General features: G+C 33.5%; 13 protein-coding genes, 1 non-coding gene and 3 pseudogenes across 19 annotated transcripts; 6 read left to right on the top strand and 11 right to left on the bottom strand.

The window, feature by feature from the left end:
* Window positions 1–6627: 6627 nt before the first annotated feature.
* Window positions 6628–6700, bottom strand: TRNAA-AGC. Its single transcript has one exon. It is a non-coding gene; the product is annotated as a tRNA-Ala (tRNA).
* Window positions 6701–7526: 826 nt separating this feature from the next.
* Window positions 7527–16413, bottom strand: LOC120210313 (probable LRR receptor-like serine/threonine-protein kinase At1g56130). 2 transcript variants are annotated; one of them, XM_039209074.1, is made up of 24 exons: window positions 15991–16413; window positions 15719–15908; window positions 12497–12568; window positions 12310–12381; window positions 12154–12225; window positions 11979–12050; window positions 11801–11872; window positions 11636–11710; window positions 11457–11528; window positions 11267–11338; window positions 11095–11166; window positions 10942–11013; window positions 10761–10826; window positions 10612–10674; window positions 10490–10534; window positions 10326–10387; window positions 9834–10213; window positions 9480–9675; window positions 9231–9383; window positions 9031–9149; window positions 8724–8946; window positions 8402–8633; window positions 8156–8306; window positions 7527–8070 (listed from the first exon to the last, which is right to left on the bottom strand). In XM_039209074.1, the coding sequence occupies exons 1-24, from the start codon at window positions 16085–16087 to the stop codon at window positions 7762–7764; spliced, it is 3009 nt and encodes a 1002-aa protein (XP_039065005.1). In that variant the 5' UTR covers window positions 16088–16413; the 3' UTR covers window positions 7527–7761. The 2 variants fall into 2 exon arrangements, with proteins under 2 accessions (XP_039065005.1, XP_039065006.1); XM_039209075.1 differs by having other exon boundaries at window positions 8724–8934; window positions 15991–16411.
* A 1645-nt stretch (window positions 16414–18058) lies between these two features.
* Window positions 18059–25566, top strand: LOC120210312 (probable LRR receptor-like serine/threonine-protein kinase At1g56130). 2 transcript variants are annotated; one of them, XM_039209073.1, is made up of 24 exons: window positions 18059–18308; window positions 19693–19882; window positions 20019–20090; window positions 20628–20699; window positions 20778–20849; window positions 20931–21002; window positions 21109–21180; window positions 21269–21340; window positions 21463–21534; window positions 21619–21690; window positions 21820–21891; window positions 21973–22044; window positions 22144–22209; window positions 22337–22399; window positions 22491–22535; window positions 22694–22755; window positions 22838–23217; window positions 23354–23549; window positions 23646–23803; window positions 23900–24019; window positions 24132–24342; window positions 24428–24659; window positions 24749–24899; window positions 24988–25566. In XM_039209073.1, exons 1-24 carry the CDS (start codon window positions 18182–18184, stop codon window positions 25372–25374), a joined length of 3108 nt encoding a protein of 1035 aa, XP_039065004.1. In that variant the 5' UTR covers window positions 18059–18181; the 3' UTR covers window positions 25375–25566. The 2 variants fall into 2 exon arrangements, with proteins under 2 accessions (XP_039065004.1, XP_039065003.1); XM_039209072.1 differs by having other exon boundaries at window positions 23646–23807; window positions 23901–24019.
* Window positions 25567–31967: 6401 nt separating this feature from the next.
* LOC120210311 lies at window positions 31968–34456 on the bottom strand (annotated as a pseudogene).
* Window positions 34457–34813: 357 nt separating this feature from the next.
* Window positions 34814–37241, bottom strand: LOC120210383 (G-type lectin S-receptor-like serine/threonine-protein kinase LECRK3). Its single transcript, XM_039209133.1, has 2 exons — window positions 35123–37241; window positions 34814–35016 (listed from the first exon to the last, which is right to left on the bottom strand). The coding sequence occupies exons 1-2, from the start codon at window positions 37239–37241 to the stop codon at window positions 34814–34816; spliced, it is 2322 nt and encodes a 773-aa protein (XP_039065064.1).
* A 4597-nt stretch (window positions 37242–41838) lies between these two features.
* On the top strand, window positions 41839–42277 carry LOC120210291 (auxin-responsive protein SAUR72-like). Its single transcript, XM_039209054.1, has one exon. It carries the CDS (start codon window positions 41891–41893, stop codon window positions 42236–42238), a length of 348 nt encoding a protein of 115 aa, XP_039064985.1. The 5' UTR covers window positions 41839–41890; the 3' UTR covers window positions 42239–42277.
* An 8274-nt stretch (window positions 42278–50551) lies between these two features.
* On the top strand, window positions 50552–51681 carry LOC120210310. The gene is made up of 2 exons (XM_039209070.1): window positions 50552–50798; window positions 51051–51681. The coding sequence occupies exons 1-2, from the start codon at window positions 50643–50645 to the stop codon at window positions 51531–51533; spliced, it is 639 nt and encodes a 212-aa protein (XP_039065001.1). The 5' UTR covers window positions 50552–50642; the 3' UTR covers window positions 51534–51681.
* A 7494-nt stretch (window positions 51682–59175) lies between these two features.
* Window positions 59176–61011, bottom strand: LOC120210309. The gene is made up of 2 exons (XM_039209069.1): window positions 60907–61011; window positions 59176–59560 (listed from the first exon to the last, which is right to left on the bottom strand). Exon 2 carries the CDS (start codon window positions 59523–59525, stop codon window positions 59241–59243), a length of 285 nt encoding a protein of 94 aa, XP_039065000.1. The 5' UTR covers window positions 59526–59560; window positions 60907–61011; the 3' UTR covers window positions 59176–59240.
* A 989-nt stretch (window positions 61012–62000) lies between these two features.
* On the bottom strand, window positions 62001–66380 carry LOC120210307 (ubiquitin receptor RAD23b-like). Of its 2 annotated transcripts, XM_039209067.1 has the most exons (12): window positions 66212–66380; window positions 65945–66106; window positions 65454–65492; window positions 65275–65357; window positions 64937–64984; window positions 63416–63593; window positions 63214–63318; window positions 63045–63110; window positions 62911–62958; window positions 62534–62643; window positions 62373–62451; window positions 62001–62285 (listed from the first exon to the last, which is right to left on the bottom strand). In XM_039209067.1, exons 1-12 carry the CDS (start codon window positions 66275–66277, stop codon window positions 62169–62171), a joined length of 1101 nt encoding a protein of 366 aa, XP_039064998.1. In that variant the 5' UTR covers window positions 66278–66380; the 3' UTR covers window positions 62001–62168. The 2 variants fall into 2 exon arrangements, with proteins under 2 accessions (XP_039064998.1, XP_039064999.1); XM_039209068.1 differs by lacking the exon at window positions 64937–64984.
* A 4728-nt stretch (window positions 66381–71108) lies between these two features.
* Window positions 71109–73103, top strand: LOC120210381 (annotated as a pseudogene).
* Window positions 73104–89743: 16640 nt separating this feature from the next.
* On the top strand, window positions 89744–95110 carry LOC120210302 (protein STRUBBELIG-RECEPTOR FAMILY 6-like). The gene is made up of 16 exons (XM_039209061.1): window positions 89744–90079; window positions 90921–91053; window positions 91149–91220; window positions 91304–91369; window positions 91454–91525; window positions 91619–91690; window positions 91802–91873; window positions 91962–92027; window positions 92140–92202; window positions 92296–92597; window positions 92714–92997; window positions 93221–93492; window positions 93857–93989; window positions 94215–94354; window positions 94448–94604; window positions 94696–95110. Exons 1-16 carry the CDS (start codon window positions 89977–89979, stop codon window positions 94846–94848), a joined length of 2160 nt encoding a protein of 719 aa, XP_039064992.1. The 5' UTR covers window positions 89744–89976; the 3' UTR covers window positions 94849–95110.
* Window positions 95111–95314: 204 nt separating this feature from the next.
* LOC120210303 lies at window positions 95315–98355 on the bottom strand. Its single transcript, XM_039209062.1, has 7 exons — window positions 98195–98355; window positions 97653–98030; window positions 97506–97558; window positions 97053–97090; window positions 96529–96847; window positions 96079–96392; window positions 95315–95927 (listed from the first exon to the last, which is right to left on the bottom strand). The coding sequence occupies exons 1-7, from the start codon at window positions 98205–98207 to the stop codon at window positions 95321–95323; spliced, it is 1722 nt and encodes a 573-aa protein (XP_039064993.1). The 5' UTR covers window positions 98208–98355; the 3' UTR covers window positions 95315–95320.
* Window positions 98356–102165: 3810 nt separating this feature from the next.
* LOC120210304 (RING-H2 finger protein ATL3-like) lies at window positions 102166–105639 on the top strand. The gene is made up of 2 exons (XM_039209064.1): window positions 102166–102170; window positions 104648–105639. Exon 2 carries the CDS (start codon window positions 104671–104673, stop codon window positions 105520–105522), a length of 852 nt encoding a protein of 283 aa, XP_039064995.1. The 5' UTR covers window positions 102166–102170; window positions 104648–104670; the 3' UTR covers window positions 105523–105639.
* A 2780-nt stretch (window positions 105640–108419) lies between these two features.
* Window positions 108420–111961, bottom strand: LOC120210305 (ubiquitin-conjugating enzyme E2 34-like). 2 transcript variants are annotated; one of them, XM_039209066.1, is made up of 10 exons: window positions 111859–111961; window positions 111205–111351; window positions 110656–110710; window positions 110015–110053; window positions 109843–109906; window positions 109686–109747; window positions 109555–109594; window positions 109390–109417; window positions 109177–109268; window positions 108420–108893 (listed from the first exon to the last, which is right to left on the bottom strand). In XM_039209066.1, exons 2-10 carry the CDS (start codon window positions 111259–111261, stop codon window positions 108623–108625), a joined length of 708 nt encoding a protein of 235 aa, XP_039064997.1. In that variant the 5' UTR covers window positions 111262–111351; window positions 111859–111961; the 3' UTR covers window positions 108420–108622. The 2 variants fall into 2 exon arrangements, with proteins under 2 accessions (XP_039064997.1, XP_039064996.1); XM_039209065.1 differs by having other exon boundaries at window positions 108623–108893; window positions 111205–111344.
* Window positions 111962–115295: 3334 nt separating this feature from the next.
* Window positions 115296–118523, bottom strand: LOC120210301 (proteasome subunit alpha type-5-like). Of its 2 annotated transcripts, none has more exons than XM_039209060.1 (10): window positions 118435–118523; window positions 118296–118342; window positions 118129–118210; window positions 117891–117971; window positions 117244–117357; window positions 117062–117163; window positions 116785–116843; window positions 115966–116068; window positions 115694–115759; window positions 115296–115590 (listed from the first exon to the last, which is right to left on the bottom strand). In XM_039209060.1, exons 2-10 carry the CDS (start codon window positions 118307–118309, stop codon window positions 115498–115500), a joined length of 714 nt encoding a protein of 237 aa, XP_039064991.1. In that variant the 5' UTR covers window positions 118310–118342; window positions 118435–118523; the 3' UTR covers window positions 115296–115497. The 2 variants fall into 2 exon arrangements, with proteins under 2 accessions (XP_039064991.1, XP_039064990.1); XM_039209059.1 differs by having other exon boundaries at window positions 118431–118510.
* A 2650-nt stretch (window positions 118524–121173) lies between these two features.
* Window positions 121174–123376, bottom strand: LOC120210299. Its single transcript, XM_039209058.1, has 4 exons — window positions 122735–123376; window positions 122150–122651; window positions 122001–122082; window positions 121174–121477 (listed from the first exon to the last, which is right to left on the bottom strand). The coding sequence occupies exons 1-4, from the start codon at window positions 123222–123224 to the stop codon at window positions 121259–121261; spliced, it is 1293 nt and encodes a 430-aa protein (XP_039064989.1). The 5' UTR covers window positions 123225–123376; the 3' UTR covers window positions 121174–121258.
* A 1446-nt stretch (window positions 123377–124822) lies between these two features.
* LOC120210298 lies at window positions 124823–132208 on the bottom strand (annotated as a pseudogene).
* Window positions 132209–138003: the final 5795 nt, after the last annotated feature.

Here is a 138003-nt window from a genome sequence, read left to right as displayed (position 1 = left end):
CCATTTATTCACCCAATTCCTTTTGAATTTACTGAAGTACCAGACGAGTTAAAATGGTTATTATGGTATTTTACACATATACACCATGTAGCCATCCAGTTCCACTTAGAAGACCTTCAGTATTTTCTTGACAAAGCCATTAGAGGAAAAACTCAACCAGAGTTATGTATGATCCATCCTGAATTAAAAAATCTTTTTGTCATTTTGGAATGGTTCTATCCTCTACCTCAATGGCTTGAAATGGTGAACACAGAAGCACAGAAAATTCTAGGACAGTATATCCTGATCGTCTTCTACAAACCACATTATTTCCTGCAACATGGAGCTGCAAAGCAACTTGGCACATTACCGACAGCTTGGATACATCGAATCTACCCTGATGATGTCAGAAAGCTCAATCAACAATACAGAGATCTTCAAAGATACTTGTGCCAGATAAACAGACAAATTCCAATTGAAGTCTGGCCCCCTCCTGATGTTGATGCACCATGGGACACTTGGCCTAGTGACCCTTCACTTCTGACTCCCTATTACAAATCAATAATGGAGGCCCTTAAAGCATTCAAAGAGATGGTCCTAGATCCATCAGAATGGTCTCAAGAATATCCGTGGATCAATAGTGTTGCCAGTAAAAGAGGTGAGTCATCACAACCACCAGAACATCCATTATCACAGCAGACAGATCCTGTCCCAGCACCAGAAAATGATAAGATGGAAATGGACCCATAAGCATGGCATGAAGCGTATCAGTTGGAATGCTACAGAAGAAAGCAGGAAAAAGAAGACATAATCATTGAGCTAAATATCACTTCAGATGAATCGACTGACTACAGTATCATATCGTGTAGTACTTTAATAATATAATGAGTGTTTTAATTATTATTGTACTGGAGTGCTTTAATTACTTTAGTGAGCACCAGACTTTGTCTGGAATCCAATGTAATTTCTGTGTAAGATATTTTTAGGTGGTAATAGTCTCCTTGTGTGGATAAAAGGAGATAGTGTGGATTGTAAATGGCATAACTTAGCCTTAAATAAAAATCATGTTTTTAAATATTGAGTTTCTAAACAATTCTCTTCTTTCTGAAGTCTTAAAGGTATGTAAATAGATTCCCGTGAGTTCTTTGGAAATGGGATCCTGGTAGAAGAATGTATATTAGTAAAATCTATGGAGAAATGCTGTAACTAACAGGCAGTGCCCTCTATGGCTATGGAGGCCTTTGTTTTGGCATAACATACCTGTTACAGTATTATCTGTAGATTCTCCTGGTATTCATCCCCTCTATTAGTGGGAAATTTTTTTGGGTACATTATACAACTAGTCCTTAAACTTTTTAAATTATTATAAAATAATAATTTCATTTTATTAAATTACTATAAAATAATTATCAAAATGTATTATTATTCAGTGATTATTTTATGTTTTCATATTTTTCTAGCCCAAAGTCGGAAGGGTGGAATTGATTAATTAAACCTTTGAACAATTTGAACCTGCACCTACGACTATGTCTCGTTGAGCTAAACTTTTGACACATTTCCTGCACGTGGCACAAATTCGTTTCTTCCGGGGGTTGATTGTTGATTTTTTCCTTCTCTTATGGTGCGTTTGGTTCATGGAATGTAAGATTACCAGTGAGAATAAAAGATTATAAGGAAATATGATTACTGGGAATGTTGTATTGTGTGTTTGGTTGGTTTAGCAGAAATGTAAGATTATCGTGTTTGGTTAAAAGAATAAAAGATTATTGGAATGTATATTTGACCAAATTGTCTTTATTATATATTTGTATAATATTACAAATTGTAAAATATTTATATATTTTTTTAAAAAATTAAATTCATAATATTTATATTTTTTTTACAAAATTAAAAATATAAAAAGGTTTAATGAAAGGGTAAAAAAAAATTAATCCCTGAACTTCATATAAAATTTTAATTATAGATTTTTTTTGTAAATCTAAAATAATTTAAGGATAAATTTATAATTTAACATTCATATAATTTTTATTATTCAATGATAGAAGAATGATGTTTTTGAAAAAAATAAAAAAATTTAGTCCAAAATACCGGTAATGTTACAATACCTAAGGGAAGAGAGGTAATGACATTCGCGGTAATATACCCCATAAAATCTATTATTGGTAATAAAATTACCGGGAATGAGATTCCCGACCAACCAAACATGAGAATGTGAGATTCTCATCCTAAATCCCACAATCCTTGAACCAGACACCCGCTTAATTACTCTTTGACCCGACTGCATGCAGTCCTTTTCAATGTCACAATTTGTTTAATTTATATTCTTTTACGTAATTTGATAGTTTATTCATGGATTAAAGAAATAAAAATAAATAAATTAAAATGGTGCAAGAAGTAGTTGATTTTTTTTTCAGTTCCAGCTCCTTACGCCAAAAAAACCCTCGAAAAAGATAAATAACATGAAAATTCAAAAAATAAAAAATATCATACTTACGTCAACATTAAATTTTTAATATCGATGACAAAAATAAAAAATAATATTAATGATATTATAATTTTTAGGAATAAATTATAATTTTACTAATATATTATTTTATAATTGTACAGTATTTTAAAGAAATTAATTATAATTTTATAAATTTTAAAGAGATTAAATCAAACTTTTTAAAATATATAACATTATCGTTAATAAATTTCAAACTTTTTCTTTTTCTAATACGGGATTAACATTTCTCATCGATGTAATATTTTAAAATTAATCTGCCAAAGGATTATTGTAAAATAATTTATTACAAGGTCATTACATTCTTTTAAAAAAATATAGGTATAATATAAAAATAATTTTTAACGTTTGACTATGTTCTTTTTTTTAGAGTATTTGTCCCTCAACATTTTATTTTAGAGTAAAAATATTATATGTGGATGAAAATCGTTGGCTAACAAACTGTTAACATTAAAACATTGAATGTTGGTGATTAATTTTAATATTTTATTAAAAATATATTTGATAAGATGTTGAAACCCACTAATCTAGAAAGTCTATGATCTCGCTTTTATTTGTTGATGTAAACTTCATACCTACTACCTCTTTAAATGATGACAACTTGTAATGATTATTTCAATAAAATTATTATTGGGCAATTAATCGGAATGCTTCATTGAGTTTATCTACATAAATGGATGTCCCTTGTTCCATATGTAATGGGGTAAGGGGAGGTAAGATAGTAGATTGTCCAATATCAGATTGAGGCAACTTCCGTAGAAGACCTCCGAATTATGAAATGACCTCCGTGGACTCGATCCACGACTCAAGATTCAGAACCTTGTACTCTACCAACTGAGCAGATAAATAACCTAAAATGACTTGTGTTCATAACTTTAATTTATCCTTATTTTTTAATGCTAGGTCAAGTCATAAACATAATTAATTAATTTTGATGGATACAAGTGAATTTAAAGTTTATGCAATTTGCACCGTAAATTATACCAAAGTCCACTTGAACCTGCCCTTTAATAACAACATTGGAAGTTTATTTAAGGGCGGGTAAACCGTAAACTGTTAACGAGTAAATATAGAAATAAAAATTATAATTTATTTTTATTATATATTATAATATAAAATAAAATTTTTTTTTTATAAAAAAAATAATATTACATTTTTTCCAATTTTATGTCCTTGAAATTATAGTTAATATGATTAACGACAATTAAAATTTTAGAAATTAAAAATCATACCTTGTTAAAGTTACTTTGCACACATTATTCTTACGTCTCACGACTATTAGAGAACACCTTCGAAAGAAAATATTGATTCAGTATCATAAAATTAAAATAAATTTTAATATAATACTTTATACGTTATTTTTCCGCATATACTTATTATATAAATCAGGACGGATTCTTCACAAATCTAAACTCAATCAGTCTTAAAGAAAAATCCAACCTAACTTGAAATATAAATTTTACAAAAAGATTAATACAATCGAGTTTAATTAATTAATTATATTTTTTATATAAAATCTAAAAGAAAAATCCTCCCCGACTAAAAGGATTTAATTGATTATGATTTTTTAAAATAAAATCTTAATTAATTCATAATTAAAAACGATAACTTAATTTTTAATACGATATTAATTAAAAAGACATTTAAAGATCGTGTATATTAAAAAAATGAGTTTGTATCTTATCGATCCATTTGTTTACTGGCTTTTGGCACCGATTGCGTCCCTACTTCCTAGGTAGTAGGTTCCTCCCATTAAATAGGACAATGTGTCCTAATTTTTGGTACCACCCATTTGATCCATCAGCAAGTTGGCAGTATCCAATGTCTCTTTGGATGGGAATTAATTTTATTGGGCAGCACTGATTCCGATGCCTCTCGTCTCCGTCATGGTAAAAGTATTAAGTATCCCAAATAACATATATATTAAGGGTAAGCCACACTAATGATAACTAAAGTTTTAGGAAGTTTGCACTTTGGTCATTAGCATATATAAACTTTTATTTTAATCCATCATTAAATAATTAACACTATTCGAGTGAGCATATTCACGAGTCCTTTTTCTGAGATCACGTAAATCAATTAGGTCCTCGAAATAAGATATTAAATCAATGAAGGCATTCAATGAGGGTGAATATAAAGTAGTATATGTTTAAAGATCCTCAATTCTTTGACGATGAAGGTTCATATCATTGCATACGTGATGCTCGAACACAAATCTTCAAGGGATAATAACAAATCTCTTAACTACAGAGATTTCTTGATTTGTGCTATATTAAATCAATGAAGTCATTTAATTAATTTTTTTTATTAATCTAGGGTGATTACCAATGACAGTGTCAATTCTAAAGACTCTTAACCATTTAATCAATTTTTATTGTTGAGTTCTAACTTTTTCCAGAGATTATTATCATGCGAAAATACGATAACGTGATATGTGACGTTAATTGATCTAAAAGAATAGTTAAATTTAACGGTGAACGTTGATCAAATGAATAAATTGATAAAATTTTAAAATAAAAAATAATTGAATGTAAAAAGTCAGAGATTTAATTAATTTATTTAAAAAAAGTCTGAGGGTATGTGCAATTTGGTTGATGGAATTATACCAAGTCCACTTGGAAGCCTTGTCTCGTTTCCCTTTCCAAATTTAAAGAAAAACTCCAATTTTCTATAAACTTAAAAGCTCTGGGGTCCAGGAATAAGTGTAGCTCCCTATACAGATAGTGACCACCTTGCATGAGTACGTTTTTCGAATTTCATTAGAGATGATTATGAGATTGGTAGAATTTTTGAAATGTTTTAAATTTAATTCGATTGAATTTAGGTTAGAGATATTTTATTTAATTCAATTTTTTAAGTAAAAATTTGTGTTCGATTCGACCTAAAGTTTACAGTAAAAAATACAAAAGAGAAGTATTATTGTAATTATCTTGAAATATATAATAGATGAAATAAACTAATTGAATTGAATTGATGAAATTCATTGAATTCAGATCAAATATCCATCCCACCGTCCCTACTCCCTATTCCCGGTACACTCGTAGTACTAATAAATCACTGTGCTACATTCATATATCATAAACAACAAATAAATCTTTAAGATTTAAACTCACAAATCACAATACAAGTTAAAAGGTAAACGCTTTAACCAATAGATCAAAAGCAGAGGTTGGAACTTGGAATATGTTTCAAACCTTTTAAAGGGTGGAATAAATCGGACAATTAAAGCTTTGAACAGTAGACTTGTCACCTACGACATTGTAAACACTTGACAAACTTCCTCCACGTGCCACGAATTTGGCTGCCTCTCTATTCTTTAGGTCGAGGTGTGCATTTCTTTTTCCACATTTTCTATCACAACCAATTCAAAACTGTTCTTAAAAGGAACCATCTCCTGAATATATGTGGATGCAGGCTTTGGTCAAATATATGCACATAGATGATATGAATGCTTGCAAAAGCTAAATGCATTATCTTCAAATATATACACTGTATATTCTCTTCAACTCCTTATATACTGTCTGAATATTACAAATATGAACAATGAATATTACAAATGAATTGATCAACAAATGGATTCAAGTTCATCTCCTTTACTATACTTCTAGCTTTGTCTCTTGTTAAATGGACAAAGAATATTACACCATTCTCAACTGTCTCCTTCCCAAAGAAATGCACAAGCAGTGAGGACTCCCACGATTCCAGCATGATTTGGACGAAAACCGCAAAACCGCATATCATTAGAGAGTTCCAAAAAACCTCTTTAAACATCCCCAAACGCACATACCCAGTAATCATTGCACTCCATGAAACTGCATTTCTTTCAGACATTTGATCAAACAGTTCACTTGCAAACCCAACGGATTCTACTTGCATGCATCGAAGCGGTCCACGAAATGACATCTCCGTCGGCACTTAAATCAAATGGTTTACGAACTGCTTGATTTAAGACACTGCTCCAGCAAAGAAAGACACCTTTGGCTAAGCGCCTAAGCCTTCATTTATTTGGAGAATGGGCAAATGATGAAAATAATTTTGAACAAAAATAAATTGCAAAGGATGAATGAACTTGCACCAACTTGTTTTAAAAACGACCGCCATATTCTTCTTTATAGCAAAAAAAACACACATAGTTAAAGAGAAAATGGAGATGCGGGGTATCGATCCCCGTACCTCTCGCATGCTAAGCGAGCGCTCTACCATCTGAGCTACATCCCCACGTTGTCTCGCACTCATCTAATATTTAATATTTTCTTTTAAATAATCTTTTATATTGGCTTTTGAACATTAGATGAAGGCTTATCTTTAAAGTAAAACCAGTTTTTTACACTATTTTTTTTTAGTTACTACTTTTCTCATATTATGCCTTACCATTATCAGTTAAAAAGTGAACATATGATCTATTAGAACGCATAACATGACGTCTTTAATTAAAAGAAAATGAGTTAAAGTAACAAAAAAAATACATTTTAATGATAAAATTATCCAATTTTACACCGCCTAACCTCCTCCCACATACGCAAACTATCATCGGCAATGCTGCTTCTTTCCACATAATTGGTTATCAAACAAAATATCATTTCTTCTCCTCCACAGAGTATTCCAACCCTGATTTAACGTTGAGAAATCACCAGTATCATCCATGTTTACTTACAACCATTGTTTGAAAGGAAGGCTATTGAATTGTGAAACAGTGAAAGCTTTGTTTGCCTTATTATCTGCATCCAAGTTCTTCTAGCAGCTACGTAAAAAATGCTCTATATCCAGGTTTACTTTCAACCATTTTTTTGTGCTTCCCTTGTTTACCAATCAGTTTCTGCTTATTATTTTATTTAGTTACTTCATTATTATTATTGCTGTTGTTGTTAGATGTTGTTCTTATGATATGATCTTTACACAAATCTTAAACAATGCACATTTTTACAAATATCAATATACATTGTCCTCGCCGATTAATTGGCTAGTTACATAGCATATATCAGATTAACAAACTGAACAACATTAATTAGTTCCAAGAAGCTTTCCAATCGACCACAGGTTTTTGTTTGTCTGAATTTCATAATTATGTCATACGTATATTACAAGACAACTCGATCTATATCACAACGTACGCAGAGTTGGAAGAAACATCATAAATTCTATGTTTCTCTAAAGACAATCTGGTATGGTACTATTGCAGGAATGGAACAAACAATTGTCACCTTCCTTCCCCTTTGAATTCAGCAATATAAAACTTTCGAGCGTTTGTTGGTCAATTTTCCGGCCCTTAAATAGTGTTCTTACTCCTTTCCACATCTGCCGGAATCGGATACAATGGATGTCTGAGATTCTTCATTCGTGAAGGTGCTGCCTGTTATATCATCATAATCACCGTAAGTTAAATAACTTGGTTTTGTTTTAACAGTGCTCACTTCAATATCTCCAACGAGCATAGCAACGACACGAGACATGGACGGCCTCATAGACGGTGATGTCTGAGTGCATAAAAGTGCAACCCCTATCACTCGGAGAGCTTGGTATTCGTCGAACTTCGATAATGTTGGATCAAGCAGGCTCAAGAGTTGGTTTTTTTCATACAGGGTCCACACCTAGAGATATTGTAGAAACAAATTAATGATCAAGGTACTTGGAACAAATAGTACTGCAAATGGGAGATGTATCCTTTGGGATTACCCATTCAAGAAGATAGATTCTGTCTTCTTTTAATCTATTGTCAGAGTTCGGTCGACTGCTTAATATCTCCAAAGCAACAACACCAAAGCCGAAAACATCTACTTTCTCTGAAAGGTGTCCGCGCATTGCATACTCCGGTGCCAGATAGCCACTTGAAGATAATTACATTGCATTGGTGAATAATGGTTACTGATATCGTATGTTATTAAGGTAGTACCGGTGAACAAAAGCGTCGAGAGAACTTACATCGTTCCAGCAGCGCAACTGGTGATGTGCGTTTTCTTGTCATCGTAAAGCTTTGCCAATCCGAAATCAGATATCTTTGGGATGAGCTCTCCATCAAGCAATATATTACTTGCCTTGACATCCCTATGAACAATCCTTGGACTAGATTCCTCATGAAGATAAGCTAATCCTCTTGCAGTTGATAAGCAGATATTGAATCGAGTCGTCCAATCAAGATGCAGTTTATTTTTTCCTGCATTTGTAGTGTAATAAATCTCAAACAGTTGTTCATCAATCAGCAAATAATGGAAAGCATGAATTTTTAATTAGATTGTTCATATACCCCAGAGTGCCTGATCAAGGCTTTTGTTCACAAGATACTCGTAAACAAGAAGGCGCCGATTCCCTCCGATGCAGCACCCATGTAATTTGACAAGATTACGATGTTGCACGCCTGATATGGTAGCGATCTCGGTAACAAATTGTTCTTTCCCCTGGTTTGATGCTACTGAAAGTTGTTTCACAGCTATGATTCTCCCATCCGAAAGTATACCCTGAAGCATATACTATGATTTAGTAACATTCTGAGTAATTTCATCATTGTATAACAAGCATGTTAGCATGCTGAAAATGTTAACGACATCGTTTACCTTGTACACAGGTCCGAACCCTCCTTCTCCTAACTTGTTCGAAGGGCTGAAGTCTTTGGTGGCGGCTTTTAACTCGGAATAATTAAATGTGTTTGGCCTAGGACTGATGCCAAGAAGCACTGCAGAGTCAAGTAAGGAAATTAGTAACCTGGGAGTTGGAGCACAAAAATAAGAAAAAGAGACTTCTCTGATGTTCTTACATTCCTCCTCCTCATCTTCTCTTTTTCTCTTCACATAAATAATTGCAACTATAAGTATCAAAGCCAAAGCCGCAACAGAAACCGTAACACCAGCAATCAATTCCGTGTGGTTCGTACTAGGATCGCCTGACGGTGTCCCATTGACTCTGAAATCTGAAAACAAGATCAATGTATTAGAAACAAAGAACCGGAGAGAAGCATATGGAGCATATATAACACGAGGATTCATAAGTGTTTAAGGTGTCTTACTTGGAACAACACTAATAGCTGAAATGGACGAACCATAATAACCCTCTTCCGGTGTGTCGGAAGTCCCCTTACCGGCCCAAAACAAGTGAATTTCAAGATGGTTATCTGTTACATTAATAGTGAAATTCCTAGTTATTGCTCTCAAAACACCACCTGCCTCCTTTGATATATCAAAATCCCTTAATCGCCGAGTTCCCTGATCAAGCATCGATGATATATTATAGCAACAGCTATTTCTAAGAGTAAAATTATGTGAACAGAATTGTGATAATTGAAAACACTGCAAATAGGGACAATGGAAAGAACTATTTGGACATAGAATGATATGAATTTCTACTATAAATATAATATTACCTGAATATAAACATCAAAAACACGCCTTCCTAGACTATCCCAGGACTGTGAGTTTCGGTCGTGGAAACCCGTTTCTGCAAAGAACAACCTTATGGTATAGAGTCCAGTCTCAAGGCCAAGGCCATAGTATCTGAGTGATCCAGGGGACAGCCTTGAAGTCTGATACAGCGCCGGAGTGTTGGTACCTCTCACTTGTCCTCTGGTGTTCTCGACATATTGTTGATTCTTTCTATCTGCAAACAAGCCTACATTGCTAACTGCCCATTTCCGTGTACTGGTCATGTTAAATGCTGCTGCGCCTAGTCTGCTATCATCAGCCTCAAATAATATCCCATCAGATATCATCGCTGCTCCACCGCACTTAATCGAGAAGTTTGTATCTGCCAATGCCGACATTGAAAAATTTTAGCAAAGCATTAAGCATTGGTCAAGATTAAATCTTATAATTAAGAATTCAAAACCAGATACTGATTCAAAAGTTTTAGCTAGTACATTGTAGAGCATTTCTGGAGCATGGAAAGCTTCTTTGAAGGCATTCTAATCCTGGAAAAAGCCTGAGGAATTTCGAAACGATTTCTTGGTTAGGAAGTTCAAAAGAATTCTTTCAACAAAGTTTAGGAGATCAGAAAATTCGGTGGTGCAGGGCGATAACTCACCCTATGTTTGAGTTGTTAAGTGTGAAATTGTTGGCCACAAGGTTCCTACATAAAATTCCATGAAACAATTACTTCCATTTGAGCTGGTAAGTGAAGGAAGTATCCTGGTTTTAGATACATACAGTTGTAAGCTTGGATTTACCCAAGAAGGCAAGTTTCCTGACAGTAAATTGTATGATAAATCTCTGCATAGAGAAGTACATTAGTAGAAAATACGTATAGAGTAAAAATCTACTGCAAGAAGTATATCAAATGAAAGATGTTAATTTACATAGTCTGAAGAGCTTCACTCTTTTGGCTTGGAATGGAACCTGATAGGCTGTTATTTCCAAGAAACCTGACCATTTCAACTTGCATGAATGGGGGGAATTATATCAAATGAAAACCACAAGTCTTAAGCTGAGATTCTTCAAGTATTGAAGGGGATGGTTTTCATCTTTTTTGTTGCTTACAGGTATTCGAGAGAATTCATAGTGAATAAACCGCTTGGAATTTGGCCTGTTAAGTTGTTGAAGCTCAAATCTCTGGAACAAAAAGAAATTAGAAACATGAAACAAGCGAATATCATGAATTACTGAAGCAGTTAACTTTTGGATAAAACTTACAGCTTTTCTAAAGACTGTAATTCCGTGATGTAAGATGGAAAAATACCATTGAGCATGACATTTCTTAGAACCCTATAGGAAATCAAAAGAAAGGATAGATAAATTATATAAAAACATTTCATCTTTCTTCCCCTGAAAGCAGATGAATATAAGAAGAGTGTGGTTAACTCACAATTCAGTCAAGTTCTTCAGGTTTCTTATGAAATCAAGAGAAGAACTCCTGTTGTATATATCGCCGATTCGCCTACATGATAAACAAGCATTAAAAACAAGTATGTGTATACATATAGACATATGCATGCATGCATGTATCGTGCATGAAAATGTGAACAGAGGAAAATAAGCAAGATATCTCTACTTACAAAGAAGACAATGAGGTTAGATTTGCAAGGCTGGATGGTATTGGACCATCAAAAGAATTCCCTTCAAATCTCCTGTATAAATATTTGGCAGACTGGTCAATCTGATGAAAAATCTAAACAAAGCTAATTAAGAAGAGAACTTATATGAAGATTATAAACCAAGATGTTTGATGAGTTACAATGAACTAAGCCTTGTCCAGTTATTGCCAACAAAATCTGGTATTGTGCCTGTGAATGCATTGTCCGATGCCCACCTGAAATTCGATCGAGCTTACTGTTAATAAGGTGATTTTCCGGACCAAGAGGGAGAAAAGGCAATAAGCATAAAGAAGGGTCTTTCTTACACAAGTTGCAGTCGTTCAATGTTAGCAAATGTTGAGGGAATCTCACCACTGAATCCACAACTGTTAATGTATCTGCCAAATTTTCATAAACCAATGGATGTCATAATTTCATAGGGTAATCTTGTAAAGACAATCATGTACATCCCCCTACAGAGAACTAAAGAAAGTTGAAACTTACAGTTTTTCAAGGTTAGCTAAATTACCAAGCTCAGGAGGCAGTGTTCCAGAGAAATTATTATTACTCATAGACCTGCATCATATTGATCCACATATAATTTGCTTAAAAAACAGAACTAGTTTATCCTTTATAATGGTGACAAAAAGAGTTAGTTCAGAGTTCCTCAAATTCTTACAGCAGAGATAAATTCTTGAGATTTCCAAGCTCCTTGGGAATGGGTCCAGATAGAACATTTTGGGCAATTGACCTATACAAAGTAAAATAATTAAACAAAAAATTATTCTATGAATGTTGTTTCAAATCTGGTTATCTGATTATCTGTGGTACTCACAGTGTCTCTAATCTGGACATATTTCCAATGAATGCTGGCAAAGGACCAGAGAAGAAGTTCTTATCAATCGTCCTGCATCACCATACAATATGAATTATTACAGACAATCAGACATTATAAAACCTGTAATCATTTGGAAAACATGTCTAGAAAATAGAGAGGGAAAAGAATGAAAGAACATTCTTACAATTCTGTCAGAAAAGGCAAACCTAAGATCTCCTCTAGTATCACCCCCTGTATATTTAGAGCAAATACCCTCCTGATGAAAGTGTTTAAAACGTGTAAAATATTAATACAAATGATATATTAGACATCCCCAAAAGGCCATTGATGCTGTCTATCGATACAAATTGCTTCCAAGGTTCTTGTTTACAGGTTGAAAGGCCGAATAGTCACAAACAATGTTATTGTTGCACATGAACTAGTTTTTTTATAGGAATTGAAGGCCTCACTAAAAACCCCCTTCATGATTGAGGAACTCAAATGAGTTCTTTTACCAGAGGAAGGAGGTAAAGAGTGCCTTATACTTCATTAATAAGAACATAAGATTACAACATCAATAAAAGACCTTTGCAAATAAACGTAAAAACCCAAAATAAGATACCCCTAAACACACTGTAATTAACCAATAGCAGACTTAGCCAACCCATCAGCCTCAATATTGACTATCCTTACAACCCATCTAATAATATCCTCCATTTCTTTAAGCTTAACTACTATATCCCTGACAATACAGACAAAAAGATGGGGACACAAAGTTCCATTCTTAACCCACTCCACTACCAATTTACAGTCTATTTCTATAATCAACCGACCTTTAATTCCTTGTCTCACTGCATCAAAGAAATGTAATCCCTTCTAAACAGCCTTTAACTCCATCAAAATAGGCGGACCCGGACCAGTAGCTTCTATAAAAGAGCCTAAAAAAAGACCTTCCTCATCTCTTAGAATGCCCGCAACTCCACTGCTCTTCCAATCAGAACTTGTAGCTGCATCCACATTCAATTTAACCCAGCCCTTAGGAGGGGGGAACCAAGGGATGGAAGTGACAATCGATTTGTTAAATGGGAAACAAGAATCCCCAAGGGAAGGGTCACTGATAAGAGAATTCAAAGAAACAACCGAGTCAACAAACTTAACTAAGAACCAAGATGCAAGCCTTACTCTTGCTAGAAAAAATAGGTTTGTTTGGTCAAAAGTCCCTCTTTCAAAGACAATATCATTTATAGCTTTCCAAACAGTCCAGTTAACAACAACAAGAATTAACTTCCAAATAGAAGAGTTAGGATTAAGTTCTTCCCGAGCTTGGAGGAACTTCTGCGCATTTTCATGAAGAACCAAACTAAGACTCCAATACTGCACAAATTTATTCCAAAGTGACCAAACGACAGCACAAGAGAAAAATAAGTGTGAAGAAGAATCATCAACCAAATTACAAAGAGGACAAGACAAACCTGCAATACCCGTAACCCCTCTTTTAACCAGTTCAGTCCTCACTGGCAGCTTTTGAATAACAACCTGCCACAAAAAAAATTCAACTCTTGGTGACACCAATCCTTTCCATATGATTTTCTTCCAAAAAGAGCTCTCTTGGGAAGAAGAGCTACATAATTTCACACAAGAATTAACAGTATAAACACCAGCCTCGTCTCCTTTCCAAATCATACCATCGATAGATTCTCTCGACAGACAGAAATTAGAAATGATAGTCATCATATTAGCCCACTGTTCAAATTCCCAATCTGCCAAACTACTTCTCAACTGGATATTCCAAATCCATCCCAAAGAACTAAACTCGCCAAATTCAATTAGTTTACCACACTGATTTGAAGAAATAACAAACAACCTCGGAAAGGAGACCTTAAGCGGGCAGTCCATTGCCCATTTGTCCTGCCAAAACCGAATAAACTGGCCACTACCAACTTGAATTTTGCACATGCTACGAAACTTAGAGCCAAATGAATTTTCTTTAAAATGAGAATTCACCACAGACCTCCAAATCCAAGAAGCTTGAGCTAGAATTTTGTTGTTAAACAATAATGAAAAAGGATCTAGATTGTATTTAGAGCATACCAACCTCCTCTAAACAACATTCTTATCATTTGGAAACCTCCAAGACCACTTTCCCAAAAGGGCTATGTTCATAATACTAACGTCGATCACTCCCAAACCCCCCTCATCCTTAGATTTGCACACATTGGGCCAACTAACCCAATGGATCTTATTTTTCTCCGTCCCACCTCCTCATAAGAAGTTAGACATAATTGAGTTGAGTTTAGAATTAACCGAAGAGGGAATTTTGAAAAGAGACAAGAAGTAAGTTGGGAGTGAACAAAGAACCGATTTAATCAAAACTAACCTCCCTGCCAATGAAAGAGTGGTAGCTGTCCAACCTGCCAGTTTCTTGCTAAAATTTAAGACAACAGGATCCCAAAGAGAGGCAGAATTCCGAGTTGCACCAAGCGGCAAGCCTAAATAGTCAGAAGGAAAATTCCCCACTGCACACCCAATTGACGACGCCCACTCCTCAACCTCCTCTAAAGCCGTATTAACACCAAATAACTTGCTTTTCTTAAGATTCAATTGCAGCCCAGACATGACATCAAACACCCTTAAGACCCTCTTAACATTAGAAATCTGAGTTTTGGAAGCCCTAAGAAAATAATAAGATCATATGCAAATTGCAGATGAGATAAATTAAAAGCATTTTCCTTCCTCCCAATCTGCAGTCCACAAAACAGACCCTCAGAGACTGCTTTAAGAAGCAGTAAATTTAGGAGTTCCCCAACTAAGTTGAATAGGAGAGGAGACAGAGAACAACCTTGTCGGAGACTTCTTTTCTTGTGGTCCTAATAAGGGATTTACACTTAAAACTTGATATGAATAAAACTTGTGACAGAGTGAGATGAGATTATGTACATGCTTAATAAGTAGTATTGATATATATTTTGATATAATCACCTATTATTCGATTAATTCAGATTCAGTACTATTGAAAGCTCGTTATGGAATGATTCTCTAGACCTAACTTGTTCTATTCAAAATATCATAATTTGAACTCTCGATATTATTTAAGAGACTTGATGTCTCGTTTTGTCAGACCAACCGATGGTAAGTAAAGTTTTAATATTGGTAGTTTGCATAAGTTGCAAATTCAGTTCATGCTGAAAAGTAAATGTAAAATTGATAAAATTAGAGTATGAAGACTTAATTCATAATCCATATATGTTAGAAGGACTAACAGAAAAATTTAACAATTGTAACCTTTCAACTTAATACTAGTTATGAGTATGAAACAGGCTTGCTCTCGGATCAAATTAGCCTTATTTTAAATGTTACATAGTATAACAATTGTAAACGCTAAACAGGTAGAGTACTGCAGAAGAGAGAAAAAGAGTAGAGTGCATACATTCGAGTAATGTGGCAAACAGTGCCACCGTTGAAAGAACAATCACATCTGATAGTAGGGTTATTGGCAGGATCCTGAAACACAGCATCACTATGGTTGCGAGCAGACCCACTGCATGGCTCTCCACTGATGTTCCATGAATTCACTGCTTGTGTATTCCATTGTTGGAAGATCGAGTTCAACGCCCTCACTGTTTCCCCATCGGTTAAACAATCGGCAAAACCAGAAATTCATGTTAAAAGAACATCAAAATTTAATTCAGAAGAGAGTACCTTCAGAAGGATCGGTGGTGGCGTTCTGGGCTTCAATGAATTTGGTGAACCAAAACAAAACAACCCAGAAGAATAACAAGTATGAAAACGCCTTCATCTTCAACCTTAAAATCCACTGTTTTTTGTTCTTCAGTGAAAGGATTTCTGCAAGCAAATTGCCACCGTGTTTAAGTGGTCAACTCGACCATCATTGTACCCAAAATTTCTGCAACTTTGATTAATCAAAAGTCCACTTGAAGATTAAATTAAAGACGCCGAAAGAATAAACAATCAAACACTCGTCCTCAACAACTACCGCCTTGTCTACTGTTCAACGATGTCTTCATCATATTCCGAGTTATATAAATTCATGATGACTCGGTTGCCTTTGTCGTCGTCTTCATTTATGAATTTATTTTTTTGCTTACCAACTGCTTAACCTTGATGGTGCCATGTGAATAGTGTGAACGGCACTGCCCCCAAGTTTTTCTTGGTATAACAACCTTTTAGTTTTAAGTAATTTGAAAAGTAGAGAATTGATCATACATATGTATTTTGTTTACTATAGATTTTCTTTTTCTTAAATTCATAGGGCTTTATCTATCGATAATTTATTTAATGACATTTCCCTCCATGTGGGTCCCTATAAGATTTCTACATTAATAATTCCTGTGTATGCATGCATGCACGCGGGCTTTAAAAAAAGTCTAAACTGAGAAAAAAACAAATCAGCTTTCTCAGGAAACTTCCTTAGAAAGTGACAGAGCACCGAACCATTAGAACACAAGAGAAGACCCGGTAAATAACGGGTATATTTTAGCGGTAAAATGATTTTTTATGAGTTAATTATATTACATATTTTTAAAAAATATGATTATAATTTTAAATTAACTCTTATTCTTAAATTTTTAAATATTTTAATTTTATTTTTAGATTATGATTTTATTATAAATTAATTCTCATATTTTTTAATATTTTAATTTCATCTTTAAATTAGGACTTTCATTCTAAATTAATTTTTAAATTTTTTAACGTTTCGATCTCATTTCAAGTTATCAGATAAAACTATTAAACCAAGCTCTATTATTACATTTTTTTTAAAAATAGGTTGAACTATGGTTAAAATTAATTATATATTTAGATGGATTTGGAAATAAAATTAAAATATTTAAAACTTTATTGACCAATTTAGAATGAGAGTCTTAATTTGAGCATGAAATTAGAATGTTTAAAAATTTAAAGACTAATTTAAATGAGAGACATCATTTGATGATGTATTAAAATATTTAAAAGTATAAGGATCCATTTAAAATGAGAATCATAATTTAAAAATATTTAATTATCTCTAATTTATCGATTTAATTTTTTATCATATTTATTATTTTTAAACTTTAGTTTTATTAATTTAATTCAAATATAATAAAATAATAACAAACGAAAGAGGCTCAAAGACAAACTAAGATTCTTACAACAAAATCCATAGATAAAATATACATTACCCCTTAATCAAAAATGATAAATTTGTATATTAACCCTTGATTTATTTAGTAACCTTGCGCTCCGTGTGCGTCCCTATAAAATTATAACACGTATACATTGATTTTCTAAAGTTAACATTTATTTACTGAACTCTGGTCAAGCTTAAATGTGAAAGCCATGAAATCATTTTAAATATTTTTATATTTTATTATTAAAAATTTACAGTTTTATAAAATATCATCCTTAACATAAAATTTCACATCCTTCGGCACGGAACCATGCACGAAAGTTGGTCGACTCACAATATATTAATCTTTTCTTCATCATTTTCTTTTGTTTATATTGATCATGGTGCACTGGCAATTCTCTTGTCCTCATTAGTTAGTTGCTATATAAAATACATATATATAAATATATGTTGATAAGAAGAGGACGTAAGAATCTATATAGACGAAAGGACGAAGACAAAGGCATCCGAATCATCTTGATTTCCATAAGTCAAAGTACGATTTCAGCAGCAGTAGTTGTTGACGATAACGGTTTAATTATTTATTTTGTTTCGGCATATTTTGTGGTGTTGACTTGAGCTGTGCATTTCTACAAAATTGAAGGTTAGGTAAAAGCTGGGGTTATATATTGTGGTCCTGTTACTAATTCCCATCGGAGAATACGGTGGAGATTTGATCTCGAGCTTAGAAGTAAGTGAAAAACGAACACGATTCCCAGGTTGAAGATGAAGCCACGACGACTGTGTTCTTGGGAAGGCTGGCTCTACTTCTTGTTGCTGGTTGTTTTGTTTTCATGCAACCAATCCATTAATGCCCAGACTAGTGCCACTGCCGCCACCGATCCCTCCGAAGGTACTTTTTCCTCTCCGTCTCGTTTCAGTGACAGGACTGTTGTTTTTCGGCTTTCGTGGTTTAATTCTTTTTCAAGCCCCTATAAGTTTAGAAATCTTTTAAATTAAGCTTTGGCTCCCCATCTTTTTATTTAATTATATTTTAACTCTTTATCAGTTTTGAAATTAGATGAATTAAGTCATAACCACATTTTTTTTGGTTTAAATATTTTTTAGTCCTGCTAATTTCGATCCTAAACAATATGATTGTCAAAGAATCATCCTAATTTTGTCACTGTAGCCATTTGTGTATGATTTTGTCAAATATCCAAAACCATATACTATGTAGCTAAATTCTAGTATATCATTTAATCAAGAAATTATAACCTAAATATGAAATTTTCATAGTATTTAAATAAAATAAAAAAGGTCAACAACCGTTATGAGTAATTACTCTTACTTGACACCTCCTGTGGGTTCAATACTCATTGGGAGTAAAATTATCCTTCCATATAAAATGTTCAAGAAAAGAATAAATTGCACTCATAGTCATTAAATTTTTAAAACATTTTCATTTTGGTCATTGACCCGTCACACTTAGAACTCCTTATAAAGAGATTCAAGGTTTAATCACCGAACCAAGTTCTTAACATATTCTTCACAAAATAATATTTGAAGAATGGTCTTATACCACTGAACCCTAGCTCTAGCATCTGGTTCATCCTCTTTGCTATGTCTATTGCTTCAACGTCACCCGCGTCTCCTTTAACTGCTTCTTCCTTTCAAAATATTGGGAGCTTGTGGCACAGCAAACTTAATCTCATCCCATCTGCCTTGCAGCAGCTACTAGGTAGCTGATAAATCCCACCCCAACCTAAGCCTAAACTTCATATTTTTATTATTTAATAATCAATAAGATGGTGACAAATAACATTAATATATTAAAAAATGACATATATACATACTAATTCAGTTGTCCTTGACATTTGGACGTACCATATCAGCTTTCGTTAATGGTATCGGCGACTAAAATGAATGTTTTTCTTAATATCAGTAACTCTAATGAAAGTTTTTCGATTCCAGTGACCAAAGTGAAAGCATCCTAAAAGTTCAGTGATCATCAATCTAGTTTAGCCTAAAACCCCACTCCTTCTTATTTAATTACCCTCATTTTTAACAGGTGAAAGATGTATACATTTCTTTTATACACATTGGTAGGTGCAACAAATTCTAATTATATTAAAAAAACTATTATTTTTCACTCACATGCGATTCACACAAATTCTAGGTAATTTTAAACTCTTTTCTGGTCATCAATGTCAATAGTAATCACAAATTTCGATAAACTTTAATCACCTAACCTGATTGTTTTTTCCCCACCAATTGTTTAATGAATGGTGGAACAGTGAGAGCACTAAATTCAATCTTCCAACAATGGGGTCTACAAGCTCTGGATACATGGAACATCAGTGGAGAGCCATGCAGTGGAACTGCTCTCACCGCAAGCGATTCCGAGTTCGAGGATCCTTCTAATAACCCTGCTATCCAATGTGATTGTTCTTTCCAAGGTGGCACCGTTTGCCACATCACTAGCCTGTATGCTTTTTGCTCTCTCTTACGCTTAAAGTTAAGGCCAATCCATGCATGTTAATGGCCTTTGGGGAAGTCTAATCACAATTAATATCTTATTTTTAGTACTAATATCTTGCATGTTTTGAATTGTTTTTATCAGGAGGGCGTTTGATCTAGATAGACGAGGAGTGATACCAGAGGAGCTCTTGCAGTTGCCCTTTCTGTATTACTTGTAAGAATGTTATTACTTTGAATATACATAAATATTAAATTTAGTCTCAAACGTTTACTCAAATAAATACTCTCAATGTTTTAATTTTTAGTCAAAATAGCATTGTTGGATGGAAATCATTAGTTGACTAACGGTCAACGTATGTTACGAACATGACATTTCTACATGTGTTTAATTGTTGACATGAGATATGGTATGTCATCACTTTAGATATATAGTATATGTCACCTCATCATTTTAGATGACGTGACACATATCATATCATTATTTTAGTGATGTTGCACGTGACATATCAGTAATTAAGCACATGTGGAAATGTAACATCAATAACGTACTTGGACTGTTAGCCAGTTAATGATTTTCATCCAATTGAGACTATTTGATTAAAAATTGAAACATTAGGTATTAAAATGTTAAAGAGAGAATAGAAACCAAAATGACTATTTGAATAAACATCGAGCTAATTTTCTTATAATGTTTTTGAATATTTAGTTTTAGGGTATTGAATATAATGATTTATATTGTATGGTGATGCAGGAAGATTGATAGGAACTTCTTCACTGGTCCTTTGCCAGCATTCATTGGAAACATGTCTAGATTAGGGTTACTGTGAGTAGTCAACAGATATAATCTAATAAAAGCATTTCATTTTTGGGTTATTTATTTGATTATTTTTACTTTGAATAGGTCACTTGCACAAAATGATTTCTCTGGACCTATTCCAAAGGAGCTTGGAAATCTCAAGGAGTTATTTATGCTGTAAGAGTTGAAGGAACTCTGAACTAATTCTGCTTTTAAGAAAATTTCACTAGTAAAATCATGTGGATCAATATCATGCAGGTCTTTGGGAAATAATAATTTCTCTGGAATAGTGCCTCCAGAACTTGGTAATTTAGTCAAGCTTGAAGAACTGTAAGTTCTTTCTTTAGTTCTCTGTAGGGGGGTGTACAGTCATGATTGTCTTTACAATGTTACCCTATGAAATTGTAACAACAATTGGTTTATCGAAATTTTGCAGATACATTAACAGTTGTGGATTCAGTGGTGAGATTCCCTCAACTTTTGCTAACTTAGAACGACTGCGAATCGTGTACGAAAGACCCTTCTTTGTGCTTATTGCTTTCTCTGTCTCGGTCCTGCAATTCGCCTTAGTAACAGTAAGCTCTGTTGACTTTCAGGTGGGTATCGGACAACGCATTCACAAGCAAAATACCAGACTTTGTTGGTAACTGGACAAGGCTAACATCATTGTAATACATCGAAACATCTTCGTTGTAATCTTCATATAAGTTGTATCTGAATCAGACATCAAGAAGGATAGCTTTGCCTCGATTTTTCATCAGATTGACTAGTCTGTCAAATGTTTATACAGGAGAATGGAAGGAAACTCTTTTGATGGTCCAATTCCATCCAGTTTTGCAAATTTAACCTCATTGACTTCTTTGTAAGTGGAGACATCTTTGTCTGCATATTCATGTACGTATGTACGCATACATATAATCTGTTTTTCTATTCATATATCATGTAGGCGAATCGGCGATATATACAATGGGAGTTCTTCTCTTGATTTCGTAAGAAATCTGGTGAACTTGAATGATTTGTGAGTTAACCATACACTTTACATTCTCTATTCATATGTTTTCTTGTTTCTGGGGAAAAAAGATGATATGTTGTTATCTAAATTTATGTAATTAACATATTTATTTTTCTATGTTGTCTCGACCTGTAGAGTTATAAGAAATGCCATGCTCACTGGTATTTTTCCATCTTATATCACGGAATTACAATCTTTACAAAAGCTGTAAGTTTTATCTAAAAGTTAACTGCTTAAGTAGTTTATGATATTCACTTGTTTCATGCTTCTAATTCCATTTTGTCCTAGGGATTTGAGTTTCAACAACTTAACAGGCCAAATTCCAAGCACTTTGTTCACTATGAATTCTCTCAGATACTTGTAAGCAACAACAACAACAACAAAAACCAAAATCTCAGCTTAAGATTCATGGTTTTCACTTGACATGATTCATCTCTTTCATGCAATTGAAATGGTCAGGTTTCTTGGAAACAACAGTCTATCAGGTTCCATTCCAAGCCAAAAGAGTGGTACACTTCAGACCATGTACGTCATTCTATCTCACCAACTTATTTAGAGAACCATCCGATAGAAAAAGCAGTTAAAATTTCCAGATTCTGGCAATCTATTCATACTCCATACTCACTTTGTGCTAATATACTTGTAAATGCAGAGACTTATCGTACAACTTTCTATCAGGAAACTTGCCTTCTTGGGTGAACTCAGGCTTACAACTGTATGTATCTTCAACCAGGATACTTCCTTTACTTACGTTTGCTTCCTAATTTTAACACCAATAAGAGCTTGTTTCATGGAATTTTATGTAGGAACCTTGTGGCCAACGACTTAAGACTAAGCAGATCAAACACAAGGTGGGTTATCATCCTGCAGCTTACCTGATTTTCCTGTCTCCTGTAAATTTCTTGAAAGAATTCTGTTACTTCTATGAAAAGAAATGTTTGCTATTATTTCTGCTATGCAATGCTTTCTCTTAATTTCCTAATCAAGAAATCATTTCGAATTTCCTCAGGCATTTTCCAGGATTAGATTGCCTTCAAAGAAGCTTCCCATGCTTTAGAAATGCTCCAAGATGTACTCTCTAAAACTTTGGAACCAAAACCTGTCGACTAGGTCTTAATGCTTTACTAAAATATTTCAATGTCGGCATTGGCAGATGCAAACTTCTCGATCAAGTGTGGTGGACCGGCGATGATATCTGATAGGATATTATTTGAGGCAGATAATAATCCCCTTGGTGCTGCAACGTTTAACGTAATCGGTACACGGAAATGGGCAGTTAGCAATGGAGGCTTGTTTGCAGATAGTTCGAATCCACAGTATGCAAGAAACACCATAGTACAAGTGAGAGGTACCAACACTCCGGGGCTGTATCAGACTTCAAGGCTATCCCCTGAATCACTCAGATACTATGGCCTAGGCCTTGAGAATGGACTCTATACCATAAGGTTGTTCTTTGCAGAAACGGGTTTCCCAGCCCCAAGCTCACAGTCCTGGAAGAGTGTAGCAAGGCGTGTTTTCGATGTTTATATTCAGGTCTCAAACCATTCTAAGCTGTATTAATTCATTCCATCCCCTCTATTTGCAGTGTTTTTATGATCATAACTTTATTCGCATAATTTTACACTTGGAACTACTTAACTCCTACAATATCTTAAATACGCATTGTCAGGGAACCCGGAGATTAAGGGATTTCGATATATCAAAGGAGGCTGGTGGTGTTAATACAGCAATAAATAGGAATTTCACCGCCAGTGTAACTGAGAACCACCTTGAAATTCACCTGTTTTGGGCTGGTAAGGGGACTACTGGCACACCAGAAGAGGGTACTTACGGTCCATCCATTTCGGCTATTAGTGTCGTTCCAAGTAAGACACCATAACACTAATGAATCCTCATGTAATGTGTGCTTCGTGTACTTATCTTTGATTCTATGTGTCTAATACACCTATTTTGTTCCTCAGATTTCAAACCAACCGTCAGTGGATTACCACCAGGAAATCCTAAAGGGAAGAACCGCACAGCATTGATCGCTGGAGTTACGGTTCCTGTTGTGGTATTGGCTTCGATACTTATGCTCACAATTATTTATGTGAAGAGAAAGAAAGAAGATGAGGAGGAGGAGGGTAAGAGCATTAGTTTATAATATAACATATATTATTTGGTTATTCATTGTATATCAGAAAACAGGTAACATCTAATCATACTTGACTGTGCAGTGCTTATTGGCATCAGCCCTAGACCGAATACATTTAGTTATTCCGAGCTAAAAGATGCGACTCAAGACTTTAGTCCTTCGAAGAAGTTAGGAGAAGGGGGATTTGGACCTGTGTACAAGGTGAACAATGTCTAATATTTTTAGCAATGCTAACTTGCTTGTCATATAACAACGAAACGACCGGAAGAGGATGATTTATTACACTGTGTTACTAAATCTTAGTATGCTTTAGGGTACACTGCCTGATGGGAGAGTTGTTGCTGTGAAACAACTTTCATTATCATCAAACCAGGGGAAAGAACAATTTGTTACTGAGATAGCTACCATATCAGCGGTGCACCATCGCAATCTCGTCAAACTATACGGGTGCTGCATCGGAGGAAATAGTCGACTCCTCGTTTACGAGTATCATGTGAACAAAAGCCTTGATCAGGCACTCTGGGGTATGAGAACCTTCTAATATAATATGCTTTCCATTCTTTGTTGATTGTTGAACAATTGTATCAGATTCATTGCACTAAAATGCAGGAAAAAATGGCCTGCATCTCGATTGGCCAACCCGCTTCAATATCATCTTATCGACTGCAAAAGGGCTAGCTTATCTTCATGAGGAGTCTAAGCCAAAGATTGTGCATAGGGATGTCAAGGCAAGCAATATTTTGCTTAACGAAGAACTCTGCCCAAAAATATCTGATTTCGGGTTGGCAAAGCTTTATGATGACAAGAATACACACGTCACGACTCGCGCCGCTGGAACCATGTAAGACCTTTCGACCTGTTTTTCATTGGTCCTGCCTTGGTAGCATGTCCATAAACATCAATCACCAATGAAATGTAATTATCTTGAAGTGGCTACCTGGCACCGGAATACGCAATGCGTGGGCATCTTACAGAGAAAGTAGATGTTTTTAGCTATGGTGTTCTTGCTTTGGAGATTATAAGTGGTAGACCAAACTCCGACAATACATTAGAAGACGAAGAAGTTTATCTTCTTGAATGGGTAAATCCAGAAGCATAATTTACCTTTTGCATCAGTCTGTTCAAGAATATTGTTAAATATGAATAATTTGTTCTTACAATGCTTCTAGGCATGGACCCTGCATGAAAATAACCAACTATTGAGCCTGCCCGATCCAAGATTAGCGGAGTTCGACAAAGACGAAGCTCTGCGAGTGATGAAGGTGGCACTTTTATGCACTCAAGCATCTCCGTCGATCCGACCGCCCATGTCTCGTGTCGTTGCTATGCTTTCAGGAGATACTGAGGTGAACAATGTTACAACAAAACCAAGTTATATAACTGACTGGGATTTCAAGGACATAACAGAAGCCTTCGTGAATGGAGAAACACAAACATCCATTGGAACCGATAACAGCAGAAGCGAAATCAAGAGTAGGAGCAAGACTATTTCAAGTCTGGATGATCAATCAACGCTTACTACTGAATTCAGGGAGACTATTGCAGAAGGAAGGTGAGAGTTGTTTGTTCCATGTCTTGAAAAATACATACAACTTTGGTACATTTCATTTGTTGTTTCTTCAACTCTGCCTACTGAATTTGTAGTTCTAGAAACTATAATTTCTATATAGAGTGACGTGTTGTAATAAACGTGTAACATATTATAACATTCATAATAAAATACATAAATTAACAAAGAAGTTTTTACTTTTTTTTTCTTATTTATTAGTTCGATGTGATTGATAGGTAGTATTTAATTTGGGGTAAATATAAAATAAGTATATATTCAAATATAATTTTTATTTATCTTAAATTTATAATTATTTAAAAATAAATTGTGAAAAAAATTAATTTAATTTAAAAATATAAATTCTTAAACTTGTTTTTATTTTTAAACATTTCACTTACTACAATTTAATATATATATATTTATATATAATTTAGTTATTATATTTTTTATTTCCTATAATTTAAAACAAGATATATAAAAGATTTTACAATCTAATAATAAATGTTGGATTTACCCTAGTTGTTGAGGTGTACCTACTCTCATTGGAGAGTTAATTTTTTGAATTAAATTAAATTTTAGATTAAATTGATAGAATATGTAAGTATTAAGGATGATATATATATATTTATATCAATTTTATTAATTATTAAGTCAATACTTTATTAAATATTAATGGTAAAATCACTTAAATAGTTGTGATATTATATTATCAAAACTAAAAGTACGATGATCATCAATCGTATAATTTAGTGGTCATTTGATAGTTTACTTATTTATTTATTGACATTTCCTCTCATGTGCGTCCCTATGAGATTTCTAAATTAATAACTCATATGCATGCATGCATAGATTAAGAGGTTTTAATCTTTAGTTAAAATAACTTTTGTTGGATGTAAATCGTTTAGTTGACTAACAATTAACAAATATGTGACTTTTTTGATATGTATTTTGTTGATTACATATATGTGTCAGGTCACTTAAAGTGATAACGTGACATATTCTATGTCATCTAAAGTTTTTGAATTTATGTGACTTTTTGACGCATAGTTTTGAATTTTTTTGATTTCTCGATGATGAAACGTATTCTTCCATATTTTAACAGTGGAGAAGTTGTGGACGAATCAAGTTGTATATCTTAATTCTACGTTGGTCGCATGATAAATAGTATAAGATCATTGTGGTTTGTGATTTCACGAGTTTTGGATTTAAGGTTTATCGATACCTTAAGTGATCAAATAATACGTCAAATAATAGTAATTGCAGCGTTGACATGACACAAAGATGTTGTCAAATAATAGTAATTGACTAGGGTAATTACAAGTGGTAGTATATGCTCTAGAAACTCTCAATTATTTGACATTGAATACTCAAATACCCTATAGTTTATGGTGCTCGAACTCGGAATCTCTAGAAATAACAACCACCCATTTAATCATTGAGATAACTTGATTTTTAATTTTAACCTATTTAGAATATACTATAATTAAAATATTATTTGGGATTAATTAAAATATGAGTATCTAACGTATGTCTCCCATTAATTTTATGTATCTATTTCCTTTGTTAATGTAGGTTTTTAACGTTCTAAAGTTATAACAATCGTTAAATAAATAGGTTATCCAATCATTGTTTAACACGTAAAGTATTTTTAAATTTCTTTTATTTTTTAAAAATATCCTCTGTAAAATTCCTAAATAACCTAAAATCCTTAAACCTTCTAAATCTCTAAATCTAAATCTTAAAGTCACATGTCACCATCGAATCAGCCACCACTGGTCACCCCTTCTATCAATAAACTCTTACGGGTTGGTCACCTCCTTGTTGTTGTACGACGTCCCTAAATCCTATCATATAAATTATTTTTTTCACCTAGTCATCACTTGTTCATTATCGTCGATGAGGTTACATTGCCACCCTAACCAAAAACAAGCCGTCCAAACCTCTAACTATCACTCATCCGTCGCTCCTATGTTCGGTGTAGTCATACCAATACCAGTGGCAGGAGGCAGATCCGTTGGGGTCGTAGGAGCATGATCACCTATCGTAGGTAGGGGATCTACCCTTATCTCATCGATCGGATCTGCGAATCTAGCCACTCGACCTCGTCCACGGCTAGTTCAACGACCACGTCTAGCACTCATTTTGGTAGATCTCGAGATTACTACAGAAGATAAACTTAAGGTTAGATAAGCACTTGGAGTCTCGAACATAGTTAAAATCTTAATAACTTTGTGACATGGCCTTAGTAACTCGTTTTGTAAAATATCTCAAAACCGTATTTTCAATGTGGACTCATACACAGTCCGAGGGTTAAAAACCACAAGCTCTGATACCAATAAATGTAACCCCCTAGACCCGGCCTATGCGTTTCGACCAAGTCTAGTGGATCACATTATGATTATTAAAGACATTTTCCGAAACCGTTATTCCATCAATATAAAATCACATTTTAAATAACATGAAATTATAAACAAATTATACTATCAAAATCCAACTCGTAAATATAGTACCAATAAATAATAATTTAATTTAAAACATGTCTTCAAATTCAAAATCACAATAAACCGAGCAGTAATAGCAAAAGAGTCATCATTATAAAATCCGATATTTTAAAATAAGGTCCATGTCACCAAAATAAAGTCAACTTGAAAGATAAAAACATTACAATCTGATTTACTTCAAGAGATATGTTGATCCTCCAAGTGCTCGAACCGAGGTATCTAACCAACAGTATCTGAAAGGGGGAAAACATTTTCAAAAGGTGAGCTAAGCTCAGTGTGTCCCAACATTTCCATAAAATCACAATAGGTACAAATCATAGTCCAGAAATCTCACAAATTCGTAAAAGAGTTTAACTTTTGAAAATCATAGTTTAAACCCTTTTCCGGTACACCATCAGTAGTTCTCAAAATTATTTTCCATATAGCTTACTTTATGCACATAGCAAAAAGAAAGACGATTTAAGGATAGGCTCTGAAGCTTGTATCCTTAAGCCCAAGTCAATAAGTCCATATAGCTTACCCTAAGCACACAGCAAAGGAAAGCCGACCTAATGAAACATCTTGGGGCCCTCAAGAGTCACATTAGGCCCATTTAGCTTGATCAGAGCTATTCCATCGTAATACAATTCCAAAATTCAATTGCACCGTGACATAAATTCCATAAATCCAAAAACATGGTAATCATATACCATTTCAAAACAAAAATTAGATAGCAGCCATATTCTATAAATTGTCACATAAAATTGGTGCATCCATAAAATAATAACCAATGAATTCGGTGTACCACATATTAAAACCAATAAAACAATTCAGTAATAAGTAGGGAACACACTTCGACAATAGGTTCAAATAGCAAATCTACTGATTGTTGGTTTCACCATGCTCTGCTACAGTTTTCGAACGCGTGAATAATGGCACACGTGGTTTAACTGATCTAGAAAAGCTGGGTCGAGCTGTCGAACGATCCGGAGAGTCTCTTGTACCTTCAAACAATAATAATCTATCGGTCCCAAATTCTATTTAATTGTTCAAAACTAGACTTCTTAAGTATATAAGCATTTTTCAGGTTTGACTATCAATTTGGGATATTTCGAGTCTGAATTTGGCCAAACGAATTGCGGAATCGGAATCATGACGTCGAAAAACATAAAGTATGACTTTTCGAAAATTCAGATTCTTGGTCAAAGTCAAAGTCAACCACTTTGACCGTCGATTTGGAAGCCTTCGGGTTCGAATTTGACGAAACGGACAGCGGAAACGGATTCGGCAAGTCGAAAACTATCAGGATAGGTATATTCGGAAAAGATTAACGGTCGTTTAATGCTCGGTCAAATCCATTTTAAGTTTTGGTCAAAGAAAGTCAACGGTCAATGGTCAACAGTCGGGTCGGGTCGGGTCGGTCGGTCGGGTCGGGTCGTTCGGTCGGGTTAGACCGGTCAAACCGGTTAAACCGGTTTCCAGCAGCCACTCTCCCTGCGGCGGCGCGTGTGGCGCGTGAGGCGTCCTCCAGGGCTCTAAAAATCCCGGAAAAATTTCTAAAAATTATTTTGAGCGATTTCGAGATACTTACAACGATCGGTTCAAATTTTTGAACGGCGGAGAGCTCGATTTCAAATCGGCCGAATCTTTGACTGCACCACCTCCTCACGCGCCGCCGTCGACGGCGGACAAGGTTGAATTTGAGATTTTCCCGGCGATAGAGCTAAAAAAAAGTCGATGCTTTGACTTGAAATTCCCGACGTTTAGCAACGTTTCGCTTCAATTAATTTAAGGGGATTGTTCCTGACTCGATAACGAACACGATGGTGGTTTCAATTTGACGATCGAATGTCGAACGGCGTCGAAATCGGACTTGAAAGTCGAGGTGCGGGAGGAGTGAAAGTTTAAGAAAAACTTTTGTGTTTTCTGATTGAAATCAGAAAACACTTTAAGTTATAACCAAACCTGCCGACACTTTTAGGGGAAATTCAGGGCTTGGTCCCTGAATTTCCTTTACTTCGAAAATGGCATAAAAGTTTTCATAAATTATACTTTAGTCACTTAATTTCACTCATTTTCACAATTTACCTCTAATTTCAATTAATATTATTTTGTAAAAAGTCGGGTTGTTACACTTACGGGTTGGTCACCTCCTTGTTGTTATACGACGTCCCTAAATCCTATCATATAAATTATTTTTTTCACCTAGTCATCACTTGTTCATTATCGTCGATGAGGCTACATTGCCACCCTAACCAAAAACGAGCCGTCCAAACCTCTAACTATCACTCATCCTTTGATCTTCGATCTTTAAGGAAATTTGGGAGTTAGGGATTTGGAAGGAGTTTAAGAAAAATATAAAATTTAAGATTTTTTTAATTTAAAATTTTAGTATTTTTTACTTTTAGAAAATTAAATCCATATGTCAAGTAAATATTTATTAACAGATTTTTTTAACGGTTGTTCACTGAGTGACCTTAAAATGATAATATAATTAAATTTTAGAGTCTTAAATGGTAACGAAGAAACGTTAAACATCTACTTTAATTAAAAACTTTAAACATCTAAAATAAAAAAGTATATAAGTTAAATAGTTATTTTTTAATTAAACCCCTTATTTGATAATTAACGGTCTCCTCCAAAAATTCAACCCCGAATCGGTAATTCCGACTAAACCTAGACTACCTGTTTTGAACTAGTCAGCTTTATATTTATAGAATATGTAAACTTCTAAGATCCCAAGTGAAACACTTTTTCAGAAACTATTCGTCCATCAATAAATGTAAAGTTATATACGTTACAATGCTTCAAAATTTAAAGGTATTACATTTTAAAATATATCTTGATTTTGCTTCTAAAGGCATTCAAATAATGACATTTTTAAAAAAAATATCACGATTATAGAGTTATTTTATGATTTTTTTTTTAATTTTATATGTTTGAATTTATATTTTATTTTATAAAAAACAATCGTAATATGGTAAAAAACACTATGTCATAATTAAAAATCAATCGCATTAGTATTATACGATTAAATATGTCATAATTAAAAGTCAATCTACAATCAATCGCGATTATTGCAATTTTAAGCAAAACATTCAAAAAAAATTGCATCACTCGCGAGAATAAAAAAATTGTTATCGTGCAATTACAATTAATTGAAAATAAATTAGAATTGCATGAAAACTAAACGAACCACAAATACTTTTCATACAAATACTAAAGTCATTAACTATAATTCACAAATAATATCACTATTTAAGGCTCAATCCCACATAGTATTAGGAACAAGTGTTGGTAATGCTCAATCCCACATAGTATTGGAAACACTATTGGGAATGGTATTTAAGGCTTGGCTTTCCCACTTCCTTGTTGAGTGATAGAGAACAAGGGGGACTCTCGTGCGCCGCTGCCGTCCGTCTCGTCTCGGGTCGTGGTCGTACGTGTTTTTCGACACGTCCGTGCGAATACTATCTTTTAGAGAAAATTCTTAAGAAACAAATGGAATAAATCGCAACGCGAATTTGGAATAAATCGCAACGAATTTGGAAAATTCGTGTTGCGAATTATCGATCGCATTGCGATTTAGTTGGTCATTTTGGCAAAAAAATTTGGTTAAAATCGTATATTATAATACATTTTTTATCACTGAAATTATTTTCTCTTTAAAATATAGTATAAGGCCTCCAAATCTATTGGACGGGCTGTAAACAAATACTTGTGGGATTGATAGATACTTAAATATTTACCTTAATTGATTTGTCTTCGTTAAGATAACTATCCAGCTCAGTTGGTAGAATACAAGGTTTTTAACCTTGAGGTCGTGAGATCGAGTCTCACGGAGGGCATTTCATAATTTGGAGGTCTTCTAAGGAAACTACTCTCAACCTGGTGTTGGGGGCAGCTTACTATCTTACCTCCCCTTACCCCATTACATATGGGAACAAGGGACATCTAATTGATTTGTCTTCGTTCCTTTGCATGTATCTAACAACTACATGAACCAAAGACTAGCTTTGCAATCATTTGTAAGAAAATTTTATTTATTAGATCCATAGGAAATATAATACTTTAGTCAAGCAAGATACGTTTATGCATGTGCATGCGTATATGTATATGTACTTATTATACTACACTACCAAGTACTAAGCAATTAATTATACCGGAGGAGCAGGAACCAGAATTATCCCCTCAAGCATCAGCAAAACTTTCTTCATTGTGGGTCTCAGAGAGATGTCTTCTTGAATGCACCACAGAGCAACCATTACAAACCTCTCCAACTTCACCTTGTCACTTAAGGCTTCCGCATCGTTCTCGACGAGAGCGTCAATGGCGTCTTCCGAAAAGCAATCACAAGCCCAGTCTGTCAAGATTGCTTTCTCTTCTTCACCAACATCCATAGCTACATTTCTTCTACAACAAATGATTTCCAGCAGCAACACGCCGAAGCTATACACGTCGACCTTGACGGTTACGGGCACGGTCTTGAACCATTCGGGTGCTACATACCCTTTTGTGCCCCTAATGGCAGTATTAGTAAACGATTGATTGGTGCCTAAAAGCTTCGAAAGCCCGAAGTCGGAGATCCGAGCCTCGTAGTAATCATCGAGAAGTATGTTTTGAGGCTTTATATCACAATGGATTATTTGGGGGCTGCATTCCTCATGCAGGTAACACAGTCCTCTGGCAATTCCCATTGCAATTTGGGTCCTTTGGCTCCAGCTTAGTTTTAGATCACCAAATAGAAAGCTTGCTAATGTCCCATTGCTTAAGTACTCGTATACCAGCATTCGATATTCGCCCTCATCGCAATATCCGAGCAACTTCACTAGATTCCTATGATGTGTCTGAGCAATCACATTCACTTCAGTTCTGAATTCCCTGTCTATGTCTTGAACCACCCTGTCTAACTTCTTAACCGCAACACCGGTCGGACCCTCGAGAATCTGTATGTATTACCCCTTTATAAACGATGCCGAATGATCCCCTTCCGAGCTCCTCCTTGAAACCATTTGTAGCTTCTTCGAGTTCCGAGTATTTAAAGTACCTTAAGCTACTTTGTATGACATTTTTGTTGCTCTGATCACTTTCAACCTTTTTGTGATGCAAGACAGATGATCCCATGCATAACACCCCAGCAAATACAAAGTTAACCAACACAGAGCTCCCCAAAAGCACTGAAAACAGAATTGTCAATGAAGTTTGGTAGCTTTTCTTGTATGAGGGTGGTATAATTGGAGTATTTTTCTGGGAAAATTCAGCTTTTCGTACTTTAAGAAACGAAACCGAAGTCACTTGCGTATCACGTCTCCCATATGGAAGTGGCAGTGCCTTCTTCCAACAGCCCCTTTCATTGTACACTGCCACTATACAAAGACAATCCTGCAGACAGTAAGCTTTGCAATCATTCACGTTGCATGGACTAATCAACTCGTAGTCGGCAGTCGGCCAATCGGTATTTTGCAGTTCAACCAAATCGTATAGATCTCCTGGGGAATTCTGGGCATCTGCTTCACAACCCTGCATGAAATTTGCTTGGCAATTACCATACTCTTCATTCGGATCGGATAAAGAATAACCCGGTGGGCATTTACATTCCGGCCTTTTGTCGGATTTAAGTGTGCAGATACTATTATAGCCACATGTTCCACTACCCAACTCTGCATAACTAGTGTAGCAAATATTATCCGGAATCGTCGTACCGACAGTCCAGTTTCGACCACCGCCGGTGGAACTCTTTGGATAATTAGTTAGTGTCAAAACGCCATCGAAATTCAAAGTCACTCTATAATAATTATCCGTAGAGGGAACAAAATCGTCCGAGTTGAGTGAAAATCTCTGATTGTTTCCTCTCAAAACGTAAAACGATCCATCTCGATCAAGCCTCACTTGGAAACCCGAATTCGATGAATTTGCTTGATCATAAGTGCCACTAATGTAGTATGCAACGTAGGCATAGTTGGATTCTATGTTTATGGTATTGAGCACAGCGTTTCCATCTGGAAGTAAACGAAACTGGAATCTTCCCTTGGAGAAGTTGCTCTCTTTATGCCGAGAAGAAAGCACGCCGCCCCTTTCGATCACCTGAGTCGGTAACAATGTGCCGGTCGGGTTCTTGAAACTCTCCCACAGTCGTTCTGAACCACTACCGTAAACCACAAAATTGCCTGTATCGTTCATTCTTGCAACAGCAACATCACCAGTGGCAAACTCGGATCTCCATATCAATTGACCTTTAGGATCGCTGAGTACGAGTCCTCGATTGGCAGTTAACTCAACCTTCGATCTTGTTGGAACAGGTTTATCTCCATTTGCATACCAAACTATGGCACGGCTTGGTACTTTATAATACCATATGGCGAGGATGAAAAGATCATTATTATTTTCAAGTTGGTGAAATCCAAAGGCGAAATCACTGGAAGGAGAAATCCATGGTTTTGCATCCCGAGACGCTTCGATTGAGCTGCCGACACGGATGTCACCGGTGCCAGTTTGAGCAACAACAAGAGGTAGGAGCAGCAATAGGTAAGCTGAAAAGAAAGGATGAAAAATTGAAGCCATGGATGAACAAGTTCTGAGTTAGAGAGAGCTAAGTTGCTTTGAAATAGAGCTTACTACACGGTAAAACTACTGATTCCTGATGTTGAATCGTTCAACACTTGAATTTTCCTTGGAGCATTAAACACGATGGGATGAGAGGAGCAATCAAGCATTGAAAATGTGATGTTATAATCAAATATAAATTAAGAAAAGTCTACAATGGACCACCATTTTGTCATAAATTGAAGTTTCCTTCGTAATATAGGCCAATTAATAGAGAAGCTGTAGTTTAACCATGATGTAACTAGTCTACGCAAAAACGCGTTGAGCTGTACATGTAGGGTTCGAAATAGAGAAGTTAATTAAATAATACTCCCAAACATTAGGTGTGATAAAAAAATTGTATCTAAGCAAATAATTAGTGTATTATGCCAGCATATATGATGGACATGGCAATGGAAGAGCAGGAACCATAATTATTTCTTCAAGCATCAGCAGAACTTTCTTCATGGTGGGTCTTAGAGAGGTGTCTTCTTGAATGCACCAAAGAGCAACCATTACAAACCTCTCCAACTTCATCTTGTCACTTAAGGCTTCCGGGTCGTTCTCCATGAGAGCTTCGACGCCACCTTCGGAAAAGCAATCACAAGCCCACTCTGTCAAGATTGCTTTCTTCTTCACCAACATCCATAGCTACATTTCTTCTACAGCAAATTATTTCCAGCAGCAACACACCGAAGCTATACACGTCGACCTTAACGGTTACGGGCATGGACTTGAACCATTCGGGTGCTACATACCCTTTTGTACCCCTAATAGCGGTGTTAGTACATGTTTGATCGAGGCCCAAAAGCTTCGACAGGCCGAAGTCGGAGATCCGTGCATCATAGCAATCATTGAGAAGTATGTTTTGAGACTTTATGTCACAATGGATAATTTGAGGGCTGCATTCCTCATGTAAGTAACATAGTCCTCTAGCAATTCCCACTGCAATTTCTGTCCTTTGGTTCCAGCTTGGTTTTAGTTCACCAAATAGAAAGCTTGCTAATGATCCATTGCTTAAGTACTCGTATACCAGCATTCGATATTCTCCCTCATCGCAATATCCGAGCAACTTCACTAGATTCCTATGATGTGTCTGAGCAATCACACTCACTTCAGTTCGGAATTCCTTGTCTGCGTCTTGAATCACCCTGTCTAACTTCTTAACTGCAATTTCGATCGGATCTTCGGAATCTGTTTTTATTACCCCTTTATAAACGATGCCAAATGATCCCCTTCCGAGCTCCTCCTCGAAACCATTTGTGGCTTCTTCGAGCTCATTGTAATTGAAGTATCTTAAGCTGCTTTGTATTCCATTTTTGTTGCAGTGGTTTCTTTTAATCTTTCTGTGATACAAGAAAGATGATCCCAAGCATAACACCCCAACTAACACAAAGTTAACCAACACAGAGCTACCTAAGAACACTGAAATCAGAATTGTCAACGAGTTTCGAAACCTTTTTCCGTAAGGTGGCGGTGTAATGGGAGGATTTTTCTGGGAAAATTCAGCTTTTCTTACTTTGACAAAGGCTATTGTGTTCATTTGTACATCCTGTCTCCCATAAGGAAGTGGCGGTGTCTTCTTAAAACATTCTCCTTTCTTGTACATTGCCACAATACAAAGACAATCCTGCAAACAATAAGCTTTGCAGTCATTCACAGTGCAAGGGCTAATCACCTCATAGTCGACAGTTGGCCAATCTGTGTTTTGCAGTTCGACCAAATCGTATAAGTCTCCTCGGGAAGTTATGCCATCTGTTTCACAACCCTGCACGAAATCTGCTCGGCAGTTACCGTACTCGTCATTCGCATCGGATAAAGAATAACCTGGAGGACAGTTACATTTTGGTCTTTTATCGGATTTAAGTGTGCAGATACTGTTGTAGCCACATGTTCCACTACCATACTTTTCGACTCTTGATGTGCAGATATTATCTGGAATGGTCGTACTAACACTCCAGTTTCCATTGCGGCCGGTGGGATTCTTTGGATATCTTGATACCGTCAGAACTCCATCAAAATTTAGAGTTACTCTGTGATAATAATCTACGGAGGGAACAACGTCATCTTCTGCGCTGAGTGAATCTCTCTGATTGTTTCCTCTCAACACGTAAAAGGATCCATCTTGATCAAGCCTCACTTGAAAACCGGAATTTGACGAATTGGCTTGATCAGAAGTGGCACTAAAGTAGTATGCAAAGTAAGATAAGTTTGATTCCATATTTATGGTATTGAGCACAGCATTTCCATTTGGAAGTAATCGGAACTGGAATCTTCCCTTGGAGAAGTTTCTCTCTTTATGCCGAGAAGAAAGCACTCCGCCTCTTTCCATCACCTGAGTCGGTAACAACGTATCGGTAGGGTTCCCGAAGCTCTCCCACAGTCGTTCGGAACTACTACCATAAACCACAAAATTGCCTGTATCATTCATTCTTGCAATGGAAACATCACCAGTGGCAAATTCGGATCTCCGTATCATTTGACCTTTAGGATCAGTGAGAACCAGTCCTCGATCAGTTAACTCGATCTTCGATCTTGTCGGAGCAGGTTTATCTCCATTTGCATACCAAACTACGGTGCGGCTTGGTACTTTATAATACCATATGGCGAGGATGAAAAGATCATTATTATTTTCAAGTTGGTGAAATCCGAAGGCGAAATCACCTGAAAGAGAAACCCACTGTTTTGCATCGGGCGTCGCTTCGATGGAGCTGCCGACGCCGATGTCACCACCAGCACTACTTTGAGCAACAACAAGAGGTAGGAGCAGCAATAGGTAAGCTGAAAGTAAAGGCTGAAAAATTGAAGCCATTGATAAACTTGTACTGAGCAAGAGTTAGAGGGGATGAGTTGCTTTGAAAAGAATTTTATTACATATATAGAAATTTTAGGCGTGAATGCGGGGCTGGATGCATTTTCGGCTGAAAATTAAAGGGTAAACTGTGTATTTAGTTATCCAACTATTATGTTGGTTCCGTTTTGGTCATTAAACTATTTTTTTCTTCAAAATCATATCTAACATTACGTTTTAGTCACCTGTCACTAAAAATAAATAGAACTGCTTATGTGACAATTTTTATATTTTTATCAATGATGATGTGAAATTATCTTATGGTGACATATTATTATCTTTGTTAATTTTTTAATGATGGGAGACCAAAATATAACTTTAGGTATGATTTTGAAAAAAATAATTGTTAGGTGACTAAAATAGAATCAAAGTGATAGTTAGCTTACTAAATACACTACAAGTAAAATACACTTTATTCCAACTTATATATATGAGTAAAATACACCACAAGTCACTCAATTATTAATTCCATTATAAGTAGATTATTTTTTTCAAAGTTATAATTTAGTTACTTTGTGTTAAAATTGAAACAAATGTCTAACGTGGACTGGTATAATAATAATTTTATTCTTAAAATTTGTACACTCTATCAATTTGGTCACAATTAAAAACAATAATAAATTTAACTATTCGTATTTAAAATAAAATAGTAAGGCAACAAATTCCAAGTGTTGAAACATTGAACACTTCTTTCCGGCACTAATTAAGCACGTACGACAGCACCACCAATCAAGCTTGGAAAAATTGATGATACAAGCAAAGATGAATTCAGAAAAACCTTGTGTTGACCATGATTTTGTTGGAAATTTACATTTCCCTCATAACATACCAATATCTCACCTTTGTCTCCGCAATAACGCGTTCAGCTGTAATTCTAGGTTTGAAAATGGAAAGCTTAATTTATAAAGCGTAGTATATTATCAATTAGTTAAAAAAATTAATATATACTATTTTATAATCACTTTAAATTATTAATATATATATATATATATATATAATATACTTCATCATAAAGAGAGTTCTGTGTATTGTAATTTATCTGTTCAGGCATATAAAAAAAAGTATAAATACGAAAAAAAATATCGAAAACCCAGAAAAGGAAAATTCATTTCTTCTATTAAATCCTTCCTTTGTCCATCTAAACGTAAAAATATTGATGTAGAAATGATGATCAAGAGAAATTAGAATATTGACACTTAACATCGGAGAGTTCACAACGAGGAGTTGAGATGGAATATTTTTTTTACGAAAAATCAAAGGGATAAATCATCTGCTTTAATTAGAAAACTCCAATAATTTACTACCAATTCTGCTATGGTATTCACTTGTATGGCTGTCTCCCATAAGGCAGCGGCAGTTTTATATAGAAATTTAATTGTAATTGTTTACAATATTGTGGTATAGGTTGGTTCAATTTTTCCACTTTCTCTAAACAAATAAGATATATATAGAGAGAGAGAGAGAGATTTTAATGTTATTTAATAAATCGAATATAATTTGAAATTATAAAACTTATTTATAATATTATTTTTTCAAATAAGATATTTTGATAATAAAGTATTGGTAAGAGTACAACTAAGTCAATGAATTGATGGAGAGAAAGAATATGTAAAAAAATGTAGTTAATTAAAAGATTAAATTGAATAAAATATAAAATTAAGAGACTAAATTGAAAAAAGGTAAATGTGTAGTTAAACATATACATTGAAGTTATATAGGTATTTTATAGTGGTAGATGAGCATGTGGTTCAAATTTGGTCAAAAAATAGACTTTAAATGAAGATGAATTGAAGAAATCATGAAATCATACAAAGTTGAAGGACTAAATTGAAAAAGTAGAAAATTTGTGGTCAAAAATAAAAATTGAAGATACATAGGTATTCTAAAATGACTTAGGAGCATGTTGTTCAAATTTGGTAAAGAATAGACTTAAATGAATGATAAATTAAACATCAAGGATCAAATCGTAAAACTATCAAAATACTTAACTAAATTTAAAGTTTTTCGGTGGGTTGAAATATTTAAATTTTCACTCATTTCAAACTCATAAATTGCTTAATAATTAGAATTGACTTGAATAATATAAAATTAAAGAAAAAAATTGAATCAAATCGAATTTTACTTAACCAAGTTATAACCACATGTTCTACTACCTAACTATCCAAAATTAATTGTCCAAATATCATTTTTAATCGTCTTATTGACACTTCAATTTCGATTGTTGATTGTGATCCTTTTTTAATTATTTTTGTTAAGATCCGTTTTAAAATTTCATTATAAAATTTAATAACTAAATCGTGACATATTAAAATGTGTAAATTAATTTACTAGCTTTCATAAAATAGACTGTAAAATTCGAAAATACACCTAAAAATTGGGACGATGAATCATCATGCATGTCTGTCGAGAGATGATGATGGACCGAGGGGTGTTGGAAATGCATATACATCCTTTAGAAACTTTAAATTCTCTTATATTTTAGGGGTTTTATTTTTTTATTTTTTTATCGATTATTTAATTTTATATCCTTAAAATTTTGTAACTTTAAACCCCTAAAATTTTTAATATAATTTTTTTAAGTTTTCACTTAACTAAATTACTTTGTCCGGGTAGGAATATTGTGGAAAATACATTGATAGCTCACAAAGTGGTCAAGGGCTATTATAGGAAAAGTCTTTCTCCTAGATGTGCTATTAAAATAGACCTCAGAAGGCCTTTGATTCTGTCAATTGGGATTTTCTGTTGGTTGTTCTTGAAGCGATGGGTCTCCCTGATAAATTCTGTAATTGGATCAAAGTTTGCATCACTACACCCATGTACTCGGTCTCTTTGAATGGCAGCTTGGTGGGTTATTTTAAGGGTGCAAGGGGGATTAGGCAAGGTGATCCCTTGTCACCCTATCTGTTTTTCATTGTGATGAATGTTTTGTTATCGCTCTTGAATATTGCTGATAGGAAGGGAATTTTCAGATTTCACCCAAAATGCAAAAGAATTCAGTTCACTCATCTCTGCTTTGTGGATGACCTCTTAGTATTCTGCCATGGTTCCCTTGATTCGGTGCTAGGTGTTAAGAGTACTTTAGAAAAGTTTTATGAATTTTCAGGGCTCAAGCTGAATGTTTCTAAAACTGAATTCTTCGCGTGTGGCTTGAATCAAATCATTCTTGATCAGATTCGGTTAGCCACTGGATTTCATGTGGCACAGCTTCCGGTCCGGTATCTAGGGGTTCCCCTAGTCACTCGCAAACTTTCTAGTAAGGATTGTGCTGCTTTGTTGGAAAGAATTAAGGACAAATTGAACCAATGGTCCAGCAAAAAGCTTAGCTTTGGAGGGAGATTGCAGCTTGTCAAATCTGTCCTCTTTAGCATCTTTAATTTTTGGTGTCGGCAGCTTGTCATTCCTAAAGGAGTCATTAAGGATGTCGAGAGATTATGTATGTGTTTTTTATGGAAAGGTTGTGACGCCTCAGCCAGAGGAGCCCGTGTGGGCTGGGGTCAGATCTGTTCCTTGAAGTCCGAGGGTGGATTAGGACTTAAAGACCTTGCTCTTTGGAGTAAATCTTGTTGCTTGCTGCTAATTAGGAACATCCTGGCTAATGAAGGTTCTCTGTGGATCGCCTGGTTACAAGCTTATTGCTTTAAATCTGAAAGTTATTGGGAGGTTGGTTGTAAGCCTCACTATAGTTGGATTTTAAACAAATTACTGAGGCTGCGGGATGATGCGAGTAGATTGTTTTCCCTTTGTGATAATTTAAGCCTGATAAAAAGCAAATGGATTTGGGACAACATCAGAATTAGTAGGGAGAAGGTGAGTTGGCACAAGATCATTTGGTTCCCTTCCCACATTCCTAAATTTTCTTTAATTTTGTGGATGGTCATTCTCGATAGGCTGCCAACTAGAGACATGCTTATTCGTTTTGGTGTGGTTAATGATGATGCTTGCATTGTTTATGGTTTTGGTATGGAATCGCACAACCATTTATTTGCAGATTGCTCATATGCTAGGAATGTTTGGAATGTTGTCCTAGGGCTATGTGGGATTCGTAGCATTGCTTATAGTTGGGACCAGCGCCTCAATTGGCTGGTTGTAAGCCTGAAGGGTAAATCGCTTCGAACACGTATTTTAAAGTTGGCCTAGTCTGGTTTTATGTATTACGTGTGGGAATAATGCAATTTCAAGTTATTCAGGGGCTTTTCTCGATCAAGTGAGGATACTGTAAATAAAATTAAGGAAGCAGTGAAAATTAAATAGTATAGCCTTAGTTTACACATTATAGTTGATGGTAATAGAGACATGTACACAAACTGGGAACTGATATAGATTGAGATAGTTCTCTTGTAGCAGCTTTGCTGCATTTTCTTTGGATGTAATATAATTTACTTATCCAAAAAAAATTACTGTGTCCGTAGCTGTGAGGAGAGGATATCATGTGCGGTTATCCATCTTTTACTTCCTCTTAAAAATAACGCATGCTTCAAACATAGAAATTATCGATCCCTTCTTTCTATCTGTATGTACTTTCCGGTACTCCTTTTTGTACCTTTCTCTATAAAAAAAAAAACGCTTGTTATATACTCTCATTCATTTCTGTTTTCCTCTTTTAGGCCATAATGAAGAAATTGATTCGGAGGCTGTCACAAGTTCGGGTAAACAACTCCACTCAATACTCGATGCTCCGATCCGATACGTCCAATCTTCCGGCGAGAAGATCGGACGTTCCACAAGGGCATTTCCCGGTTCACGTTGGGATCGATCCGGTGTCGAGCCGGAGGTTCATTGTCAGTGCCGAGATGCTGCGGTATCCGATCTTCGTTGAGTTGTTGAACAGATCGGAACAAGAGTACGGGTACGAGCAAAGCGGAGTGTTGAGGATCCCCGTTAACGTCGTCGTATTTGACCGTGTTCTTGAAGCTTTCAGGCAAGGCCGAGTACCTTTAAGCCTCGATGAACTGGTCTAGTTTATTTTATTAAATTAAGCCTCGTTGTCGTTTGTACATAATGTGGTGAAGGCGAAGTAGGTTTCTTTGCTGTAAATTAACAGTTCGTTGAAAACCCAGCAAAACGAGGGCAAGGACTCTTCTTTTATTCTGAAATTATTTATAAAAAAAAAGAATCAAGCATTTTCTTCTTGTTTTTTCATTTATCAATTATCTTTTAATTATAATGTGATTTTTTTGTCTTATAATAAATATTTCTGCAGTCATTTATTCTTTTAATAAAATTCGTGTAATTTTTATATTTATTTCTGTTTTATTTTAATTTAATATAATATTAAAATCTTGTAACCGTATTATCACGTAAGTAAAAGATACAATCTATAAGATACATACTCGAAGGCACATCTAATTAACATGATTTTATCTGATAATTTATGTGTTAATCTTAAAATAATTTAAAATAAATATTAATTTCAAAAATAATTTTTATTATGAAAATCCTTGAAAATAACATTTTTGATGCCAAAATTTTAGGCCATTTAGTAGGGTATGGGATATCTAACGGGGATTACGGAACTGTACCATCATCAACAGTCAAATCGTACAGCTGTCAGCTATACGAAATACCTCAAATAAGGTTAATGTTGAAAGTGACTAGTAACGTACTATGTAATCGTTAGATATTTTTATGTTAATATATATTATTTAAAAAAAATTATAGATAAAAGGTTGAATATAACTAAAAAATATTTATATATAATAATTACGTAGGATAAAATTTGAATTTAGATATTCAATGACGAAATTGTTTGAATATTGTGATAGAAAATTTCATTTAAATAAAGTATATCATAAATTATTTTATGAATTAGAGTGATTGTTATAGTAATTGAAGAATTCGTTGGATTTTTTTTTGAAAAATGAGTACTTTGTATTTGATTATGATACAAGGTACATCATCCCATGGACCTCGTTAAAAAATCTCTCTAAACCTATTAGAGAAGAGTGAACTATGAGGTGAAAAGAGCAGGAGTCGTGAACGAGCTCCTGAGAGACTGCAGGAGACTACACTGAAACGTCTAACCCGCAGACATAAAACCATCATAGAAAAAATATTGATCATACGATAATTTTTCTTATATATTGTTTGAAATCTTGCTCTTCCGTGTCACCTGCAAAGTTCTTTGTGTTTGAACTACGTTATTATCAATTAATGTGCGTGCAAATAATATAGAAGTCGATATACACCCATGACGAGATCTTAAAATCGATATATAATTTTAATAGAATATGTAATTAGTATAGCAATCATTTTAAATTATAAAATAATTCAAATAATTTATTTTATCACAACATTCACGTAATTTTGCCGATATTCAATATCTAAAATCTCAATCTTACTGAAAGCCGACGCATTGCGATGACGCGTGGTCAATTGGCATTGCAATGCATGTGATACATAGGGAATTGTTTTCATGACGTCCATCACTTCATTATATGATTCACGTTTCCTCACTTCCATTTTCATGTAACCTACACGACTTGATAACTTTTCACCCTTTTTATTACTAAATTTCATCTTACTAAACTTCCTTTTCAGAAGCATCTTATATTACTAATAAATTTAATATATCAATTCTGTAAAGCTTCATGGAGCAACAAACCTTCAAACCATATTTATTTTAAAAGATGCATTAATCTTTTGGTCGAATTAAATATCTTAAATTTATAATTCTCTGAACATATCAAATGATATTAATAGTTAAAAGAAGTGATGTTCTATTTAGAGATATTGAATTCAAACAACTGATACGAGTGTGCATGTGTTATCAATAGTTAAGATGTTATTCTTATAATCACCAGCCATTCAAAAAAATTATAATTCGGTAATTATTTTAAAATTTTTACATTTTCATTATTATGAAAAAATCATTTAATAATAGTGATTATAATTTTTTAGGACCAAGGTGGCGTTTGGTTCGCTGGAATGTTTATGAGGGAATTAGAATCTGTGAAGGAATTGGAATCTATCAGGAATTGGAATCTATCATGAATTGGAATCAAATTCCATATTCTGTTTGGTTCGCAGACATATTAGATGAATTTGATTTCAGTAATATAAAATGACAGAATTGCCCTTCTTATTTTTTTGCTTTATTTTAGTTTGTTTTACAACTTACATGTAGTAATATATTATAAAAAATTAAAAAATATTAAATTTTCATTTTATTGATTGATTATTCATTTCAATAAATTATAAAAATCATGCTAATAAACATCATAAGTTAAAATCATAGCAATCAAAATATGTTAATAAGTTACCAAAAGATAGAGCAATATTTCGATACATTCCAATCGGAGTATGTTAATTAGTTACCAAAAAAATACCAAAAACTATTTTTATTCAATATATGAATTAGAAACCCGACACGACACAAAATAATAAAAAATTATTTTTATTCAATAAAAACATTGACTTAATTGAAAAAAAAATTATATATAGAAGGGTATTATTGTAATTATTCCTAAATATATAAGGTAAAATTATATTTTTTTCGGGTATGTCCGGATTTTTTCACCCTAAACCCGAACCCGACCCGACCCGACCCGAATATCACACTTAAAAAAACTCAAACTGACTCGTCCCGAATATCACACTTAAAAAACCCGACCCGAACAAAATAAAGTTTCACCGACCCGAATATATGAATTAGAAATCCAACCCGACCCGAAATAATAAAAAATTATTTCTATTCAATAAAAACAGACTTAATTGAAAAAATATATATAGAGGGATATTATTGTAATTATTCTTAAATATATAATATAAAATTATATATATTTGTGGGTCGGGTATTTTTCACCCTAAACCCGAACTCGACCCGACTCAAATATCAGACTTAAAAAAACCGACCCGACCCGACCAAAATAAAGTTTCATCCGACCCGACCCAAATATATGAATTAGAAACCCGACCCGACCCGAAATAATAAAAAAATATTTTTATTCAATATATGAATAAGTTACCAAAAGATTGATGAGGGTAATATGGTCAAATTTTAATTCCCTCCAACAAGGGAATTGAATTCCATCCATTCGTTTGATGGAAAGTTGAAGCCATGAGAGATTCCAATTCCATTGAAAAACTTGAACAAACTTGAACAAACATGGGAAAGTGGTAGAATTGGATTTCAATTCCCTCAATTCCAAGGATTCCATCCAACCAAACGCCACCCAAGGATTATTTACTCTTAACGGAGATTCTTCGAGATATGTTGCAGCAACACCAATAGTAAATCGAAAACAATCATCCAGCTGCTACTTCAACACAGCCGACTTCTTTCACAAAGGCAGCTTCTTCAACCTGCAGCTTGGTATAGTTTTGGTTATGCTATGGCTGATGCTGGTGAAAAGTTGAATCTTAATTCATCAGTGTTGTATGTCGGAAGTTAGGAAAATAGTTAGGGAATGATTAAATCTCTTGTGCTTGCAGCCTGATAGTAATCGTTGGGTTTTAAACTATAAAATTCTGGGTATATAATATGTGAATAATTAACGGATAACTAATGAGATCAAAATTATGATAAAGTAATTAGATATAACAAAAAGTAGTTGTATATCTTTTGAACTTCTTATATAAATGCATTTTCGCTGTTTATTCTTTGTTTATTAAAACTTTCGGAATATATAATATGTGAATATATAGAAGTTTCTGAGGTTTTATATCCTCTAACCAAGTGCAATCTCTTGACACTATTGATACAATTCAAATGATCTATTAATGACAAATATATATACTAACCGACAGTAATATGTATCTGTCTTGCAAGGCTACTAACATCATCACTAAAAACTGATATATAAATTACTATGCAAGATCAGAAGAAAGAATCGATTTCTCTTTCCCCCCCCCCCCACAATTTGTTTTATTGTTCATCATATTCTAAGATCATCTATTCTCTATTCATAAAATCACTAGTCATAATTATCAATTTAAATTAAAAGAGATAAATCGGCGAAATTCATTATAGTTTTATTTTTTTCATCAACAAAAATAAATAATATTTATAACCTTATGTATATCCCGCTTACATTCAATAAAAAAGATCAATTGCTTTCATTTGGAGAGTCCACTGACATTTGGTGAGTATTGGATACGTAGTTTAGTGGCCCCAACAATGGGTGAAAAATTGGTGCCCACATGTTCGGGATGAGGTTCTGATTGGTTGCGAGTCCACTCCATCGCAAAAATATACTGCCTATTTTTTTTTTGAGAATAGAGTTCCTTTCATTCAATTAGCTATGAATGGCATCCGAGAGTACATACGGTTTAATACATTCAAATTCATTGTAATAAAACCATAAAGGATTGGTGTTCGACAAAGCCAAATGAGCTAAAGAGTGAGCAACAATATGACATCCCTACAAACATATTTAACCGACAGATTAGGGTGACGGGTAAGCATGCCACCCGATCACAGAGATATCGTCCTTCTTGTTTGCTTGATGCAGCGTCCCCTTCGATTGTGGCATTGCACCAATCATTTTCGACTGCAAATATTATCCCATGCGTGAAAGCAGCAGCATCAGTCGATTCGGGATTGTGATTGCCATCTAATTTCCAATCGAAGCCTCCAATAACCTTTCCAGAGTGGTCTCTGGCCACCACGCCAATAGCAGCAAGTCCTAATTCAGGTAGCCATGCCCCATCAACGTTGATTTTGATGCCTCCAATTTCTGGTTTTTCCAAGCTGGTTTCTTCCTGCTCCTTCGGTCTTATAGTGTTATCGGAGAGCAACCCATTTGCTTCTTTGTAAGAGGATCCAAGCATCCAGGCTGCATTCACCACCTCACTCGCTGTTTGTAGTTCCTCCTGGTGAACCCATTTGTTTCGGCGGTTCCATATATTCCACAGCAGGTTGAGCAAATTTGTGAAGCCTTCCCGATCAAGGAGTGTGGACGCTTGCTCCATCCAAGTTTTGCAGGAGGTGAAAGTTGTCGAGATGAGTGAGTTATTAAGCCCGGAAACTGTGAGAACTTCATTGGCCATTGGGCAATCTTTAAACGCATGGAGTGTTGTTTCGATGATCTGCTTGCATAATGGACAGATTCCATTTCCAATCCCCGCCGCAGCAAGTCGTGATCCTGTAGGGAGCGCATCGTGTCCCAGCCTCCAGCCAAAGCTTTTAATTTTGGGCAGGGTTGGGGTCTTCATCAATTTTTTCCAGATCGTTGACAGGTCTTGTTCAGCACCGTCTTTCACGTCTTTCACCAAAAGCCAATTATAGCTTGATTTAGTCGTGAATATCCATGTATTATGATGTTCCCAAATCAAGCTGTCTATATACTTCCTTAGTTACTCTAATTGGTTCAGTCTCTTTATAAATGTAACTGCTAGACCGAGCTGCCTGAGCAATTGCTTGTGGTCTTCTTTTTCATTTGATTTTACCTATGACGATGCATGTTTCTCTTTGACGTAAATTACATCGTGAATTTGTTGAAAGACTTCACTGATTAAGAAAATATTATTTTCTTAAAATACTATATTCGAACAATTATACATACATAATGTGTATATGTGTTGCCAAAATTTTTTTATTTGATCTTATCATTTTCTCCATCAAAATTGAAGTTTCTCTGTTGTTACAAAAACTCGTCATTCTATGACGTCATTTGCTTCCGTCGTAGGCTCCAATGAACTTATTTTATAGTCATTTTATCAGTTTAATTTTATTTTATAACCTCTTTGAAACTCATAAAATTAAATACTAAATATATACTATTTTTATGTGAACCTAGGGTTTTCTCGAATTTGAGGAGATTGAGGTATTTGTTAAAAATAAATAAACGGTGAAAAGTATATTTTTAGAAGACAACATCATACCTCGAAAAACAATATCATCGAATGGCCATCAGAGAAGATCAATGCAGTAGAACATCAAACCTTTATAAATTTTGAGTGAATTTTGTAAAAACACAATATCAATATAAGAAAAATGAATAAAATGCGAACATTTTGATATTAATACCAAATGACAATCAATAATGGACGACTATAAAGACAATAATAGTCTTTTGGTCATCTCATCACTTCATTAATAATTTAACTATTCAATGCCCCAATTAAACTCAAAACCAAGATCCAATACTTAATTTACATTAAAACGATTTAAAGTTTAGTATTAAAATTAATGGTAAATTATTCGTATAATATCTAAACTATCAGTCTTGTTTCGTTTTATTACTTAAACTTTCATTTGTTTTAGAATCATACCAAACATTTATTTTTTGTTTCGTTTTGGTACATCGCCTTTAAAAACTTAGCGGAATTGTTGCAACATTACAATTTTTATGGGTAAATTCTATCATTCATCACTCAACTATTTTCTCACTCCTATTTTGGTCATTGAAGTTTTTTACTTTATTTACTTAACTTTTAAATTACTCCTAATTTAATCATTCTAACTTTCAAATTTATTATTTTTATTTTAAGATATATTAATAAAATAATAACAAAAAACTTCATGTCACAAAAATTACTAATAAAATAAATTGGAATGGTTAAAACATGAGCAATTTGAAAGTTTAGCAGTTAAATTAAAAAAAAATTGAACTTTACCAAAATAGGATTGGGAAGATAGTTAAATGATGTAATTTACCCATAAAAAATACCATGTGCAACAATTCGATTAAATTTTTACCAACAATGTATTAAAATGAAACATAAAATAAACATTATGTATAGTTTTTAAACAAATGAAAGTTTAGATATTAAAATGAAACAAAACTGATAATTTAGATACTCTACGTGTAATTTACCCTAAAATCAATTTAAAGTTTGTCAGTTTTGTATATTCTAATTAATTGTTACAATATAATAAATTATTATATTTAAAATTTTAATATAATTGTTACGTGTCATTCTTAATCTACAAAAGACAAAAAAGTATAGAATAATTAAAGAGGTAATTAATGAGAAATTCAAGGCGGTTTTATTTATCATATTTGAATTTGACAAAAAGGATCTAAGCATTTAGTAACCTCTTGAATTCCCCCCTCCTATTCTACGCAAAGCCAAAGGGTGGCCTTAATGGGATTGCGTACGTTATGCGCCTACCCGTAAGTCTTTTAAAAGCTATAAAAACCAATCTTAAGTCCCCCAAACTTTGTAAGTTTGTTATCTCCCTCCACATTTTTCATTCACTTCACTGTCTTCGAATTTAATGTTTTCCATTTTAGTGTAGACTAAAAATAAATTTTTCAAAAAAGAATTAAGAAATTTAAAATTATTTTATAAATATGAAAAATTAGAAATAAAGAAAGCCTTCCCTCACCCGCCCGAAGGGCCGCTCTTTAAACAAAACAGTACAAATAGCATTAAATGCCGCCATTAATGCCTTTTCCATTTCCTATTTTTCTTCTACAACACCATTTAATTCAAGATTGTTGAAAAGTCTATGTCATCCTCTTCAATGTAAATAATATCATTTTAAATTTGAAATTTTAAAAAAATTAGTTTTATTTTATTGCGACTCTTTTATTAAATATATAAATCTTCTAATTATAAATAGATTTAAGGTTTAATAATATTTAAGGATCTTAAAGTAAGAAAAAAATTAATGTATTCTTTTATTCAATATTTTTTTATTAGAATAGATGATTATAAAATAATATTTATGTAAAAGAATTTTAATCACTTAATAATAAACGTTTAAATATTTTTATAGATAGTGAAAGATGTACATAGGATCTAGGGTGGGTATATGCTCACCCTGAAATTTAAAATTTTTATATTAATTGTTCATTTTACTGATGATGTTCATCTTAAAATTTTATGTTCATCTCATACGAAAAAATTATGTTATTAATATATATATATATATGCTCGTCCTAAAAAAATATTATAAATATTATGTCAAAACTCAAAACTTTTAAAAATAATAATCATCTCATCGATTATTGAAATTATTTAATTTATACTTTGAATATTACTTGTCACGATATTGAGATGATAACCTATAATGAATGATGATACTGTAATAAATCTGATTAGTTTTTTTTTTAAATAAATATAATTTGACTCAACTTTAAACTTCATTAAACTTGTTGTGGTTGTCGATTAATTGATAATCTAAAATTCTAAAACTTCGTGTTAATATAATAATATCAAATTTTAATATGAGAAAAATATCTTTAGAAACGAGTAATGAATAATAATGGCACGTATCATCCAAACCATTTTTAATGTTAATAAATTGGACCATAATTTCCATGGAGTAGACTGCTATTAACTTACTCTTAAATTAATTCTAAGAACTTGTCTATTTAAAATACTTCATTTGCTTTCACTTTCCCTTGGCTTCTCTCCTTCCCTGATTCTCTGTTCATATCCAAAGCTGCTTCTTCCCTTTGAATCCCCAAGGAGATGGCAGCACAAGTGAGCAGTTCATTGGTAAGAGTCTTGAGTGGACACATGGAAGAACAGCAACAGAACAAGATTCATGCTGGGAATTCTGATATTTTGATTACCAAAGATTTGCTGGGAAATTTGTCAAAAGCTAAAACAGATCTTGAATTTAAGGTAAAAAATGAAGGGTTTTTTTTCCCTCTGCAACAGATCCGAATAACTCATTTATGTCAAATTTAACTCTCTTTGTGCACAATTAATATTTGAACTGAGAGCTGTTTTTTTTAATGGTTTCTTCAACTTTATCCTTTATGAAAAGTCTGACATCTTTCTGGGTTTTTTGCTTATATATTGAATTTTCATTTTTCATTTTCTCTGTAACTCATCGTCTTTGTCGTTTTTGCTTTTTTTTTCATCGCCATGCAGGTAACTGGGAAAATAGAGGCACAGAAGTGCAGTTCTTCATCGTCATCGGCATCACCAAAGTCACCATTATCAGATGGAAAAGGCAAGGATCCATTGCCGAATTTCCTCCAAGATTCCAAGCTTCAAGATTTGAACTTTCCACCCATCAATTTATTCGAAGAAATGACGACTTCCCTCGACTTAAAGCTCCAGTCTTGTTCGACCCCAAGCTTGTACCAAAGCGTCTGTACGCTCGACAAGGTCAAATACGCCTTGGAAAGAGCAGAAAAAGGAAACATGAGGAAACGTTCATCGTCACCAACTCCGCCGCCGACAACATCGTCTTCTTCATCAAGGCCAAAAATGTTTGCAGCTGCATGTCCCGGTTGCTTGCTCTATGTAATAGCTTCCAATACGAATCCAAGGTGTCCTCGCTGTGATTCTTTCGTTCCATCTTCTCCGCCTATGAAGAAGCCGAGGCTTGACCTCAATTCATCATTTTAGTCCCTGCAAATAATTCTGATTCATGTAAATTCAAAATCATAGGCTATTCAAATTTAGCATTAGGGGAAGCCAATGATGAAATCAATATAGATGTTTTTGTTAGTTTAACTTTAATGATGATAATCAATATCTCACATTATTGTTTCAACAGGATAAAATAATTGGTTTGGTATTATTGCAATTATGAAGAACGCAAAATGATAATTTATTTAGATAAATCAAAGTTTAGTTGGATGGTGGATAAGTGTTAGGTGAGGGTGTTTTGTATTTTCCTAATAATAATTCTTGTTGTCAAATAAATTAATTATTCTTATATTAAAATAAAATAAGATTTAGTTCTTGGATTTGACATTATATGCTGAGCTCTTGATGTTTACTGTTTAGTACTAAACACTAATTGCATGCAAGTAAATGGTGAAATGGTGGGAGTAAATGAAGGATCCATATATGGTAATCCACCTAACATTTTCCTTCAGTAAATTGTAATGTATTTTCAAGGCATAATATCAAAATTAGCCATCATTTTATAAATTAAAAAAATATTTTACTCTCTATTCCGATTTGTTAAAATGCTCTAAAAATAAAAATAAAACAATGATCAAAATCATAATTTTAATAATCGTTTGGGGCTATTTTTGACATTAAACCTATTTTCAAGTTTTCAACAATACAATAAAATACGCACGAACCAACTTACCTCAGTAGTTAAAGGAATCATTGTTGTTCCTAGAGATCATAGGTTCAAGTACCAGCAGCTGCAAGGATGATTAAACGTTCATTGTCAAATAGTTGAGATTACTTAAAACATATACTATCTTGTAATCACTTTTAGCTTAATAAAAAAATGCACAATAATGTAAAAAATATATTTGTACATTTTACTAATATATTAGAATAATGTGGTCGAATAGAGTAAAAATTTTAATTTTTAAAATTTGTACATTCTGCTAATTTGATCATAATTTAAAACAATTTAATATATTTAACCTTTAATTTTTTAAAAAAATTATCAATTTAATATTTATTATTCTTTTAAATTGTCTATTTTATTCCAATAAAAAGTATTATATTTTTATGGTATACTTACAATTTAATATAAAATGATGTTTTATAATAAAATGCAGTTATTTAATTATCGTTTAATCTAATGAACTTGTTTGATTTGATAGTATCGCAAATGATTATATAGATAAAATTTTTATGTATAAATTTAATTATTTTTTAATGATATGTGGTGATTATAAGATAATATATATTTATAAAAAAGTTTAGTCGCATATATATTATACAGATGAAACTTATTGATTTTAAGACTTGTAAGAAAAATAATTTTTCTTTTATCGTTGAGATAGATGGGTTTAATATTTCTAATTATTTTAAAATGCAATAAAAAATATAAAGTTTTATGAAAATTATTATTATAACAACCTCTATACTATATAGATGTAACTGATTGATTTTAAAACTTATAAGAAAAATAATTTTTCTTTTACTATTGAGATAGATGAGTTTAATATTTCTAATTATTTTAAAATAAAATAAAAATATAAAGTTTAACAAAATTATTATTATAAGAACCTCTAATATACTAAAAAAACACATATTTATTAAACATCCCTATCATGTATCAAAATTATGTGCAGTGGGAGTATAGATTCAAAAGTCTCAACATCAAGCAATTTAATGTTGGTTTTGAAACTTAATGTCCACGTCACCATCACACTTCATCAATCGGAAGTGTGTGATAGTTCACCGACGGCGGAGTCCATGTGTAAAAATGATTTGTCACGTTGCAGTCGATGTTACCGACCCCTCCCGCATTTAATGCGAATGTCGTTTGGGCACGAAATGTTCAAAAGAGTTTGGTTTTATTTTGCCACTTACGACGAAACTCATTAATGAAAGACTTTGATTGATGAGAATTTATATATATCAAATAAAAATAAAAATTCATTACAATGCAATAATGGCAACCAGCTTATTTTTATTATTTTATTTTTATTTTTAAAATATTAAATTTTAAATATTTATTGCATGGGTTGGGGTTGGGGTTGGGGTTGGGGTTGGGGTTGGGGTTGGGGTTGGGGTTGAGGCTGAGGCTGAGGCTGAGGCTGAGGCTGAGGCTGAGGCTGAGGCTGAGGCTGAGGCTGAGGCTGAGGTTGAGGTTGAGGTTGAGGTTGAGGTTGAGGTTGAGAAATTGATAGGATAGAAGAGTTTGTCTTCGCACCGATTTGAAAACATTAATTGCAACTTTTTTCGATATTAATATTTTTTTCTTTAAAAATTTGCGTCTTTAATTTCATTAATTTATGGTTCATTGCACCTAATACTGTTTTAAAAGTTTAGGTAAACTACAAGATTAATAATTTTTGTTTAAATTTTATATAATTATTTTTACTAAATTTTAAAAATATATTTTATTTAATTAAAATTTGGTCACTTTTATTTTTATTTAGTTGAGATGCAATCATTAAGAATTAACTATCGTTAGACTTTTAACGGATTGCTGACGTGGTACAATGATTTTACAAAATTACAAAGGATAAACTACATAAATAGTCATTAATGTTTGATTAAATTTTTATTTTCCCCATTAAAGTTTCGAAAGTAACAAATTTGTCACCAAAACAATCAAATAGGTCCTTAAACAATGATTTTCTATCTAATTTATTTCAAAAACTTTCTAATTTTAGGTTTATCATTCGGAATATTCTATCACTTCATCTCCAAAAAAGTTAAATTCTAAGTTTTATTTTTAAAATTGAAAATTTATGTATGTATTAGCTGGAAAAATTAGAAAGTTTTTCGGGTAAATTAGATATAAAAATCATTGTTCAATGACGTATTTGATGTTTTAGTGACCAATTTGTTACTTTTGAAACTTTATTAGAGAAAACAGAAATGTACTCAAACATTAGTGACAATTTGTGTAATTTATCCTTTTTAATTTTATAAATTAATTGTGCTACATTAGCAACCCGTTAAAGGCTTAACGACAATTAACCCTTAGTGGCCACATATTCATTAAATAAAAATGAAAGTGACCACATATTATATTTTTTAATCCATTGAAAAAAAATGTATGAAATTTAAATAAAAGTGGCAAATCCTAGAGTGAGTTGTTTGGGGAACTCATGTTTCATAGTTTTATCTTGATCATCTTAACTAACAAATCAGTTATTATGTTTCTTTGATACAACATACATCAAAATTTCACTTATTATTCGTGTTGTAAAAATTTATGCATCAATTTTATGAGCGACAATTCTTGGTGAGTATTACATGTTTACTTATCTTTACAATTTTTCTGTTATCTAATTTAACGGGTACCCTACATAATTCTTATGTTTCAAACTAATTGCAAAAACTCGAATACACTCTAAAGTTGTTTGGAAGCTTGTTCAAGCCTTTGGTGAACTTAAGTTCTCACAATGTGTGGTTTAAAGTGTACTTAAATGTCCAAGCGACCGAAAAACATCTAAAGTACAAAACTTAAAAATCTCTATTTATTTTTTATGTCTCAGAAGTTTTAAGTTTCATTCGTCTCGATTATGTCCTGATCTTTAGGATGAATATTTGTTTGATCATTTGAATCAATCTCATATTTTTCAAATTTTCTCAGTCAATCTCAAAATTGTTGAACTACCAAACAACCAAAAATATAATTATTTATTAAAAGATATTGCTTTCAATAACAATATTTATGGCAACTAAACACATTATACGAATGAATGTCATAATAATTATTTTCATGCATCTTTTTATCAATTAGATAGGAACGAATATTCTATTTCTTTCCCCAGATTTAATATGGAACTCATAAATAATTAACCCCCAAACGCGTGCTACACGTCACGCCTATGATATATTTGACCCAAGCCTTTGAAAACACAATCCTAGTGTTTCCTTCTTCCTTTAAAACATGAATTATATCGAACCCAAATTAATATATTTTAGATCGAGTCCAATATTACCGTAATTATTATTGTTTAATTTTTAAAATAATATTTCATATATATCTAGATCTGTTTAACATTCATCTTCTAAATATGGATTAAATCTTTATAATACATATAAAAAGAAAATGAGTTACAATAAAGTACGAGTTTGTGTATCATAATACATGATTTAAAGTTTAGTGTTTAAGAGAGTATTGTTCATCTTAGAAATTTCGAGTTTAAACAGTTATATTTATAAGTTTTGTGTGTGTTGTCAATGACTAAGAAAGATTCTGAACAGATAATAACTTATAATCACCTCATACTATAAAAAATAAAAGTTTCAGTGTTAAAATAAAAATATTTTAAAAATTAATACTAAAATTATTATAACATATACTAAAAATAAATACTTTTATATATTGATCTATAACGAAATAAATATGAGTAATTTAATCAACCGACCAATCACAACATCTATTAAAAAAAAGGATGAATTGGATTAGTTGGCCTACCTTTAGACTTTACATGTTTAATTTGCATAGCATTGAAAATTCATGGAGAGATTGATATCCACTCCGGTGGTAGGAACACACATGGTGCAGCCAATTAAGAAAACTGAAAAGCAAATCAATATGTTTTTCTTCTCCTAGGGCATCGTTTTCATGCAAAACCAAACCGCGTGCATGATTCGTCGTGATCCACTGCTTGGCCCTACTCTATTTATTTACGCTCTTTGTCGACTCAAATTAGGGATGATCATGATCTTGGTTAAGTCAAGAATTCGACCAATTTGATTTGACCTAATAAAAGTACACTATTCACTTGAAATTTAATTCAATCTAAGTTTAAATTGTGATTCATTGGATCCAAAATTAGTATCTTCTAAGATAAAATTGCATCCGATCTGACCCAACACAAATATATATATATATTTCTTTATTTTGTTCAATTAAATAAGAATTTAATTGAAAAAACTAATCTTTAAATATATAAGATACAATTACATTATTTTTTTGATTAAATGATTCAATTATTTTAACCCTAAACTAAAATTCAACCCGATCCAAACTTATATCCTATAAATCTAACATAATTAGATATGAATCCAATTCTTGTTTAAAAATACTGAACCTAATAAAATTAGATCGAATTAGAATTCACTAAATTCGAATCCTGTATTCATTCCTGATTCAAACCCAATATTTTCTCGTTTTCAACGTCTTTCATGTACTGTATTTAATGTTGGTTTTTATTTTCTAATCGTACGTTAAGGGTTACATAAATCTTGGCCCTACTTTATAATATCATCTCGTTGGTGTCCACAAATTTAAAAGTTTTGGATCTTTTGGTACCAGATATTAGCTATTGCTACGATTGTTAAGGATTCATTTATGATAACAATTGATTAGTAATTAATGCATAGAGTGCTCATTATTAATCGAACTTGTGTTTTATTGGGAATTGTCCCGCTAATTAGGGTTGGATCCGAATAACTATGGTACAGTAACAAGCTTGGCCAAGCCAATAAATATGAAATTCAAAGCAATCTTATGATTCTATGATAAATTTCTTTCAAACCTATAAATTATTAGATAATATATATTTTAATATATTTTAATTTATATTAACTTTACTAATTACTACTTTTTATTCATTTTAGATTTATAAAAAAAAATATTCTACGATATACTATAAAAAAACGTCAATTGAATAAAAATATATTAATATTCTTTTAATTTTTATGTGAACTTTACTAATTAGTGTTCAGGATTTATGTTTGCATTCTTAATAACATAAATACAAAAAATATAACTTACCTCTATATTCAACACCAACACTTGTTAGTCTTTATTATTAAACAAGTTAACAACACATCAATTCATTTGTAAAATATCAAACATATTTATTTAAAATATTATCATAGATACACGAACCAAACGATCTCAGTGATTAAGGGGATGCTTGTTATCCCTAAAGATCTCAAGTTCAAGCACGTTGTTTACAAAAGTGTTTGTGCGTTCACTGTTAAATAATTGAATGTCTTTCGAATAATATTATCCCTTTAATCACATCCGATTAATAAAAAAGTTAATGTACAAAGTTTAATGATGATTTTTTTATATAAAAAAGTATAATGAATAAAATAAAAATAAATAAAATTTTGTAAATAAATTTATAATTTACCCTAACATGTATTGCCACAAAAGATAGGGATTGAAAAAGTTTTTTCCCCAATGATTTGACTATCTGATTTAGACCCGACTTTTGCTCGACTTCTGTATCTAATTAAAAATATATTTATATCAGTCAGATAACGGTTAATATAGTTGGACCTTTTCCAATCATCAAATACTAATCAAAGAAATAATTTTATGTTTGTTGTAAGACCGCAAAGTAAAAAAGGAAGGAAATCCCACACAGCTCAGTTTTTATCGAAATGGTTTGATTAAATACAGTGTAAGCAACCCAATTATTCGCCGGGCTTGGTAATGCATGCTTATAACCCAAGTAGGGGCTTTAAGGTTGTGGGACGATTGCCTCGGTAGACGTTGTTGTGGATGCCTTGCACAATATGAAAACTAAGGATTCAATTATTTACAGCTAAAAGGAACAAAAAAAAAATATGAAGGGGATAAACCACCCAAGATATCATACATCCACTTATCCACAGGATCATGGACCAACTCAAATCCCATATCTATTTTAGCTGCTCATGTAACTTTCTTACTTGGCCTTCTAAAGTTGCTTTTTTTTATTGGTGCATCTCCCTTGGTCTGAGTCTAGGACTTTGCATTAGAATTGTTATCACGAGTACCACTTGTTTTTACAATCATACATCCACTAATCAATCGACCTCAATGATTAAAAGGATGATTGATATCTTTAGATGTTCTGAGTTCAAGCAAGTCGTCTACAAGGATGTTTGAGTATTCACTGTCAAATGATTGAATGTCTTTCGAACAAATTATCCTTTATAATCATCCAAAATTAATAAAAATATTTCCATAAAAAATAAAACATGAAAAAAAAATTAGATTAAATTCGAGAATCGATTATACATAAAGAAATTTTTAAAAAAATCTCTCACAACGCACATATCTTTTTTTATATAATATCTTTAATTAAAATATCTTTAATTAAAATGCAAATGCAATATTAAGCCAATAAATGATATCTCATACATGTGACTATAAACATGAAGTTTTGTAAGAGTATTACACATAATCATTATTAAAAAATATAATACAAATTTCTCTCATTATCATCATCTCTTATTTTCTTGTTCTTTTAACTTCTCCGCATTTTCTTTATTTTATAACAAACTCCGATTTATCTTCATTTTTAGTTATTTTTTAAGTATACTTTGAATGAAAAATTCTTCAAGCACTTAAAATTAACTTCAAGTGTAGTTTGGACACTTATTTTTTTTCATTAAATTGTTTTTAAAATCACTATTGTCAAGCAGTTCCATGCACAACTTGCCACAATTACCCCTTAAATTATATAGTATATGGCATGCATTAGGTAGCTAGAATAGATAACACCAAAACTTCAAATTCTGAATTCTTAAGGCTTTCAGGGGATACTTTTAATGTAGATATAGCTTTTAGCTTAGGACTTATTTCTGTATATTCTGAAAAAAAAAATGAAAAAAAAGAGGGCCATACATTTACCATGCTTAAAGTATAAATCCCCTTAAATTGCCAAAAAGAACATAATACTTTGATTAATAAAAGCAACTTGTTACGTAGTTTTGTGACATGTGCTAAAGGAATTTAAGTTTACCATGTGACATGGTGGACCTTGCATGCTGCAAGTTACATGTTGCTTTCTCTGGTCCCGTCAACCCGGAACATGTATCCGTTGCCCCTAAAGTAATAGCAAAGTAAAGGTAGATGGTGCAGAGGAATGCCAACAATCCTAATGCTGTTAAGAGGAACCTATGCCTCTCGACAAGTGTTGAACAGTTCCCGAAATCATCTTTTGAGAATTGCCTCCTCGTTGATGCAGACTTTCGAAGGGGAGAAGATACAATCACGTCGAGAACCATAGCTTAGAGATTGAAAAGTCCTCAACCAATGTGACCTGAAACCATGAAGTAAGTTGTTTTAATCACCGGAGCTAAGAAAAAGCTAAAAGACAAAAGAAGATGAAAAACCATATCTTTCTAAAATACAATAGTCCAGACTCCAGAGCTCCAATCAACCAAGCGTGCGCTCATGTTTATATGTATGTATGTATGTATGTATATATATATGAATTTTTTCACCGGAAATACTTTTAGACAGCCTCATGCAACATATATTTTAACTTTATGAATGCATATGCAACACGGAGTCTATCGTATCTATTGAAGCATACATCTGAATATATAAAAGGTAAGATCAACTCCAACTGGAAAATGTTAAAAGATGGTATGTATCAACCAAGTGCGTGCACACGATCAAGAGCGTGTGTGCGTGAGAGAGAGTAAATATATGATAATTTCACTGGAAATACTTTTAGATAGCCTCACGTCACAATACTATTTCACTCTATGAAATGCATTTACAACAAACACCAAATCTATCGTATCTATTGAGACATGCATCCGAACATATAAAAGATAAGATCAACTCCAGCTAGAAAATGTTAAAAGAGACAGGTAAGTATCAACCAAGTGTGTGCGCAAGCGCAAGGGCGTGTGTATCTGTCTATGTGAGAGTATATATGATAATTTCACTGGAAATACTTTAGATATCCTCATGTCACATACAATTTCACTCTATGAAATGCATATACAACAAACAAGGAATCTATCATCTCTGCTGAGGCATACATACGAATATCTGAAAGATTGACAAACTCTAACAGGAAATTGCAAACGATTGGTAAGTATCAAATTCCAACTCCAACGGGAAATTTTTATAAGAAAAATGTCAAAAGAATGACCAATTCCAACAATTTGAAAGCATACAATTGTTTAATTTCCCTAACAAAACCTTCAAATGTATCAGAACAGGCAGGAAACCATAATTGTCAAACACAAAAACATATGGGTCTGTACTCTCTCTCTATATATAGAGAGAATTTAGGTTTGTCAGTGTACAATTGTGATATTAACAAGGAATAATCTTTTAATTTCCCTTTCAGATGAAACCTAAAACTTTCCGATTTCTGACAGATCGCAAAAGATCTTTTATAATCCTTTGATCCCAGAAGTGAAATCAAGTAATCAATTGGGGTCTTTAAAGAAAATAGAAAAGAGAGAAAAAAAAACAGAAGATCATACCAAATCTACATGAAAAAACAAATCCCACCACAAAAGAATTAGCAGAGTTGATGATCAACGGATATATCAACCAAACAAACGTCAAATTCAAAATATCTACCCTCAAACAATAATCGAAACCCAGATCTGTAGAACAGTTAAAACAAAAAGAAACACTTACAGTTGAGAAAATCAAGGAAGGAGGCTCATTCTCCCTTTGTCTTCTCCCTGATTTGTCGTTGGAACGGACATCACAATACAAACAATAAACACAATGCAAGGGGTGCTTTACGGTTAAAATCCTTTACCAACAACGAAATTATTATTATTTTTTTAAAAGAAAAAAACAGAAAGGCATTTAATTGGGCCAAAACGGGGAAGAAAGTTTTTATCTTTATTGGAGGTTTGAAAACGTCCAAAGGTAGTTTAACTTGTGCTTTAATTTTAATTCTTGTAGTACTTCACCAAAAGTAACAAATTATTCATTTTACTTTAATTTATCAAAATTTAATCATAATAGTTTATTAAAAGTTATAAACTAATACAATATAATAATTTAAAATTACTTTTTAATTTATTTCGACATATTCTGATTCGAATCGATATTATATAATCATATTTTTTATTCAAGTCAAATATGATTTTTTTGAATGATAAGATCGAATCAAATTAGACGCGACTTTAAATTGAAAAATACCCAATATGACCTAAAAATAATAGTATAACTAATCTTTATATATATATATATATATATATATATATATATATATATATATATTATTTTCAATGAAGTCCTATTTTATCTAATAAAAAATCATATATATATATATATATATATATATATATAAAGTAGGTGCATAATTTTACCTTAAAATCAGATTAAATTTCAAATTGGGTTTTTTTTTTCTAAATTCAAGTCAGCTCGAATTGGTCTAATTAAACTTTTTCAGTTCCTGCTGACCTCAATAATTCAAGCACACTAAACAAATATTGTCATCCAATCTATGCGAAGTAGACTATGAACAATTTCGGTCCTATCTATTAAAGTTTTAATCTTTAACGAATTTATCATTTTTCCTTAAATAATTTGATGGATTTCTTTTTACACTCGTAATTAAGTAAAATATAACACGCTAAATAAAAAAAAATCATTTTGATCCCAGATTTGTTAAATTAAGTTGATGTAGATCATCCAAGCACTCTGAATATCAATATCATGAACAATAATCAGTTCCTAAGCATGTTTGCAAGAGCAACCTGACTCCAAACAAATTAAATGAAATTTAAATAAACCTCTATTCATCAGAAACACTTTTTGATTGAACACTCATCTTAGTTTTCCTTGCTTAAACCCCAACAGTGCTCATGCAAACATGCCAAATGATACCACATATCCATCTAATTCGACCAAAACTATGAATCAAAGGAGATAAGATTCCTCCTTCAGTCCTCAAAATCTCCAGCGTTTTCCAGTAAATAGTTTGCCGCCAACTCCTCATTTCGATCACAGGCTAAAAAGGCTTCAATGACAAGGGCTCTATCAAATCCCATTGCTTCAAGCTACAGAGAGGAGAAATTATCAATCATTAGAAGTTCGCAAGGGATCCGAAACGAGATAGTAAAAAGAATGGCGACCGGTTAGCGTACTCGTTCAATGGCCTCCTGTTCTGCTGGGGTAACATTGATAGCATGAGGCATTTCTTGGTCAGCCTGATCAAATATATCCCTGAAAGCGCCAACTTTAAACTAATATCAATGATGATGCTAAGTCCACCTATATGGCATAGCTATATCGAAAAAGTACTCACCCTTCAGAACCTTCCAGAGGCTCATTTATTAGCTGAAGAAATTCTGCCTGATGCTCTTGAATTAGTATTAAAAGCTGTGGGTTCTGCTTTCCAAGCTCTTGTAGCATGGGCTGTCAACAGAAGAAGCACATCAAATCCGGAGCAATAAAAATCATGGATGCTTTGCTAGTTATTGAGCAGTGTTATCACACTTCTGGTAGATATTAAGCTTCACATGGTTTTACAATCAAATCAAGCTTTTCATATATTACAATTTGTTTTAGGGTCGATGCTTGTACATCACCTGGTTGTGCTTTGTTTCTTCCTGTCTAATTGACTTATCGCAAACCAGCTATAGGTTGGATGCTTAATACTAGTTAAAACATAGAGATGCAAACCTGTAGAATTTGTGGGTTTGATTGCACCATTGATCGCAAAGCTTGGAACTAAATGCAAGCAAAGATACAATTAGCATATGTGAAATAACTAAAAAAAATCTTCAGTTAAAAAAGAAAAAAAAATGATACAACACCTGTTGGTTGTTTCGGAGGAAATCCAGGGACCCATCTCCAGCAGCAGCAGCACCAGAAAGTCTTTCCTAGTATTATTTCAGCAAGTTAGGAATAAAAATAACCAGCAACCCTGTAATGAACAAAATTTTCTTTATGCGATTGAAGTACATCAAGAATCTAATGTTTTACCTGAGGAAACATATTTAATGGAGCTGAATTAGGAGCCCCTGAAACAGGAGAAGTAGGGGCTGCACCAGCCACTGGCACTGCAACTTCTGCTGATTGAGGAATTCCCTGAAGATAACATAGCACAATGACCACATCCAAACAAATATAGTAAGTTTAATGCGAGAATCTAGCCTTAGGTACATTCATAAGGTTTTAGACATACAGAATACAGATAATCCACTGCTCGCTCTGGGTTGTTATAAGCAGCTCGAAGTGCTAGTGTAACTGTTTCCTTGTCCCAGTTGCCACCACCCATATCCATCAATTGTTGGATAGTCTGTTCAAGATTATTTCCAGCAACTAAATTTGAAGCAGCTTGACTATAGGTATCCGACTGTTGACTGAAACAAGTTAAAAGGTTTTCTGATTACTTTCAAAATGTTCATACCAGAAAGTAGATGTGGAAGGGATGGAAGGAAAGCTTTATACACAAATCTTTTAAGGAAAAAAAGAAGGATGAACAATCAGATAACACCCGGCAATTTCGTGCAATGTCTAGAAAAGAGAACTATGTACTACAAAAACAAAGAGCTGATATAAGAGTACCAATCAGAAAAGCAATCTAAAAATCGGCAGATTATTTTTCAGTTGACAGTTGTACTGCTGAGTTCAGGGGGTGGGAAACTGAAGGGTTAGAATCATGTAGATTAAAACTGCTTCAGTGGAGCCAACCTATGAGAACAAACATGAGCTTCATATTTTATCCTGTAGTGAAGTAATGATTTTGACCAGTTTGGTATTGCTTTTGGAAAATGCAGTGAGGAAGTGTTTTCGAAAAATACGCTTGGATTGTTTGGTTTAAAATTAGTGTGTTCGAGGTTGTTGTCAAAAAGTGTTTTTAAGTAGATAAATGTCTACTTTAGACATTGTTTTCAAAACAATATAAGAATTGATATATAAATGAGGACAAATAAATAATTTTACTTGAAAGTGCTTTTAGAGAAGCTAAAAACTAGAAATTTTAGCTTATGGAAAAGCTTATTCAAACCAAGTTGAAAAACACTTTTGGCCTGAAAAGTTACATGTTCTAAAAGAGTTTACCATTGCTTTTGAAAAACACTTTTGGAGCAATAAGCAACGCTAACATGCAGCTTTTCAGGCCAAAAGTGCTTTTCAAACTGGGTTGAAAAGTTGTTTTGAAAAACTAAAATTTCTAGCATTAGGCAAAAGCCAAAAGAACTTCTGGACAAAATTATTCATTTGCCCTCATTTATATCACCAAACTTCCAATTTTTTCAAAATCAATGTCTAAAATGCTCATTTTATCTATTCAAAAGCACTTTTTGACAAGAATACTAAACACATAAATCTTAAACCAAAAAAATCCAAATGCACTTTCTCACAACACTTTCCAACAACATTTTTTCAAAAGCAATGCTACCTCTAGGTATGTTCATACAATAATTTCTCTCCAGCTGGCTTACCAGAAATTTGAATATTCAATTTTTATTAATTTTTCCTAAGTGATACTATAATAAGGTTCTTTCCCAAAAGTTAGAAATGCCAACCAAATGGAAATCAAAGGAGTACCTAACAGCTCTATGTCTTGTCTCTTTTCCTCAGGAAGCAAAAATCTAGTCATAATGAGTGGTTGTAAATACTTGTATATCACAAGATTCAATATTAGGAGATCCATGCACATAATTTTAAGAATCTGTTGACCTGATATACAGGAACCACATACTTGACTGTAACAGTATCTGAAGTAGATGTGGTGTTCTTTGATGCCACCCTACAAGAATAAAATATGATGTGTTAGATGAAAGCAGTTGATCTAAGGAAAAGGGAGGGAGGGCTGAAGATGTTTATACTACTCCGATTCTTCATTTTTGCATAAGCACTCTGGCCCAATGCATATCCAGATATGGATATAAGGATACGACCCTCCAAATACATAAGAGAAACTTGGACGGGGTTGAACATGTCTATTTAGACACATATCTGGACGTGACACTCACATTTAAATCTGTGTAACATAGGAGGATTTGCGGGAGGAAGAAAAAATATTCAGAATGAACTTACGGTGCTTGTGCAGGAGCTACTGCAGCTGGTGTAGAATTAGAAGCAGGTGCAGGTGCAGTTGTAGCGGGAGTTGATGAAGCAGGCTGTCGGGGAAGAGAAGAAAGAAGTTGTTTATATACACAAACTGGAGCATAATGCTCACCTTAATAAGAAGAAATTATCAAAACGAATATGGAAACCTGAGCAGAAGAAGCACCGGTTGAACCCAAAGACTTGCTCTGTAAGAAAAAAAACAATGAATTTAAAATATACTAGTACTAAAAACTGCAAGCACATAGACAGAGGTCATGGTGAACCAGAACTTGCTAAAATATCAAACTACTCTACTACATAGAAGAAGCTAATAAAGTTTTTTTTGTTCAAAAACAGGTATTCAACTATCAGTTCAAAATTTTGCAGAATAAAGCCTAAAACTTTCAATGAAAGCCATCTACAATACCATATTAAACAGTGAAGGCAGTTCGCCAACAGGAATTGCAGGGAGAAGTCAATTCAATTACCCAATTTAACCATCCATAAGAATAACAAATTTATTAAACAACTAAAGAAATTGCACTACCTAAAACACCTTTTCATGGGAGATAAATCAAATTCCCAGGTGACTATCAAAAGTTAAAAATCAATCAGTAAGAAATACATTAATTGAAGAATTTTTTTATTTTGTAAACACCTTGCTAAGCATGACAACCAGAAAGCCATCTTCGGAGACTTTATTATCAGCTAAGGTAGTTTCATCCTTCAACACCTTCCCATTATGAATCAACAGCTGTTGCCCACATGGATAACTGTCTTTCCCTTGTATATCTTCAATGCTTTTCTTCACATCCATAACCTAATTCAAGAAGAAAAAAAAGGAAAAATTGAACCTTTTAGCCAACTTTTAAACCCTAATAGTAACAAAAAAAAGGGGGAAGTGAGAAATAGAAAGAAGCATTACAGTATCGTTGGGCTGAACTCTAATTTCAAAGTGACTGCCTTTAAGGGTCTTGACTGTGAGTTTCATTTCGGCTAATTGAGAGAAATTTGCAGAAAGGTGATTTCAGATTGGGGATTTGAAACACGAAGAAAGACGGAAGAGAACCCTAGAAATGGGGTTGTATACAGATCCGAACAGAATCACAGTAACCAGAGAAAGAAGGAAAGAAGCTTTTATTTATTTATTATTATTATTAGGCTAAAATTATAAATTTTACCCCTTAATTTTCTTTTCACTCTTATTTTAGTCACTAAAATCTAAAAAAATCAATTTTCTCACTGAACTTTCGATTTACTTTTATATTTGTCACTCTATTATTAAATATTTAACAGTATTATTATTATTATTTGAAATTTATAAAATTATTTTAAAACTTTCTTATTTTTGTGAAAAGAAAATCATAGTTTGGAATTTTCTTTAATTTCTTGATGATGATACATCCTTTTTTAAAAGCCAATGGAGAGGAGGTGAAAAATAAGGAAGAGAAATGTATATCTTGATTTGATGTTGATCAGATGATGAATATTATAGATCAAAGTGGTTTAGATTTTACGAATTTTGCAGACAAACATTCTTTAAAGTGTATAGGTTAGCCGTATATTGTTGCCATTTTTACTTTATCCGTCAGCTAATCCTGCTATACTCTGCGTAATTTTGTCAAAAGGACTATATTCTCAATGTAATGAGCATGAGATACATATGATATAGCTATAGCCGAGTGTTATAGTTTGTAGCTTAAGCCCCTAATTTTTTGTAAATTACTTGTTAATAGTAAATGTGAATTGGGATGGATATAGTCGGTTCACCCTTTATGATTTGAACAAAGAATTATAATCGATGATCCAATGAAAAGTAATGAGTTTAAGAATGAGAGAGAATGAGTTTTCAATTTTTTTTCTCATGCTTACATTAGGGTTTATATATTTGCTCTTAATATTAGTGTAAGACCCAAAATTATAATTATTATCTATATGCGGATAAAGTAAATAAATATGACTGCATGATAGTAGATTTAGCCTTGACAGATCTCAGGTATCTATCATTACCAAGGATCTTGTCAAGAAATTTTGATTGGCCGAAAGTTTTATATAGAAAAAATAATATTATTCTTTATTTATATTTTATTCTTGGATAGATTAACATGTAGGGTTTAAATACTAAACATAGTTTTAACCTTAAATGTAAATACGGACATCAAATATAAATATAATTTTTTTAAAGTCCAAAGAACTTTTCATCACCATGATAATAGAACTGAGAGCCACTTGTAGTAGTAGCAATATGGAGTTCGGAAACAAGATCTCTGTCTTATCTGACCAGAGAGAGAGACCCTTTATTTAGCCGATACTAACTCAGAACCCTACAAATATAGTCTCACACTGAACCCACATTTTGCTATAAAATCCATTGCTTGATGCAACTGTTCTCACAGTGCACATTACAAATAAAACCAATACAAAATAATAAATAAAGTTTTCACATTTTAATATAGTACAATCAAATGTCGACTTCATTCTTGTTCTTCTCAATTCTCTTCGTGTTACTATCAACAACACATGGCTTCAACATCACCGAGATCCTCAGTCGATTCTCCCAGTTCAGCACGTTCAATTCCCGTCTGAGTGGGACCGGATTGGCGAGCGAAATCAACAACCAGAAAGCCGTGACGGTCCTCGTCATCACCAACGATCAATTGCGGTCGTTCAATTACCAAGCGGAGAACGATGTCAGGCAAATCCTGAGCTTCCATGTGGTACTCGATTACTATGACGAAACAAGGCTAAGAAGCTTGACGTCTAGGACGGTTCTTCCCACACTTTACCAAGGATCTACCTTGACTGTAAGCAATGACGGAAACGGTGCAATTACTTTTAGGCCCGCTGGTGCAAGTCCTAACATGGACATCAAATTGGTCGGCACAGTCGAATCGCAGCCCCATAGCATTTCGGTATTACAAATTGCTGGTATTATAACGCTTAGCGGCCCGTCTTCCGCTCCGTCGCAGCAACCTCCATCTGCCACACCGAAGGCTTCCCCTCCTAGAAAAGTCTTAGCACAAGCACCGACTCCAACGCCGAGTACTCGAGCAAAGAAGTCCCCGGCCCAGCCCCAGCCCCAGCCCCAGTCCAGACTCCATCGGGACAATCTAACAATAAAACAAGAAAAGCATCGCCTCCATCCCCAAGTACTAAAACTAAACAAAGAAACAATGCACCATCTCCATCCAAGACTATATCAATCAATGCACCAGCATCACCACCTCCACCCAAGACCATGTCAACCAATGCACCACCTCCATCCAATACTACATCAGTCAATGCACCATCTGAAACCCCGTCCCCGCCTGAATCAAACTCGACTACACCACCACCGATTGCTTCGCCACCAACAGAGGCCCCAGTATCGCCGCCTTCTAGTGACGAGGAAAACAACGTGCCACCTCCAGTAGCAGCATCTACGCCTAAACCATCGAGCAGTACATCACCACCACCGGCTCCTGCTGTTGCCGTTGAAGCTCCAGCTCCTACTAAGTCTGCTGCACCTGCACTTATAAGTTCTGGGAGTTATCTTGCCTCCATCCACATGATTTTCACTGTGGCTCGGTTCTTGTTTAACAAGATCTGATAGATTAGTTTTTTTTTTTTTTGCTTTTAGATCTTAATTTTTGGGTTGTACTCATTTACCATGATGAGATTTTTCATTCTTTGAATGTTTTGATAAATTCGAGTGGCGAAGTGAAGAAAAAACGCATTGGCCAATCATTAATAATTATTGTTCGACTCCACAAATCTCAATTCAGGATAAAAGGGTTCTTTATTATATGCATTAAAAATTTATTATAGTTTAATACGACAATACAATGATTAATTTAATTGATTAATGATAAAAAATAAATATTTAATATATTAATTATATAAAATTTTATATTTTACCAATTATTAAGATGATACATCGTAAAGATAAATTTAATTATTTATTATCATTTGATTTAATAGCCATGTGTAAAAATATATACTATTACGATATCAAATATTAATTTATTTAAAAACGAGTCCATATTTAATATACTAACGTTGTATAGTTACATGCATCATCAATAATCTAAATGATGATACATTATCAAAAATAAACTTTAATGAATTTAGTTTTAAAAAGTTATAATAATTTGTCACAATGTATAAACAGATATATTGTTAATGTAACAAATTTTAATCCATTTAAAAATAAATAAAATTTTGATGTACTAAGTGACAATGTATAATTTTATACGTTATTAGTAAATCAAATGATGATATTTAATCAAAAATAAATTTAAATAAAGTTATATAATTTTAAAATTTTGTGATGATTTATCTTCATTTAAGTTATTGACGATGTATACAAACATATATTATCAGTGCTTTAAATATCAATCCATTTGAAAATAAATGAGTATTTGAAATATTAATAATGTATAATTTCATAGAAATGAGTATTTTTATTTTTTTGATTAAGTAGAAAGATATTACGATTTTAAGGTAAATATCGAGATCCAATCTCACACAAAATAAGATAATATGAATATTCTTAACTACTCAATCAATTAATGAATCTCCATGATATATTTTTATCGAATGTCAACAATCTCAATGAAAATAATGATTAAATAATTATTCATTAAGATGAAGATCTTTATAAACAAGTAAGTTTTAGTGCACGTAGATGTATCAAATAATAATCTATAATAATTTAGGTACAAGAGTGAAATAAAAAAGGTACTAAAATGAAAATAAGTAGTATAATTTAGGGATGAAATCATAAATAATTTCTTTTCATAAATATAAATTTGTTAAAAATCTGATAAATTGTCACAACTATCTGCTATAAAATTGCCTTAATTAGTAGAACCTCCGAAAATCCACAAAAATACTCCACTTCTCGCTCTCGCTCTGTTTTCCATTTTCTATTTCTTTGAAAGATAGATTCAATATCTCGAAGGCATCAATGGCAACAGAGAACGTGTATGTCGAGCATTGTAAAGGCACCAATGGCCTCAATAAGGTCATATTGAGGGAGATTCGCGGTTACTCTGCTGAGGTTTTTTTTCTCTCGTTTTTCTCTCTTTCTTTTCTCTTTTCCACGATTTATCGTTTCCATTTTGTTATCCGATCATTATTGTCTCTGCTTCCTTTATTTTCGGAACGAGATTGTTTCTTTTGTGAATTTAGTCCGGAATCTTGAAATCTGTGTTGAAATGTTAACCGCATTGCAAGAAGTGCCTTTGTTTTTTTCTTAAAGAGATTTACGTGATTTGTTCGGTTAATTATTCGTTTTATAGATTTGGATCTTGCGATGATATAGTTGCCCGTGTAATGAAAACTAAACTCTGATGATTTAGTCTTGTAACGGTTTTGATTAATAAATTTTATGTTTATTCGTTAAGTTTGCGTGAATTTGATTAAAGAACAATTCATTCTTTTGTAGTAGGGAATAGATTTGAGTGTGTTTTGTATTGAAAAGAAGAGAAATGAATCTAAAATATTTGAACTCAATTATCAAAAAAAAATGTGTGAATCAATTGAACAAAGTAGTCGGAAAGATTCTTGAAACCAAACTTGAGGTGCAATATTTAACTATTTCTTGTATTCATTCTACTTTATTTTCCTTGAACAGGTGTATCTCTTCGGAGGCCAAGTCACGTATTGGAAGAATGACAAAAGGGAAGAGTTGCTTTTCCTTAGTAATAAGGTACCCGTTTTAGAATTATTCTTCTTAGAAATTATTTAGCATAATAATTTAAATGAATCGTAGTTACCACTTCTCCTGCCATTAGTGATCCACGCTTCATCATTAGAGATAGTATTTGAATGAACAAGCAATGGTTCACGGAATAAATTTGATCACATTGGCGGTAGTAGTGAGTCATCATTTACTTCTACTGAGGCAACTATTTGCAATTATAGTATTTTCTAGGTGTTTGATTGATACTTAATGCTGCTTCTTTTTGAGGTGGTTGGTGCTAAAATATTAGTTAATAAATAAATAAAGAGTTCTCAGATATTTTGAGGGGAGTGTCAAAATGCCCACCATATATATTTATGTACCTTTTGATACAGACAAGGATTCTATTTTTTAAAAGTACAAAAAAATTGTAATTGAAATGATCGATGCATGCTGATTTTTATACGGGAAAAAGGACAGCAATTTGAATGGATCTACCAACTATTTTAATTGCCTTTTCAATTAAGCGCGTGTTTTTTCTGCAGGCTATTTTTCAGTCACCTGAAGCTATCCGTGGAGGTATACCAATCTGTTTTCCTCAAGTATGTGCTTCTAAGCTCTCTTTCTCTCGCTCTCTCTCTCATTTTTATTTCTTTGTTTCAAATTTAATTCTTGAACCATGCAGTTTGGGAATATTGATTCTCTTGAGAAACATGGATTTGCAAGAAATCGACTATGGAGTGTTGATCCTGATCCCCCACCACGTTCATCACATGCTTCTACCAAGGCCTTCGTCGACTTAATTCTTAGGCACTCCGAAGAAGAGTTGAAGATCTGGTCTCACAGGTGCATTGCTCTGTATGAACTTTGATTTATTTAACACAGTTCCTAAAATTGACATCTTCATTTTAATGTCCCTTTTAAGAAAAATTGTTAAACGGCTGTCTGGGCCTGATTTTATATCCTTTATTCCAGCTTTTGTATTCTATGGCATCAGGTTGTGTGCCGTTTTGTTGCTAACCCATATCTAGTTTTAAAATCAATCATAGGCGTTCTCTTACAGATAAATTGATTGCTTTTATGTGACATTACCTATGCGTGTGAGATGGATACTGGAGTTATATCACGTGAAATAAGGGATATGCAATTCTGTGCAGGTTTGAGTTTCGGTTGAGGGTAGAACTGAGTCCTGCTGGTGATTTGTTGTTGACATCCCGCATCCGAAATGCAAACAATGATGGAAAGTCGTTTACATTTACATTTGCCTATCACACATATTTTTTCGTCACCGATATCAGGTTTAAAAGAAAATATTTTACCTTTTAATAACATGTATATCATAGATATTTTTCTATGACTTGTTCTTTGTTCTGTACAATTCATTTTGTATTTACTTTTATTTAGTGAAGTGCGAGTAGAAGGACTAGAGATACTGGATTATTTGGATAACCTGCAGAACAGGGAGCGGTTCACTGAATAAGGGGATGCAATAACGTTCGAGTCAGAAGTTAGTGTCAATTTTTCTTAAAGCAGGCTTATGTTTCCCGGTCTTTCAATTCTAATTTTTATTTATTGTTTAATTGTTCTTGATGAAAAAAGGTAGGCAAAATATACCTCGGTACACCAACAAAAATTGCCATCCTAGACCATGAAAGGAAGCGAACATTTGTGTTGCGAAAGGATGGACTTCCCGATGCTGGTAAGTTTATTATATCCATACACTTCCATTCTAATTAGAACCAGGACGGTAGGACATGTTGTAAAACGCATTGATCGGATTAGCATGTAAATTATGGTTAGATTTGTCGATTACAGCTTGTAAAACATATTGTTTCCTATATCTATATTTCAGTTGTGTGGAATCCCTGGGATAAGAAGGCGAACTCAATGACTGATTTCTGCAACGAGGAGTATAAGCAAATGCTTTGCGTAGAGGCTGCTTGTGTGGAGAATCCTATCATCTTGAAACCTGGTGAAGAGTGGAAAGGAAGACAGGAGATCCCGGTTGTTCCTTCATGTTATTGCAGTGGACATCTCGACCCGCGTAGAGTAACATTTACTGTTTAAACACTGGTTTTTTCTTTGCATATCCCTTGTACAGTTTAAATCACAAAATCTGATTCGGCCTCCTTCAACTGGCTCCACAGATGGTGCTCCATCCGAGCATTTGATTGCAAACTGTCAATGTGCCTAAAATTTTCATATAAAGAGTGGTCATTTTGAAGATCAGTTTCTTTGGATGTTTTGATTGATTACTTCTCTAGTACTTTGAATTAAAGTGAAAAAAAAGGAAATAAAGTGAAGTGTTCAATTCATCTAGTTTAGTAGAGGGTGGTTCATTTGTTAGAATCGAATGAATATAGTAAAATGATCAAAGTAAGAATTATTTTAGAATGTGAATATCAAAATTAAACATGATTTGCCGATATAAATGATGATGCAGCATTGTTGTTGTTCGAAGACCATACAAAAACTCGCCAAAAGGGTCGTTGTTTTTGCTTGTGATTGTTAGCGATCAGCTCGGTCTCGGATCTTCTGAGCATCTCCCACATCACTTTCACATCTTGGTATCCACAAGTTTGTATATCATCATGTAGCTTTAAGAGCCCTCCACCTGCATCAATTATTATGGAATTATTAGTAAAAACCAAATTATGATCTTCATTTTTTTTTGGAAGGCATATTTAGATGATCTTGAGTTGAGTGGTCCATCGTTGTAGTTGGGTCAAGATTGAGAATTAAACTTTGTGGTTGAATGAAGGAAAGGAGAAAAGTGATACGTTTGTTGTTTTCAGGCCATTGTTAAATTAAGGCAAAAAATGTGGACTATAAATACAACTAATCATATAGATTTATGAGAGTCGCTGATTTAAGAATGTCATTTTCGTGTAAATTAAACAAATACGGTTTCAAATTGGTTAAGGGGTAAATTAAAATAGGATTTTTTTTACTAATAATCAATTAGTCTAATAGAATGAGATATTAAAATTTTGAATTTGATATTACGAATTGATCAAATTAAATTGGGATGACACACCATCTTTATAATATATAATCTATTCAATTAATAAATCAGATACATGTAATTATTATTTTTAAAAAAAGTTATTTCCTTTTGTATAAAAGGATGGATATAGGCATGACAAAATATTGGTGGGAGCTTCTAAAATCTTTTTTCTTTGATTTTAATTTGTATAAGTTAGATTGTTGAATTTAATTTAATTAATATTGAGAGTATTATATAATGAAATATGTTTAAACATTTAATAATCTGTGTATAAGTGGTGAGGAGTTTAATTAATAGAAATATTATATTAAAAATAAGATGCTTTATTATTAGTTTAAAATTGAAAATAATATTGGGTAGAAGGAAAAAAGAGTTGGAATATCATCTTCTACCCTAAATCATAACGTCCTTTAAGAAACTGGAACAAATACCAGAAGAACGTTGACAAAAGGTTTCCCAACTTGGTTTAAGAAAGATAACGAGAAGAGAGGGGGGTTTAAAACACCGTTTTTGGGAGCTTTGAGAGGGGAAGACACGACAAACCAAACTCGACGAAGAGGGAAAACCATCTTATTCCACCAATCCATGAATTTTTCTTTAACTCTACTCTTTGTCTTGCTGAATTTGATCTTCCTCTTTCCTCCTCCTCCTCCAAACACTCCAAACACTCTTGTTCTAAATCCAATATTTTTTTACAAAGAGAAGATGAAGAACGACAATGGCCAACCACACGTGACTAATATATATATATATATATATATATATGAGAGAGAATAACATATATTTGTAATGGTAAACTGTGCAAATGGTCACTAAAGTTTGAATAATTTTTCATTTCCCTCCTATAATTTCAAAAGTAATGAATTGATCATTGATGTTATCGATTTATAACGAATCGTCACTCGACATTAATCGTCGTTATTGGAGTGATGTAACGCTAATGTGTCACATTAATCGGCTGACTTAGCATGTTTGGCCCTTCCCCCTCATAAAATTATATATGATAATTTAATCACAACAACGACTATGATCTCCACCGTCATCCGACAACGACAGCGACTAGCCACCTGCACCATCAGACGACATTATATTCCTCCCTTCTTCTTCCTCGGGTAACAATGGAATGTCTCCTAATAAAGACCAAACATTAGTGATCAATTTAATGTGACACATCAGTATTCCGTCGCTCTAATAAGTAATAACGACCGTTAACGTCGAGTCACCAATTTATTATAAATTGATAATATTAGTGTCCAATTCGTTTGAAATTTAAGTAGAGAAAATGAAAACTTACTCAAACTTTAGTGATCATTTGTGTAATTTACCATATTTTTAATTTTCTTAAAGCAATTTAGTTTGAATTTGACAGAAATTACAAAAATGTTTGGTATCCACTATCCATCGTTTATAATTTTATTAGTCTTTACGCGACGTCGTTTTAATCTTTTATATATGAAATTAAGAATTTAAAAATAAATTATAAAATCTTAGAGATAGGGTTTTATAGATAAAACGACATGGTTTAACTAAAACTTTGGCTTTTTAAATCTATTGCTAAGAAAAATTATTGTCGGCAGTGACCTTGGCCACGCAATGGATATGGCAATGAAAAAGATTGATGACATAACGTACCTTAGCTCTTTTTTCACCATGATTTTTTTGGGTGCTCATCGGTTGATTTTAACTGAATTAATTAATTAAATTAAAATTTAATTTATTTAATTGATTGATTAATTAAATGTTAAATCTATTAAGGGTTAAGAAAATAAAAATTAGTATTTTGATTTTGATTAATTTAATTCGATCGATAATTAAACTAATCGTTTAAATATTTCTAATGACTTTTTTCCAATCATATTCTGACATCTATCATTTAAATTGAGGAACTCAAATAATTTGTACGAGTCTTCTACTTTGAGAAACTTGTTAGGAGATAAAAACATAAACATTTCGGGGAAAAGTAAACAGATAAGATCGAATACAAAGAAAAAGAAATCAGAAGTCTTACTTTTTGGTTGGAAACTCATTAGATAAGATAAGAATTAAGACCCAAGATTGATGCTTTTACTGTTCTTTTAAGAATTGCCAATTAGGAGTGTTAAAAAAATCGTAAATATTAATCATAATCCTTGATCGATTTAATCGTTATATTTAATAGATTAATTAATTAAAATGTTATTATTAAATAATTTCGGTTAACATGATGAGTCTACAGCACACGCCGCATGCTGTAATTTTATTAAAAGTAATAATTAATTTAATATATTTAATTGATTTAGAATTAAAACATCTAACTTATATTAATTTAAGGTTCATCCTAAATAACCTAACAACCTCCATCATCCACCTCTGATGACCACCTTGTTGGAATCGGGACTGTAATTGTAAAAGCATATTTAGGGATGGCATGAGACTCGGATCTGACGGGTTTCAATTTGATCCGTCTCGACCGGTCCGATTTTTTTTTTTAAAGAAATTCGAGTTTGGATTCAGGTCGGTTGGATTTTTTAGAGGTTGTATATAAGTCGGTTTAGGTTTGAGGTTTAGAGTGAAAAATATCCGACCCAAAAAAATATATAATTTTATAATTATATTTAGGGATAATTTCAATAATACCCCTCTATATATTATTTTTTTCAATCAAATCTATATTTTTATTGAATAAAAATATTATTTTTAATAAATATATTATTTTGGGACGGTTCTAGTTTAGATTCGGGTTTTATCTCAAAAGATCGGGTTGGGTTCGGATCGGATGGAATATACATTTTTCGGATCGAGTCAGGTTCGGGTGGATGATATATAATTTTCAGTTTGAGTCAGATTAACCGAAAATCAGACTTGACCCAACCCATGTTTATCCCTAAGCATATTTGGCCCTAACCTTGTGCCTTTTATTTTTAGTAACCATTAAAAGGAGTAAGGTTTGGCCCTTACATTAATCTCAGGCCAGTTTAGTTTCGTTGAATTTTTTGGATTTTTAATTATATATTTTAATCTGATTTAGATCGAATTAGTTTAGTTTTCCAGCAAGATGAGGTAGCTGCCGGCTGTAGGGGATGGTGGTTGATGGGTTTTTTAGGATCAACCATAAATTTATATAAGTACCAATTAAATTTATTAAATTAATTAATATTTTTAATAAAAATATAATTAAATTATACTTTTTAAAATTAAAATTAAATTTTAATAAATGATTAATTTTATATAAATCATTATACGTTCTAATATTTACATAATAAAAATAATTTTATTAGTGGTGTGTTTCGATGTATCGTTTTAATGGTATATTACGGTATATGACTTGCGTCTTCATTCTGAATTAAAGAATTCAGAATGTCAGAGTGAAATAGTTCGCTTTGACCGTTAAGAGCAGGTAACCCGTTCCCTATGTCTTTGTTTCTATTGGATTCTATCTCATTGTATCACATTATGTTCTACGTCAATACCTCGGTGTAGGTGTCCGGGATAATCTTTGTTCCATAGTCCCGGGGCTATTTACAACCAGCCAATTAAGAATTCTCGGATGTACTAGTACTAGCAAATGCCTCAAAGATGCAGTAATCGATTCTCTTGAGAGGCCACAATTACCGAAAGTAAACACATTAATTTAATGACGAGGAGTGCATTTTTTCTATGCTACTAATACTTGTACTTGCTCTGCTATTCTGGCCAAGCCTGGCGTAGAATTTTCTTTTTGAACAAATACTACTCTATATTCACCCAAATTTATCAAAAAAATATTATTTAATTATTCAAATTAGTTGGTAAAAATAATTTTATTAGTGGTGTGTTTCGATGTATCGTTTTAATGGTATATTACGGTATATGACTTGCGTCTTCATTCTGAATTAAAGAATTCAGAATGTCAGAATGAAAGAGTTCGCTTTGACCGTTAAGAGCAGGTAACCCGTTCCCTGTGTCTTTGTTTCTATTGCATTCTATCTCATTGTATCACATTATGTTCTACGTCAATACCTCGGTGTAGGTGTCCGGGATAATCTTTGTTCCATAGTCCCGGGGCTATTTACAACCAGCCAATTAAGAATTCTCGGATGTACTAGTACTAGCAAATGCCTCAAAGATGCAGTAATCGATTCTCTTGAGAGGCCACAATTACCGAAAGTAAACACATTAATTTAATGACGAGGAGTGCATTTTTTCTATGCTACTAATACTTGTACTTGCTCTGCTATTCTGGCCAAGCCTGGCGTAGAATTTTCTTTTTGAACAAATACTACTCTATATTCACCCAAATTTATCAAAAAAATATTATTTAATTATTCAAATTAGTTGGTATTATAGTCCTTGGTAGTTAAATATGGTGTCCATAGAAATTATGATCGAATATTTTTATTTTTAAATGTAGAAAAAAATTAAATTGATGTTTTCTTTAGGATAATATTTGTCCAAAACGTTTTTTATGATTTTTCTAAACAAGGAATATATATTATCTTTTTTGTTTACAAGGAATATAAATAATTAAAAAATGATTTGACTAAAATACGTATTTATATATTTTATTTAGCTTACAATATTAAGAATTTAAAAAATATAAACATAGACACCATAATTATAAACTTGTCAAAATTATAAACACAAAATATAATAAATTGATTTCAATTTTAATTGCAAAACATTGTTGTTTATGGAATGACAGAGGCTGGACCAGTTCTAGCAATGAGCTTAGGATTTGCCAAGCAGCCCTTCGAAATAAAATCCGGGGCTTGCGAGACCGTCGTGAGGAACGCCGAGATGAAAATAATTGACCCCGACACCGGTTCATCGCTGCCGCAGAATCATGCCGGAGAGATTTGCATCCGAGGAGATCAAATCATGAAAGGTACAATATTACTTTACCAAAAAATTGAACAACATGAACAATGTTAGTTAAGTATTACTTTACCAAAAAATTGAACAACATGAACAATGTTAGTTAAATGAACAAAGATGGCTGGTTTCACACAGGAGACATCGGTTACATCGACGGCGATGACGAGCTTTTCATGGTCGATCGATTGAAGGAATTGATCAAATAGAAAGGGTTCTAGGTAGCACCTGCGGAGCTCGAAGGAATGGTCATTGCTCACTCAGATATCATCGATGCCACTGTTGTTGCGTAAGTTTAACAACACCATTGATGTTTATTCGGTATATCGAAATTCAGGTTCTTCGTTTTAACATCAATACTATAATGTGATTGCAGCATGAAGGATGAAGCAACTGGGAAGTGCCTGTTGCATTCCAAATGAGATCAGAAAAATCCCAGATCAGTGAAGATGAAATCAAGCGGTACATTTCGAAACAGGTGGTGTTCTACAAGAGAATAAAGCATGTGTTCTTCGTCGAAACGATTCCAAAGGCGCCATCGGGGAAGATCTTGAGGAAGGAATTGCGAGCTAAACTAGCTACCGGAAACCATTGATCTCATGTTCCGCAAGTCTTCCAATTCTCCCCCATACAATGTTGTAAAATAATATATAAGTGCAAGGACATATGAAAATAATATATTATGGGTTAAAATTGAACTTGAAAAAAAAGGGTTTACATTTAACATTAATATCAATATGCAAACAACTATATTTCAATAACATAACCAAAACTCCATCAAAATCATTCTTAACGTTAGCATGGTGAAAAAGCAAAGAGTGCTGCCATAAGCTTTTCTCATGTCAAAAAAACCACGAAGGAAACTACGAGAAAACAAAAACAATTGCACCACACTTTAGCTCCCCCATTGAACCAAACAGGATAACCCTCCCATCGATGGAGCATACTGATCTTAAGACGACGATGCCGGTTTTCATTCGGTCGCTAATCGTCGCCTTCCATGTACGAGCAAAGGAGCATGGTGGCACAGCGGCGCAAGATGTAGAATCGAGCTCGTTGTTGCTTAACCAACGAAGCACACTTGGCGGAGAAACCGCTTCGCTTGCTCTTCGACGAGGCCTTGACTGATCCACAGTTGTATTGCTGGTAGTGAAACTCGGCCATGGCTAAAACCAAAGAGTTTACTTTAAAAAAAAAAAGCTCAAACCGGAGCTTAATTGTGACCGTGTGGGTTAAGGCCAGAGCATATATATATATATATACAATTAAAAGTCCTGAAAACCAAGAAAGGCATTAAACTGCAATAGGAAGGAAGGAAGTGAACATGGACAGGCCCAAAAACTGAGGAACTTAAAGAAATGTGGCTTAGAAAAATGGCAAAGGTGGGGGGAAGCATGAAAAGTGGGGAGCTGTTTAATGAAGACAAGGCAATGGATTTTGGGTTAGGGAATTTGGGAACAAAGCCCCGGCAGTATGGACATTGGTTTTGTTGGATTCTCTCTCTTTGTATTCTATGCTTACAGTTCATAGATTTTGCCAACTGCAGAGAATAAAATCAAAAAAACAATTTCTTTGTCTTCTGTAATATGAAAATATCCCTGAATAAAAGGTGTGAATATCAATCTGTCAAAATCCACGTAATATTTCGATGGAGATGAAAGAATCAAAATCACAATTGCTTTGATCCTATCATGATTCGTGGATCAAAATATTATCACTTTCTTGCGGCTAGAATTTGATATTCTCTTCTTGTTTTATGAAGCAAGAATCTCGTCCTTAAACTTTACCATCATCGTGTAAGATTGATGACAATATATTACGGGGGACTACAATTATATTTGAATAGAAATTCGAAAACTCAACTAAATTTGACTCGACTTGAATTTCATAGAACTCAATTCAATAAATAAAATTTGAATCTTCAAATAATACTCGTCAACTCGACTAACTCAAAATCTTTTGATTTGACTCGACTTGATTCGATAGGATACTAACCCTTAGCAGATCCAATATGTCATTATTAATTTTCTTGCAAGAATAATTTATAGTTATAGTTTTATTGAAGAAGATTTGAAGACATTGAGATTGAAACCCAAATATTTAGATTCACTGAATGAATAATTATTGCATAAGCAATTGAGTACGATAAAATTAGCCAAGATTTGGCATTAGGTAGCTGATTCCTTTGTCGTTTCCGATGATATTGGACAAACTAAATCTGAATTTGTTGACTCATAGCTGAGTTTGCTTTAAGCAAAAGACGAGACTAATATTGATTTCTAGACAGCTGAGCTGCTTTACTAATCATTTTCAAAGTGTATTTGTTTGAGAGTTGAAACAAATATGCTGTGAGAAGTGTTTACTTAAATGTTTTTGTGCATTTTTGAATTTTAAGTAAAAATGGTATTAAAGTAATAAAAGTGAACAATTTTGGGTTCAAATATTTACTTGGCCCTTGTTTTTATATTAAGTTTTGGGAAGAGCCACTTAATAATTAATATTTGTGGACCTCAACACTACCCCTATTTATTGAACTTGGTTTCATGGGCATGGGGTTGATGCTTACATTGCAAACTACTTTCTGTTTTGGTGGCATTAAATAACTTTAATGCTTATCGGTCAGGTTAAATTAGATCAAGTTCGTATCGAAATCATATCAATTACTAATGATTTTTTGTATTTTTAAATCGAACTCGAACCATAAATCTTATTAACTTATTATTTTACAACTGAACCTAGCTAGCCCGATCTAACAAAGCAATTTTGGGCCTGACCCATTTAGAAACTGACCAATTCTTGTACTAATATTCTCAAAGTTGGAGTTATTACTATACAAGTCTTATTAAGTTATTATTCATGTTGTTTCACGGATTCGAATTTCGATATTTGTTTTGAAAATGTAAATATCTCTACATTCAATAAGAAAAAAATTGAAGTAAATTTTTCGGATTTGGATAATTGGATGAATAACTCGACCCTAAGATGAGTCTATTTTGAATGTTCAACTCTTTCTTACAAGCAATGATTTAAGAGAGTTGACCAATGATAAGTTAGTCAATAATTTTACTAAATAAGTGATCAATTCTTTTGTTAAAATTTAAATTTACACGAATCAAGCGGTATTGTGGTTAAAGAATTGTTGTTATTTTTTTAGGTCAAATAGTTGAAAGTATTTTATATACTACATTGTGTTCACCCGTATTAATAAAAATAAATAAGAATAAAATTAACAAAGTATAAATAACAAGGGTTAAAATTAACGATATGCCTAGTGAAAAATGATCACATTTGTAACCATGCATAAATAAATAGATAGATAGTTTTTTTTAACGCTCCGATTGAAGACAAAAATTTTAAAAAAATTGATTTGAATTTTATTATTCATAGAAAATGATAAGAATGAAATATATTTTATAGATAAATAATTAAGATTTAATATAATGCACAAGTGAAAATTGTGAAATATATGAATTTATAAAATAAAAAATTTATTGAACAACTAAATAAGTGTCTCACAAATCCATAAATGTTAAAAAAATAGAATGATTATTACATACCTAAATATCTTATTATTTAATTTACACTACCTATAAATCCTAATCCTAATACACTGCCTTGAGCTTTTATTTTTCTCTATTGCAAATTCCAATCTTTATTTAAAACTATTCAAGTTTATTTCATCTTACTTGAAGAATATCTATGAACCCGATTTATTATATAATATATTAAAAATAAGTAAATTTAAACCATCGTAAAATCATTTTTCTAAAAAGAAAAAAGGGGACATAATTGAGTTAGGTATTTTCTATAGAAAAGTAATGAGTTAATTACATCATTGTCCCCAAACTATAATTCTCATTTTAAATTGGTCCTTAAACTTTTGAATATTTCAATTCCATCCCTAAACTATGGCTCTCTTTCTAAAATCCTTACACTTTTGAAAATTCTAGTTTTATCCCTAAACTATGACCCTCTTTCTAACTTGCTCCCCAAACTTTTGAATATTCAAAATTCATCAAGTATGTAATTATTTTCAACCATAATTTAACATAGATTTTGTTTTTGTCAACCATATAATAATATAAGTTGGCCTAATGATTTTATTAACAAGGGGTGTGATTAGTATATACATATAGTTTGAGATTAAAATGGAATGTTAAAAAAAGTTTAAGGACTAATTTAGAATGAACGTCATAGTTTGAGAATGAAATCGAAATGTTAAAAAGTTTAAGGACTAATTTAGAATTATAGTCATAGTTGAGGGATAAAATTGGAATATTTAAAAGTTTAAGGATAATTTAAAATGTAAGTAATACTTTGAGGACATATGATGAAATTAACTCAAAATAATAGAGTTAGGTTTTTTTATTAAAAGGGATGAAATGAATGGGCCGAGTAGATATGCCTTTGCTGTATCTTGAAGATTGAGTAATAGTTTTGGGCCCATCTTGCCGAGGCTTAAGCTTTAAAACTGTTTGGCCCATAATTCAATTTTACGTCTTGCACTTTTGCATACGCATAATATCCCACAAGCTTCTTCCATTCATTTTTTTGTTATTTTTAAATTTTGATATATTAGGTTGTGAACCATGGATGGTTGAATCTGTTAAAATTTCAAATTTTTATATGATTTTAAAATCTTATTTATGTCTTTATTAATAATATAATTTTTTATTATTAAAATTTTAATATAATTTCTTAAAATCGTATATCTCGAAATTAAATTCTAAATCATTGATAATCATAATGTTAAGACATTCGGATTACGTATTAAATTTTGAAATATCTTCATATCATTTGATTTAAAAAAAAACATTGTATGAATTACATCATTATTTACTCGTCAAATAATTTATGCATCTTTTCAAAAATTATCGAATGGTTCATATGCGCTAAGAGATCTAAATATCTTTAATGAGGTATTATACAATGACCCTATGTAATGGAATAATTTTCCTAACACAAGGTTCTTAATCTTAAGGCCGTGGGATCGAGTCTCACGGAGGGTATTTCATAATTCGGATGTATTCTACGGAAGTTGCTCTCAACCTGATGTTGGGCAATCTACTATCTTACCTTCCCCTTACCCATTACATATGGAACAAAGGACAGTCATTTATATGAGGCAAATTTTTTCAAAAACATTATTTGGACAGTTTTATATAATAATAGTTTAATTATGACTACTATTGTTAAAAAGGAAATTCGGGAGAAGTCCACGTACCACCGACAGTAAGGAATGAGCTTGCAAACGTTGTTTTTTGAAACTCAAAGACAAAAATTATGGAATAGAATAACGGTCACGTGGCGTATAGGTGGAGCGCAACACATTTGCCTGTCCTTTTCACCATTTTGTCATCATTTTTTTATTTTTCAATTTATACATATTATTATCCATATGATCCAAACGAGTAATTTTCTTCAATTTCATTCCCAACACAATATTTATGGTATTGTTTAATTATGAATTCCACTCTTCATTTTATGAAAATTAAAACATTAATCTATTTTAGTGTAATTAATTTTTTTCCCTTTCAATTCTTAAAATTTCGTCTTAACTCATCCGAATCAACTCAGATCGTTAATTAGAAAATCAATATTTTCACAACTTAGTATATAGTAAATTCACTAAATTAACAGTTTAATAATTTTTATGTAACAGATTATGGAAAAATTAATAGTTTAAATCCATATGTTTACTAATAATAGGTTACAATTTTGATTCTCTATCTAAAAGTAAGTTATGACAGATTAAAATAAAATTATATTCTCGATTTTCATAAATAAATAAGTTAAATTTATAATTGAATCTTTAAAGTATTATATGTAGGGAATGGGAATGAGACTCGAATCCAACGGGTTCCGACCCGATCGGGTCGGTTATTTTAAAAAAGTTTCGGGTTGGATCGGATTTTTTAAATACGATGTACGGGTCGGGTCGGTTTAGAGTGAAAAATACTCGACCCGACCTGAAAAAATTATAATTTTACCTTATATATTTAGACATAATTACAATAATACCCCTCTATATATATATATTTTCAATTAAGTCATTGTTTTTATTAAATAAAAATAGTTTTTTTATTATTTGGGGTTGGGGTTTTAAGTTGTATATAGGGTCGGGTGAAATATTGTTTTGGTCGGTCGGGTGGGGTGGACCAAAAACCGAACTCAACCCGACTCACGCCCATCCCTAATTATATGCATTTGAAAATAAAATAAAATTATCACTTAAATATAATTAGGTATACATGTAAGATTTTATGTTAGAGGGGTGAATTTATAGAATTTTAAGAAATGACGAACTCATAAAAAGTTATGGAGTGAAAATAGATTTATAATAAAAAATACAAAAAATATATATATAAAATATATAAAAATTAAAAAAATTAAGAGAAGCTATCGCCCCCACCCGCTCCCCTCGATTCATCCCTGAGCATGACGTGTGTTTAGAGTTTATATGTTTTATAATAGGACTGTGAATGTCGAGTTTAGAGTGAAAAATTTATAATTCAAGAATAATAATATAATTCACCTTTATATATTTAAGAATAATTGTTAATAATATCATTCTCTTTATATATATTTTTAATTAGATCCTATTTTATATAATAAAAATGAAAATTATATATATATATAGAGAGAGAGAGAGAGAGAGAGAGAGAGAGAGAGAGAGAGAGAGAGATTTGTGTCAGTTGGATTGGACGTGGATTTTTACCTAAAAAATAAACTCCACACTAAATTTGAATCAAATCAAATTATATTCGAATTAATCAAAATTCGATCTAAGCCATGACATCCCTTTGCCATTGGAGCAAAGAAACAGACACTTTTGCTTTAACAACTAGAATTTGTATAGGTTAGTTGGTTTGAACATGGAAACGAGTTCATTTAATTTTGCTATTTTGAAAGCTTAAGTAATCATTTCATTGTTTTCCAACTACATTTGAGAATGACACATTTTATTAAGTCAACATTTTAACAGTATTTTTAGGATTAATAATTCTGATTAACTTTGATTTCATTTGTAAATTTAGATATCAACTTTAATTACAATTTATTTATATGTTTAAGTATAATAAAAAATTTATAAAATATATTATTTCCCGATAACATAAATAAATATTAATAACATAATTTTGTTTAAAATGGTGTTTTTTACTTATAATTTGAATGTGATCAAATCTAATTTTAACACGTTTATTAATCTAATAATAGCCGTTAATCAATTAAAATCATTACATGTCTCTTAAAATCAATTAAAGTACATAAAATGCTTAATTAAAAATAAGATTCTTATAAAAAAATGTAGACATCACGTAGTTAAAAGCTCTGACATATCATCTCTCTCATAGATTGTGGGTTCAATGGAAGATAGTATGATTATTTCCCCTCCTCGAGATAAGAATTATTAAAAAATAATATAAAATATCATATATAAAACAATTAAAAATTTAATCAAAAAACTTAAGCATACGCTAGATATAAATAAACACCGTTATCAACGATGAATGATAAATATTATCAATACGAACATAAAAACATATAACAATGATGAGTCGTTGACAAAATAGTCTTATATTTTATGTTCGTAATTTAAAATGTAAAAATTAAAGGAAAAGGAGAATCAAATAAGAGGTTATAAGTAATTCGATAAACGAGCTTTCAAATGAGCTTGTTCGTGAACATAAACGAATTGAACATACATTGGTTTGTGTTCATTTATTATAAATGAACAATTATCAAATGTTTTGTTCATTTACACCTATAGTTAGGAATTTGAACTATGATGTTGTGAATGCAACAAATTATTTAGGAGACTATTCTCATAAAAAGACTTTATAATATTTAATTCGAATTAATTGATTAATAGATTGAATTTTTTTTATTAATTAAATAATACAATAACTTAAAAAATGAAAATAATAATGTTTTTTGTTTTTTGAAAAACAAAAACAAAAAATAGAGGCCTATGATTGACTTTTAAGGATCAGATAAGTTTACGGCATACGTCGCATATCGCAATGCATCACTAAAGCGATGTACCAAATACACCACAACAAATTTATCCTTATTATGTAAATATGAAAAAGTATAATGATTTATTTAAAATTAGTTAATTATTACAATTTAATTTTAATTTTAATTTTAATAGAATTATAATTAATTTATGATTTTTAATAAAACTAACAATTAATTTAAGTAGTATAATTGGTTTATAATTCAATGTTTTAAGTTATATAACTTTATCTCCAGTTAACCGACCATCACAATTAGTCACAGTCGACGACCATTTTGCTTCACCGAAAAACCATTTGGTACAACATCTAACACTGCCGTAGGCTTAATCAAGAGAAATTTGATATTTTTCGTCATCAAATCTTACTCAATTCGTCGTCGCCCAACAGTAGGTTGTCCCAAAGGGAAAAAAAATTGTCGTTTGCTCGGTCGCCACTCGTTCGTTTTCTCTTATTTTTAACATGTGTTGATCAAGTTAGCCCAACCACGACCGTCGGTTCTTATTCGTTTATAATTATTGTTTGCAAGTCCATCGCATCTCTACGGTCGTCTTCTACATTTAAATGATATGATTAGTTTTATTTTTAATGGTAAAATTACATGCTAACTCCCTTAGGGACGACCGACTGCTGGGTGATGTCGAACTGAGCGACAACAAATGGAAGCGCTAGATGTTGTAGCAATTGATTTTTCGACTAGTTAAGTAGTCACCGACGGTGATTGATGTCGATGGTCATTTCTAACTTACATATCTTAAAAATCCTAATTCTAAACAAATTAGTTTACTTAAATCAATCATTATTTTTAATAATAAATTAATAAATTAATTATAATTCTATTAAAATTATAATTAAACTTTAATAAATGATTAATTTTAAATAAACCCTCATACTTTTAATATTTACATAATAAGGATAAATTTACTTGCAGTGTGTTTTAATATGTTGCGGTGTACTGATATGTGTAGTAGAATTTCCTTTAAAAATATAAAAGAATTGGGAAACTTTAGTCCCCACGTTTAATTACAGGGTTAAATTTCATGTGACATAATTAGGACATTAATGCAAGCTTTAATGCCGCACCTAGAGAAAGGCAAATCATAGTGGAAGCGATAGTTTGGAAGTTGTCCAAATGCTAAAGGTAAACTCTAAGAGAGGCTCGATTTTTACACTTATTGACCGCGTTTTTGAGTTAATTAACCGAGATTGGAATATTATTTTGAGGCATATAAGCCGGACTACAAATAAGGTGGCAGATCGACTAGCTAAGATTGCCATAACAAGAGGAGAGGTTCATAAGGTATTATCCGTTTCACCGCAGGAAGTGGTTGAATTAGTTCAACAGGAAGCTGCCGACTGCATTTTGACAGCAGAAACTTAATCTACTACAATTTATTTCTTTTGTTCCAAAAAAAAAATGTCGCACCAAATGTCAATAGGGAAGTGAAATTGATTGCAGGTTAATCATAAATTTCATCCAACACTTAATTTTAGGCTTTCTTTGATTAACTTTTTCTTTCTTTACTTGGTCACATTTAAGATATATATATATATATATATATATATATCCTTTTATAAAATTTTTGAATTAATTCGATATTACGAAATATCAATTTAAATAATTTTTTTAAAACTACATATCGTAGCAATAAAAAATAACATTTTTGGTATGAAAGAATATTATACAGGTCAAAATATAAAAGCATCAGATGTTTGGAATCGAATTATATTTTAATAGAATCTGAATGCATTTTTATCATGTATTAAAAATAAAAATACATTTTTATTATTTATATTAGTTTATAACTTTACTACTCTTAGAAAATTAAACCACACCTTCACTATTTTAAGCTACAAATGCTCCTATTTGTTCAAATTAGGATCAAACATTAAGAGAGATTAATTAAACTATTAAACTTTAAAAATATAAGAGTTTATTAAATTTTTTAACTCTAAGATTTGAGAAGATAAAACCTAAATTGTCTTATGTTTAAATTCAATGGACTTAGATTGTCATTAGACCCAAAATATGAGGAGGGGATGAGGGATGATAACTTGATATGAATTCGATGAGTTTTGATCTAATTTGATATGATTTTTTTAAAATCGAGTTTGGATTAGACCAAGCTAGAGTTTATTAATTATGAGGTCATATTAAGTTCGAGTTTAGGATAAAAATATCTAACCTAACTCGAAATTATATATAACTTTCTTTTATATATTTTGGGAGAACTGCTATAATATAACTCTCTTTATATATATTTTTTCAATTAGGTCCCTATTTTTACATAATAAAAATAAGCTTTTTTTTTATTTTGTATAAGATTGAATCAAGTCAGATGCGAGTTTTATCCAAATATTCATATCAAAATTTTAAGTCAAATGTAATCGCTCTAAAATCAAGTTGAGCTTAGGCGAGAGAAATAATCAATTGAATAGTCTGTGATGATTACAATATAATATATGTTCATAATTTTTCTTAGTTATTGACAATGTACATATACTCTGTAGATGCAGTCGCTTGTCGCTTGAATTCATGACCTTTAGGAAGAACAATCAGTTCGGGCCACGTATTTGATGCCAACTACTCTTAAAAGCTGTATAATCATATAACAAAAATAGAATTAAAATCCCAACCCTAAAACCGTGTGAAAGTTACACCAGCACAACAGCTGTTTTATTATTGGATATTAATAATAACCATTAATTCTATTTTAACTATTTTGATATTCATTATTTTATATTTAATCCACGAATAAAAAAATATTATGTAATAGAAATTCTTCAGAAAAAAACAGTAATTTTCGGGGGGGAAAGATCCACCCACCAAATCCATAACAATTTTTTTTTTCAATTTTTGAACAGTTTTTCATTACAAAATTTTGAAACTTTTGATGCTAGTAACTGTGTGTATATATATAAATATTGATGTAAAATGATATTTTTACAGTCACAGCAAATGAAAATATAAAGGCAGTGTGTGGCTTTAGATTCTTCTGGCTAATCGTGCTGCCAGCTTTTGCTTGGTTATGGACTAATGGCTGAATAGGTATAAAAACCTACAACAGAATAAAAAAACAATTTTCTTTATTGAGATAGAAGAATAAGAAGAGAAAGGGTGTAAGACCAGGCCAGTTTTGTTTTCTGGGAAGGAACCAGTTTGGAGAAATATGGCGAAGAATTGGAGGAAAGCTATGATTTTGGTGCTGTTTACAGTCTGCATTCTGGGGTTTAAACCAAGACTTGTCAATGGCGAAACAGATCAAGGAGATGGTTAGTGTTTTTTTTCTTCCTGATTTATTATGTTTAGATACTAGATTCATGAATTTTGCGGTTGCTTGCTTTTTCATTGCCAAATCTGTGATCTTTGGTTTTACTTTTTGGTTTTGCTTTGCTCTCTGCTATGTTTTTATCTAAATAAAATGGACTTGTTTGAAGACAATGCCATTTTAACTTTGTCGGTGGTGTTTATAAAGCTTTGACCTTGATTTCAAGAGGTGGGTTCTTTGTGGGATTGTATATAGATTAGAAAAGGGTGAGGGAAGTTTGGTTTTTTAGTTGCTGGTTTAATTCATAACTTGCTGGGACGTGAGCTTCTGGACAAATTTACAATCCTTTTGGTGTTTCTCTTGATTGCTGCTGACTGGACCAAAGTGCCATTTTGTTCTCCACTTCTCTTCCTGGATATCAATAATAAATTTTCACTTTCATGCTTTTGGAAGACCAGAACTGCTCTTGGCTGCCTGGAGAAACGACTGCCTTAATGGTTATAAAGAATCTATATCGGCAATCGAAATTCATCCCCTGGACTCCAAAAATCATGGCACTTTATATCTCTTCGTACATTTTGTTGAGGGCAAGGTCTTTCCTCTTTGGCCACACTGCTTAAGCTTTTTCTGCAAATAAATATCAGTTTTCTGCTTGGCTGATACTTGAAACTGAGATGAATTAGTTTCCGAATTTCCGTTTTCATTTATGTTCTAATGTTGTGCCTGGAAGTGCTCTTTAATGGACGTTTAGCTTTAGCTGGTAATTTTGTTTAATGGGAGTATTTATAACTATATATTATCTCCTTGGGTTACTCATTCTGCATGTTGGCATGTTTGTTATGCAGCTTCTGCCCTTGGGGTTATGTACAGCGCTTTAAATTCGCCACAGCAGCTAACAGGGTGGGCTGCTAGCAATGGCGATCCATGTGGGCAGTCCTGGAAAGGTGTTACTTGCTCAAACACACGTGTCATCGAAATGTGATATTCTTTTATCCCTGCTTTCCTTTGAGACTGCTTGTCCTACATCTTTCTGATATTAACTACATTATGTCATTCTATTGCCTTTTTATCAGTAAACTGTCAAATCTTGGACTTTCCGGGACAATGGGTTACAGCCTTCAAAGTTTAACATCATTGAAAGAATTGTAAGAAATCTATAAACTTTAACTGTGTATTGATTTGTTCTATGTTTATTTGATTCATACTGATGTTCTGGCAAAACCTGCAGGGACTTGAGCCATAACAATCTTGCTGGAGACATACCATATAATATCCCACCAAACTTGCAGCGATTGTATATTTCATTCATGCATTTGTTTCCTTTCCTATTGATTTTTTATTTTTAAATGATTTATATATAATGTTCATCCGAATGCAGAAATCTCGAGTCAAATCAATTTACCGGAGGCGTCCCTTACTCTATCAGCCAGATGCCTTCACTTCAATACCTGTAAGTAATGTTCCAATTATTCATCTCTCGATGCAAGGTCCGTAACATTTAAACTCTAAAAGTCTTTTTTCTTTCCCATTTGTGGAAATTCAGAAATCTTGCTCATAACCAGTTGCAGAATGCATTGAGTGACATGTTCTGGTCACTTTCTTCCCTCTCCACATTGTAAGATGTTCTTCCTTCATCTGATCACATTATATAATATTTTAATTGTCTGTCTTTAAGCTAATTTAAAGGAAACACCTAGTTAAATTTTATCTTTATTCCTTGCTTCAGGGATCTCTCTTTCAATTCTCTGTCCGGTTCTCTACCCGAGAGTTTTAGGAATCTCACCAGTATAAGCTCTATGTAAGTATTAGAGGAGATATCTTTTGTTTAACACTTTATATGTTGGATTTTTATTTTAACTTTACATATATTATTTACCCTTCTGTAGGTACTTGCAAAACAACCAGTTTTCCGGCACTATCAATGTCCTTGCAAATCTTCCCCTTGATAATCTGTGGGTAACTGGCGTATCATTTCGATAATGCTAGATATCATATATTGTATTCTTATCTTGTAATTGACCCTATGATACTGCAGTTTGTGATGGTTGTTTTTGTGTCTCACAGAGATGTTTCTGATAACCGTTTCACCGGCTGGGTGCCTGATCAATTGAAAAGCATCCATTTGAAGTAAGCACTTGACCGTGTTATAAAGTGTTGATGTTTCTGTATGGTCTCAAAGAAAATTCTTTATGATTTTGATCTGAATAACCTCTATGACAGGAGGGACGGTAATTCATGGAGCTCGGGGCCTGCACCCCCACCTCCACCTGGTACTCCCGCTACTACAGGCACCAGAAAGCACAACTCTGGTGGCAATGGCTCCGGATCAGATGCTTCTCGTGGTGGGAGTGGCAGTTCAGGTATCGGAGGCGGGGCCATAGCTGGAATAGTGATATCGATCCTCATTGTCGGGGCTATTGTAGCATTCTTTTTGGTGAAGAGAAGATCCAGGAGGTCGTCCTCGGATATCGAAAAGCTCGATAATCAATCTCTTGCTCCTCTTGCTTCTAATGAAGTGCACGGTAACACTTAATTGTCTATCTGTAATTCTGCATGGTGGCCAAGTTTAGTGTCACCATGAACATGTTTAGTTCTCTTGATCTAACTATTTGTTTTCATGCTTGAAATCGTATTGCAGAAAACAAATCCATGAAGTCTTCATCTTCATTTGACAGCCAGGCATTTGATACACCCATTTCAATAAATCTTCGACCCCCTCCTATCGACCGTCACAAATCATTCGATGAAGAAGAGTTTAATAAAAAGCCTATTGTTGTTAAGAAATCTGTACCACCTCCTACAAATGTTAAATCATATTCGATAGCAGATCTTCAGATGGCTACCGGCAGTTTCAGTGTTGAAAATCTTCTTGGTGAAGGGCCTTTTGGACGTGTTTATCGAGCTCAGTTTGACGATGGCAAGGTAGAATCTTCCTGCCTAGAAAATCCATAGTCATGTCAGAATAAATGGAGCATTATCCATGCTTGAATTTTTATAGCCATTTTAGTTTTCTATCTGCTCTAACTTGATAAATACTCTTTTCATCCGCATATTTAGTTCTCATTTCCGATATCATCGATCTTCGTAAATTTGTTTCCATAGTTTATTCTCTTCACAAGTTTTAGTTGTTTTCATACTGCCATAGGTTCTTGCTGTGAAGAAAATAGATTCATCAGCTCTTCCCAGTGGAATGTCAGACGATTTTATGGAGATGGTTTCAAATATTTCCCAGTTGCATCACACAAATGTAACAGAGCTGGTTGGCTATTGTTCGGAGCATGGACAACACCTGCTTGTCTATGAGTTCCACAAAAGCGGTTCTCTTCACGACTTCCTGCATATACCAGACGAGTACAGCAAGCCATTGATTTGGAACTCCCGTGTCAAAATTGCTTTGGGGACTGCACGTGCGCTAGAGTAAGTTGAAAATTCAGTCATGGGCGACTATAGCTATTACTTATTGTAGAACTTTTGCCTACTCGTCGTATTACCAGACCTGTTTGAACCTTGCAAAGTCAGGTAGTTGTCCGATGAGGTTGAGGTTAAAATCATTAGCATACCTACTGATGTCCGATTGATTACTATAACTATTTTATAAGTTGCTAGTAGAGTATCTGTTGACTTTTAGGAATCTCTAAATATTCATTACAATCTGGTATGTATTGTGTTCTGCGATAAAAGTCTGCTAGGAAGTTAGACTTTCGTACCTGCAGTATTTATCATCTCTTGCAAATGGGCAATGGTTACTTGGAATTGATAAAAAAGGTACTATTTTTTTCAGGTACCTGCATGAAGTTTGCTCGCCATCCATCGTTCATAAAAATATCAAGTCAACCAACATCTTACTTGATGCTGAGCTCAATCCTCACCTTTCCGACTCGGGATTGGTATCCTTTATTCCGAATGCTGACGAGGTACATTTTATGCATTCTAGATGTTACTGTGTTATTGCATGAGCTAGTAAATATTATTTATTTGATGTTAAACTATTGCTTCCCACTAGCTATACACAACTATGTCGTACATCATCTATTTTCGAATTATCTCGTGTCTTCTGTTCAATACGAGTTCTTTATTAGACCTAAGTGTTTCTATAGTTGTTTATGTATATACTGAAATCGTCTCATTTTGGTGTGCAGGTATTGAATCGTGATGATGTGGGCTCTGGATACAGTGCACCTGAGGTTACTATGTCCGGTCAGTACTCTCTTAAGAGTGACGTTTACAGTTTCGGAGTGGTTATGTTGGAACTTCTCACCGGACGCAAGCCATTTGACAGGTGAGGAATCATCTATGAAAAGTTGGGTAGTCCATAGTTCACGGTGTTTGCTACAATCACAATTCTAACTACCACGTGACCTTTTTTCCACAGCACAAGGCCTAGACTAGAGCAATCTTTGGTTCGCTGGGCTACGCCTCAGCTCCACGATATCGATGCTCTATCCAAGATGGTTGACCTGGCACTTGAAGGGCTTTACCCGGTTAAATCTCTCTCACGTTTTGCAGATGTCATTGCTCTTTGTGTCCAGGTAATATCTTTTGGCTGAAAAATGAAAGATGACGTTTTTTTCCCGTGTTTTTGCCTTAACTTTGATCCCTTTACTTGTTTCTTTGGTGCAGCCTGAGCCCGAGTTTCGGCCACCTATGTCGGAAGTGGTCGAAGCATTGGTTCGACTTGTGCAGCGAGCTAACATGAGTAAGAGAACAACAGGGACTGACCAAGGGGTATCTCCGCGAACCAACAACTCAAGTGATGCACATGACTACATGTAATGGCCTTAGAACTCTTGCTTGATTGATTTTGGTGATTGTAATCGCGTTTGAATTTTTTTTTTGGGTTTCATTGTAAAATAATTATACGCACCTTAACTTTAGTTTCGGCTTCAGTTCAGTCCCGGCAGTTTGTAATATGTTGCAATATAGTCCAACTGGTGATACCCATACATTGAAATTCTCACCCTTCTGTACGTGTTGAACTTTTAGTTTCTTTTTTCTATCTACAGTAATAAGGCACAGAGTACACTCTTAATTCTCAGTTTCTTCTTTTTTGTTTCTTTATTCTCTTCTTGTGGGCTTATTAAATTCAGGTCTTTCCATTGTAGCAATAATAATAATCTCAACCAAATTAAAGCAACATATGTCTAATACAAGGACTAAAAACAAAAATTGACCAATTTTACATAAATCCACAGCTCAGTATGTTGAAAAAAACTCACTTGAACATCAGTTGTGTGGTTCATGGTCCTTATGAAACTTCTTCAGTGACTTCAACAAGCTTACCACGAACCCATTTCTTGGTTACGGTGACTGCTTTACAAGGCATACCATCATCCTTCAGCTGAACTTTGGTTCCATTTACCAGAGGATTCTTCTCGTGCTCGATGGTCCCATTTGTTTCCAACTGGTTGAGTTGCTGAGATGAATCAGACTTGATCAAAGTTTCGAAGCTGAGAGTCGAAAAACTATGGTTGTTCGTGCTTGGAGAAGCAAGTTGTTCATCCCTGTCGCCATTCACTATCTTTGGAATAATAAAGCTAGAGAGATTAAACTCCTCATGGTTGGTTATTGAAAGGGTTTGGTTCCCATTTACTTCTCTCTGTTCCGCTTGGTTCATACCGATGTTTTCTAATTGTATATTGTTCTCCACTGGGCTAACCGGTTCAACCGAGTCAACAGAAATGTATCCACTATTCTCATCGGATGTAATCTGCCCGATCTCTATCAATTCAATTGATTGAATTGCTTCTGCTATAAGTTTTCTGGTTTCAATAAGGGAAGCTCGGGCAACAGGGCTCTTCATTGCAGCGACCTCAAGGGCTTTTGCAGCCTTCTCCGCTTCAGCAATTAAAAGTCTGCGGTGTCATATATGTAGGCATTGAGTTAAGCAGTGAATTAGCAGCCCACTAAAAAGTGCAGGAAGATGATGCATGGGAATGATAGTTATCTGTGTGGCATTGATATCGTTAATGTAACATGCTTGCGGAACATAAGGCAAAGACTAACCTTGCTCTTTCAACAGCTTCGGTTTTCTTTGATTCTTCCGCTGCTCTTTGTGCTCTTATGTTCTTCAACATCTCAAGCTTGGAACAGGCCATAGGATCCTTATAAAGTGGTTTATTTCTTCTTTGAATCCTTATCCGCTCAATTGGGCTTATAGTCTCACTAGCAGAACAATAGTCTGTATCACTGGCTTTCCGCTTCGAAGGGCTTTGCTTGGACTGTGTACCAGCTGTTGGCTTCCGCTTCGGTTTTCTTTCAGCCCCGGATGGAATGCCATGATATTTTGCCAAGCCAGAGCAAACTCTCTCACGGTATTCCTAGACGGCATATAGCAAGAAACAAAAAACCACATCAGTTGGAATAACCCAATCTGTAGATCCCTATGGTCAATGTCATAATTTTCACTGCTGATGTGGTAAAAAGGAAGAAGAAAAGAAACGTGCAAGCACTTACGGGATCAGCCCATTTGGCTGCAATGGCTTCTGCAATTTTCCTTCTCTGTTCAAGGGACTTTGGTGCTCTCTTGCTACCTTTTGGTCTAGGCATCGATTTCCTTTGTTCGACACTTTCCAACCACTCCTTCGTCAACTGCTCATCTAATATCTTGTAAGAATCCCATTGTAGCTCTTCCTCACCACAATAGCCTTTTCTAGATGCTTCGGCAATCAAGTTCATCCACTCAAAGTGGCAAGTTTCCTGCAACATTAACTTCCCACGACGCCTCTCCCATCCCATTCGGACACCCACTCCGATTTTTGCTCTTGTCTCTTCACTGTAGGATCATTATGAAGAAAGTCAATTTATGTGTTAACAAGGTAGAAACAAAAACATATATAAGATCGAATTTCGATATATAGTGGTTGAAAACTGAAGTACAACATTCAGGATACACATATAGAATTCCGAAGAGAAGTGGATAGAATTAGAAGAGCCAGATGGGAAACTTAAAACTTAAGCATTAACAGTGAAGCACTCACCTCTGAGCATGTCCAAGGTTAACCAACTTTATTTTGACCTGCATTTTGAAATTTACATAAGAGTAAATAAGTATCATATAATGCCATTTAAATGTATTTATATACGAGATAAAAGAAAATATAAATCGGTGTAAAGTGATCTTCATTTTCAAGAGATAGCATCATTGATCCCCCCACCCCCACCCCATTTAAGTGTGAGAGTTCAGACTGCACTGAAACAGACTTTGCATTCAATTCAATCGTATGCTTTTCGGCTTTTTTTTGCTTAACTAGTTTCCGCAATCTGAATTGTCATCATTACATCATTCATCCTAATGGAGTTATGATGGCGGAAAGAATTACATGAACCAGTTACAATGAATTAATAAATGTGATTAATTTTACTCCATGCAAACATAAAGCATACAAAGTTCAATCACCGTGATAACTTAAAAGTTTCTTACATGACATCACCTTAGGATTCTGCATTGCAAGCCTTGTTCTCTCCCTTATCCGCTGGAGGGTCTCTGCAGATAAAAACACAATGCAACCGTGGTTATCGTTGCAACAACTCGACAATGTGCAAAACAAAATATAGTACCATAAATTAATGGAAATGACCTGCACTGTGCTTCCTGCCTTTGTTCCAAGGCGTGTTTCCTTTATTCGCTTTAGAAATCCTCATCCGCCTTAACTTTTCCCTCTCGTCCAATTCGTCATCCGAGTCTCTGGTCTCCAAACGTTCGGCCAGAGTTGATGAAGGGCTTGAATTACCACCAAGCTGTGACTTATTGTTGTATCCATCTTGTTTCGGAACCGGACACTTCGGTTCGAGTGTCGCAACAGCTCTAACCTGGAGTTTTCCAAAGTGGTTCTCCTGGTTCCCCACATGAAAATTTACCCTCGTCGGCAATGGGGAGGATTTCCATGTATTTGACAAAACTTGAACCCTCACCGGAACCAGAGGGCCTTGCAAGGAAGGTTTCGCAGTGGCGATATCTGTTTCAGGCAGCCAATCATAGTGATAAAAATGCTCATGGGAAATCACAAAACACCCAGAATTCTCGACACACAAACCACACAAAATCCATAAAATTAAACCAAATTCAACAACTACAAATTAAACTTGAACATGTAAATGAAAAACGAAACATAGAACATACCTAGTAAAGTCATGGGAGCTCATTCAGCCTAAAGAATCAAAACCCAAAACTTGGAATCTTATCTCAACAAAATTTCAAATAAGCTAGACGCCCACATTCCAGCAGGAGGTTTTGTTTCTTATTCTTTTAGAATGTTGAAGGTCGATAATATCAGTATGACATAAGCCTAAACAACAAGAGAAACAGAGGTCTCGTGGAAGGGATTTTAGATGCAGAGATGGTTAAGCTGAAACAGAGAGAACCACACAGATATTGTCGATAAAAATGCACTTCTGTTGTTTGCAGACGCTGGGTTATAGATAACGATGGCCTTATTTTCCCATTTGTGAAACACTCCATTGGGCTGTTTATTTGGTGGGTTGGGTTACATTCAGATCCTACAGTTTTTTTTTTTTGAAGTGAGATCCTACAGTTTTTATTTGAACAGAAACAGGCTCATGCTTAGCCACGATAGTTCGGATTCAGGTATTTGGGGATATTTAATCTAAATTTTAATAAATTTAGATATTATAAATTTATAAAATAATTTATAGATTTGGATATTAAAATTATAATTCATTAAATATTTAGAGCGTATGTAAATATGGATGTAAATGAATCGAGCTTGAACGAATAAGATTGTATATTTATGTTCGTGCTCGTTTGTTTATTTTTAAAGTTATTAATTTTTCGGTTTTGTATTCTTTTAAATTTTTAGTATCATGTTCGTTTTCGGTTCATTTAGCGGTAGTGAACATGTTCGTTTAACGTTCATGAACGTGTACGTATATCATTTGCCAATATACTCATTAGCATTTGTCGATATGTTCGTTTATATGGCGTTTGTCGATATGTTAGTTTATATGGCTATAGTCCCCTCAACCAACGCTCTCCTTTTACCCTTTTATTTGCAAGCCTTAAGCGTCTTAAGTTCCACATTTTGAACTTTAAAAGTTTCTATGCGTTCAATTTAGTCTCTACCTTTAACAATATTTAAAATGTAAAAAAATAAAATGAAAATGAGAACCAGATAAATGAGTCAATAAACTAATTTATAAACTTGTTTATAAACATAAAAGAACCAAACACATCTTTATTTATGTTCAATCTTTTGTTAAATGAATATAGATTTTTCTTCATACTCATTTATTTTACTTAATAAACAAATATAATATGAATAATTCATCAAACACTATATTAATTTATACCCTAGATATAGATAAACTCCTCCGATATCTTTGAATGAACATGAATCCTACGTAGTTTGATAGCGGCCAAAAGAAAACGTCAAAGCCAAGAATATTAACATAAATCTTCAACGAGTCTAAGATTACAGTCGCATTTTTTTCTTCCCATTTCCAAGTTCCATCTACTTGCCTTAACGTATCCGGCACCTGCCACTACCGTTGACACGGCAGCACCACCAGCAATACAGCTGCCCCACCCCCACCACCTTGCTTAATTACCAGTCCAACAAGCACAGCCATAAAATTCGATTCAAAACCCTTGCATCTTTCCATAGCAAACACAACAAAAGACAGGAGCATTAACCAGAGGTATGCTCTCGGTAATCTGGGTTTCCACGGCTTCACTCATGGTGGTCGTCAGCGGCTGCTATCATTTCTATAACAAATGGATCGAAAGCAGCAGCCGTGATGTCGAATATTGTGTAGTGTGCATTAGTGAGGTCTCCAAGGGGGAAAAACTCGGGTGGCTAAGGTGTGGCCATGGTTTTCATGATGGTTGCATTGATGCATGGCTTAAAGTTGGCACGACTTGCCCTATTTGCAGGGTTAACGTTGTCCCTAAACGGAGCTTTCTCGTTTCTTCCATGGTTTCTCGGGCGGTGAAATGGATCCAAAACCCGCTTTCGTCGGAGATCACATTGGCATTTTGTGAGAGTGTTGGGTATGTTTAGTGAAGTTAATTACAAGTTAACCATGATTCATTCTTTGATGGGTTATTCGAGAGCAAAGCAGGGCAGTAACCTGGCTCAGTAACATTCTTTTTATTCTTCTGTTCTTGTTTTGCAAATTACATCATTTTGATTTTTTAATATTTTAATTCCATATTTCTTAAATTTTAAATATATATTCATGATATAAAATCATGTATTGGTCCTAATTCAAATCACAAACCTAACATTGTTAGTTGTACTTTTATTTATCACATCCTTCAAAGTTCTAGCGATCTTCAAGTGTGCATTTATCAATTTGGATCGAAAATTCAAGCGTAAACATTTTACAGACCAAAATTGATATTGATTTAGCAAATCTTTTGTGTTTGAGAAATTGGGTTTGCATCTATACACATACACACATACAGAAGTGTCAATATCTGGAAAATATATTACTACTGTATTAAAAAAATATCGTCAGTTGTAAATTTAAATAAAATATTATTAATTAGATCATTATAAATAGAACAAAAAATATCACTAGTTGAACCAATATCAATCCTCAATAATAAATTATTTTGGGTCCTGAAGGAGGACATGACCAAGTAGTTTTAGACTTAGATTTGTCTTTGTTTATTCTTAAAAAGTAAATTAATTTTTTAATGTTCATCATCTTTTTTAAACCAATAATCTTCTATTTTTTTATAGAACTAATGTTTGCGATTCTCTATTTAAACCAAAAGGGAAGAACAGTCAAATACCACTATAATCTCGTTCTTGTCATCAATATTTTTTAATTTAACACATATATTTATTTTTTAATTTTAATTTATAAGAGTATAGAGATAATTTAAAATATATATAAAAAGAGGAGAATTATAATAATTATCTTTTTAGTATAAGAAGGGAGATTACATATCATATGGGTTAGGCTGAAATTTTTTACTATAAATTTAAATTTGATCTAACTCAATTTTATCATTCACGAAATTTACTCTAAGCTCAAAATTTAAAAAATATAACTTCATATTATAAAATTAAATCAAATCAAAATAAATTGGATTCAATAGTATTTTAGTCGTGTGTGTGTGTGTTTTTATATGTAACTTTCTCCAAAGTCTAAAAAGAAAGCAATGGATGCCCACAATTCATCCACCACCGTCTATGTTTTGCTGCTTAATTTAGGCTATCGGCCGCCCATTATGAGGCCTGAACAAAAATCATTCATTCTTCATCATTTTGTCTAATGTTTGAGTACTCCTAAATGCTAAGACTTATAAAAGCCCAAAATTGTGGTCAAAATCATGCCATCAACTTGACAATATTGGTCGGTTAATTACATGCAAAACCTTAATAAAATCGAGTTTAAATAAAAAAAACGATTAAGACTGCTAATCCATGCTTACAATAATTTCTTTGGGTCCTCATTTATGAAAATTATTTATTTCGTTCACAATGTAATCACCCAAGACATTATGATTGCTTTTGCTATTATTATTACACGGTTCTGGTAACAGGACAACGAAAGCAATGTTACAATATTACAAATTTAACGCAGAAAATAAGAATCGCATTTGATATTAATTTTGAAATTAAAATTAAAATATAAATATTTAATGTTATTGTTGATGAAAATAATTCGTATAGTTGATGGTTTATTTTTTTTATTTAAGCAAAGAACTATTATGAATGAGTCTATGTAAAAGTTTAAAAGAAAAAAATATATCTGAGAGAGAAGATATCGTTTAAAAGAGACGAATAATATAGATGAAATATGAAAAAGAGAGAAGGATCTTTTTCGATCTTTCATCTGATTTATAAAACTCGAGGGTCAAGCATGGTGAATTAGGTAGGGTTGATATTGGTTTTAGTTAGAGTTGAAATGAAGCCACCATTTACACACCCTTTTCAGCGGGGAGGGACAAGGAGTCAAAAATGTTGGAAGTTGGAACATGGGTGCGGTATTTTCGCAGCAAATACTTAGGAATCAAAGGAGTGGGTTTTGCTTTGAGATTTGTGTTGTAAACAAAGTAAGGCTTAATTTATTACATAAACCATGTGAAATTTTGTGCTAATACACACTAATTGCAAGTTTCCATTGTAATTTTTATTTATTTTACGCGGTATTTTCGCAGCAAATACTGAGGAATCAAAGGAGTGGGTTTTGCTTTGAGATTTGTGTTGTAAACAAAGTAAGGCTTAATTTATTACATAAACCATGTGAAATTTTGTCTGCTAATACACACCTAATTGCAAGTTTCCATTGTAATTTTTATTTATTTTCCTATCGGTTACTTTCTTTATTCACTTGTGCTTTATTTGGATTTGGATGTCCGATGAGAATCCTTCTCAAACTATGCTTATGATCCCATTGTAAAGTATTAGGTCCATCCTACAAATTACTACTTGAAGTCAACAATTTTTTTCAAACTGGTATTGGATTATCAATATGATAATAACATGTCAAAATGACGAATCATGTAATGGGATATATTAATTTTCATTAATAAAATACCAACCATGTATTCAGTTCGATCATTGAACAAACATTTTCTCCATTCATGATTTTTAAGTTATAAAAATTAATATCAAATGCGTAAAGTAAATGGACTAAAGTAATTGTGGCTCATGTGGGCATTTGCATGCCCAGTAATTGTGTAAAGTAGGGATGTTGAAAAGAATGATAGGAAATTGACAAGTAAATGAAGAATGGAAATTGTATAGGCGGGTGGCTCATGTGGGCATTTGCATGCCCAGTAATTGTGGCGGTTTTCATGACTTTGAAAATCACTCATTTAGCGATTTATTTTATACAACAGATCAACGCTCCAACTTGAATGTTTACCAAATGGACTAAAGTAAATGAGTAGGTACTGAGTGACATTGGCTTCCTGTAATGAAAGTTTTACATTGTAGTCCCTTAAGAAATTATATAACTACAAATTAGTTTAATACCAAAATTATACTTATACCCCTCCTAACATTTATAGATTCATTTTACTCCTTTAAATAAAAATTCTACCTTCGTTTGTGTCTACTAACTGCTGAATCAACTTTTTAATTTTGATCAAATATAAAAATGGCATAATATAAAAAAGGTGCCTAAATTATACCTCTCTTCTCATTTAGGTATTTAATTTTTCGATCAATTTAGGTACCTAACGTTATCACTTTAAATGTATAGTCCGTGACAACCGTTAAATTTTCTTATCGACTATTGAAAATGTGATATGTGGTGCATTTATAATTTTTAAACATTTCATTTTAAAAAACTTAAAATTATTATTTTTTTAAAAAAGGAAAAAAACTCAAAACATTTCTAAAATTCGGATTTCCCTGCAACTCTTTTAAGGTTTTAACTCGGTTTGGTCTTGCTAGGTTTTTACCATTGTCTTTTAATATGACGCGACAGTGTGGAATCAAATTGAAATTACAAATTAAAAGAAGACCACAAGGAACAGAATGGAAATCAAAGCATATTACACCCTTAACCTAATCTAACAATAAGATTAGGTACTTTCTCAGGAGGAGAATCGAGAGTGAAAAGGAAGGAGAAGTGTTTCATGATGGAAGGGGAAGGAGAAGAGTTTGAGAGAAGGGGGAGGTTAATCCACGGTAACTTTATTTATTTTTTACTTTTGGGTTAAAGTATTAATTTTAATATTTTATTAATTTAATTATATATATATTTTTTTAATTTTTAATAATTAAAAATTATAATCAATACCGCGTGTGAGAATCTAAATGGATAATGGATTTTTTTAATGTCTATTACGACTTAGGCACTTAAAATATTAATGTTGGTAACGTTAAACATTTATATTACTAAAAAAATTAGACACCTAAATAAAAAAATTCTAAATTAAAAAATCCTTGGAAATATATGTATATATGAAATTTCATTAGAATGGAGACCAAAGCTCTGATAAGGGATAAGGACTGGGTTTACATTAATTTAAGCACTACTTACTATTGATGTTTGAACATTGTACTCAAAAGGTGTAAAAGTTTTATTATTTTTCTGTGTAATAAAAAACTAATATTTTTAAACAATTATTGATATAAATTTTATGAATAAAAAATTATATTGGAAAGAGTAGAGTGAACTGGAAACTCAATTATAGATATAATTTAAATAAAAAATATTTTATATTGTTAAAAAAAAAAGATGATACAATACAGGTGTCTCATACGCAGCTTATCATGTTAAAGAGTCGTGAAAGTTGGACACCAAAACCGTCCTCCTCTTCACTTTAGTTCAGTTCAACCCCCTCTTTTCGATCTCTCTCAAAGCAAAGTCCCTAAAAGATTCTATATTTCCTTTGATTCTTTCAGTATTTGCAATCCTCAAAATAATTCCTTTCTTTTGAGCAATTTCTTCTTTCAATTCTCTTGCACCTTCTTTCTACATTTTCCTTAATTTTCCCTCCCGTTTCTCTACATTTTCTTTGGTTGATTCCTCCCCCCCCAAAAAAAAAAAATAATAATAAAAATCCCAGTTTTGTTCTGCGACTTTAGGCTGCTTCTCATCTGAAAATCAAATCTTTTTGAGAAATTTCACTAAAAAAAGCTACAAGTTTTGGTGTTTGTTTCCAAAGTCATGGATAAGCCTGGATTTGGTGAATCGACAGCAGTGGTAATAACAGGGAAGATCATGGCCATAGCCATAATAGTTCTTTTCTTAGTAGTGGTCTTTGTGCTTTGTCTTCATCTTTACGCAAAATGGTTTTGGTGGCGCCGTGAAGAGCCAACATCCCACCCTTCCCGCCGCAGCCGGCGGCGTTTCGTATTCGCTCCGGGGCAAGACGCAGCTCATCCTCAACGCAGTGCCACCAAAGGCCTCGATTCAACGATCCTCGCTTCACTCCCTGCTTTAATTTTCAGTCAAAAAGATTTCAAAGAAGGCCTGGAATGTGCGGTTTGCTTGTGTGAGCTTGTGGATGGAGACAAAGCTAGGCTGCTTCCTAAATGTAACCACGGCTTCCACGTTGATTGTATTGACATGTGGTTTCAATCGCACTCGACCTGTCCTCTTTGTAGAAACCCCATTGTTGGTGTTGAAGTCGAGAGTCCAAAACATCTTATTGCAGGCGATGAAGTGAATGTTCAAGCTCAAGTTCAGTCACCGCACGATGGGTATTCGACGGATTCGGTTACTTTCCCGACGAATGTGTTGTTTTGGGGTAATCATACACAGGTGAGTAGCGGTGCTGCTGCTGCTGAGGGTGGCTCTGCATCTGCTTCTATTGGTTCTTCTGCCATGGCAGCCTCTTCTAGTGGTAGACAAGAAGGGATTTTAGTGATTGATGTTGCATCGAATGGAAATGAGAATTTCACAGAGGAGGAATCAAAGAATCCAATGCCTAAGAGATTAAGGTCTTTGAAGAGACTTTTGAGTAGGGAAAAAAGGGTAGTTCCTAATAGTTCAGGAAGCAGTTCAGTTGATGCTTGAAGTTTCCATGTATTTATCATATAGGAGATCATCCCTGAGAATTGTGGAATTCTATAAGAGATGCTGGCAATCTTCTCTTGAAAAAGCCATTAGAAATGTTGTTGAAAGAATGTACCTTCACCTGCAAAATGGGTATCAGAAAAAATGGCTGCTTTTGCAGAAGATTTGTTTCAATCTGGATTCATGTTAGTGTTAAAGCTATTAACCCAGTTTTCTCTCTCTTTTGTTGCTTATTGTTCCTTACAGTTCAAGTTATTAGCTTGTTGTTGTGCATGGAATTGAACTGCAACAATTTAAAAGCAATGCTTGAAATCATCATTCGGTAAAGAATCTATCATATATATATTGAGTCTTGAGAGTTCATATTCACTAGAGGAATTGGTACATGTTCTGTAAAATGCACTCATCTGTATGTTCTGCTCCGAATTCGAATATGTGCTGTAAAATTTCCCACCATCTATTTATCAGAACTGAGATACAGAATATTGAAAGATCTTAGTTACATTATGTCAATACTCTATAATTGATACACTATGTCACCAAATAGACAGGTCCATAAGTGTTGATATGATGAGGATTGTTAGGCTGGTCAAGACTCATGTAAGGTACCTCATTCTCCATCTTCCTTGTAGGGGTGAAAACGGCGGAGACTGGGGGCGCCGACGTGGTGTTTCGACTTCGACTCCCTTGACGGTTCTACATAACGGACTTGAAATGCAACGTTTCATTGGCTGGAAATATTAGGAACATTGACAGGATCTGAACCAGGTTTGCTCTTTCTGTCGATTTTGCACCATGAGAAGAGTGAGTTTCTCCATGATTTCTTGCTCTTTTTCTCAGTTCCCAGTATCGTCTTCCCCGCTCCCTCGGAACATGAATGTGACCGCTGCAAGTATACGTTTCTTGCATGGTGTTTCGCTTCTTCCAGAAACTGAAAAGAAGGGTTCAAAAGCCAAAACCAAATTAATGAACACAACCCATGATTGGTTGAAGATAAAGAATTGTATTTACCTGTGAAAAGTTCACCCGAGGATCAAATTCATAGCAAGAACAATCACTCGACTCGTGTTTCGGATGTATCGGAGATTTGCTCATGGTTTCCTGGAAGCTATAAACATCAAGTAGTAGCAAAAACCAAGATCAGAGTAGCAGATAAATAATAAACAATCAAATGCAAAAAGGGCATTGGTTGATTTATTCCATAAACAAATGCTTCACACAAGGAAATGAAGGTGAATGAAAATTAAAGAGTTGTATATTGTGTACTTTCAGTTGAGGAAATGAAGGCAATGAATCTGATTGAAGTCCAACTGCTCGAATTATTTCATCAAAGGCAAGGGGCCAACCACCAAACTAAATCCGAGTTGCAATGGAAACTGCAAAAATTAAGATTCAACTCAAAAGCGATATATTAGAGATGAATGGAAACTGAGTTGAAATGAAATAAGCCTTTACATATACATACAAAAGCGAGTTGCAGATGCTAAGGGGTTGTTTGTTTGCCTCTTAATGGAACTATTCAGCGCTGAACGCATCGCGTTTGTTTCGTACCTCTGAATGATTCAGTACAGAAGTACATTCTGAATTATTCAGAGTCAGTTATCAAACAATATGTCACATTCAGAGTCAAATCATTCAGAGCCTCTGAATCATTCAGCATTTGAATCATTCAACGCTTTAATTATTCTGAAGTAAACAAACAACCCCTAAGATTCAACTCAAACTAAATCCGAGTTTTAACTTTTTATGTGTATTTGGTATTGTAAAGTCCAGCAGTGGGGTAGATACTGCAAAAATCAGCAGATGTGTAGGCATCTAAACAACTTTTTAACCAGAGAAGCAACGTGAAAATAAGAAAAGAATGAATGGGAAGGAATCGAATCATTATGTCTTGGCTCAAATTAAACGTACTGTCAAGGCTGAGTTAAAGTGTTTTTCCCGGAAACTGAGGGTATTTCTGACACAGATTTTCAGCATTCACGTTTGATTCCACCAGAAAACAGTTCTGGTCGTTACGGACTTACTTGCAGGGTTGATTTATTTACAGAACAAAAAACTTGGCAACAGCAACAGTTTCCACCTTATGAACAAGTCTTACCATTTCACCTGAAAATTTTTAGTAATCCATGATTTTGTTAGGGAAATTGCTGATGCCATGGTTTAGCACAATCAGCGGCCGTTAACAGTTACCGGAGCACTAATGATGTTTTCACATAAAGACAATGTTAAGAATTCAGAATTTTAAAATCACAGTTTGAATTCTGTTCTACGTAAATATTATTTATGAATCAATCCATTTTATTCCAATTTGCCACTTCATATGTGAGCCCAGGGACATTATGCCTGGGAGAGGCCCTGCTCCCTCCCTCCAAATTTGTTTGATTGATTTGTATGTTAGCTTCTCTTACTTTTTAAATATTATTTATAATTAGTCAAATTAAATCGTATCTCTCTCAAATTTTTAATATAAATACTTAATATATTTTTTCCCTTAACCCTCTTACTACTTGATCTTAATACTACTTTGTGTTACTAAGAAAATAATACTATTTTGTGTAATCTCTATAAAGATTTATTTAGGTCTAAATCCAAATATATTCTGATTGCCAATCCGTTCATGGTTCGTAATAATTAATTTTTGCGAGTCACTTGAATGTGTTACCTACATAGTTATGTAATTACAGAAGTTAAAAAAAAGGATAGCTTATATTATGACAATTAATAATCACTTCTAACAGGAAGAGGAAGAAAAAAAATATTCTTGAAAAACGTAAAACAGAACAGGATTTGTCAACAAATAGTATTTAATGTAGTGAGGAATCATTTGGTAAAAACATTGTGATACCTTTAGAGCATAAGGTGGATAAACTCCACCGACATTACAAGCATGCAATGTCTCAAACTCAATAGCTAAATTACCAACATTAACTTTTAACATACGCCAAATAATAATAATCCAACTTACCTTCCCTGGAATCTTATCAAAACTCCCCTCTACATTCTTTCTACCAACAATACAAGCCTAAGGAGCATTGAAAAGGATTCCCTCACCCAGACACTGTATTATCACTAACCACAATGGAATTTTTCCATGTGGCCATCAAAGCTGCAGCAGCGGCAACGCCATTACGATTCCGAAGATGGAAAACAGCAACAACATCATCCATGTTGGGAATGGCTGTTTTCTGTTTCTTGTGTCCCTCAGTTTGTCTGCCTTTTTAACTTCTTCCCCTGAAGAGTTGACAAGTTTTTCTTTCTCCGGTTTGGGGTTTTCTCCTTGAGGTGATTCTTCTGATAAATGGTCTGACACAAGCTGTTGCTGCTTGTTGTACTTATCGACATATTCTGGAAACAATTTTCTGAATGTTGGGCTGCCATAGAAAAAATATGCTCACAAAAATTTTAGAAAACAAAACTACAGCAATATTTGACTGTTAACATAATGTGCAACCCGGAAAAGTTCTGTTAGCTAATAGCAATGTAGAATCCAGCCAATTGTAATAAATTTAACGTCAACCCAAAAACAATTAACAGAAGTGGAAGCATACTCACAGTAGCAGAAAATGGGCGAAACTGATTTGAAGAGCACTAGATTCTCAAAAACAGAAGGATGAAAAGAAAGAGAATGCAACGGAGGTGAAGCAATAAACGTACTTTTTACAATTAAAAGAAAGGGAGGTCTTTGCCAGGTGTTGTTTCTCAGCAGCGGTGGTGTTTACGCTGCCAGTGGTAGGACTGTTATCCATCTGCAAAAGGAAAAGGCAGCTTTGCTTAAGGGTACATTGCCAATGCAAGGAAGAAGTACTGCAGCTTATCCAAACTGCAATTTAAATGAATTAAGATGCAAGAAAAGATTCCAAGTTTCACCATGAAAGACAGAAGCCCAGTGAGTATGCTGCACAAGAAAACAAAAAAGAAGTTAGCAATTTTTTGCAATTGTTTCACATGTCAACAACATCCTGAGACAAGTAAAGAAAGGTCCTAAAAAAGATGGTGCCAGAAAAAATGGTGCAATTAGATTGAATCCTGTACCTTGACACAGACCACATAGGATTCCAACTTTCTGGATGAACTGCAAAAGAACATGAACAAGGTTAAAATGAAATCAGTTCTTAGAAATATAGATAAACAGGAATACCTAAATTATTCTTCAAAAAACTTACAATCACTCATGGACAGGCATATTTTCTTCTGTGTCATAAAGCGTCCATTGGGGGTGATCATTCTACATGAATGAATTTTTTTAGTTTGATGTCACAAAGAGATGTGTGTTTTCTATCATAAATTACTGAAAGGTCAAAACCGCAAGAAACTACATACGTGATTCCAGGAGGTTTGTAGGGATACTCAGGAGGGAACTTGATCTTTCCATAGTAGTACCCACCTTGGCACAAAACACACACAGCAGATGGTGGCATCAGATAACTACTTCCAGATTCTACAACGAGTTACATAAAATTAATCACAAGTATAATGGGATAAACTAGCCAACCTGCAAAAGGTGTTCCTTCACTCCCTTCCAGCACATAATCTGAAAAAGTGAAGCAGAAAAATTAAATGAATCCCATAAAATCTACTACATCTACACCATGACTTAGATAAAACTCATAATAGTTCAATCATAACTAACCACTGCAACTTTAATTCAGTATAAAAAGACTAGAGAAGCTTGGATCACAAGTCCAACATTAGGAATAACTAGGAAACAAGCCAATTTTATCATTCATCTGCATAAGTAGAAGAATAACATGCCATGTACTGATCACTATAATAGAACTCTTCCTTACTAGAAAGAGCAAGAAAATTAACTTACAAAATTAAGGTCAATATCCAATTCCTTCAGGGAAAAATCTTTTTAAGCTCTAATTAGATGATACTAAAATAGGATCATACGGCAATAGGGATTAGACTCTAGTTCATTGTAAATATTCCAGAAGTCTGCAAATTCCTCCCATGAATCACTATTCAAGTCGATAGAAAACATGAAAACAATCATTTTCCTTCTTTTATAAGGATAAAATCTTAAGACCATACACAAATTCCTTGTTGTTATAGAAGATGTCTTGACATTAGTATTAGTCTGTTACAGAGCTCATCCAAAGAAAGGAGACAAAAAAGATTTAATAAACTTACGCCACTCAAGAATGTCACTTGGGGATGGACGTGCAACAACATGAGAAACTGGTTCCTATAAGTTCATAGAACAACTGTTAAAATAACTGAAAAGAAATCAAGTTATACCAATAACAATCATTCAAGCATCAACATGTTTCTAATAATACCAAATTACTAGCGAAGGGAGAGAAAATATATATAAACTTTTTATATATTTTTCAAAGGAAGTTAAACATAATGCTGAATTGCTGATTGATAAACCAATAAAACACACAATACGGACTACAATTTTAAACAAAACAAAATCACAGTCCATTAACTATTGAAGCTAGCTCTGCAGTAACAAGCCTCATAGACAGGATACCAGAGATAAAAAATTTCCTTGGATTAAAATAAGTTCATAAACCACACAGAAATTAACATTGGGAAAATGCACAAACATGAAAGTTTAACTAGGTAAGATTAACAAGATTTCTACAATATCAAAGCATTTCCCAGGCTCATAACTTCATATAAAGAGTGACAATAGAAGGAATTGCAGGAAATAGTACAAAGAGAAAACAATACCTTACAAAGTGCTCTATATTCTTTCTGAAGGCGCTTAATACACGATTTTTCTGCCATCTAGAAACCTAAAACCAGTCTCAACCACAACCAAATAAAACCCCCACCACCTCTGTTTTGTTCCTTCAACTTTTAAATTAAAACTATTCAAACACAAAACAGAGAAAAATAAGAACAAAAATAGTCAAATTATGGAGTCATCAAGACGTAAAAAACCCATTAATGAATTCCACGAGCTTGGAATCAAGAGATCATGAGTATAACTCATCAAAAGCAACATACATTTGCATGGTCCTTCCCAAGTTAACTTTAATCAACGATGATTGATATTAAACCAAAGAATTTAACCTAAGTAATTAACCTTAGGGTTTCAAATTTCAATTTATTTATCTTACAAAATATAAATAATGTGAACTTTTGGAACGGAATTACCAAAATCGTTACCGATTAATTAACAGAGAAAATTTATAAATTCATTGAATGACTAATTTCGTTGATCAATTAAACAACAAGTCAAGTCTAAACCAGGATCTCTCCCTATTTAAACCTGAAAAAAAACAATAAAAAGGACATCGATCTTACAATACCGAATATCATACGAAAAATTCAAATAAATGATTCCAGAATCGAGAAAAAATGGGAAAATTGTAGAATTACCTGGGGAAACGAGGCAGTTATTTTATGATGCAAGAGAGAATCGAAGCCGGAATTAGAATTATTATAATAAGAAAAAGGGAAAATGAGAGAGAGACTAAAATCTAACGGAGAGAGAAAGCGAGAGCGGATGGGTATTTTGACGCTCGTTATCGGGTTGGCTTTATATGGCTTGTACTGTAGCGTACAACTACTACTGCTATTAGCCTATTACTGCTTCTAATGTGTCCTTTAGTTAGGAATGGATATGGGTTAGATCAGAGTTATCAGTTATGTTGAATTTTAGTTTATTAATTTTAATTTTAATATATTATTTCTTTTATTTATTATCTGATTTTATTTAGGTTTAAGAAAATTTATTCAATTTAAAATTTAATATAATTTTAACATAAAAATATATACTCTACTCAATAAAATATATATATGTATATTATTTTCATTAGATAGAAGAGAAATTTAATTAAAAAATATAAAAATAAAATATTATAACAATTATCTTTTAAATACATAAAAATTAAGTATATTATTATTATCAGGACAGGTCGATATTTAAACATAAACTTAAACTTATTTAAAAAATGACCCTATCGCGTCGAATCAAAATCAATTAAATTCTAATCAAATAACTATCTCTACCTTTACCTCTCACGCAAGAATTGAATTTATGCACTCTGCTTGGATTTTACAAAAATAATAAATTATATTATTAATCACTAATCTATTATTTTTTATTATGATCACTAAATTAATTATTTGATAAAAATATTATTAACGTTATTCTCTTTAACAATGATCCTGATTGAATATTTTTAATATTTTTCGCTTGTTCATATTATCTACTCTCTTTTAATCAATACTAATACATCATTATTTATAGTTTTATTTAGATTAATTAGATAATTATGCTTAAGAATATATTTGAATTCACTTTAAACGAAATTTAAATTTGAATTTAACCTAAGCAATATTTAAGTCTCTTCATATATAATAATCTATAGTATTTTTTTTTAGAAAAATGAAATGACATAAACAACCTTCTAAAACAGCAATTTTTTTGGTGAGTGCATGAAAAATGGAAATAGTGTCGGAAATGTGCATATTAAAATTTATTTTAATATAAAATTTTAAAGAAATAAAAATTAATTATTAATAGAAAATATTTAAATTATATAAAATTTTAGAACAATAACCGTGCTGTGAGCACTTAGTTCATCTCTGCTTACAGCTGTTACCTGCAGTATCTGTTTTCCAACTGTAGAGATCCGTTTAACATTATAAAAACAAACGTTTTTAGGTTCCCAAGAAGACAATAAATTAGTCAAGAACAACCTGCTTAATCACATGATCCCTTTGTAATAACAAAACACTGCGGTCAGAGTTACAAATGTAACAGTCAACAATATGGTACATGATCTGACTTTGACATCTCATTACTTAAATCTTTTTTTTAACTACTTTATAAGTAGCAAGATTGGGAGAAACCCAAGATCAAACCAACTTTGTTTCAATCATTTTGTTCACTCAGAAACAAAGATTCCCAGCATTTTAGCAGCACAGCAATGAAAGCACACACTCGAGCATTATCAGTTCTTACTCTTCTTCTCCTACTACTTTGGACGCCTCTATCTAATCTAGCTCAAGCAGAAGCTCGTCCGGTTCGACACGATCATGCTTCGTTGGTGTCGAGAACGGCAAATGGTTCGGCTTCTCGGGTTGTCGACGATTTGCAGGCGGACAAGAGAAACGTTCAGAAACTGGTTAATTCCAGCTTCAGGAGAATACCTCCGAGCGCTTCAAATCCTATAGGGAACAAGTAGAGTTCTCGCCGTTGTTCATGGCTGTCTCTGCACTTCAGGATCTCTGAAACATTAATTTTGTTTATTATAAGCCATCATTATAAACACTGAATTGTATAATTAATTTAGTTTTAATGAGAGTAAAAGAAGTTTCCTTTTGCTTGCATTTTTCTCTTAAAATTCTTTTGCTCTTTCATAACTGTGTTATGCGTAACTTGTTGGCCTCATTTTTATTGTTGGTATGATTTGATCCCTCATGGGGGAAACAAATGATGATGATATAGCAAAAAAATGGAAAATAAATAAAGAAAAATCAAATTAATTAAAGTAATAATAGTTTAATTTGATTATTGATAGCTATTTATTTTTATAAAAATAAAAAGACAAGGACTTAAAATTTATATTTGTTAAGACCCTGATCAGTGCCGCCATGCGGATGTCCTTAAGACCCTGATCAGTGCTGCCATGACCATCCAGGAAACCTGCTGGCATGGTTTCTCACATGAAAATGTCGATAAGGAAATCCATAAAGCGCTCATTGGCGGTGAGAAATATGTTGAAAAGATGTGCAGCGATGCACTTGCAATGATCAAGAACATGATAGGCTATGAAACGGAGACTGTGAAATGGTGTCGGAAGTGGTAGCCAAAGCACCGGAGCTTAACGGCATAAGATATGTCATTATAATCAAGGCCAGTGTCTATACAGAGAACGTGAAAGTCCCCAAGAAGACTAATATAATGTTCGTCGGAGATGGAAGAACTAGAACCATTATCACTGGAAACGGAGTGTGGTCGATGGAAGCACAGCTTTCCACTCTGCCACAGTTGGTAAGTCCATTATTTACATCAGATTAGTACAATATGAATATTAGATTGATTATTGGTGTTCTGCTTGTGGTTGCAGCTGTTGTTCATGAACGGTTCCTTGCCCGAGACATAACGTTCAACAGTTTCGGCAACAGGTTCATGAATGGTTCCTTGCCCGGCGAACTCACTAAGGTGTTTAAACTCAATTCTCAAAATTCCAGCAAGCTACATGAAGTGAAAGCCGCCGTGCAGAATTCAAGTCAACATACATGCAACGGTTTCTGCTACGGCTTGGGTTAGTCCGACTGGAAGGTGGCTGTGCAGGAGTCCAAACCTACCCCAAACGTTAATGTGATTCAAGATGGTTCCAGGATGCCTATATGATTAACGATGCAGTGGAAATAGTGGGAAAGAAAAACCAATAGAAAATTTATGATATACGTGAAGGCAGGCAAGCATGTGAAGAATGTGATTCTGGATAAACACTAATGGAATGTGATTGGCAAAACTAAGAATAATTCCAGTGACCGGAATTTTGTTGATGGAATAATGTCATTATACTTGATTATTGGTTAAATTCGTTCATTAGTCCTTGCATTATGTGTAGATTATGAATTTCAGTCTTAACCGAAAGAATAATTAAATATATTAAATTCTACTATTAATATAGTGTATATATATTATTCATCTCATACATACCATTATATCATAGTGTTTATAAATTATTCATCTCATACATACCATTATATCGTGTGTATATTTATTATTTTATAGTCAATTTTGATTAAAATCATAAATAAAATAAAGGCGATGGTAGAACCTGAGAACAGAATCATGCAATTAAAAAAGGGTTCTTTTTCTGATCGGCTATAATTAAAAGTATCCAACTAAGTAGATGAGTCTAGTACCAAACCAGAAACTAATGTTTCATAAGTATGAATCCCCATAACACAAATACAAGAGTCTCCCCCAACTCATGCATCATAAACGAAGAAACCAAGTCGTCAAACGGTACGATTGTCGATGACAATGCATTCTCATAGGCGAGAAATAACAGCTTCCACCTCCGAAGGTGTGTATAGATGGTATGTTGGTGCTACTTTAGCAATATCAACATTGTTTGGTGTCACCTGCAGAAATATCGTTGTTCGATGACAGATATCAGTCAGCAAAATAAAACCATATATTTACAGCACAATCTAAAAATCGCAAATATTTTATTTAAAACCTTACCTTTTCTTCCATTACTTGCTTTAAAATGGACAGTGCAATTGTTTCAGCTTCTTGAAGAGTAAGGTCCTGCAGGGGAGAGGAGGAATCCTTTGGTAAATCAAATACCAAATTATTACTCGTGCATATACGAGCATGACAAAACAATGGACATGACATTAATTTTAGTTATTTAGACATCGGTGAGCTGGATATCATAAGACTTAAGACTCCAAAATCAATATACCAAGCTAAAAACTCCTGAAAATGAAAAACAACACAGGCAAAAAAAAAACCTTGTTGAATTGCTCTTGCAAAGAGCTGTCTGCGCCTTCGGAGCCTGAACCTATAGCTTTAGCATTGCATTGCCAAAATGTGCCAGATGGATCAGTATAATACCTGCAAAAAGTTGGAAGAGGTAAATGAAGTCAAGTTTGACATGTGTTCTCTGGGAACCATATTTGGGTTTTACTAACAGAACCTAGATCCTTCATTTTATCGGCCAACCGAAATTATTCTAATTGAAAATATTAACTAGGATACCCCCAAATTAAAAACTTGCTGGGATCAATAACTACCTTTATATTATAACTGCGCCAGAAGAACCATGCTACTCAATCAATAATCACACACCCTAGTCTTGAATCGACAAGCAACTGAGAATGATGGACTTATTAAGTTGATTTAGTGAATACAATGTTTGATCTGTAATAATCCAATCTTGCATTAATATATGTTGCAGCATGGTAGCCACATCACATACACGATGCATTAGAGCTTATTACAGTTTTAACTTCTTAAAGCCTCATAGTCTAAAGCAAGAATGCAATAATTACATCTGGACTGAATTATCACTAGCAAATGACTACATTTCTAAACCAGTCCGCCAAACCATGGGAACTGTTTAAATTTTGATGAGAGTAATTGTAGCAGCAGAGCAGGGACTAAGTCTTAACAAATCACGATAGTGATGATATAATCATGTAGTAACATAATTCACAGGAACGTAGGTCGTAGAAGTTAATAATGCAACAGGAATTCATTCATCGTTCTCTTATGCCGAAAGTGATTTTTCTACATGAAAACCAACACAAGTAAACTTATTGGATACTTACAAGCTGGGCCCATTCTCGTCATGACCAGCAATGAGAAGAGATACCCCAAATGGTCGAGACTGCACGGGAAAACATTACTCTATGTAAATAAGCAATTCAAAAGTAATGCCAAAGGCAGAATTCTATAACAGATTGCAAAAATAAAATAAAATGAACACGTATATAAGTCATACCGACTGTGGCCTTCTACTTATTGTTTACTAAGATGAGGAACAAGCATCATAAAAGGGAAATCAAAGTATCAACAACTATACACAGAAAGGATATGCAATAGTACCATGGATTCTTCATCTCCTTCACCAAATCGAAGGGCCAGATCACAGAGAGCTTGTGTAGTGGACTCCACAGTCATTGGCTCACCATACGAGAATCTGTGGTTCTGTGTGAGTTTTGAAGATATCAGCATAAAAGGCACACATAAATTCATATCAAATGGAAAAGTACTAACAACTATGTTACCTGAGTCTCAACTCGTGCATGTTCAACAAGTGTACGTGCATCAGCAATCAACCCACTCATGGCACATCCTATATGATCATCAATTTCCATAATCTTCTCGACACTGCTGGGTTCCTGAAAGAGAGTCCAGTACCTATGAGGCCCGAAAAAAGTTGCAATAATCTACATTCCACAAAATCTACTATGACAATGCTAAGTGCCGGATTTCTGGTAGCATTATAAAATGATGAGGGTAGCTTCAAGTGTTGAAGCATTAAATAAAAGACTCAAAGTAAACAACTGGCAGCATACATTTACATGGAACCAACATACTTCCTTGTGTTACGCGGTTCAATGACAAATTTGTGATAGGGGAGGAATAAGTATTAGCAAACAACATTGCTTGCATCCAAATCTTCAATTCGAGAGCCTTGACTTTTAAAATATATTGACTCCCTAAGAGCTAACCATCACTTCATTCATTATCCAAGGAACTCCAAATCTTAAAATCACATCCGCTAATTTGCAGTTTAGCACACAATGCACAGCAAAGCAAAGCAAAAGGGGGGAGGGGGGGAAATAAGAACAAGCAAAGACTAACTGAACAAATAACCATTGCGAAATAATTAGCATACATAATAACATTAAGTCAAGTAAAGGTTACAGACCAACAATGGCGAAGTAATACGCTTCTCGACAGCCAGCACTACACCGTCTTTCGTATTTATCCCAATTGCAGTTGATCCCAGCTGCAATTCAAATCAATAATAATAAAAAAAACATTTACAGACAAACCCAAAAATTTTAAAAACAAAAAAGACCCAATAGCAATTTTTCCTTCGAGAGACGAAGGAATTGGGTGGTTTTCTAAGGAAACAAACAGAAAAAATTTAAAGAAACTTCTACCTTGATGGCCTCGATAGCATATTCCACTTGGAACAATCTTCCCTCCGGAGAAAATGTGTTCACCCCACGGTCATACTCAGTCCTTCACAGACCAATCGCCAAACAATAAGAAGAAAAAAGAGGAAAATTTAAACTTTATCAGGGACAAATATGCTTTGATTCGGTACCTGGTGAGAAACATCTTGGATCAATTGACTGTTAGATCGAACAAAACCTAATGAACAAAGGAAAACCCACAAATTTTTAGCTTATTTCTGGAAAGAAAATTAACTAGAAAAATAAAAATGAGCCGGGTGATTTACTAACGAAAGAGTATCAACCGAGAACAACCAAGCGAGAGGAAAGAGAAAGCTGCTGCCTTTTTTAAGTCTCCTAGTCTTCTTGCAAAACAAGCCAGCATATAAAACGGCGGCGTTTCGAGTCGTGCAAGTATTCATAATGAATATATACGATTTATTGAGCAGGCTTCGACCTTCAACTAATGGGCTTTAGAATGTGATCTGCACATACCCAAGACTTTGGCCTTTCACTTCATTGGATAGCCCATTCAAATACTTTTTTTTTGCAAATTCAAATATGATAATGAAATTTTTTTCAAATTTCAATTAAATACTTTATACAAATTTAAAAATAATATATTGATTAATCATCATATCTAATTTAAATTATAATTTAGAGGTGTTCAGTGTTATTAACCCTATTTAAAATTTGAATACAGAATCTATTAAATAATTATATGGTTAAAAAAGAGTTATTCTTATCATATTAATTAAGCAATCGGGTCTATATGTGTGTCTTATGTCTTGTTAATGATTAAAAAAATTATGAATAAATATTATTTTATAATCACATCATATTATTAAAAAAACCCAAACCCAACCATCAAAGTTAAACCTAAACAGTTCAGTTAAAACAAAAGAACTTGTTTGATGAATATATGAAAGATTATTGAGAGTAAAAAGTTGAGAAAATGACTTGCCCTATTTTCAAAAATAGTTTTACATTGTTGAAGGAAACAGATAAAGGTGAATCTTGGGAACAGGGATAATTCTGTCGTACATCAGCCTAATATAAGACTAAAGAAATATGTTATCGAAAATATTATTGGTTTTTTAATATTTTTGGTAAAACCTATCTAAAATATATTTTTTTCTAACGGAAATGCTTATTTCGCAACCTAATTTCCGCTAGAAAAACTGGTAGAAAAAATAACATATTAGGTAACACCCAATTTAACATTTTCGGTAGAAAAAATAATGTTTTAGTAGCGTTTTACCGAAAATGTTAAAAAAACCAATAATATTTCCGGTAGCGTATTTCCTTAGTAATATATTAGACTGGTGTATGACCCTGGGAACAGTAACAAATAAGCATTCCAATTAGCGAATGAATGTGTAGATGCTTGCATTGTCAGATATGTTTCTTCTGCAACTGCAACTACTGCTTTTGTTTGTCTGGTTGTTTTGGTCATCTTGTCTTTGTTTCTTCACTTTGGTGGTGATGAACACTTGGACTGTAACTTTTTTTGGTCTGCAAAAAATGCGCTCCATGAGATTTACCATGTCTTTTTACTGTGTGAGTGGCAGTGGATCTATGGGGGGGTGAAGCAGAGGGAAAGGCGTTCTGTAATTTAGCTGCAACAATGGCCATGGGAAGTCAGATATCGACGAGACAAAAGCTACTACTTCTGCAAAACTTTTATCAAATGCTTTGTCATTTTGTGTATGCTGAAATGATACTGTGTACACTTTTGAGTTTTGACCATATATATACTTCGCGAATTCAGAAATAAATTAAGAGTAAACTACATGTTTAGTACCCCAACTATTGTTTCTGTTATGTTTTGATCACCCAACTCTTTTTTTAAAATCATATCTAACGTCTAGTTTTGGTTTCATTTTGATCATCCGTCGTAAAAAAATTAATGGTAATGCTAAAGTGTCACCATAAGATAATATCACGCCATCATTGAAAAAAATAAGAAAAAATACCACATAAGCACTTCTGCTAAATTTTTAAAGGTAGATGATCAAAATAAAACAAAAATGTAATATTAGATATGATTTTGAAAAAAAAAAGAATAGTTAGATGACCAAAACATAACAAAATTAATAGTCGGGATACTAAACATGTAGTTTACCCTAATATTGAATTAGTACATCTTTAGAAGCTTAAAATATAATTTTTATTATTATTTTAACTTATATTGTTTTGGATTAAAAGATTTATTTTCTTCCATCTTTTACCTTCTAAAACCTAAGGTACTAAAATAACTTTTATCATTTTGGAGGGCATGGGCATGGCCCCTACACGCCCTCCTTGTTTCCACCCTTATATATCATTATTGTTATTAGGTTTATTTGTGAAATAAATACCTAAACTATACTCTTATTTGTTTTAATTATTTAAAATTTTTCTAATCAAAATAAATATCTAACGTTTTATTCCGTAATTATTTCCAAGTCATTCCTTAAAAAATCGTTATCATCTATAATGAGTTCTTCAAAGTCTTTGAACTTTTAATCTAATTCATCATTGCAAGCGAAATCGAAGTATTTTGGATCTAGTTTTTGAGAGTTGGGATTTTGATTCGACTTACGGATAGATAGATTTTCACAGTGAAATTGTTTGGGATATGAGATTTTTTATTTTCGCAAAAAAAAAATGAAGATGCATATATCAAACTTGATACACCAGGTGAGTAGAATAAAATGTTAAAATTATAATATTTTAGAAACCTTATTATAAACTATTAATTGATTATATAGAATAGGTAACTCGGGGCTGTCTCCGGTGAGTAGAACCAAAATGTAGTGCAATATTGTTCGGCTTGTGGTCCACACCAAGTGCAATTATCAGTGGGTCACAAAGGTTTGCTAGGGGGTTAGACGAATTGGTCCACAAGCATTACCAGACAAGTTCCTTGTTCTACTCCAACAGAACCAAACATAAAGAAAACCAAATCCTTCCCCTTGTGTGTGTCACAAACAAAATAATAAAAAGGCACAACGACAATGGTGGAAAAAAACTTCTGGAGATGATTCCATTTTCTGAAACTCAAATGTCAAACAGTTCACACACTGTTACTGATGTGATTTTTCTACATGCAATCGGAGATGATCCATCGTTTTCAGTGTCTGTTACCGCAAGGTAAACAACCACATGAGATGTTGCCTGAAAAATTCGAGTTACTCCGGTGATTGACCATCGCCATATTGTTCGGCTTTTGCATTTGCTCAGCATGTTGTTGTCGAGCCGAAGCTCTCCATTCCTCGGCTTTTCGATGAACAATCGCCATTCGTTTCATTAATTTCTCCTCTAACTTCGATCTCATCTTCTGTATTTTCACCTGCAAAAAGGAAAGAAAAGTTAATGTTAGTCCATAGTCCACTAATGGATCATTGGCATATAATTGAACAAGTGCAAGTGCAGCCTTTATTAAATATGGTCCATAGACTATTTTATTCAACAATGGCTAAAAACCAAGCTTCCAGACAGGAAACAACTCAGATTTAAAGTAGACATTTCAGTTTCCCATGAATTTTCTAATGCTGGAACATCACATGGAGATGGAATTACAAGTTACAATCACCACGGTTCCGATATAAAAATCGATGTTCGACGACTTTTCGGCCTTCTTCAAGCATATTTTAAGGGGATAAGCATGCAGATAAAAGAATATTGAACTGAGAGAATGCACTCCAACAGAGGTGGACTAGTCAAGAAAAGCAAGAGATGAGAAGGTATCTTTGAGTTGCGGGTGGCTCGAGGAAGAAATCGATTTAATAAGTTCGGATGACGCTTCGAGGTATAATCTGATTCAGTTCGACAATAGGAACCAGGTGTAAAGCTGAGAAAGACTGAACAAGTACCTCAAGCTTTCTTGATTGAGCTTCTGCTTTTGCACTTTGAAGGTTCACCCAAGCTTGGATTTTTGCTTCCTCTCTCTGATACCTGTGACCCAAGCAATGGTGAATACTTATATGCTACGTAGCACAGACAATGCCAACAAATAGTTTACCTCAGGCAGCATTTAGTCCTTTCCTCCTCCTCCCATGTTGGAGTCCGTGAATCCGATACACTCCTTCGGCACACATTGCCGGTTTCAAAATGTCTAAGGCTCTTCGACACTTCTTCCTCTTCCTCCTCCCTCGAGCTCCAATTCGATGTGATAGAATCATATTGCGACCCGAGTTGTAACTTAGCTAGATGACACTCTTGCAGCTGGGAAATGTCGATTGTGCTATTGGAACTATTTGAATTGGCAGGTTCCAACGGACCTGATCGATTAGCTGGTGTATTATGCCGTGCAGGCGACGACGGCGTGTGACATCTAGAAGTGGTGGAACTTCCTAGCGGAGTCATCTCTGTCCCAGCGTCTTTATGTTTAACTTCATGGAACACTTCAGTGCCTGCATCTTTCATGGTGTCACTCACCGAGTTCCAGAACAGAAACACTTCCCTCGAGGGCTCTGAACATCGGAAATTCGGAAAAATCGATTCGACCTCATCTGTGAACTTATCTACATAATCATGCAGAAAAACAGATATGATCATAAAGCCTAATTGTATTCAACAACTCACAATCAAAATCACAAGATTCTACCTTTTAGAAACACATCATTGGTGCCTGGGATTCCATTAAAGTTTCTGGTTTGATTATGGTGCTCCTGTGGAACTGACCCTTTAAATACTTCAGCTTGTTGCTTAAAGTTATCACAGTGTTTAGCTACCTTTGATGATTCGGGCTTCATGGTGTGAGCTGGAGATTCATGGCAAGAACTGCTGATTAGCCATTTTTCTGCATCATCCCACTTTGAAGGAAAGCATTTTCTAGCAAGATAGCCGCCGCCACCGCCGCCATTGTTTCCGCCGCCGCTGAAGTTGAAAACAGGCCTACCTGGTGTAGAAGGAGCTTCAAAAGCTCTCCTTTGCGCTGTCACTGAGTTCACCCCAACTCGCCTCCTCTCCATTGAAGCAGACATTGGGAATGATTTGACAAACTCAGATGTCTCCTTGAGATTAAGCTTGCAAAGTGTGTCTGAAAATGGGTTATCATTACTTTCTCCATAAATGGTCGTTGCATTAATCTCCATACCCGGTTCCTGAATCAAAACGAAAACAAAAACACAAACACGTTAACTGAAAGAAAAACAAGAAACACAAAAGAATGCAACAAAGGTGGGATCTTTAAGCTCAAAAATACCTCATTGGAGAACCAAAGTGGAGCTTGAAAGTACTTGGGACTCGCAAGATCCATGCTTTTGTTGAAGACGAGCTTAGTTTTCCCAATAAGTTAATATAAACTGTCATGTGAAAGCGATTGCAGGTTTGGAGTTTGAAAAGAGAATGGAGTTAGCTAAACAAGGAAAAGAGAAGCTTAGACTGGTAGAGGAACTATGAACCAATGTAGTACTGTTTCATAAGACCCACATGGGCTGGATAAGTGAATAACCATTAAACAAAAGCTTTCCTTTTGATATATCTGTCCCCAAATGGCAGCATTTACCCTTTCAAAAAGAAACAACAGTGACACATTGTCCTAACCTCACAAATTCACATAGATTTAACCCAGGAGACGAAATAGTACCTCATCAAAAGGAGAACAACTTTGGGAATTTAACATAATTTAATACTACAAAAGAATACACAACAAAATTATATAAAAAGGATTAAAAAACAACCTTTAATCTTTGAATTTTGATTAATTTTTTTGATCATATTAGAAGCTTCTTCATTGGATTTCATCTTCACTTTTAGAGTGTGGGCATAGGCTCATATGCTGTTAGCATGGCAGGTAAGCAGCGGTTAAAGTTTAAAATGTACGTGTTCAATTAATATTCGAACACGATTAGTTGAAAACATGTCGAATACATATGATTGCTTAAAAATGTATACCTACATTGATATTTTCGGAAAAGTTCCATAAAAAGAATAATTGATTGTTTGAAGTGTGGATGGATGGTTGGGGGTTGGAACAATTTCTTTTTAGTGCAAATAAATCCTTACAGCTAATAAAGCATAGATCTTTCAAAAGTTCAAAGCTAACATTATGAAACATTTCCAGTTTGACATATGCTGTATAACTTAATACAGAACTATAAGCATTACAGTGTTCAGTACTTTTGTTTATTAATGTCTCTCTCTCTATGTATAGCTTTTTAGGGATTTATTGCATTTGTAAAAATATTAAGAAAATGTTGATGTAAGAAATTAGTTTAAGCGAACTTCGTAGTAATTGTCGTAGTCATCTTGGGGCATCGACGAATCTAGTGAAATTATCCTTTAATGTGAGTAAAACAGAATCATTTTTGGGCCTAAAGTCCTCGGTCGAACTTTCTTAATAATTGACGATGCATGCACACCCTTAATTGGTTCATTAGACTTTTGTTTTTCTGTTCCTATACAAAGGGGATATAAAGACATAATCCAAATAATTAAAGTTGTATTGAAACACCGAAGTTGTTGCTGGTTAACAAGACAATCAGATTCCAAGATGCAGCCAGCATATGGTGCCTTTTAATTCTCTTCATTTGGATTGAGATTCTAGGTTCAATTGTAACAATAAATATTGAAGGGATAAAAATAACTTTAATATTTATATTTGTTAATTTTTTTTCAATTTAGTCCACGATTTTTTCCCCATATTAATCTTCAAGACTGATGCAAACTTAGCTATTACCAGATTCCACAGTTTTCATGAAAAATCTCTTTCTATTGTAGTCAATCACCTTTGTTTTTACATAATATCAAATGCAAATTTTTATATGCTAAATACAATAAGAAATTTTTTTTTCTTGTACAAAAATTTCATGCAAAGGTCACTAAATATTTGACTTTTGACAGAAATTCCTAGTTGAAAAATGGAAACCAATCATATGAACAATGCAAACCAGAATGGGAGTGATAAATTTCGAGATTTCGTTCGCGAAATCACTTGGCAAAGGTCCCTTGGTGTCCGTTCTCTTCACCCGTATCTGACTGAGATTTGCCTGATGTGGAAGGAGAAGACCACTGATCCGGGATCATTAGGAAGTACGTAGCCATTGCTTTCCGGAACCTTTTCTTGTATTGTTTTGGCGAAATTACAGTCGGTGATGCATTCTTCGGTCCACCGAGGATGCCGGAAGCCTTCACCCAATTTTCAAGATGCTTGTCCCAGGTATATTGTCTCATGTAATCAATGATTCCGACAACTAACTCATGCTTCTCTTCATCCACTCCGACCAGTAACGAGTAATCCATCACGTCGCTTGCCTGCAAAGTTGAAAAGATAAAGAAATAAGAAAAACGGGATGTCGTGCACTTTTGGGTAATCTAAACTAGAAACGCATGATCATGCAGATGGATCTCCAGGCCCGAGCATGAAAGCAAAGATCTAAAACTTACTGCAAGAAAAGCAGTGTCATTCCAGATTGCTCTTTCCAGCAACCGCTTCGCTTTATTACTCACGAAAATCGGGGAAGTCCGCATTGATTCAATCAAGTTCTGATCTAGCAGAACCTTGTTGCTTCCGCTGGATTGGGGAACATAACGAGATCTAGATCCCTTGAGATCATATTGTCGAGTGACATTTCTTCCGAACAGAATATTCTCCATAACCAGAACATCCATCTTTGCCTCTTTCCCGCCTTTAAGATGCTTTACAGAAACCTTCCAACAGAAATCAACAATAAGAAAAATAAATAAGTGATCACAGAAAATATGTGCAATAAAAGCAAAGGTTCGGTTGAAAAGTATCCGCAATCATCATCAAACAACCAGGATAAATTTAAACTTAAAAGCTAGATTATATCAGGGTTATTCCAACTAATTGACAGAAATAGATTAACGATTATCGAATGTAGCTTTAGAGCATCTGAAGTCATAGTAACCAGCACCTGATAAACGCCAAGAATCTTTGCCAGGCACGTTGGACTTCGAGAACTAATTGATTCAGACAAGTACTTGAAATATTCAGGTGCGACTTTTATAAATGATTCCAACTCTGTCTTTGTGACTTGTTTAACAATAAATCGATCATCTGAGGTTTTTGCAAAGAAAACTTTGCTCTTGCCACCCTGAGCTTTCCACTTCTTACAACGACTCAAAGACCTTGTAAAATCTAGCTCTGATGGGCAACACATTTTCCTCAATGCTTCGAATCTCTTTGCATAATAGCATGTAACAGTAAATTTCACCTTATCGGGCGATCCATCATCTCCGAAAGACACCTTTACATGCAAAGACTTTGTCGAGGAGAGTGGATCCATATTCAAGCTGCGAGATCCAGTAATGTTATCTGTTGAACCAAGACTTTTATGAAGATCAAAGGTCAGCTCATCAACCGAACATGACCATTGAATTATCGAATCAGGAAACGATACTGAGGCTGTTAAATCCCCATTTTCTTTAGGCCTATCCTCATCATGACTTACTTCAAAATGATATTCAGGTGATGCTAGAGCGTATGATATCATACTTGTGGGCTCATCGTCGTAAACTGGAATAACAGTGTCGTTAAAGCCCACTGGCAAAAGCAGTCTAGCCCCGTCTTGCACTTCCAACTCTCTAAATGAAGAAACATAGATTGGATCATATTCAGTAAATGTATCGATCTTTGAAGCGTTTCCTAAAAGGTTATTGTTCAAGGAACGGTAGAAGCTTAAGAAAGGCATTTTTAACCAGCTTACAGTGTCTTCCATATTTTCAGAGCTTCTAGTAGACAATACAGGAGAAAGAGAATGAAAAACCATCGGCTCAATCTTGTCTTCAGAGTGGACTTCCAAATCTATACCCTTAGTTACTACATCCGCAAAAGTAATATCTAAAGCAGCAGAATCAGAAAGAGAACTCAAACTATTCTTGGGTAGTGCAACTGCTCGCTGAATTTCGCCGGTCCAAGCAGCTTCGAGGGTATCTGACAAATTTTCTATGACAGGAAACTGACCTTCAGACAAGGCCCGGCGAACATTTGCCAGAGGTTTCGCACATTCCAGTTGTTCATACATGCTCTGGCTATCAGCAAGAATACCATGGTCTACCGATACAGGATTTGAAGTTCCACTCGTATTTGGTTCTTGATGTATAAAGTCTGAGTGATTAGTGCTGCCATTTAATTCTCCTTGGTCAGAGCCCCTATCAAGCTTCGCATCCGAAAGAGCAAAGTCACAGCCTTCACTGCCTTTTCCAAGCTCCAGCATATCGATGTCCTGGAGGTTGTAATTTTCTAAATTGGTTGCAAAAACCAGGCGATGGTCCCACATATAAGATTGGAAAAGTAATTGTCGCCGCAACCGTTAATTTCAAGAATGTCGATAGCAGGTTCCCCTTTTTTCACTTCCCTTTTCAAAGCCTTTTGCAACGATTCCTGAACCAAATCCAAGAACAATAAGAAACCAGACACTAAAAACAGCAATGAATATATTTGACATTTGCCAAAGTTCTATTCTTTACCAGAATTGTATTGATAAATGCAAAGGGTAATCACAATAGACCTCCACATATTCGAACTTTTCAAAACAATTTGCCAAATATCTCAACATGACGAATTCACAAAACAGAGAGATAGAATTTCTAACAGATAATATCATTGCTGGAATGCACTCATAGTCGTTCATTTTTATTGTCAACATAATCAACAAAGCAAAAACTAAAACATATGAAGTAAGTCTCACCTGAAACTCCATTTTCTCCTTTCGTAACATTCCTTCAAGCTCAGCAATTTGATGTCTCAGTTCAGGTGTTTTCATGATACTATGAGGTGCCCCAGCCGCAATTAATTTATCTGTAATTTTAATTAGGGAATTGTGTACTTGAGAAAACATATGCTCTGCCCGATCAGCCACCTGTTTACGATAATAAAATAAAAATATGTTAACTAAATGCAGAAAGATCTCTATATCGGCTCTTCAAAAAACCAAAACTATTATCCACGCACCTTATCTACCTCTTTCTGTATCCACTCCTGATTCTCAAAGTCAAAACTAACTTTCGAGGGTGGAAGGTAGACAGAATGGACGTCAATTGTAGCATATTGAAAGCAAGCCACCATTCTCCCAAATCTACAGATATTTTTAGACAATGAATAGTCGGCTCGTTTGAAGATTCACAAAATTTCGTAGAGAACCAATAGATTTTCTATGACTGATATATCGACAGAAGAGTTTACGGACAAAAAGGCTGATATAAATCAAACAACTATGTAGCAATGATTAATTACACAATGTGGTGAATTAAAATAATAGGTCAAGAACCTGCACAAAAGCTGTCTTTTAGCACATTCTGGATGAGGCAACTATTTGTATATATATGATATTTGGTTAATAGATATAAAGATCAAAGGAAACGGACCCGTAGAAACGAAGACAATCTCTATGTAAAGAATGACCACAGCTTGCAACTTGGCTTGCAGCTGCATGATTTGAAAAACTGAGCTCCAAAAACTTCCCAAAAGATAAACCCCAGGCAGCATCAGACATCACTATTCTCTGGGTTGTCTGAGGTAAGCCATTGGCTCTGGGACATCGCATGCATCTGTGCCACATCCAGATCTTGCCCACTCTTTCACAGGATAAAATTTCGGAGAGCTTCTTAACAGATATGGTGAGGGTTCCTTGTTGATGACTATAACAGTGAATGTGTGCTTCCGAAGGCATATCACATGAATGGCATCGGTAACACTGAAAAATTAATGCGCTCCATAGTTTCAAAAGAACAACTGGGGTTTGTACAATGCAGTATATAAATGCAAAGGAAAAAATATTTACCTGATCCAATAAATCATCCCGTAGAAACCGACCCAAAGGTTTATCAAAGCTGCCATAGTACTTTATTCGAAAGAGATGGGATCTTTCACAGACACTCCCTTTCCACACGCATCGAGATGATAAAGAAACCAAAATGCTCTGGTTGTCTTTGGGTGATGGAGGAAATTCTTCTTTCAATGGTTTTGACTCCTCGGAACGGTAATTAAGGTTGTTAGCATCTTGTTGCTCAGATGATAACTCTGAACCACCCGGCTGAATTTCAACTTCTGTTCTATGATTATCTACGTCAACATGTACCATAGAAAATTGTCCTAAAGAATTTATTCCTGCACGACTACTAAAATTGAGACCATTATTCAAGAAAGCCAACTCCCTTTCCTCTGCAAAAGCTTCCATCATTGAATATACATTGGAATCCATATAAGTTTTATTGGAAAAGGCGTCTGAAATAACTATGTCAGAAGTAGATGGTGAAAGGGAAGGGAATTCTAAAGGGGTTGGACTTGAAGACAATGATCTTGTACCATTAGTTAAAGCGGGAACAGCGTTGACTATTTTCTGTTCCTGGGACCTTTTATCCGAAGGAATATTAAAATCAGGAAAGATTGATATGGACCTCGTGACACCTGATGGTTTATCAAGAAGTGCCACATCAATCAGATTTTCCAAAGGCAATCCTGGCAGAGATGCTCCTTCATCCGCAAGAAACGATGTCTCCAGGGCCAAATGATAAGCTGCAAAAATTCCGTATTGGACCACATGCTTGACTTTCTTCAATTCATCTCCATTTGCCCCCCTAAGTAATATCTGAAGCAAATACATATGTGCAAGCACAAGATTTAGACTAATTAAATGACCCATTACTACAAATTACATCTACTCTTATTTTCTATTTACTATTGTTTTTTGTTAGTTTCGATAACTTACAGTGCAACCCAATGGCTTTGGGCAGCCTTCAAAATACATTAAAGTCTTGGTCAATTTCTTCCCTCCTTGTCCAGCAGAACCAAGATCTTCCACCAACCTCTCAACATGAAACTTTTCACAGTGACCCATTTTCTGAGAAGAGAGATGATCAATTGAAGGGACTATTTCAGTGCCTGTGCAGCGAGCAATGCGTTCTAATGATGTCCTCTTGATATTGAGAACAAGCGATATATTATTTTCAAGAAGATTGTCCTGGACAAATCGGGAAACTGATTTCTCTACCAGAATGATGTTGGGTTGATGTGCAAGTATCTTTGCTACTGCCATCTTCAAATAGTCCATTTCCTGGTTAAAGAAAGATAAAAAAGATTGGGTGGGGGGAAGCTTGTAAGCTCAATGAAACAAAAGGCAATAATCCTAAAGCACACAAAAACATGAAATACCTGCTGCAACAAAGTATCGAAACTTGAAAGTAGGTTAGAGACTCGCTGGTATTCAAGAGCTCCGCCAAGGATCAACAACCGAGGTTTCTCTCTTTCTGAAGCCATGCGTCGATGAGCAACATTTTTCTTGCAAACAACTCCTTTGACAATCATACTATAAGCCATAGAAAAATCAGAAAGAGAAAGAAAATGTTAACAACTAATGCAGCAGTATGATTGAATTGGTATGTTGGTATCATGCAGCTAATGAAAGAGATAAAAACGGTGCACCTGATAATCTAATATCAACAATGTACTATCATGAAAACTTGCATTTCAAAGAGCAAAATGCCATAATTAGTTGTATAGAAACAATTATCATCTTGTGTATCAATTACCTCTCACACCGATGTCCAGAAGCTATGCATTTCACTTTAACATATCCACCAGGATCCATCCCTCCCCCTGTGCTTTTGTCTGGCTTTAAAAGTGTAGCAGCCTCCCATGAAAGAGCAGTGATGACCTCCAACCAGCTTTTTTTATCATTTTCATCGCCCACAGGAAGGTTCTCGACCTGTAAAAGCTTAGATACCAAAGCCCTAAAATGTCCATCAACTATATTCTTCAGTGCTTTCTTTTGCTCCTTCTTTGACTTATCCTTAAATCGAGACTTCCCGCTTCCAAAGCTGCTCGTGCGCAGATATCCCAACTCTCCTGTAACATCAAAATCTTCATCGTCATCCTCCAACAAAGCAGCTTCCTTTTCATCTTCTTCATCTTCGGGTTCAGGAGGGAGCCAGAGAAGTTTATTGTCTTCAAAATCTATAGGATCGGCAGGTTGTAAAGGAGATGGTGCTTTGCATTCATCATCAACTTCACGCTCAACTTTCTTTGGAAGCGGTGGTAGTCCTTCCAAACCTGGTGAAGGGAAAATGTAGGGTATAGAAGAACATCTTAAACTTTTGAAGTCGGGATTTTCTTTATTGGGATGAAATTTATGCAACCCATCATCACTGCTCATATCCTCAAATTCGAAAGGAGTATGACAGCAGCTTTCTTGAGAGAAAAGCTTTGTTTCAGAATCAGACATATAGAAGCTGCAGGTACTGAACACATCATCCTCATCATCGCTCCTGATGCCACAAGACGAGCAAAGCAACAAGTGAGTAATAGGAATAAAAAATTAAGACCTACTTTTGTCTCCAACCCTTCCACTATGTTTTAATGGCTACTGGTTCTTACTAAAACATATTCGATAGATAGCACTGATAAAAAATGCTTGACTGATAGACAAAACTAGAAAAATTTAGGAAAATAAGCCCGTATGATTTTCTGATCTTACCTGTGGAATGAAAACTCAAATTGGCTTGATAAGGGGGTCCAATAAAGCCTATTGGATGGATAGTCTTCATCCATTGTCATATCATTCCTCTTCTTTGGTGCAATATCTTCAGGCCTATCTGTTCTTTTATTCATTACAGACAGTGGATGAGGGATAAGAATAGACCTTGGTCGAAATTGTTGATATGCTCCAACTGGATGTGGTGATAGTGAACCAAGAGTAAAATTACTGTGAGTGGTTCCATTGGATATAGTGCTTAAAAAACTTGTCAATGGTGAAGTACTAAGTTCCTGATTCGGCAGTTGCACTCCATCATCAATAGCAGTTGTGCCTTCCTCCCACTGCTGGAAACAAAAGTTACAAACTCGAATCATGTCCCACTCTTCTTGCGGAATCCTAGAATCATTGGGTGGCACAGGAACCGAGTTTGCCGTACATTTGGCGCAGAAAACTCTGCCACAAAGTCGACAATGGTGTCTACGGTTAAATAATGTGAACATGGTTTTGCATTCATAGCACATCCTGCAGCTATGATTAGCCATCCAAAAATCCCTTGAGACATGATCAGGGTCCGATGGCCAAGGGATCCACGACCTTACTAAACCAACTATCTCAGAAATTGTCTTGTTAGAAGCATCCATCCCTGAATGATCCTACTGCACCTACTCATCATGCTATCCACATTCGTAATAGTAAAAAACAATGAACTATTTATCACCCCAATTCACCTCAAAGGAGAACTCACTTTTAGCAACGGCAACAATCGGATTTCGACAATTCAACAAACATATAACAGATTATATTATCCTCAAATCCACCTATCAAACTAACCCCCACACTTCTCTATCTTAGTCCAAATGACTGATCCAAATCAATGCCTAATTTCAGATTGCAATAAAGTAAACCTACTTTACAAAGGACATAAAGAATTGATTCTCAGTCACTACAAATAACATCGAACACCCTTTTTCTCAAGAACCAACTCATAAACATCTGTCATCTATCACTCCCACGCCTAAATTTTAAACAAATCTCATTTGTTCACCTAAATATCAGCAACATGAATATCAATTCTAATTTCCAGCCAATGATAACTAAATCAACAAATCAATAATCTCCTTCCAGTTTCACATAAAAAACAACAAATGTGATTCAGGTTTATCAAGATCAAAATTCATGCCCACCGTACCTCAGTCTGTCAATCTTAAACGTCAACAATCAATGGTCAATCTATTAAAGAATGAAGCAACCAGCCAACAGATTCTCGCCACGAACGCAAAAACGCAAACGCAAACAAACCGTTATATTTAAAAGCAAAAGAAAGGAAGAAAGTTGGTCAAAAGCCAAATGAAAGAGAGCGGGGGGGGGGGGGGAAGCTCGCAAAACCCAGAATCGAATTCAATATGAAGAAACCAATAAATCGATAAAATCCGTGTTCTTGTTCTTGATCATCAGCAGCTGCTTATAAATATAAAAAAAGAAGAACCCCATTTCTATAAAATATTTAACAAATTTAAATGGAAAAAATCTGGGGATATTTAAATGTAATCTCACAATCTACAAATTTGACTCAAATTTTCCCCCTTTTTTTTCTTTTTTGAATTTGTTTGTTTACAATGCTGCTGATGCATATTGTTTTGGCATCATTATCCTTTGGCGGAAAACGCGTCACACTCATTTAACGTGGGAACATTATTAGAACGGTAGACTTTATTGTATAAGAACAAAACTGAATTTCCGAGCAGTTATTTTGGGATAAATCAACTTTTGGTCTCTGAATTTAACATTTCTTTTCAATTTTGTCCCTTAACTTTTTATCTACTTGAATTTCTTGTCATTTTAATGATATGTTATCCTAAAATTATGTCTCATGCTATAATATTAAATCTCCACATCATTAAAATGATTAAAAAATATATCTATTTCAAGATTAATGCGCACAAATTTTTGAATCTAAATTGGAAAAAGACATCATCAAGTTAAGGGAGTGGAAGTTGTTTTATTCTCGTTTCAAAAAAAAATTGTTTTATTTTTTATTGCGAAGGCACAAAATTGGCCTTCAGATAGAGACAAAGACTGTACTTATATGCGAAGTTTAGACTTACTATTTTTTAAGACAACTTTGCAACAGAAACGGAACGGTCAATAAATTAGTTGTCTCTCGCCAACGAAGACGAAACCGCGTTTGGACGCCCATACACTCTCAACAATAAACGGTAAGGACCCGAATTTGTAGGAATAATTCTGCTATTAGTCCCTATAATCTTTGATCATTTAGAATTTAATTATTTACCAGGAGTTTTACGATGGCTTTATTAATTTGACTTCAAGTATTGAATCCAAAGAGTATAGAGATTGAATCACTACCTCTAAAAGTAGTGGCATTGTATTTCAAATATATGAAGATTACATGATTCAACTCGGTTGATATCATTATCGATTTAATATATAATATGATATGAGATTAAACATATTTAAATATTTAGTATATTCAGATTTAAGGGTAAAAAATTCTAAATAATTTAGAAGGGAAAAAAAAGCATTCAAATTTCATATTGCTATCGGAATTCAAAGATATTTGGGTAAACTGCATATTCCATATCTAATCTATCCGTATCTTTTAGTACCTAAATTTTAATTTGTTTCAAAATCATACTTAATATTTATTTTTTATTTCATTTTAATATCCGTCGTTAAAAATTTAACGGAACTACTGCACGTGATATTTTTTATAAATAAATTATATCATTCATCACTTAATTATCTTCTCACTCCTATTTTGATTACTAAAGTTTAAACAATTTTAATTTACCTACTCAACTTTCAAATTGATCATGTTTTAATAACTCTAATTTATTTTATTAATAATTATTATGACATGATATTTTTATTATTATTTTATTAGTATAAAATTAAAATAGAAAAATAAATTTGAAAGTTAGAGTGATTAAATTAGGAGTAATTTTAAAGTTAAGTAATTAAATTAAAAAAAAAATAAACTTCAGTAACTAAAATATAAGTGAGAAGATAGTTGAGTGATGAATTATATAATTTCCTATTAAAAAAAGTGTCATGTTATAACAATCCCATTAAGTTTTGAACGGGACGTATCAAAACGAAACAAAAGGTAAATATTAGATATTATTATGAAACGAATGAAAGTTTAGATATTAAAATAAAATAAAATTAATAGTTTAGGTATTAAATGTATAGTTTACCCATTATCTTTCTTTAATAACAGTAAGGGCTAAATATTTAAATTATACATGAGTTTTGATTAAATAGGTAGCGTGTTATACAAAATTTTAATTTATCTAATTATATTATTCTAGTCGTGAATGATACTGAGTTTTAAATTCGATCTTAGACAATCACTTTCCTTCATCATATTACTATTATAATAAAGATAATAATAATAATAATAAGCCGTTAGTATAGAGATAATAATTGATTTTTAACCCTGAAATTAATATTAAATATATACATATATTGATTTTTTAATAACAAAATTAACTTTTGATTTTTCTTAGTCTTTTTATGTATATTTATTGTTTTTATAACAATTTCAAGGATAGATCAAGAGGTTAATTACAAAATAATATATATTTAAAATTTTCTTAATCGATTAACAATGTATCTATATTCTACAGACGCAAGTCGTTCAACTTTGAGATTTCTAGAAAGAACAATAATCCCTTCAAACACTTGAACTCGTTCGATGAATTTAACTAATTAATTATATAATAGATATTTTGTAGGTAAATGTATACCTGGGTGAACATGCCATGCGTCACGGAATTACTAATTAATTTGTTTGGTGTAACAAACCCCAACAAATTCAGGATCACATAATTTGATAAAATACAATTTAAAATTAAAATTGGAGTTTCATTAATAATTTAATCTAATTTATCAATAAAAAATAGTACAACTTAAAAACGTAGAAAATTAAATTATGATATAAGCAGATTGGGGACACTGTGGATAAAACCAACCCAAATAACATAAACCAAATAGCTCGTAAATTTAATCTAATGTTTCGGACACGTGGTCCAATTTGACTTCATGGATTGGGCCGTATAATAAGACATTAGACAAACTTGCAGTTCAAATGGGTCCAAACCAAATAAGATTTCCTTGGAAGAAATTATTATAGTATTTGGAGGAGCATTTTGGGTTCATGTAGACTGTGGTATTGGATTGGGAGCAGAAGATGACTCGACTATATAAGAGGTAAATTGCTTAGAGTGTTTTTATGTACTTCATTGGGAGAATATTTAAGGGATTGTAAAAGAGTAATATTATTTTACGTGGTATTCGAGATGCTATGTGAAATAGAATCGTATGTAAATGTAGAGATAAGGCTGACGCGATTAATGAGTGGTTATGTACGGACTTGAGTGTTGTGGGTTGAGTTTATATGATTCTTTTATAAGTCGTAGTAATTGGTTGCATCCTTTTTTTAATAATTTTTACTTGAGGGGAGGAGGAAAGAGAATTTTATTAATAAAGTGTATTGAACAGTTGAATTCACAAAACTTTAAGGGAGAATAGAAGTATAAATATATTTTTGGAATTCAAATTATCAAAGGAGACACGTTTTAATTTTTATATTTGTATACTAGTTTTATCATATAATTAAATATGTTAATTTTTATTCAAGGTTATTAAGGCTTAAATATACAAAAGGTGCACAATCTATGCCCGTTTTTTTAATTTTGTGCCTAACGTTTATTTTGTTATAGTTTGATGCCTAATGTTTCATTCTGTTACTCAAAATGGGCCAAACAGTGACATTCCGTTAGTTTTATCTAAGTGACACGTGTCACAATCCGATAAATTTAAAATATATAAAATTAAAAAAAAATTATATAGTTTTTAAGAAAGAAATTACATAAATTTCAAAATAACCCAAAACTTTGAAAATCTTCATTTTAACCCCTAAACTCACACCGATCGTCGCCTTTTGCTATCAACAAAGCTCTACTTGACCTCACCTCCCCCTGGCAACCAAAACCCCTATGAAATCGTGACTGATCAACGGTCGATCGATGATGAATCGACGTTTTATACCCCGCGAACCTTATGATGAAAATTGCATCTCAAACGATTTCGGCGGCCAATCGACGACAACTACATTGACTTATAGCTAGGATGATGACGATGACTACGTCAACGACGGTGGTCGTGGCCGGAAAAGACGGCGGTGACTGGTTAGTGTTAGGATTTGGGAATTTTGAGGCTTTTTTGTAATTTAAAAGAAATAATGATTTTTATATAAATATAATAATATATTTAATATTTAAAAAATAAAATTCAAAATTACGAGATTGTGACTTGTGTCGTTTAACGGATAAAACTAACGGTCTGTCACGGTTTGACCTATTTTGAGTAACAGAATGATACGTTAGGCATCAAACTAAAACGAAATAAACGTTAGACACTAAACTAAAAAAACAAACATATATTTTACACCTTTTATATATTTAAGCCGATTATTAATGACCATTTAAAAAGCTGTGTACCAATAAATATTACATGTAATAGTAAGATATATTGTACTTTCAATAAAGATTTAGATTTAGATCTTAAAATTAACATGCTTAAGAAAAGATAGTCACAAAGTTTGTTTATAAATAATAGAACGAACATAGATCATAATCCAATTATATCTATGTAGCGTAAATAAATCAAATTTGCAATTTCGCGTGACTATTTTGAGAATTTGACCTATATGCGTGCCTCACCAAAAATAAGAAAGAACACGTTTTCTTTTTTAAGTTTGTAGTTTATGCAAGAGTGTCGGACCGCACTAAATTATACTTCAATTGTTTAATACTGCGATCAATTTGCCCTATATGCCTACTTAACTAGCTTACTGTTTAAGATAAGGTTTTTCATTACGAATTAAATTATTTTAATGATTGTTGTTATCGTTAAAAAATCTAAATTCAAATATCAAAAACTTGTAAAATATTTAAAATTTTATTGTTAAATGATTAAAATTATTTAAAATAAATATTATATCGTAATGATCATAAATTAATAAAAAAAACTAAGGCTTTTCCCTTACTTCAAGTTTCCACACTAATAAAATATATTTTATTTTAGGGTTAAGTATACAAATGGTCCTCCATCTATATGATATTATTTTGTTAAGTCCCTTAATTATTAAAAGTTATAAAGTGGTTCTCTGACTACAATGTGTTATTTTGTTGAGTCCATTAACTATTAAAAGTTACAAAATGGTCACTTGATTATTAAAATATTTCAAACTTGCCCTTTTCATTACAAAATTATCGTCGTCTAATATGGGCGTCAACTTGTTGACTGAGATATGATAAAATTATATTTTAATGATGTATATTGGTACCGTCATTGCTTTCAAACATTGACTCGACGACATAATGTTTTAAGCACTAGTTCAACGACATCA

The sequence above is a fragment of the Hibiscus syriacus genome, unplaced genomic scaffold (assembly GCF_006381635.1).
Source record: "Hibiscus syriacus cultivar Baekdansim isolate YM2019G1 unplaced genomic scaffold, ASM638163v2 tig00109923_pilon, whole genome shotgun sequence".
Taxonomy (NCBI): domain Eukaryota; kingdom Viridiplantae; phylum Streptophyta; class Magnoliopsida; order Malvales; family Malvaceae; genus Hibiscus; species Hibiscus syriacus.
Note: the sequence above shows the minus strand (reverse complement) of the source record. Positions and strands in the feature narration are given on the sequence as shown.

Bases quoted from the DNA above. Each gene is read 5' to 3' on its own strand.
- LOC120210313 (XM_039209074.1), bottom strand. From the start codon at position 16,087: ATGAAGGCGTTTTCATACTTGTTATTCTTCTGGGTTGTTTTGTTTTGG. The intron at 10,827-10,941 runs GTAAGCAACAAA...TGAAATGGTCAG, and splicing joins ATGAATTCTCTCGAATACCT to GTTTCTTGGAAATAACAGCC. The intron at 8,307-8,401 runs GTAAGTTCTCTC...ATTATCTTCAAG, and splicing joins AGTTGCGCTGCTGGAACGAT to TGGCTATCTGGCACCGGAGT.
- LOC120210312 (XM_039209072.1), top strand. From the start codon at position 18,182: ATGAAGCCACGACGACTGTGTTCTTGGGAAGGCTGGCTCTACTTCTTG. The intron at 19,883-20,018 runs GTATGCTTTTTG...TGTTTTTATCAG, and splicing joins GTTTGCCACATCACTAGCCT to GAGGGCGTTTGATCTAGATA. The intron at 24,900-24,987 runs GTAAATCCAGAA...CAATGCTTCTAG, and splicing joins AAGTTTATCTTCTTGAATGG to GCATGGACCCTGCATGAAAA.
- LOC120210383 (XM_039209133.1), bottom strand. From the start codon at position 37,241: ATGGCTTCAATTTTTCAGCCTTTACTTTCAGCTTACCTATTGCTGCTC. The intron at 35,017-35,122 runs GTGTGTTGCTGC...GCTTTTCCGAAG, and splicing joins GGTCGACGTGTATAGCTTCG to GTGGCGTCGAAGCTCTCATG.
- LOC120210291 (XM_039209054.1), top strand. From the start codon at position 41,891: ATGAAGAAATTGATTCGGAGGCTGTCACAAGTTCGGGTAAACAACTCC.
- LOC120210310 (XM_039209070.1), top strand. From the start codon at position 50,643: ATGGCAGCACAAGTGAGCAGTTCATTGGTAAGAGTCTTGAGTGGACAC. The intron at 50,799-51,050 runs GTAAAAAATGAA...ATCGCCATGCAG, and splicing joins AAACAGATCTTGAATTTAAG to GTAACTGGGAAAATAGAGGC.
- LOC120210309 (XM_039209069.1), bottom strand. From the start codon at position 59,525: ATGGTTCTCGACGTGATTGTATCTTCTCCCCTTCGAAAGTCTGCATCA.
- LOC120210307 (XM_039209067.1), bottom strand. From the start codon at position 66,277: ATGAAACTCACAGTCAAGACCCTTAAAGGCAGTCACTTTGAAATTAGA. The intron at 63,319-63,415 runs GTATGTCTAAAA...TGTTATCTTCAG, and splicing joins CAGTGGATTATCTGTATTCT to GGAATTCCTCAATCAGCAGA. The intron at 62,452-62,533 runs GTGAGTACTTTT...TGGCGCTTTCAG, and splicing joins CCTCTGGAAGGTTCTGAAGG to GGATATATTTGATCAGGCTG.
- LOC120210302 (XM_039209061.1), top strand. From the start codon at position 89,977: ATGGCGAAGAATTGGAGGAAAGCTATGATTTTGGTGCTGTTTACAGTC. The intron at 91,874-91,961 runs GTAAGTATTAGA...ACCCTTCTGTAG, and splicing joins CTCACCAGTATAAGCTCTAT to GTACTTGCAAAACAACCAGT. The intron at 94,355-94,447 runs GTGAGGAATCAT...TTTTTTCCACAG, and splicing joins GGACGCAAGCCATTTGACAG to CACAAGGCCTAGACTAGAGC.
- LOC120210303 (XM_039209062.1), bottom strand. The intron at 96,848-97,052 runs GTGAGTGCTTCA...ATGATCCTACAG, and splicing joins AACCTTGGACATGCTCAGAG to TGAAGAGACAAGAGCAAAAA. The intron at 95,928-96,078 runs GTTAGTCTTTGC...ATGACACCGCAG, and splicing joins GAAGCTGTTGAAAGAGCAAG to ACTTTTAATTGCTGAAGCGG.
- LOC120210304 (XM_039209064.1), top strand. From the start codon at position 104,671: ATGGATAAGCCTGGATTTGGTGAATCGACAGCAGTGGTAATAACAGGG.
- LOC120210305 (XM_039209066.1), bottom strand. From the start codon at position 111,261: ATGGCAGAAAAATCGTGTATTAAGCGCCTTCAGAAAGAATATAGAGCA. The intron at 110,054-110,655 runs GTAAGTTTATTA...TCACTTTTTCAG, and splicing joins AAGTGACATTCTTGAGTGGC to ATTATGTGCTGGAAGGGAGT. The intron at 108,894-109,176 runs GTACGTTTATTG...TTTCTATGGCAG, and splicing joins CTTTCTTTTAATTGTAAAAA to CCCAACATTCAGAAAATTGT.
- LOC120210301 (XM_039209060.1), bottom strand. The intron at 117,164-117,243 runs GTAACATAGTTG...AAACTCACACAG, and splicing joins ATGCACGAGTTGAGACTCAG to AACCACAGATTCTCGTATGG. The intron at 116,069-116,784 runs GTAAGTATCCAA...AACTTTTTGCAG, and splicing joins GACGAGAATGGGCCCAGCTT to GTATTATACTGATCCATCTG.
- LOC120210299 (XM_039209058.1), bottom strand. From the start codon at position 123,224: ATGGAGATTAATGCAACGACCATTTATGGAGAAAGTAATGATAACCCA. The intron at 122,652-122,734 runs GTAGAATCTTGT...ATGATTATGTAG, and splicing joins CAATGATGTGTTTCTAAAAG to ATAAGTTCACAGATGAGGTC. The intron at 121,478-122,000 runs GTACTTGTTCAG...TCCTTTTTGCAG, and splicing joins CTCAATCAAGAAAGCTTGAG to GTGAAAATACAGAAGATGAG.